The 144179-nt window shown below is 39.7% G+C and overlaps 1 protein-coding gene across 1 annotated transcript; it reads left to right on the forward strand.

The window, feature by feature from the left end:
• Positions 1-4112: 4112 nt before the first annotated feature.
• Maob (monoamine oxidase B) lies at positions 4113-111119 on the forward strand. The gene is made up of 15 exons (XM_052736592.1): positions 4113-4302; positions 48995-49089; positions 50544-50681; positions 82222-82326; positions 83192-83283; positions 86619-86760; positions 88270-88419; positions 89258-89417; positions 92952-93048; positions 94434-94487; positions 99792-99849; positions 101725-101822; positions 107931-108042; positions 109039-109101; positions 110200-111119. The coding sequence occupies exons 1-15, from the start codon at positions 4257-4259 to the stop codon at positions 110350-110352; spliced, it is 1563 nt and encodes a 520-aa protein (XP_052592552.1). The 5' UTR covers positions 4113-4256; the 3' UTR covers positions 110353-111119.
• The last annotated feature ends 33060 nt before the right edge of the window (positions 111120-144179 follow it).

The following is a 144179-nucleotide window of genomic DNA, read 5'->3' on the forward strand; positions in this document are numbered from 1 at the left end:
AGCTTCTATCCTGTTTTCTTCCCTCGGGCTCAGCAGAGTAGGTGTTCATTAAGTGCTAACATAATAAATTGACACTATGTTAGTCTGACCTCTGTTGCTATAACAAAATAATTGAGGATGAGAAATTTGGAAAGGAAAAAACCATTGATTTTGGCTCACAATCTGGAAGGCCAAGAACATGGAATTAGTAGATAGCTGGTTTCTGGTCAGGGCCCCATGCATAGCAGAAAAGCAGATGGAGGCACATGATAAAGAGAGGCATGCAATAGACTGAGAGGAAGTGGTAGGTTCTCTTTATTTCTTTTTAGCTTTCTTTTTATTTATTCTTTGTGTCTTTCACATCATGCACCTCCATTCCATTCATTTTCCTGTCCCTTTGTATATACTCTCTGCCTTTGCAACATCCCCACCCCCAAAATAAAATAAAATAAAATTTAAGAGAAAAAAGCCCAAAAACAAAAAGGAAAAATAAGTCTCATCATGGAAGCTGTAGTGTGACACAGTGAGTCACGCAGTAAACCTTTTGTCTATATATCTTTACTTGCAAGTGTTCATTGCAGAGTCATTGGACTGGTCCGGGGCCTCTGGTTTCTGCTACACTATCAATGCTGGGCCCTCACTGGGACTCCTCTTGGATATCCTGTTGTTTCCCTGCGTCATGGAGATCCTGCAGCTTTGAGTCTGCAGGACCAAACCCTTCACTTGCTCTAACAGAACGCAGATGGGGTGGATGCTGGGGTGCATCAAATTATGACCCTGGTTCTGGGCCTGGGTAGTTGCAGGGTTGGTCAGTCCGCCAGCTCTCCTCTGTCCTCAGCACCAAGGTGAGCTTTCCAGCACTGCCCTGGCTGGCTCACCCCTTGCTTCGATGAGCAGGGGGTGGGACCAGCTCTCCTACTTTCAGATCTTCAGGGTCAGCTCCTCCACACCTACATCTTCAGGGCCAGCTCTACTGGGTTGCCCAGGTGTGGTGTAGGTGTGCTGCAGCTGATGTAGGGCAGGGACAGCTCTCCCGTTCTTATAACCTGAGGGCCAGCTCTCCCACCTGCCTCAGGTGTTGGTGGGAGGGGTGTGGTGGGGAGGGCATCTCTCCACCGCCCATGCTGCCACATGACAAATGAGTAGTGTGACAGCTCTCCTAGGCTCACAGCTTCAGGGATGGCTCACTCACACCTCTGCCAACAGGAATGGCTCTATTGTGGTGCTCAAGCAGAGTGCAGGGGGCAGGCTCTCTTTATACAACCTGTTTTTTATAATAACTTACTCTTCAGAACTATATTAATTTATTGATAAGGAGGAGTACCCATAGTTAGAGGTTTAAATGTCAAACCATCTCTCAATGCCATCACCTTGGAGAATTAAGCTTCAATGTGTGGTCTAGTGGAAAGAAACCATGTTTAAACCATATCAGATACCTCCCATATGAATATTAAAGGTGCTCCTTGAAGTTGATAAGGAGCTCTAGAGCCTTGGTCTAGAATTCATAGGGATGCAAAAGCCTGTATTAGTGCCCAAGAATATATATGGTGGACCAGGAGCATAGTTATCATCTAGAGCTTGTTAGAAATGTCCTCTAATTTTCTCCACAATCCAGGATGTTCAGTGTATGCATGTTCAAGTTTAGGAAGCACTGTTTTCATCTTGACAATGAAGCAGAGAGAGAAGACAGACTAGAGGCATTATCTCACCCAGGGGACTGACGACTCTAAATAGGCTTGGATGACTTCCATGTGGGGACAAAAAGTAGCCTTAGAAACCCTTTAAGGACTACTGGTTCCCCGTTACCAAGGTCTGAGTGCTGATTCAACCCATTTATATCTTATAAAGTTCAAGGTGATGAGTTAGACTTGTTCAAAGGGAGCAGTTAGTTTCCTCTGGACACCATGGAACTCCTCTGGCTTTTCTTTTGGTCTCATTGTCAGGTGGATATAGGGAAGGTACAGTCTATCTAGGACTCAGAGCCTTAGCTCTTCAAGACTTTGGCTGAAACACTGTTGGAAAAAAGCAAAAGGAATTCCAGGCAGATCCTACAAAGGTTTTCTCCATCTCCATCTGACATGTGACTCACTTGCAAGCTAAGGGGTACAGGTTATAAAAGCCCACAGCCTCAGGGTGCTATGAATAGAGGTGAATCCAGAGGGAGTGATAAGGAAGAGGTCAGTGCAGGCTGGCTGCAAGATGAAACAGATCGTCATTCTCTGTAGTAGAGTTGTAGGTGAAGGTTCAGGGTTCAAGTGTCTGGAAACTTTAGAATCTAAGTATATTCTTTAGTTTCTCTTTGCTGTGATGAGGTACCGGATAAGAAACAATACAGAGGAGCACAGGTTTATTTTGATTCACTGAGCAGATCCAGTCTATTATGGTGGAGAAGGCACGGTGGCAGGAGTTGCCACCTTGTGCATCTCATCTAGTCAGGAAGCAGAGAGAGATGAATGCTGGTTGTTGCTCATCTACTTACTCTTATTTCCCTTTTTATTCAGCTTGGGTACCCAGCCCATAGGACGGTGCCACCCATGTTAGGATTGGTCTTCCAATTAATCATCTTAGGAAACACTCTCACAGACACACCTGGAGATGTGTTTCCTGTATAACTCTAAAGCCTGTCAAGTTGACAATGAAAAATGAACACACTAAGAACAAGACCTTTTCTGCCTCCAGTGAGTCTCAGCATCAGATATGTTCAACTCTTTTTCTCGTCTGAGAGCAACTGAAGCACAAACCGCCTTAGTGACAAGTGAATTTGGGGAGTGAAGGAAGACGAAGTACAGGTTTGCCTTTGGTTCTTCTCAACTTGACAGTTCACTAGAGCTAGCTCCTCTGAAGGTGGTAGTTCCACTACCTTGAACAGAAGCACATCACCCAAAAAGTTATCCATTTCTTCTTCTTGCTTTTAGTTCTTAAGGGTGGCTTTACTGCTGCTTAGGAGAACTATGTCCCTGTTTTGCCTAGGTCACCTGAGCTTAAGAATTTACAACCCTGTTAAATGACTGCTGCATTTGCAAAGGCCATAGTCCTCAGACACTCAGCCTAAGGTCTCATAAAAATAACTCACCATGCTCTACCGGGGAACCCTGAATCCCACTTGCCTATCCAAGGCCTCTCCCCTGCCATAAACAACTTTCTGGGAGCGGAGCCAGCCTCTATGATTTACACCACAGATGCATTGGATTGTTCAATAAGCAGTTGGTTGCATTATTTCCCTGATGTAACTAGGAATTTTAGGGCTTTTCTGATGGTAGGCAAGGGCTTTACCCCTGACCTACCCTTCCCCTGACCTCCTGCAGATGACTTTTTCTATGCCTTATAAAAGTAGGGAAAAAAATCAGTGTCTTTAGGCTATGTGCCTCATCAAATGTTAGAGCAGCTTTTTGCAGTTAACTAAACAGTGGCACGGTGTGTGTGGCGGGGGGAGGGGGGACGACAGAGCAGATGATTGAAATGGATATGGCTAGGGCTGGCAATAATTCTATTTGGTCAGTAAGATGAGCCTTGGACTCTTCCTTCCTTTTATTTTTATTACTGGAAGTGGGCATATATTAATCAAACATATCTATGGGGTACGATGTACGTATATGGGTGTTTTGCTTGCATGTATGAATACATCGTGCATGCCTGATGCCCACTGGAGACCAGAAGAGGGTGCGGGATCCCCTGGGACCTGGATTACAGATGGCTGTGGGTGTTGGGTATTGAACACCGGTCCTATGTTAGAGCCATCTCTCGAGCCCTCCGAGGTGATATTTTAATACACAATTTTTCTTTCTAGAATATTACTTAGTACTTTGTCTGCTTTCTTCTTGTGTGAAATGGGTCATTGTGAATTTGAACGGGAATCTTGCACAATGCGTTTAACACAGTGCCTGGCACTTGAAAGGCTCTCAATCTTTGATTCTTCACCCTTGTCAGAAGACATTCCAGCCCCTCAGTTGCATAGAGCAATCACGAGGTTGACTGGAAAACATTTGCAGAAGGCAACGGGGTGTTGACTCAGGGGAAGGACTTTAAGGTTCCAGGTCACTGTCTCAGCAGAATTGTTGTCCCTCCTCAAGCCTGGGCTGTCCTGCAAGGGGCGGAGACGAGAGCTCCACCAGGCTTGCGCGTCCGCAGGCGGGCGGGGCTCAGAGTCCAGGCACCCAGCCAGCTTATAGCCCTTCTGCCCCGGCGCTAGTGTGAGGGGACAGTGCGCAGCGCAGCCGCAGGCAGAGGTCCTGACACACTAGCAGCCGACGTGGGCAGCCCGGAACCTGGCGAGCACCATGAGCAACAAATGCGATGTGATCGTGGTGGGGGGCGGCATCTCAGGTCAGTCGCCGCTGTGAACTCCTACTATGTTCTCAGACAAGTGGCTGGCTAAAGGGAGGCCAGCAAGGCAAAGGGGCGGGGGCTGACCCCAGAATCCCGACTGTTGGTGTAACTGAGGCTGGACCTGTAGGTGGAATTGAGCTACTGTCTGGCTGTGTCCTCCTTGGGGAATGGATTTAATGTGTCTCTAGCCACAAGTGGGAGACTGGAAACATGCTGAGGGTTTGGTGTTAGACTTTGAACTTTTCCAAGAATGCTGCTAGGCTTGCTGGAATTTTCCAACTGAGGGGAAAGGGGACTAGAAAGCTGGAGACACTTGTGGGTGTTGTGATACCCTCAAAGGTCAGAAATTGGTTGCAGACCTACACATGTTACTTACTCAGAAAAGGCAAGCAACATGTTATTATCTTGTCATTGAGCAAGTGGTCTTGAAAAAGAAAAGGGGTTAGATCCTGTTGCCAAGCGTTTTTCAGACTTCCCTAATTCTCTGTGGTCCCCTGATTGCCATGAATCCAACAGAGCTAACAGTGTCTTCTTGGCAAATGCTTCTTTTAGCCCCACCCAACCTGGCATTCTCTCCTTGAGTATTGTAGGGTTACCAAGCTGCTACTAGGCTCAAGTCCAGCCCATATTTCATAAGAATGGGGACAAAGACTGCCCATCCATAGGGAGACTGTGGACACAGCAAGGACAAGAAGCACAGAAGCCAGAGATGGCAATGGCGGGAGTGCTATGAGGAATGGGGTTCTCCAAGAAAGGCCAGGAAGACCCCATGATATAGGGCCAGTGAGAATAAGCAATGTTCTCATCATGGGCAGTTTAACCCATACTTAGACTCCCAGAGGATCCTGTTATTGGAACAGTAATGACTGTGCTATCAAAATCTGTAGACAAATTGTTTAAAGATTTGCCTTTATTTGATCTTAAATGACCACACGGAGCAGGAGCTGGTCTTTCTTCCTGTCATGAGCATTGGACAGGGTGACCTGACTCTCTGGGAACCAGAGAGAGACCACAAGCATTAGATGTTGGGTGCTGATCTTGGCTCTGTGTTTTCATGGCAGCCCTCCTCACCTTTGGGTCAGAGCGGAGTGGTCTGTATAGCCAGCCATGTTGAACTTACCCATAGCAGGCAAGCAGCCTGGAACTGCAGATGCACTGATGTGTGAGCACAATGTGCTGACGTGGCAAGAGTGGGCACACATTCAGCTTTCATGGCAACTCTTTTAGTGTCTTCTCTCCAAGAGAAACTTGGACTTCAAAGCCTTTCTCACCTAGGTGCCGTAGAAAATGTTACTGCTCCAGACAGTCTTGCTCAACACTCTAGCTTGTGGGAAACTGAACCTTCTCTTTCCAGTCCACTAACTACAATCCTTTACTTAAAAAAAATGCCCTGGGAGGTTTTCTACTTCTTCCCCATTGCTTTGGCCTTCCTGACTGATGCTTCAAACCTTCAACAGTATGCTTGGGTGGTAGTGATGCATACCTTTAATCTCAGAACTAGAGAGGCAGAGGCAAGCAGATCTCTGAGTTCGAGGCCTGGTCTGCAGAGCAAGTTCCAGGACGGCCAGAGCTACATACACAGAGAATCCCTGTCTCGAAAACCCAAGCAAACAAAAAACCAAAAGAACAGTATATTTATATTTTTAGTGCAGAGCAGAACCCACAGCTTTACGATACCATGCAAGGCCTCTTCCATTGAGCTACATCCCCAGCCTCTCTGCTGCAAACCTTCAAACTCCCTGAAATTATTCATGTTAGACTTACACAGGAGAGGGGTATAAAGGTTTAACTGTTTTCACAAACCTTGATGAACCTCTGCATTAACTCTGATCAAAACAAAGGGATGACGAAAAATTTTTTCTTTGTCTGGAATTTTGTGTGGAATGGAGATTGTTCTGATGAAAGCAAGGGGTTCAAGGCCTAGACTTACCCAATTGCTATATGTGCTATTTGCAGATAACAGCTGCTGATCATAGTCAGATTACAAGACTATTGCGAAGGGCAAGTAAAAAATGTGAGCTCTGGTCTTGAAACATCTAAAATATGGCACCCAGGCCACTGAAGGAGTCAAAATGGAAGACAGCTGCACATGGTAGCACAATTCAGATTCTGTGTGATGGAAGGATGAAGCAAGAGGATAGGAGGACTGAAAGTTCAAGGCCAGCCTCCTGCAACATGACCCTTTCTAAAACAACAACAAACGATCTATCACTCTGAGAAGGGACTTGAGAGATCAAGAGAACAATCCAAGGAGACATGATTTCTTGTGGTCTGTGTTGCAGTAGGGTAACTGTAGAGACCAAAAAAAAATGCACCATATACTAAAACAAGAACTAGAAAGAAGAATTATTAATATTTTCATCACAAAAATAATGAATGTTTGACCAGATAGAAATGCTTATCCTCATTTGAGTACTACACTGTGCAAAACTGTATCAAAACATCACCTAGTACCCCAGAAATATGTACCTTTGCTATGCTGGGAATGGAACACAGACCTCAAACATTTTAATTAAATGCTCTACCACTGAGTTACATCTCTAGTTCTGTATCATTTTTATCTATGAATTACATATTGGTTTTGAAAAGACAGAGACTAGGAAGCTAGCTCAGTCAGTGTAGTATTTGCCACACAAGCATGAGGACAGAGTTCAGTACCCATGTAAAATACAGCTGATGAGAATGTGAGAGCTGGAAGATAGGGGCTAGGTCTGTGGAATGTTATCTATTGCAGAAGACACAGCAGTTGCAATCATGAACTCACAGCGGCTGCAGGTGCATGTGCTGAGTTTGCAGAAGAATGGGCCCATCACCAGTCAGGTATGGATGGAGGAGAGGTTCATAGGGCTCACTGCTGGACTATTTGCTATTGATAGATTCAGGGAGAGGTAAAACCATTAACTTCAACTAAGTGTTTGTTGATGACCTCAATAGGCTCCAGTAGGTAGTTCAAATCCACTGGTCACACATACAGCCCAGATTAAAATAAATGCATCACGAAATAAAACCAAAGTCGTGAAAGGGACTGGTATCAATGAACCAATGAGGTGGTGATTGATAGGAATAAGAGGGAGATAAGAGAGGATGGTGGTGAGAGAACGGTCAGAAAATTGCACACGCACACACACACACACACACACACACACACACACACACACACACACGACAAAATTTAGCAATTAAAAAAAAACAGTAGATGGAGCTGGAGAGACTGCCTTTGCAGAGAACACAGGTTCTAGTCCCAGTACCTATATAGCCAATCACAACAGTCTATAAGTTCAGTTTCAGGGGATCCAAAAACTTCTGGTCTGTGGGCTTCAGGTGCACATGGTAGACATATATGCAGGCAAGTAGTCACACACATAAAGTAAAAAAAGTCTTTAAAATATTTATAAAAATCTGAACAGAACAGCTAGACATGAAGGTACATATTTGTTTTTTGTTTTTTTTTTTTTTGTTTTTTTTTTTTTTTGGTTTTTCGAGACAGGGTTTCTCTGTGTAGCTTTGCGCCTTTCCTGGAACTCACTTGGTAGTTCAGGCTGGCCTCGAACTCACAGAGATCCACCTGTCTCTGCCTCCCGAGTGCTGGGATTAAAGGCGTGCGCCACCACCACCCGGCTGCCAGCGGTTTTTTTAAAGCTCATGAGATGAATTGTGGAGAGCCTTTTATGTTTTTATCGTCTTCTGTAGTGAACAGATGTGATCATTTTTAATTCCTACAAGATCTGTGTGAGATGCCTGGGAACGTGGAGAAAGTGCTGGCATAAAAGGAACTGAAAGGGACAGAGAGGCCGGCTTTGGGAGGAGAGTCAGGACAGCTGAAGAGGGAAGTGATAGCAATACATTTAGAAACAGCAATCTAGTAGCTGGAAACTGGAGGAGGAAATTGGTGCCACAGATGAGCATGACAGAGAGTTAAAGTCACTGCCATGGAAAAAATGACCCAAGCCAAGTGGAGACTAGACAATTTTAGACTCAGGAGGTAATTGACACAGTGGTTTATATTTCACAGTTTCCAAATTCCGCTGTTTTTCACACTTTGCTAATGATTAAACTTGGGGCAATCTGATAATTCCCTGATAAGTTTTAAAGCTGTCAGCAAATTTTAATCACTTCCTTTAGGATAAACAGAGAGGCACATTGAGGGTATAGCTAGTTAATATATAACTTTCTTTTTGATGCTTAAAATTTTTTAATGTCCAGTTGAGGAAACCTCTTTAGAAATGTCTGATTATAGGTGATTCCCTACCATAGAAGGAGCAGGTCATCCATTTCCCGAAATTTGACGGGGCAAACTGAATCTCCCACTTGGAGCTGGCAGGCAGCATAACAGTTTCAATTTTAATGTTTGGGTTGCTGCAGCCATGGGAAATATCTTGCAAGTCTGGAGTGGATCCTACTCAGTCATCAAAATAAAAGCTAAGAAAGACCTAGCCGGGCGGTGGTGGCGCACGCCTTTAATCCCAGCACTCGGGAGGCAGAGCCAGGCGGATCTCTGTGAGTTCGAGGCCAGCCTGGGACTACCAAGTGAGTTCCAGGAAAGGCGCAAAGCTACACAGAGAAACCCTGTCTCGAAAAACCAAAAAAAAAAAAAAAAAAAAAAAAAAAAAAAAAAAAAAAAAAAAAAAAAAGCTAAGAAAGAGCAACTCAACACAGAAAAGAGAAAGATTTTGCTAGGCTTGGGAAAGGAAAAGCAGGAAGCACATGCTTGAGATCCTTGGAGGAGCATGAACCAGCCTTATAAATCCAATATATGGAGGGTGAGTGATCTACATGGTTAGGAGAGTGAGCTGGCTGCCTGCTGGTGGGACTAGCTTGGATAGGGAGTGTCATTCATAGAGATCATGAGTTCAGGGACACTGGGTAGAGATGCCTTTGGGATTAACAGCCAAACCACCCCTTCTGTTGTGAAATGAAAAAAATGGCTAAATTCTCCTTAATCCAAAATGTTCAAAAATATCTATAATTTCATAATGTGCTTGGAAATTTGTATATCCCAGTCAAGGAAAAACAGAAAGGCCATGGCAATATTCAGTAAGCATAGATCGATGTACAAACCACATGTGAGCCCTATTTCCTGCACTCACCTAAGTGATTTTGCATGACCTTCTCATCACTTGCTTCCACATGTCTTTTTTTTCACTAGAAAAGAAGGCTTATCAATTGATAAAAATGAACAAAAAATTAAAAAATAAATTAGAAATTATTCAGAATGTGTACTAGGAAATTAATCATCAGTAAGAGGGGAAGGAAAAGACTGCTTCCATGAAAAACAAAGCACGAGAAAGACTAGGTTTTTTTTTAATTAACAAAAATTCTTTTATTCGTTTTACATACCAAAGATCCCCCTCCTCCCTCCTCCCACCCCTCCATCCTCCCCCTCCCAACCTACCCCCCCATTCCCTCCTGCAAGAAGGTAAGTCCTCCCATGGGGAGGTGCATCCAGTAGAGGCAGGTACAAGCCCCTCCCCTGCCTCAAGGCTGTGTGAGGTGTCCCATCATAGGCAGTGGGCTCCAAAAGCCTGCTCATGCACCAGGGATGGATTATGATCCTACTGCCAGGGGGCCCCTTAAGCAGATCATGCTAAACAACTGTCTCACTATGCAGAGGGCCTAGTCCAGTCCCATGCAGGCTCCACGGCTGTTGATCTAAATTTCCTGAGTTCCCAATAGTTTCGTTTGGTCATCTCTGTAGGTTTCCCCATCATGACCCTGACGCCCTTGCTCACAGAATCCCTCTTCCCTCTCTTCGACTGGACTCCCAGAGCTTGGCCTGGTGTTTGGCTGTGGATCTCTGCATCTGGAGAAAGGCTATATGATGACAGGGTATTCACCAATCTGATTACTGGAGTAAGCCAGCTCAGGCACCCTCTCCACTCTCGCTAGTAGTCTAAGCTGGGGTCATCCTTGTGGATTCCTGGGAACTTCCCTAGCAACTGGTTTCTGTCTATCCCCATGATGTCCCCCTCTATAATTGTATCTCTTTCATTGCTCTCCCACTCCATCCCTTTTCCAGGTCTACCATCCTGTTCCCTTATGTTTTCATCCTCCATCCCCTACCCTCCATTGCCCTAGTTTTAAAAGCAACCAAGAGTCCAAAGGGTCCAATTAGGGGAAAGGAAGGAAGCAGAGGAATGTGAGAGAAAGAATGGGATCAAGTATGCTTTATGCTGTATGCAGATGTCACAAGAACACACATTGCCTTTCCAGTTACTATTGTGAGTCACAACGACTTCTTTTCTTTCTTTTTTTTTCTTTACTAACTTTTCAGAAGTTTAGAAAGAAGGTTTTTGATTTGCTTCGCTTTAATTTTGGGACAGAGAACCTTTTTCTTTTTCACTTTTCTAAAAACCACTGAATTCTATGTTATATACTCATCTGAGGGAAGGCAACTAGAAGGAGCTGGAGGAAGGAAAGGAAGGGGGAAGTGATGTCATTCTATTTCAGTTAAAACATATTTTTAAAAGCACGTTCAACATGTAATTATTACAAAATAGAGCCCTCATCTTTGTACTGTAAAAATCATTACCACCATATGCAATGCAAATAGTGATGTTCAAATACAACTTTTTTCTTTTACATACGTATTTTTAATTTTGATTGTAATTTTAATCTTACAAATATATGGTGTGCTACATTATAATCTTTTAAATTTATACAGTCTGTAATGATCCAATCAGGGTACTTAATATTTTTTATCACCTTATTCAAATTTTTTTCACTTACATGTGATAATTAAACATATTTATGGGGCACAGTGTGATATTTCAGTAGATGTAGATAATATGTTATAATCAAATTGGGATAATTTGTGTCCCCACTTTCTGATCATTGTTTTTTGTTTGAAGACTTCTAGATGCTCTCTTCACAAGAAAGATAAATGGATTATAAAGTAGCTTCCGTTAGTGAGATCGCTGTACCTAATGTATCTGATATAAGCCAGAAGTTCCTTTTTTTTTTAGTTAATTGACATGTAACACTTGTACATATTTAGGAAATATTACCTCATAACTTCACACACACACACACACACACACACACATACACACACATAATCAAATCAGAGTAGCTAGCATTTCTTTTTTCTTTAAAATATGTATTGCTAGCCGGGCAGTGGTGGCACATGCCTTTAATCCCAGAACTCGGGAGGCAGAGCTAGGCCGATCTCTGTGAGTTTGAGGCCAGCCTGGTCTATAGAGCGAGATCCAGGACAGGCACCAAAACTACATAGAGAAACCCTATCTCAAAAAAACAAAGAATAAAATAAATAAATAAATAGATAAATAGATAGATAAATAATTAAATAAATAAAATATGTATTGCTTTGCATTGGAGCCTTTGATTATCTCTTTTAGCACTTAGCAAAATATATAATAAATTGTGGCTGTGGATTGTAGCTCAGTAGTCGAGTGATTTCCCGACATGCACAGGGCCTTCAATACAATCCTCGGAACTTCAAAATAAAACAGTTTTAAAATCTGCTGTATTCCATAGCCCACTGATAATGCTATAGAACATTCTAACTTACCTTGTATATGACTGTGTTCTGCTACCTACTGTCTGACTGTATGACTTTACTCTGACCCTTCCCAGGCCCTAGTGATCACCATTTTACTCTCTTCTGTGAGATCAGCAGTTTGGCTTCCAAGTATGAAGGTCATGCACTGTTTATCTTTCTGTGCCTTGGTTATTTCTCTTCATGTAATCGCCAGTCCCTGAGAGCAGAAACGGGCACTTCTAAATGTAAGAAGTACTTCTTTTTCAGGAGCCAGTCATTTTTCTGGAAGTGGCACACATAGGAGGTACCAACAGAATGTGTGCATAAATTCAAGCATTGGTAGAGACCCGCCCAGTTCCAGCTTTATCCTGCCATAGCCCATCCTTCCACCTCCCCTCAAAGGGCTGGAGGAGCTCACTGGTTCCTCATCTGGAGAAAATTGTGAGGCCCTAGAAGCCTTCAGCATTGCCCCAGCCAGGCTGATGTTCTAACTCTGATGTAGTTCTTATTGTGACCCCTTGACCCCTGTCTTCATTATAATAAGAGGTAAATACATTAAGAACAAACAGTGTTATCCATTCAATACTCTTATTTAATAACAGTAAAAAGACGTGGTGTATTGAGTATTGTCTAAATGCTTGACTTTTCATGGCAGCTTCATTAGAACTCTAATGACAATACCTCCTTACACCTAGGGTATATTGGTAGGAGGAGCCTGTTAGTGGGCTATATAGGCAGAACCACATATCACTACAGACATAGTTTCTGGTCTTTGTACATCTTCAGAAGTCACCAGAGTGGGCTTAAGACACAACTGAGCATTTGACAATGCCTGCAACATTCTCCCCCACTAGCTGGGCAATGAAGTCTGAGTTCCCTGCCATACAGGGGCAGCAGCAGTGGCAGCAAGTTCAAGCATTGTATCTTGCCTGGTCCTATCTAACAAGCTTTGCTACCTTTGGTAAAATAGTTAATCTTCCCCTGCCTTCATTTTCTCATCTGGAAAATTGGGAGAGTAATAATATCTATATTATCTATTACATAAAGTAGTTGAGAAGAATAAAGAGAAAATGTATGTTAGGTGCTTGGAAAGGGGCTTATCGTCTGCAAAGTATACAACAGATGTTGACTATTCTTGTTAATCAGGCTCACAAGGTGACCACTTACTCAGTAGTAGATCAAGAAATTGGCTTGCAGTATTAGCTTGTGTCTACACACACACACACACACACACACACACACACACACACACACAGAGAGAGAGAGAGAGAGAGAGAGAGAGAGAGTGACAGAGACAGAGAGACAGAGAGACAGAGAGACAGAGAGACAGAGACAGAGACAGAGCAAGGACTATTATAAAGGGGAATTCTGCTTGCAAGCTTGCAAGCGCTGCTTATTTTGCTCACATATACAGATGGTATATGAAGCTAGTGATTGAATTTAAAGAAAAAGCTTAAACTCACTTTGAAAGACATATCTAAAACATAAATGTGTCCAATACTATAAACTCAAAACATAGTGCTATATGAAGACTTACGCTTGATTTGATGCCTGCAGATATTGTTAGGCTTGCCCCTCTTTTCTGTTGCAGTTCTACTCTCTGTGAACACATCATTACCAGAGAAACAAAGTTCAGTCTTTTAACCTTTGTCCAGTGCAGCCATTTCTCTACAACAATAATTTTGTTGGACACATGGTCTCACTCTGATGCTCAGGCTGTTCTTAATCTTGAGATGCTCTGGTCTCACCTTCCTGGACACAGGTGTGTGTCACCATGTCCAGCTGTGGAATGATAATAATTAACTCTACTCTGGTATCATTCATTCACTCATATGGTTACAAGTACACAAATTCTCAGAAGATTTTAATAGGGTAATTACCCTAATTACTTAATTACTTCAATTGTGTGATCTGCACACAATTAATTTTTTAAATATCACAGCATATAACTGAGGAACTCAGTTGTTCTATCAATTTCCATATTTTTGACAAAATAAAACTATAAGTGGACTCTGACTCTATCTGGTGAACTTGAAGAGATACTTTAGTTTCTAGATTATTTCTCCAAGATGTTGGCCTCCAGTAGTACTGACACAGTAAAGTCCATATAATGACATTCCATTGTTGATAGTATTGTCTCCAGATATCAATAATGATAAATGATGTGTTACCACCCAAATTTAGTAAATTCGTACATTCATTCCTATTAATATCCAAATTCACATATCTAGTGATTGATATGCCTTAAATTAGAATGTCTCCAACTGAAAGAGTATATAAAATTGGTGATATTAAATCATTACAGGTGACAAGATCAAAGTGAATGGTAGGTGCTAGCCAGGACCCAGGGTGAATGAAATGTATACAGTTGCATATGACCCTACGCATGGACCACCCAGAACTTCACCTTCAGCTTTAGGTTTGATGGACATGATACTTATAATCTTAGCAGTGTCCCATGTCTGTCTTTATTAATGTATCTCTTCTACTATGCTTTATTTAGATTATCTGTTCAGGGATGGGGTTGAAGCTCAGTCAGTAGAGTGCTTACCTATCATGAACAATGCCCCCAGTTCCATCCACAGTACTGCATTAACCAACCATGTTAATTCATGTCTTATATTCTCAGTGCTCAGGACATGGAAACATAAGGATTAGAAGTTCAAAATCACTCTCAGTCACACAGTGAGTTTCAGGTCAGCCTGGGGTACATGAGACAATGTCTCAAAAGACAAAGATCTGACTAAGAAGTTGTGAATCTTCACCTGATTATGAACTGGTCAAAAGCAGGGACATGCTATGATTTCTCTTACCATTTCTAATCTTCCATAGACCCCAGAAGTTGAGTTAAACCAATAGAATTCCTTGGAGAGGATTATGGGTCCTCCCAGGCTCTGAACATAGAGAAGGTTGAGAACCTGTGGAAGAAAGATGAGGACTAACCTAGATGTGAAGCCCAAGGGTTAGAGTAGCTTGAGATTTGACTTCAAATCCGAACTGGTTTTCTAAATATGCAACTTGGAAAAGCCAGTACTTACTCAGTTTAAGGATCTTTCTCTGTAAGTGGGAGCTGGTCCATCAGTAAATATTGACTTTTCGGTTTTTACAAGTCACTGAGTAATACTTCACTGAAGGAACTCTGAAAACTTGAATGATTAAATATCTTGCTAGGTCCAAAATGCATGTCAGAATGAGAGTCTCTGTTTAGATGCACTGTGGACCTAAAGAACTGGTAGTATTGTCCCTCATCAGAATGCTTTGGAGATTTGTTCTGGTTATATGTGTGGCATCCCATTTTTCTTTTTTAATTTTATTTTATGTGGATGAGTGTTTACTTACATGTATACATGTGCATCGTGCATGTGCCTGATATCCACAGATGCCAGAAGAAGGTATTGGATTTCCTAGAACTGGAGTTACAGATTGTTGTGAGCTGCCATATGGGTGCTGGGAATTGAACCTTGGACCTCTGCAAGAGCAGCAAATGCTCTTAACTGATGAGTTATCTCTGCAGCCCTGACTTTCCATTCTGTCGAGAGCTCACTAGGCTCTACATAAAACTAACTTATACTACAAGAGGAGTGTAAAGGGGTAAAATTCTTTCTTGATTTTGAACACCCAAGTGATAAACTTCCTTTGAGATAATGTTTTTTAGTGATTTCTGAATATAAAAGCATCTTGAGATTTTTCCCTATTAGGTAAGACCACCTCTCCCCCCGACACACACTTGTTTCATTTTGTGTTGTGTTAGGGATGAAACCTAAGTTCTTACACTTACTAAAAAAGTATTCCGCTGCAGAGCTACATCCCCAGCCCAAGAACACCAAATTTATTTATTTCTCTAAATGCTTTTTATTTTCATAAAATATTTTATTCATTTTAATAAATTTTTGTTTATTTTTTCACTTTTATTTATTTATTAGTAGCATGGGGTGTGTGTGTGTGTGTGTGTGTGTGTGTGTGTGTGTGTGTGTGTAATGTATGGTGGGTATTAGTGACATGGCATGTGTGTGTAGGTCACAGGACAACTTTGTGGAGTGGTTATTTCTTTCAACTGTTACATGAATGCAACTTACCAAATATTAGTCATCGTACCATACACAGTGTAAATGGCATCTGCAGTGTTTAATGTTTAAGCCCTTGGTCTTGTGTCAATTTTTTCTCCCATCATTATTTCGCTCTGTCTTGCTCATCAGCAGCATTTCCCAGAATTGCACAATGACAAAGGTGTGCTGACAGGTCTTAGTTTCCTTTGATCCTAGCCCCAGCACCCTCACTCCTTTTCATTAATCTGGCCAACATTTCCAACAATTCTTTCATACTAAATGTCGAGTCATGGCTTCATCATTTGGAGGTGAGGCTGGTTTTTTTCCTCCTAGGCTCTCAGTTGTGTTTCTATCTTAAATGGTATTTTATTTTTAATTTTATCACACTTCTATCAGCTGTTCCCAGTTTTCTACATTACAGCAGCAAACCATTGAGAAGATTCTTAGTCATTGAACAAAAGGGTGAAATGAAATATCAACAGCCAATTTAATGAATAACCAAAATACCCTCAGAAGTTTGAAGAAACAATGCCACTTAAATAAATGAAAGCTGCAGTTATCCCATCTTTGTGATTTATGCTTTAACAAACATTTTTACAGAGCTGGGAATATTTTTAATAATAGAAACTATAGAAATAATACATATTTGTTGAAAAATCTGTAAATTTACAGAAAATGGCAAGAAGGAAATGAAAATCAGGTATAATTAAATCTCATAAAACTACCTACTCTTACTATTTCAATTATATATGTTCTTCATGGAAACTATTTATTATATACTCATTATTATCCATTTTAAAACTAATAACATGTTATGAATGCTTATATATCTTTTTATTATTTATTTTATGCTTATTGAAAATTCATATAATAAAAATATACTGATTATAATTTCCCCTCCCCCTTTTCTTCCCACATCTTCCCTACCTCCCCACACATCAAACTCCATGCCTTCTTTCTCTCTCTTTAGAGAAAACAAACAGAAAATAAAAAATAAAACAAACCACCATAACACAAACAAAACAAAACAAATCCAAAACAGCGCACACGCGCACACACGCACACACACACACACACACACACACACACACACACACACACACACGTGCGCACACACACACAGAGGCACATACAAACAAAACCCATAAAGACACAAAACTGGAAACCATAATATACAAGCAAAAGACCAGTATGATAAAAAAGAAATGCCCAAACAAAACTGTTATCTCCAAAAATACCGTTTATTTCATTTTCTGTTGGCCATCTACTGCTGGGCATGGGGTTAACATACCCAGTGAGAGTCTGTCGTAGAAAACTAATTTTTCCTTTGAAACATTTTTTCTAATTGAAGTTGTCAATGAGAGATAGCTTAGCTTCTGGGTTAGGGATGGAAGCTCCTGTCCACTTCCACTCTCAGTGTTGGGACCCCATCTGGCTTGAATGCTCCTCCTACCCAGCCCCAATGCTCCAGCAGACTTGCTTTCTTCTCTTTTCCTAAATCTTTCACAAGGAGAGAACTCCATAGACTATTTACATTGGCTTATCTACATCTTACGTGTTCTTCCCTCAGATGCTTGTTTTTTTCTTATGTTTGTTTGTTTTTGTTGATACTGGACCTTACTATACAGCCCAGGGTTACCTGGAACTCACTTAGCCTAGGCTGGACTTGAGCTCATTAGATAGTCCAAGATGGCCTCAAATTTGAGGTTTTCCTACCCTCCCACCTCTGAATTCTGGGATTCCATATGATCTTGATAACTTTATAAGAATATTTCATATTATTGTATTATAACTTATTTAATGCACCATCTATTGAAAACTAGTGGGTTTTTTTTCCAAATTTCTTCTCATTTAGACAAAGCTATCATATATACAAATTGTTGTGCATAATTCTATTTCTTTAGGAAATTCTCAGAAGTAAATTTTGGGAATCCTTTCAGTTCTTTTAGTATTTTTTAGTATTTCAAAACTCCCACTCCAGGCAAATTTCACCAATTTATTTTAGTCATGAGCTTTTGTCAATTAAAAAGGGAGCCAACATTCTCCCTATTTGTGGTGCAGCACAAAGAAACCCATGATTCTTCATCAGTTCATGAAATTGTTGATAGTGGAAGTCATAAACAGATTTGGGTTTTTTTTTTCAAATTTTAGTGAACTTTTCTGTCTATAAATGTTCAGTTAATACCTTATGTCTACAATGTCTTACTATGATAATATATTTTTACAATTTTTTAAAATATCGGATACAATTTATCCTGTTCTTCTAGAAGTCTGCCATCATTAATTAACTGATATGATTTGTTATAGAAAAGAAAATAGCCTTATAAGCAATCATTTTCTGTGACTAATTATTTTGACACATCTAGATAAGATGGAAATACAGCTTTATCCACAGTCTATTGTAACAGCTGATCAAACAGCTGTTTCATGGTTACATTTTAATTTCTTCTCCAGCTTACATTTGTATCCTATGATAGATTTTAGTTTACTTAAGAGAGATGTGAGATACAGCAGACTGAGAAATGACCCTTTTATGCTGTGCTAGGCAGTAACAATCAAACAGCCCTTGTTAAGCACCAATGATAAGCTCACATAAAGGTGTGCATTAAAATGAGTTGTTCTCATTTCATCAAATGTGTTTTCCTATGGTGCTGTTTCTGTGGGGGACAAAACTAAGCTTGCTCATTTGTTCATTGTTTGGTTACTTTGTTTACTCAACAAACCTCTACTGAGTGCAGTATTTACCAAGCATTGAGCTAGTGTAAGGAGATATGGATGGGCAATACCTTTGTGATGTACACTAAGCAGAGGGAGGCAAAGACACAGGGAAGTCCATGAAGGATAGTGAGTTGAGAAAGACATGGTTATGTAGTTTAGAAGAGACATTGGCAGGGAAGAATGGCCTCTTTATTTTAAGGCCTCAGAGACACTGGAGGAAAAATTGTCAATATTTATTGAAGAGCTCCTCAGCTTATTCAAATATTACTCTCTCATATATACCTTTAAGTAGCTAAAATGTAAATCTACAGTTAATATACTTAGAATATTGGAATTTTAGTTTATTCTTTGACTTTTAAAATGACAGTGTAATGGATGCTGTAGCATGCTGTCAAAGATCCATACAGAACGGGCTAAGAATGTCAGCTGCTACTGGCCCACATTTGAAAATTTCTCTGGAAATTGCCCTTGGCTGGAGGAAATGGACTCTTGCATGAGTGAAGGCACCCTACAACCAATGTGGTGGTATAAAGGACTGGACTCTTTGTCTCAATCGAGGGGACTCTGAAGGGTCATCTCAAGTACAGAGCTGCTCTCTGGTTTCCCTGTTGTGATTATGTCTCAGTTGAATACTTCTCTCAGCAAAATGCCTCCCACCTTTGTACATGATGAGTCTTTGTAAGGCTTCTATATACAAACCTCTCTCTGAAGCTGTTTGCCCAGGGCCCTAATCTAGGCAGACAATGATTGAGAAGCATTCTTGATCTATATGTCATGAGATAGTCTTATCATGAAGCAGGTTCAGCCAGTTTGAAGGTAGAGGCCATTAAATGATAAAGCCTTTTCTATCATGAATGAAAGAAGATGATAGGTCCCAGGGATAATGCATAGCTTCTTTCTTTCTGGGTGACCTCTTTTTGACCCCTTAGAATTCCCAGAGTAAGATGAAATGTGGATGCTGGTCCCTATACCAGCTCAAATGTGTTTCTGAGATTCTACTTCTCTCAGCATTTTGTGAGCTGTTTTAAAGTAGAGATTCAGGCCCTTTGACATGGAAATGGTACAAATATGGGTTTCTTCACTTATTAGAGAAATCTATGATAGTGAGGTTAAGGAACAAATAATGAATCATACGATCATCATTTGTGAAGACTGGATACATAAGATCAAGGTCTGTCCATGTATCCTGGACCATGATATTGGGTCTAACTATGATCTTGGTTCCTGGGAAATAGTACTATTGGTGCATATCTATTTCTTCCCCTTATCCTACCACCATTTTCATGCAGCATCCTATCAGAATTCCCATGGGAACTGAAGGTACTGATTATAAAATGGATGGTATAATGAGAAGAAGAAAATGAGGCTGTTAGAGAGACAGCTGGTTCAAATGGCAAGACTAACAGATTGCAGGTCTTTGGTTGAAGGAAGTTTATCTTTGAGGGATTTGAGCAAGTAAACTAGAAGGATGGGAAATCATGACTGTGTTGTAGGGTTTCCACAGATAACTTTTTAAATTTAATTTTTGAAAATGATTGTAACATTGGCAAGCAGAGGGTGGGCTGGTGCTTGGGATTGAACCCAGGACCCATTGAACCCATATATTTTCTACCACTGAGCTACACCCTCAGCCCTGTATTGTAACATTTTGAGACAGCATGCACTGAGACCAAGACACAGATCTCTGTTTGATTCAACAAATAATTTAAGAACCAGAAGAACAGTATCTTTAAAAAATAAATTAGCTATTGGTTTTACAGCTGAACAGAGGAAAAGACTAACCAGTTATATGTTCACGGATGACTGCTGTTAGATTCAGAAATACAGCAATCATCCTCTTTTGTTTGGTAATTTTCTAAATAGTAGTGTGTATTTCAAGTGCCCATAGTCACTGGGAAGGATAACTCCTCTAATGGTGACACTGTGTAAATGATGAACAGTAAGATGGAGAAGGGACCCAAAGCAAAGTACTCAGAACTCTGAAGTATGGAACAGCTGAGAGACTAGGACTTTACCTACAAGTTTGAAGATAATTAGAAAAAAATTCACCATTATTTAAAGTCCGTTAGAAAGAGCACTTGGTTCAATAAACTGTGTATGCACGCATGTGCACTTCTGAGAGAGAGAGAGAGAGAGAGAGAGAGAGAGAGAGAGAGAGAGAGAGAGAGAGAACTAATCTTTTTCATGCCCCACCAAATGCAACATCCTGGGACTAGACTATTAGCATTATACTGTCTAGCAATTTGAAGATTCTGATCTCAGCTTGAAAACAAAAACTCAGACATTGCTTATGGAGGTATTGCAGAGTACTTTTTAATCCTATGCTTCAGACTCTTCAATTTATTCTACACTCAACCCTTAGGTAGCAATATGCTGTTCTCTCTGTTTATCTGCCATTGCTCTTTAATTAGAAAACATTAGCTGAATGTCATCTTCATGATAGATGCTAGGAATGAACAATCAGGAAACAGTTCCAGCATAACACACACACACACACACACACACACACACACACACACACACACACACAATCATGTGAAATTGTGTTTCTTGTGCCTGTTATCATTGGTGCATGCACCAAAATGTTCTTTTCAAATAGAAGACTCTTCTTGGTTCCATGAAGAATCTTTCATCTGGACAAAGACAGGAGGCCGAAAGTCACTTTGGTTTGGGAATCCAAGTTCTCTGTCCTCCGCAAGCTTTTAATTTTTTTGGTTTAACATGGGGCGATATTTGCAGCCTCAGATGGAGATAGACAGATTATCACAGAAGTGGCCTTTGTGTTATGAGAAAGTGGCCTGCACACAGGAGCAGTCAGCAGTTGGTGGAGATCATGTGGTCTTAATTGACGAACTGCCTGCTCCCTTTTTCTCCCCTCATTCCCTTCTCTCTGATTTCATGGAAAATGTGTTCAAGGGGAAACTGAGCTGGGTGGAGATAAAGCAGCTTGCTAACCCGCTATAGATATATGGAACTTCTGTTGGGCATGTCTGAGAAACAAAGGAAAGCACAAAACTATTGTGATGCCAGGTAGGTAAGGCAGGCAAAAGCATTTTGTCTGCAGACAGAAAATTCCCTTGGACCCTGTGCTTTCTTTGTTCCTTTGTCTTAGTTTCTGAGGGGAAAATAATGAAAGGCTGCTAAAACTGCCAAAGCCCTCCGTTTTTTCTCCTATTGTGCTCTTTGGAGGATATAGTTCAGCCACAGATATCTCTTAAATCTGGCTTCCTTCCCTAAACCTGAGTTCCTTTGAAATGGGCTTGTAGGCTTAAGATTGTTTGAGAGGAAATTTAAAACTAGTCTATAAAATGAAAAGCACTGGTGATTTTTAAATTTCCAGTGAATAGATGTGTGCTTACAGATGCTTAAATACCTTTTCTTAGGATCTGAAAAAAGTAATGACTCAGACTTTAAACCAGTTTTCACAGTGTACTTTATACACAAAATAAGAGCACCTTTTTTAAAAAAACATTTTAAAAATAAAGTGGATGAAGACTTCAATGGCATTGAAAAATGATATTTGCAGGTAATTTTTAAAGTGAGAGTTTACTTAAGCTTGCTTCTAAAAATTATCACAGCTTCATATAAAGAATAAACAACATGCATGTGCAGGATGTAGTGACACTGATGTCTGCATGGTATTTCTAAAGGACCTTAATCGCATATAGTCTCTGTAAATAAGAAAAGCAGTATTAATTTCTCTCCACTAACAAATACATTTTTTGCTAAATGGTGGTATATGTTTTGTAAAAATAATTCATAAATGAATTGTGGAAAGTCAGAAAAACATACAGGCTGAAAACACAGATTGGGAACATCTATTTAGCTCACACAATTGTCGAGCTGAATATTGGTTTCTCTATCTTTGGTGTGTAAGGCCACAATATAGGACTGTGTAGACTATATAAACTATTATTTAACTAATATTGTTTTCTAAACTGGTTCCCACAGTCTAAGAAAAAAACTTCCAGCTTCTTATTCTCCATGTTCACTGCGCACTGGGAAATGTTCACTTCTTGTCACCCCATGGTAACAGTTTCCTGCTTTCTTCTGTAATACCTAGATACCCTTTCATCTGCTTTGCCAGCTAGCTTTCTCAGCTTGCTCATTCCTACTTGCTTTGCTGCTAGAATTTCCTGTTTAGGCATCAGGAATTACCTCCAGGCCAGTTTCCAAGCCAAGAACCTTGCTTTTTAGTTAATATCATAGGGCTGCCACAGCTCTGGGGAGAGCTGATCTCGAATTTGCATACACTGAAATACAGATTCTGGCTCTGTGGATCTGGTATTTGTCTGTGCCTGCTGGAACCTCTCTTAGCCATACTCAAAGTAGGCCAGCAGATGGGCTTGATGCCGCCAGGGGCAGCTTGTTGCTTATGACTGACGTGATTGGATGTATAAGCAACACAGTGTGCCAGACTACAGATATAGCACAGTAATAGAGTACTTGCCTAGCACACATGTGGCCCTAGGTTCCATCTTCAGTACCAAAACATCTAAACCTAGTATCCTTATCTCTTACACAGAATAACTCTGGCTTGTTTAACACTATCTTCCGGCTGCACACAGTAGCGACAAGCTCAATACTACCTCCTTTGTGGCTATTTTCCTTTGTTTCTCTTCCCCAGGCCCTTATTAAAGTTTCTGGAGGCCACCTTTCAAATTCATCAATTCTTCTTAATCCCTTATTTCAAGGTCTGTTTTGATACTAACTCAGACAAATATTCTAGCTATGTTCTTCTTGTCTTCTTCTATTAGCTCTAAAGAGCACTTTTAATTTCACAGTATGCTTTAAACCTGTCAACTTCTTTCTCTCTCTCTAATGTCATTTTTGGAGCTAGAGCTTCTGCTACATATCGCTGTGCTCCCCCCAGAGTCTTCTCATTGATGGACCATCAAAGTATACAGTGCAGTGGCCTCACATTTGTATAAACCACCACCATCCATCTCCAGAACTCTTTCATCTTCTCAAACAGAAAGTCAACCTATTAAACACAAACTTCTTATTACTTCCTCCAAACAGCCATTTACAACCATTATTCTACATTTGATCTCTGAATCTGGCTATACTTGGTCCTCATTATGAGTAGAATTATACAGAATCTGTGTCTTTGTGTCCGGCTTTTTTCACTTAGCTCAGTGTCTTCAAGGTTCTTCCATCTAGTACATTATTACACTGAATAAGAACAATCTGTTTTTAATAGTAAAATGAGCAAACAAAAGAAACCCTGTTTAAGTTATGGAACCCAATTCTTTTCAGAAGAGAAGCAAACAAAATTTTTCAAATATGAATCTAATTACTTCACCTGTTGGTCCTTACCCCTTCCCTACCCACCTCAGCAGCTCACATTAACAAGGTAGCATGTAACCATCTACACTTTTCTTATTCTTTGGCTCTGAAATTATTCCATTCACCTCAAGTCCTTGAATAATACAGCTGTTCTCCTACATAGAATTTTTATCTACCTTTATTCTCTCTCAAATCAAACTCAGATACCTTTTGATCATCCTTCTGAATTAAAGTCCACTTTGGGAGTCTCTATCTGACAGTCCTGTGCAAATTATATTGTGCCCCCAAAGTCCTGCTTTTCCATGACACCTTGTTCCATACATACTATTTTGTCCTCTCTATTACAATTTTCAGGGGGAAGGGCAGTACAGTGCCTGGTGCATAGCAGGTTACAAGTAAGTATCAGTTGGTTCATTGAGTCTTTTACTCCTTGCAGTGCTGGACATGCAACCCAGAGTCTATGCGGGTTAGACAAACACTCTGTCACTGAGATACATCATGAGACTTTTTAAATCTGTTTTAGAGATAAAATTTAGTGCTTTGGTCTTTGAATTACATTTGAACTTTTTCTGTGCTTTCTTTTCTGAGTTACTTTAATATAGTAGAGTTACTAAAGATTAAAGAGTGTCTTCTAGTTTACAGTTGTTTTGCAACCACCAAGGGGGCTAAGAAGATTATATTTATAATCAAAGAAATATCCTCACTTTCCTCAGTCCTTTTGTCCCATTTTTAAAAACAAGGACATCCTCAGCGGTTGATGACAGTTATGGCTCCAAGATACCATAATAGAAGTCACAACACCTTATCTGTATTTCTCAAACCCACAGAGCTCTAAACATTTAAAGTGCTCAGCAAAACCTGACCAGAATTGATGTGTCTTGTTTATATAAGATTTAAGAGTGCAGGCTATTGGATGACAGCTGTCTCAGTTCTTGCTAAGACTATTTTATAGTAGGTATCTGTGTACTATGTTGTCTCTCAAATCTGAAATTCAGTTGTGAAACGCATTTAGCCCAAAAAGTTGTAGATCAAGGAAGTAATTTATATTATGTACTAAGAAGATGATATACATTAGAAAATATGATACTAAACCCTAAAGGGTATACAGGGTTCTGTATGCACTAACCCTTGGCTGCATCTGTCAGCTCCAGTCCCTACTCTGTTTCCTTGAAGCCATCCATGGTGTTTTGGTTGGGGTGTTGTAGTTGCTCACTCATTACACTATGCTGGGAACTGCTAGGGCTGAGATCCCAGAATTTTCTGGTAAGAATCCTCAAGAATAGACAGTGGCTCCAGAGGTCCTGGTACCAAGGCCACCACATTTCTCATGAAGGCTAGTTAGTAGACTCAGTCATCTAGTAAAGCTATATTTCAGTTCTTCTTATGATTTAGGGATGCTCAGTGTTGTTAACCCAAACTAACAAAGTCTAACTTCAGTCTTTCTTTCTTTCTTTCTTTCTTTCTTTCTTTCTTTCTTTCTTTCTTTCTTTCTTTCTTTCTTTCTTTCTTTCTTTCTGATTTGGTTATACCCCAAACTACAGAACTATTCCTTTAGAGACTTGATGAACTATCATTTCATACTTCTTTGGTAAGGAAAGTTGTGGTTGTGAATATTATTTGAGAAGAGAAAAAAAGAGGAACACAAATCTTGGTTTGGGTTCTCCTAGAAGCAGACCCTGAGAAGGATCTGACAGCCTTATTGGTGAACTGAATCCAACAGTACTAGTAAGAAATGAAGCATGGAATAACTGTACAACAGGTGTGATTTCAAGTCTGGAGCTCAGTCCTGTCTGGGAGCTAGGGAGACTCTTTAGTTATCCCCACTGAGGTACTGAGGAGCTCCAGATTCAGTGGGTTCAGCAGTATGTATAGCCACCAAGAAAGCCCTCAAAGAGTAAGTTACAGTGACCCCAGGAAGTAGTGGTTGCCTATAAAAATGTATATTGAGGTAATTAAGAATGGGGCATCAAAACCTGCCATCACATCTTTTATTAAGATCTTCAAATGATTGGATATTAGGGATGCTCTAAAACCCCAGCACTCAGGGAGTTGAGCAAGGATAGAGAGTTCAATACTACACAGTAAGTTCTGGGCCAGTCTGAAACCTGTGATCATTTTAACAAATAAAATAATAACCAATGCCAAATCAAAAAATAAATCATTGGATAACCTGAAAAATCAATGATAACAATAATAATCAACTATATTAAGTTCCAAAATTTCATCTTATTATTTTTCAATAATAGTTTTATTGAAGTTTGCCATACATTTTACTCATCTAAAACATCAAATTAATTGGTGTTTAAACATGTTTCATAGGACTGTGTGATGATTGCAACCATTGTGAATTTTTTTTAATATTTTTGTCTCTCAGAATGTAACAAAAACATTAGAAGTCATTTCCTCAACCTCTTACTTCTTACCCATCACTGCTACCCCCATCTCTAATAGCTAACTTATTTTCTGTCTCAATAGATTTGCCCTATGCTGGGAATTTCATATGGATGGAAACATTCACTGCATGGTCTTTCATGCCTGGCTTCTTTCACTTTAGTGAAATGTTTTCAAAGTTAATCCATGTTTCAGTGTGTATCAACACTTTAGTCCACTTTAAGGATGAATGATATCCTATAGTATGACTAACCCATAATTTCTTTATTCATTAGTCAATGCACACCTAAGATCTTTCTACTTTCTGGCTATTACGGTGTTGCCATGAACATTTGTACACATTGAATGGACATGTTTTCATTTATATTGGGTATGTGCCTAGGATGAATTTCAAGGTCATTTAAAAACTTTCTATTTAAATTTTGAAGGTCATTGTCATAAGATTAAACTGTGATCTGCAATAGTTTACCAGATACCTTGCAGTTGCAGTTATATTTATAAAGTGATTTGTATCAGCTGCCTTCCAAAAAGTGGGTAGAGGTGCCTGGATTACTGGATTGTCTGCTTCTCCTGTATGTTTTTCTTAGATGGCTGGGGCTGAGGGAGTCTCACTAGGCAAGACTCTTAGGCATCTTGGCTTCCTCAGGCAGGATATTGCCCTGTGGTTGACCCTTTTCTGACCTTACTTAGCTTTCTAAAAGCTAAGTAGAGACACAGTACCCATGAACCATGCCAAACCACACCTCTCCCATCCTTTTAAATCTGACTCTGGGACATCTTGAGTCTTGACCTAATAATCAAATTTAAACCTCCATTGTGTAGTTAAGCCCAAAATCCAAATAAGATCACACATTGGCAGAGGTAAACCCATTCATCAAAGCACTGTTTATCCATCTATTGTTTGAGGTGCTTATTTGCTGGATCACGCTCTGGGAAATAATGTGAAACAAGGTAAATTTCCAGGAATGAATTGCAAACTAAATAGAAAATTGGACATACTTTAGTTTTCCATTCATAATTGACATCCATGACACCAATGAAGGTAGAACATAGTCATTACTAAAAATGATTATTCCCAGCAACATATTTGTGGTGAATAATATTTTATGTCTATTTGTGCAGATACCATATTTATGTATTTATATTTACAAAATAAACAGAATACCTCAACATTCACATGAAGACCAGGGTTAAAAATGTTCATAATTGCATGTATTTAAGTGTATGCTTAGAAATGCGCAGAATGCATATATTTACATGAATAAATATTTACATTTTGGTTTTTTAATTTTATACACTGTATGAGTATTTTATCTGCAAGTATATATGTACACCACAAATAGTGACCCTGGTATCTTCTGAGACCAGAAGAGGACAACAGATCTCCCAGAACTGGAATTAGAGGTATGGTTGTGAGTTGTCATGTGGAAGATGGAAACCAAACCCAGGCTCTCTGCAAGCCAAGCCATCTCTCTAGCTCTCATATTACATGTTATATTTAACATACAGTAAATATTTTTCCTAGTCAGGGCTTTCATGTGAATATTGAGACATTTCTGTCAGACCCTGAACCCAGTTCAATCTCTTAACTAGTGAACAATACATTATATTCATCAGTTTAGAAAGCACAATGTAGATAGTGCTATTAGATTCCAAAGTTTGCAGTGTAATCTAATAAAGACACATTGGTGGTATTAAACAAAAAGCAATTAAGGGAAATGACTTCCTGGCCTTGAAAAACCAATATGTATCTCTTTCTCCCTTCCCTCACTGAAGTAAATTTCATAAAATAGCAAGTAGTTGAATGTATTTTAATTTAAATTGATATTCAGTTGACCTTTGGGAAAAATTGCTTTCAGTGTACTTGCTTCCCTTTTCCTGAAAATATGGAAGGCTATTGTAAAGGAAGGTAGGCTGTGATTTATAGAGAAGTTTTGTAATTATGTGACTCTTAAATGATTGATTTAGATCTCTAAAATGTATACATTTATCAAAGTTTTATTTATGTAAAAACATCCGCTAAAAGTCTAGTAAATGAAATTGTTCACATGATATCCTAACTACTGAGAGATTGGTGGACTGATGTTGTGTGCGTGTCGTGCTTACTTATCCAATGTTGATGCTCTACTACTGAGCCCCAGCCCCAGCTTTAGGGTGAATTACTTTTATGTGTTCATGTTAAATTTCTACCATTCAAAAACAACTTAATATACACATTTGGGTATATTTTCTCCTAGTCTTCATACATCTGTTTGCTTTGGCTCTCTATGTGTGTGTCACATGTTTATATTTATTTTAGACACAGTTTTCTATTTTTCCAGATAATACAAACTAAGCATAGTCTACATTATGAGAACCTTTACAAACATAATGTAAAGAACATCAAATAAAGCTTACCATGGCTTAATTACCTAATACTAAGCTATACGCCATTGTGCATTGTTTGTGTATGTTTCTATTATAAATGACATTGTACTAAAGATATTCAGAAATAATTACTTTTTCTATATTTGGTAGTCTTTCCTTAAATATTGAATCATAAAGTAATTATGTCTGGTGTTAAAATATTAAGAGTTTAAGACTTTTGACACATCCTGCTAAATTGCTTTTCTATGAGCTTTCCCAATTACTCCTCTGGCTTATTTGTTTCACTCTTAGGAGCTTTTAATATCATCTTTTTTATCTTTATCAAATTGAGAATAAAAGTGATATTCACAAATTGAGAGGTGAGAATGTTGCTTTTTCATTTTTAATTACTAGAAAACTCAAACATTTTTCTTGGCTCTATAAATAATTCAATTATATTTTCTGGGAGAATGACTTTTATTCATTCCTTTTCTTGACTTGTTTGCAATTGGAGCATGGGATAGAATCCATCCTTCATTTTGAATAAACCAGCTCTTATTTATCTTTCTGTACTAACAGGTAGCTAACATTCAAATTGCCTTAGTCAAGCCTTTGAGTTTCTTTTTCAACTTGCCAGAGCCTTAAACTTCATACACTTGCTTCTGTGAGGTTTCTGACCACAGCTAGTGTATTGCTTTCATATCCAGGTGTATGGACAATAGCCACAGGGTGATGCCTGATACTGCAATTAAAATGCCCTAATCTGATAAGTAGGATTCCTTGAATTTTTTGTGTAGTACTATTATATGTATAATTTATATTATGAGTCTACTACTTTTATATAATTTTGAAGGAAATTCAGTGGTTTCAAAAGCCACCTTTAGGACGAGTTACATGGGTCAGTAGTTGACTTCTTGCCTAGCACATACGAAGGCCTATGTCCCATCCTCAATGCTGCAGAAAGAAAAAGAACATAACAAAACCTGACCTCACTAAGCTGATTTCCAAATCTCTGTATAGTTTTGCCAAGCTGACAAATGTGAAAATTGGTAAGTATTTATTGGTTTTGCAATTTTGGGTGGGAATAGTGACACCACCATTTTCAGTTGGCAAAAGACTTGTTTCTTCATCTAGGAAGAATTTGTCAAGAACTGAAAGCTCCTGAGATCTGGATTACATCTGCCTTCAACAAGGTGGAATGGGGCTGCCTTCCCATTGTACATGCTTTCACATTTCAAGTTCCAATGCTAACTGATATGACAGTTTAGAACTGTGCCCAAAGCTTTAGAGTACAAAGAGTTTGTTTAAAGTACTTAAAAATACAAGTATGTGCAGACATTTGTTTCTGTTCTTTGAGCAAGCAAAGGCTCTTCTCCTCCTAAAACCTTTGCAGTAATTGTTCCAACCTGTTGTAACACACTTACCCTTGATATCATGTGTTGGGCATTAAAGACAAATCTTTCTTCTAAGGAAGAGTCATCCTTGACTCTGTACCAGTACCCCATTCTGTTTTATCCTTCACTAATTACTTATCTTTAGCAGTACTTCAAAGACAGGCATTCATTTAGTTGGCTTATTGGTTATTAACTAAATAATTAGCTTATTAATTAGTCAACTTCTGTGTATATATGTGGTGTTTATATATGTTCATGTGGGTTGTGCATGTGTGTGGTTGTGCACGCATATATGTGTGCATGTCTTTGGAAGTCAGAGGTTGATGCCCAGTATCTTCCTTAGTTACACTCCACTTTGTAGCTGGAGAGTTTTCTCTCCAGCTCCTGCCAAACCCCGGCAGTCCGACAGCCCACTTATAAAATAAACACACAGACACTTATATTATTTAAACTGTTTGGCCTAATGGCTCAGGCTTCTAGCTATCTAGTTCTTACATCTTAAATTAATCCATTTCTATAAATCTATACCTTGCCATGTGGCTCGTGGCTTACTGGCATCTTCACATGCTGCTTGTCATGGCGACGGATAGCAGTGTCTCCTCCCACCTTCCTGTTCTCTCAATTCTCCTCTCTGTTAGTCCCGCCTATACTTCCTGCCTGGCCATTGGCCAATCGGTGTTTTATTTATTGACCAAATCAGAGCATTTGACATACAGACCATCCCACAGCACCATTTAATTGGTTTTCTTTTTGCCTGTTTACTTATTTTGGGTGCCGTTTTTGTAAGTGCTCATGTATGTGTGCTTCTGTGCAGGCATCTGTGAATAGTGGGTACAAGTTACTTCAGTTTCAGGGACTTTGATACCTTTTCTCTGGGCATTGCACTCACATGGCATACACTCACAGGCACACATGCATACACATAAATTTTAAAAAATAAGTCTTTTTAAAACAATATTTTATTAATTCTTTGAGAGTTTCATATAATGAATTTTGATCATATTCATTCTCACTTCTTCCCCTAACTCCACTCAGAACCAATCCCCCCACCTCCCTACCACCAGCACCCCACCTAGAAAGTCAAATTCTCTAATTTTTTTGAGACAGGGTCTGTGTATAATAGCCCTGGCTCATCTGGAACTCACTCTGTAGCCCAGGCTGGTCTCTAACTCATAGAGATCCACCTGCCTCTGCCTCCCAAGTGCTGGAATTAAAGATGTGTGTCACCATCACCTGTCCTCCTTTATTTAAAATTGAAAACAAACATTAAAAAGACATTTTTATCTCAGGTAATGATTAAAGTACTTGCTACACAAACTTGAGGACTTGAGTTTGAATGGTCTGAGATCATGTAAAGCAGAGCATGATAGTATGTGTCTGTAACCCCAGAGCTTTTTCTGCAACCTGGGAGGAAGAGACAGGAGACATCCCAGAGTCTTGCAGGCCAGCTAGCCTAGATTATGTGCAGTAAACAACAAAGAGGTACTATCTCAAGCAAAATGGAAGGCAAAGACCAAGAGCCAATGTCATCTTCTGACCTCAAAACATATGCCTTGGCATAAGCACACCTGCACACACACACAGACACACACAGACACCATACACATATGCATATCATATTCACACAAAAGATTTTAACAACATAAAAAAGAAGACATTTGGAAAAGAAAATTGGGGACTGATTTTTTTCAAGACATCTGTGATGTTGCATTTAATGTCATACTAACATTAAAACAAGTTTTGTCATATGTAAGATATGGAATAGAAGTGTGTTTTGATGGGTCTAATCAGAGTAAGTTCTTTGTAAAATGAACCATTCTGCATCTTTCTGGCGATATTGCAAGACTTGCTATAAATCATCTACATTAAGCTAAAGCATGAAGATAGATGCTGTGTAATAATCTCCTATATTGTCAATAAGCATTTTAGGGAGAGGAAGTTTAAGAAGAAATAGAGGAACCATTAGTTTCCAAGCCCAGTCTGTTCATCACAATAGCAGGGCCCCATAGAAGCAAATAATTTTGTGTAAATAATCTGTGTATCAGCCTGGCCTGGGAGATAGAGTCATTTTTTTTATGTTTTGCATTGTTGTAAAGTATACCTAGTGTCTCACAGATTATGTGCAAGCACTTTACCACCAAGTTACATCCTCAGCCCCTAGTTTTTTGAGACAGGGTTTTGCTAAGTAGGTCAGGCTGGTCTTGAGTGTTTTATGCAGTTCATGTTGTCCTGGAACTCTTGATCTTACTGCTTCAGTCTCCTAACTATTAGCATTACAAATGTATGCCACTATTCTGGTTAGTTTTTGTCAACTTGATATAAGCTGGGACCATCTTGGAAGAGGGAACCTTAACTGAGAAAATGGCTCTGTCATAGTGGGCTGTGGGAGAATCTGTGTTGGAATTTTCTTGGTTAATTATTACAATGGAAGGGTCTACCCCATTGTGGGCACTGCCAAACATAGACAGGTGGCCCTGGGGTATATAAGAAAGTGGGTTGATCAATCTATGGTAACCAAGCCAATAAGAAGTATTTCTCTGTAGCCTTGGCTTCTGTTCTTGTCTCCAGCTTCCTGCCTTGAATCCCTGCCATGACTTCCCTTCATGATGGTGTATAAGCTGTAGGATAAAATAAACCCTTTCCTCCTCAAGTCAACGCTTATCAAAGCAATAGAAAACAAACTAGGACAGCCAAACTGCCTCTCTGTAGTCCTCATTTTATAAATTCGAATTGGGAGAAGTAAATAAATTATTTGTTCAAGATTTTATAGTATGTAAGAGACAGGATGAATTTGAAACCTAATTCTTCCTATTTCCAAGTCAAGTGTTTTCTAAGGTATTAGACTCCTTGTTCATTCATAGGTATTTCTTGGGTATTTGCCATGCAATGATGCTAGGCTGTATATTGTGTCCTTTTCCATGACTACTTGATGAGTTAGGGGCAACATTTTCACTCTTTAAATAGATCTGCAAGTTGAGATCTAAAAATAGGTATTGACCCAAGTGCTGCCATGGCTTCAAGGCCCCAGGTGGACAGACACCACTATAATGAACAAATATGTGGTGGAGAGTTAAGAAAGATAGAAAAACAGAACTGGAGATGTGATGGTGGTAATAAGTGTGAGAGAGGACTGAAGTCTACATGCTGTCATTGCTTAATAGGATTGGCCGGATGGTGTGCAATAGCCTGGAGCTTAAGCAGGCACAGACTCAGTCCCTGAACCTGCCCCTGGCTGTAGGATCCCCCTGATTCTGGGTAACAACAGAGTATGTGGAAAGGTTCACTTTCTGGATTGGACCTCCTTGAAGGACCACTGTGGCCTGCCATGCTACAAGAGGCCATGTCGGTGTTGGTGGTCCATGTTGCTGCCCCAGGTCTAGACAAAGTCTGAGAACCATGTGGACATATGCAGTCTGTGCCACTGCCTGATGCCTTGGTGATACCCTCTGGCTTTGCTGCCTCAGGGAGCCATGCTGATGTGAGTGGCTTGTGTAACCACGGAAGCCCATGTTGAGGCTCATAGTCCGGGCAGACATTGAGGGCCATGAGTGGGTCAGTGATCCTGATCCGACCAAGGATCATGTTGATGTCCATGCCCCTATTACCACCCATGCCCACGCAGATGCCGGTGGTCAGGGCTGCCACCTGAAGGCCTGTTAATTGCGATCAGGGTGCATGATATGACATTCCCAAATAGTCAATAAAAATAATAGAAGAATAGATAATGATTTGATCACAAATCAGTAGAGGACACAGAATGTGAGATCTGTCTAATTTTAAAAAGTATGCTAAAGTTTTCTTTTGGAAACAACCCGAAGTCACCTTAACATAATTAAGACCATTGGATTGGCAGGGGTTTGGGACCACCACTCAGAATGACATCTAGATTTTCTGAGTGCACTTAGGGTTGTTTTGAATTTGAGCTAAGCAGATGTTCTAACATGAATGGGAAGTTGGATCTCAGCTCCAGACACCCCTGCAGTAATTTACCCAGACGGTCATGGACGTTTTCCCCTAGATCTTTGTGGAAGTGTTCATCTTTGTCCCTCCTCTGATGCTGGGCCTGACAACTGAGAGTGAGAATTACCTTTTTTATAAAGCATACTAGTCTCTAAAAAAAGGAGTCAAACTTAATAAAAGCCCAAGTAATCTCATCTGTGTTCCATTTGAGGCCTTGTCTTCACAAACATTGCCAGCTTGTTTTGGCTTTTTTTCTGTTAAATCTTTTATCAAACCACCAGCTGGAAAGATTTCAACCTATCACCAGTCTGGTGGTATGAAATAACAGGAAATGCCTCTTTCCAAAACTAATTTTAGTTGAAAGTTTGAAATTTTAGATCTCCCCAAGAGATACCTGTGAATTTAGAACATATACCACTTCAGCATGCCTTCTTTGGGTTCTGGTCTTTCTTCTTGTGGGTGAGGTACTCACTACTGTAGAAGCACAGGGATCCAGAGACACTGTGAGCTGCTGAGAGCAAACTTAGGACTAGAGGAGGTGACAGGTGAGCTGTGTTTGGGAGGTGAGGTGGGAATTCTAAACAGTATGTGGTATGGAAAGAAGCACATGTAGGTGGCTCAGTGTCACAAGATTGTGGAGTAGGGAGTAGGAGAAAGGGCAGAGAGCATAGCTCAGTGACACAGCATGCACTTGCCTACCAAGCATGAAAACCTGGTTTTCATTCAAATACTGCAGAAGAGACAAGAGAAGAGAGACACTGACAGGAGCTGGGTCATACTTTTTGGGTGCAAATGGATAAGGGTTACCAGGAAGACTCAACGATAAAGCCTAAGTTATAGGTTTGAACTCCTAGATAGATGACTGAGTCTATGTAAGAAATGAAGAAATTCAGAGAATAATGGATGCTATTTGATTGTTTACTGGTTTCAGCATATCTGATGGTCCTTAACTTGTAAATATCCCCTAAACTAGACATTTTTTTAATGACTTGACAACGAGCTCTGTGAGGGGACAGGAAGAATCATCATCTTTGAAGCCATGTAGGGAGTTGATTGGAATTAGTAAGGACTCTGGGAAATCATTTCCTCTGATGAAGCCACATTTCCAATAATGAGATGAGGCCCAGATGATAGCATAGAGCAATTCCAAAGCAGCACTCAGAAGGCCAAGTCTCTCACATGTTGGGGCTGCCTTTCCGGTGGCTGAGTAGTTCATTATAGCACTGTTGTTGAGGACACACCTTCTTAATCTTGCTTCATCTTCATGGCTGGTGTTTCACTGCTGTATCTTTCACACTTTACTTGCACCACCCTGCCACTCCTAAACCTTTGTTATTTTCAAAACCTGACTTGAAATGCAAACTGAAGGAGCAGATCTCACCAGAACTTCTAATTCTATAACTTTGAGGCAAGGCCAGACAATTGGTTCCCTGGGTCTAGTACTTAGGAGTTGAGAAAATGGATGTGAAAGTAGCTTGCAAAGCACTGAGGGATGGGGAAGAAACTAGTCTTTGCACCCAGAGAGTATGTTTCCTTTCTTGAGAAGGCTGAGGGCATTGTGAGGCAGGGAATCACTTCTGGGAAGTATTTTTAGACTGTTGCCTTGCTCAGCTCTGAATTTATGTCAAGATATCCCAGAATGGGGAATGTTGAGGGACAGGGTAATCAGTCAGTGGATGCTGGTGACACTTTCTAGTTAGTGCTGACAGTGGATGCTGGTGACAGAGAAGGCCTTACATCCACTGGTCTAATTGCATTTTAAGACACTAGATCATGGTCATGTATGTTGCTCATAGTTGTAGAGTGTGCATACGTTTAGTGCATACACGTGTACATATATGTACACACTAGTATGCAAGACAGTGAGCATGAGTCTGTGCACTTTACAAGGTCTATACATTATTATATTTTTCTTTTGTAGTTTTCTGAAATAGGGTCTCTTTCTGTAGCTGAGGCTGGCCTGCAACTCATTTTGTAGCCCAGGCCAGTCTCAAGTTTGCAGCTAAAGTTTTTCTGTGTCCCGCCTGGTCTGCAGCCACTCAGACCCAAGTAAACACACAGAGGCTTATATTAATTAAAACTGCTCAGCCATTAGCTCAGGCCATTAGCTCTTGACTCAGCCTTCCTCTTCCCAGAATTCTCCTTATCTCTTTATCCCACCTATACTTCCTGCCTGGCTACTGGCCAATCAGTGTTTTATTAAACGCCAGCTCACCGTCCAGGGAGCAGCATGTAATGGCACACAGGTAAAGCCATGGAAAACATGGCGACATATAGATTAACAGAAATGGGTTGAGTTTAAATGTAAGAGCTAGTCAGTAGTAAGCCTAAGCTAATGGCCAAGTAGTTATAATTAATATAAGCTTCTGAGTGATTATTTTATAAAAGGCTGTGGGACTGTGGGTGAGAGATTTGTCCCGACCATGGGCCAGGCGGGACACAGAAAAAAATTCTGCTACACAAATTCATAATCTGCCTGCCTCTGACTCCTAAGGACTAGTATTACAGTTACCTGTTTTGAGTATACTGTGCTAATATGAGTCAATTTAAATTTCAAAAAGAAGCCAGGTGGTGGGGATGCACACCATTAATCTCAGCACTCGGGAAACAAAGGCAGGTGGATCTTTGTGAGTTTGAGGCCAGTCTGGTCTACAGAACAAGATCCAGGACAGGCATCAAAACTACACAGAGAAACCCTGTCTAGAAATAAATAAATAAATAAATAAATAAATAAATAAATTTTAAAAAGGAAAAGGCTGGCAAAACAATTGAGCAGGTAAAGGTGCTTCCTGCCCAACCCCAAAGACAAGAGTTCAATCCCTAGAAAACCATATAATGGAAGGTGAGAACTGATTTCTGAAAGTTGCGCACACACACACACACACACACACACACACACACACACACACACATTTTTTAACCAAACAAAGAAGAACCTGAGCCAATGAGATGGTTCAGTGGGCAGAGGCACTTGCCACCAAACCTGACTACCTGAGTTCAATCCCAGGGACCCACATGGCCTAGAAGGAGAGAACCCCCTTCTGTAGATTGTTCTTTGACACCCATACATGTGCTGTGGTAATCACATACCCACAAACTATACTACATAAACAGATGAATGAAAAAAATAATTTTGAAAAGAAGAAAATGCTTGGTATGTGATTCCTAGGCCCAGTGTTTTAGTGCTAGAATATATTCTACTTCTTTTGATTTCTGTCTAAAAGTGATTGTTAAGGCCTCAATGTCAGACTTTCCCAAGCTTTCTTAATGGTCTATTCCCGGTCAAGTTCAAATTCTGGAGAGGTTTTCATTCCCCAGAGATCCAAAGTATTGGAGTTGGTATGATGGAGCCTCTTAGGTCAGGGTTTGTTATAGCTTTGTTAAGGCACTGAGGGGAGAAGAGGTTCTGACACCAGAGTGATTTGGGGTGAGTTAAACACTTACATAAATGTTTTTGAGAATTATTTAACTTGAGTAGAGTTTAATGAGAAATGCAGACCCAAGACATTCTACAAATGCCACAGAATTTGTAGCAAGCATAGAATGTATATAACCTTGGCCATAGCTCACTTGAAAATGTTTATTTCAAGAAGGCTCTAGTCCTCTCCTAGGTGCCAGATGGTTGTCTTGTCCTCATTACTATTTACTGACCTGTTCAGTGTTGAAGGGTAAAGCCCTCTCATTTTCTGATGCTCCTTATTAGGGATGCCAGTGCTGATCCTTAAACTTTGTTACTATGAGTCTCAACAGGTTTCTTATCTAACATTGGCACTGTTTAGGTCAATGCTCTAAGCCACCCAAATCTTCTGAAACAGAACTTTTGCTAGGAATCCCCTCGGATCACCATCCCCTAACACCTCAACACTCCTGGCTTTGTGTTGTCCCGAAATAGGTAGTTATCAGTAAAGTTAACTTAATATGGATGATAAGGTTGCATGTGCACTTTAGTTTCCTAGCACTGCTCTACACAAAGGCACAAAGATGAGATGGCTTAAAAGAGCAGATTCAGATCAATGTGTTGACAGGGTTGGTTTCTCCTAAGACCTGTATTGGACTCTCTTTCCCTGTCCCTCCCTTACCTTCTGCTGTTTTTTAAGACATTTTTGACACTTCTTGGCTTGCAGGGGCATCAGTCTGATCCTTGCCTTCATCTTTGTGTGGTATTCTTATGTACATGTCTTTGTGTGCAAATTTTCCGTTTCAGTTTGCGTTAAAGTTTATCCTAATGACTTCAATTTAATTTGATAATTTCTATAAAGACTGCTTCAAATAAAGTTACATTTTGTGGTTCTAAGGGTACTGAATTTCAAGGTATGAGTTTGGGTGGAGAGGTGGAGGAAATACACATGCTTTTTGTAATTATTGTTGTTGTTTTTACTCTTTGGCTCTTTGAGGGGCCCACCACCCAGCTCCCAAATAAATTACACAGAGACTTATTATTACTTGTAAATGCCTGGCCTTACCTGGGTTTATTTCTAGCCGGCTTTTCTTAAATTATCCCATCTATCTTTTGCCTCTGGGCTTTTATCTCTCTCTTACTTCTGTATATCATACTTTCACTCTTACTCCTTGCCTGGCTGTGTAGCTGGGTGGCTGGCCCCTGGAGTCCTCCTCTCCTCCTCTTTTCATTCCTCAATCCTCTCTTCCAAGATTTCTCCTCCTATTTATTCTCTCTGCCTGTCAGCCCCACCTATCCTTTCTCCTGCCTTGCTTTTGATCGTTCAGCTCTTTATTAGACCAATCACATATTTTAGACAGGCACAGTAACACAGCTTCACAGGGTTAAACAAATGCAACGTAAAAGAATGCAACACATCTTTGCATCACTAAAACAAATGTTCCACAGCATAAACAAATGTAACGCATCTTAAAATAATATTCCACAACATGTAATGGTATGCTACCCCAATTTACTCATCTGGTTGTCCTTTACCTAGCTCATGGCTCCTCAGGTGAGAGCAAATTTTCCTTTCCTGAGGATTCCAACAAAGGGTTTTGCCTCAAGCCTTCCAGAGTCCTGGACTCTCTGCTAACTGTGGCCAGCCTTTGTTGCATCATAAAGATGTAAAAGAAGGAAAAGGAACTCTTGTTCCTTTCTTCATAGGACACACTATTTTTCATTCCCATGTTATCATTTCTCATTTTTCCTGTAACTCAAGGTGCTTCTGTTTCCAAATATAAACATGCATTAGATAAAGATTGGAACATACTCTAAAATGTGTGTGCTTGGGCAATTTCATCACTGTGTTCCTACACTCTGGCTCAGAAGCCCTCTCTCATCTCCAGTGCCCAAGAGATGAGTACTGGAGAGAAAGAAAGTAGTTTTTATTCAGTCTGGAAAGAGAAATATTAATGCCTTAATTACCATCTTCCATTTCTTTGAGGATGTGCTTAATATTTGTATGAGGATCAAGTTAAGGGCTAGTAACAAAGATTAGCATTTCCCCAGGATCCTGTGCTAGACTATTTGTCCTAGACATGAGATGGTGAACTCTTTAAGACTGCATTATTTTATCTTGAGGTTGAAACATTTCAGTTTTAGATCAGTTTTATGGTCTCAGAACCAGATCATAAAAATAAGCAAGATCACAAGAATATAATGTGAGCCAGGCGGTGGTGGTACATGCATTTAATCCCAGCACTTGGGAGGCAGAGCCAGGAGGATCTTTGTGAGTTCAGGCCAGCCTGGTCTACAGAGTGAGATCCAGGAAAGGCACAAAGCTACACAGAGAAACCCTGTCTCGAAAAACCAAAAAAAAAAAAAAAAAAATACAATGTGAAGATCATTGTCTGAGAAGGGGGAAAGGAAGAGCAATAAAGATGGAGTCACTTATGGCAACTGTGAGAACATTATAAACCGTACTTGTGATGACTAATCTTCATTGTTAACTTGACTGCATCTAGAATTACCTAGGAGACTGGGTGTGTCTATGAAGCTATTTCTAGAGAAGAATGACTGAGAGGAGAAAGACCCACTCTGAGTGCACATAGCACCATCCCATGAGTGCTAAAGACTAAATAAAGGGCAAAAACAATGAAAATTAGCAGAGCATGGCCAGTCTCCTTTCTGTACTCTAGTCAGTCATGAAGTGAGCATCTCTCCTCTGCCACAAACTTCTATGATGTTCTCCCCAAAAACATGGGGCCCATTGACAGGCCCCTCTGAAACCATGAGCCAAAGCAAATATTTTTCTTGCCTAAGTTATTTCTGTTCAGTATTGTGGGCATTGTGACACAAAATTCTCTTGAATGTGATCTCGGGTAGTAACAGAATTACTAGGTAATCCAATCTCAGGGACCCACCATCATATTATGTGGTTTGTCGTTAACTGAAGGAGTATTATGTGCCCTATAACTACACCTCATATTTACTCTTTCCCCTGCGCTTGTGCGTTTCCTGCTGAGTTTTGTCATTTTCTAGAGGCAAGACATGATTTAGACATGGACTCCTCCTCAGCATGTAGATGAAGGACAATGGTGTGAAGAGTGTTTAGACTGTTGGAAGGAAGGAAGGGCTGTTTTGTTACTGCAATGCTAGCAATGGAACCTAGGATGTCCTAAGTCCTAGGCAAGTGCTGTCTCACTGAAATACACCACAAATCAAGGAAGAAGATACTTGTCTTGACAGGAAGTTTTTTGACAAACGCATCACCAATTTTAGCCACATGATCCAAATGGACCAATTATTTTAGGTATGTTTTCCAGAATATGTAATAAGAAATTTCTGTTCTTATAAAAACGGCATATATCCTCTATTCCCCCATATTATAAAGAAATGTTACATAAAAAGTACATAAATAGCAAATATGTATTCTAGTGGAGTTGCATGATACATTAATTTAAGTCTCTGACAAATGCAGCTGAATAAAAGCTAATTTAAATTTTCCCCAGAATTTCCTTACTATGAAAAATTTTAAAGAATTATATAGCAAATGCTCATATGCCTAATGAACTAGATTCTGCAATGAATGTTTTTGCTGCATTTGCATTATGCATTGTATCTATTCTGTTTCTCCATTCCTCTGTCCATATCAACCCCTCTTGTCTGTAGATGCATTTCAAAATAAATCACAGCTGTGATATTTCACCCTTATTTTCATACATTTTTCCCTAAACAAAATTGTTTAAATCGTCCATTCTCATTCTCTAGGAGCACAAATATTATATGTTGCATTCACATCTGTGGATGTCACCCAAATTTTAAGTTTTACAGAGCACATGCTTTGGGGTCATGGAGATATCACCTATATAATGAGATACCCTGTATGATTGAATTTAATCACAGACAATAAGGAGCCCCATCTAATCACATCATCCTGTAAGAAAACGAAGAGATGTCCAAGAAGTTAGCACTTGCCCATGGTTATACGGTCAGAAAGTAGCCCATTGAGCCAAGAGCTTGTACTGCAGGAGAGTAGTAAGATTTGCCTTCATTTCCAGTCAGTCCTCTTAAGCTTAATCCACAGGCAAAGGAACACAGTTATCCAGGCCCCTCAAAGTAGAGGGAGGGCCATGTGGCCCAAGAGTAACTTTGTTTCTTCCATTCACTCCTTACATCACACTCAGATTTCTTTCCTCTGGTCATGCTTATATTTAATTATTTTCTAGAATTCTTAATTCATCATCTCACGTCTGATGAAGGGGAGAAGTAGACTTCTGACCCTCTTCATACCATTTGTGACAACCACTTATTTGAGAAATGATCTGAGTCTAAAAGTGTGAGTATCAAGGAGTGTGACAGCTCTCCAGTATTATATTCTGCCTTAAAGGTGCTTACAATTCTAAAAATTGTATTGGTAATCCATAGGAGGACCAGACTGTAGCCACAGAACTTTTGTTCTCAGGCCATCATCAAGGAAACTTTTTTTATGCTTAAAACTGTTTGAAGGCTAGAGATGCAGCCAGCATGCATGAGGCTTTGAGTCCCATCCTCAATACCACTACCTGAGTCACCACAATAACAAATAAAGCAAAAAGAGCCAAAAAGTGGTTCTCGCTTTTGTGTGTGTGTGATATTGGGTCTTGCAAGCCTCAAACTCAAGATCCTCCTGCCTCAGTATCTTGAGTGTCAGGATTGTGTGTGCCACCATACTCAGAGTAAAAACCAAACCAAACCAAACAAACAAAGAGCCACAACTGTTTTCCAGAAGGGTGTATTTATTCCTACACATTCTAATCTAATTCTGCAGAAGATTTGAAGCAGGTTAATTAAAAGCAAATTGACTGGTTTTAAAGATAAATAATTCACATATACTTGAGAAAGAGAATCTGTAATTTCTGGGTGTGCTTCCTTTATTCTTGGAAGATAGTATGGAGGTAAAGCAATAATACATTTTGTCTAGTGCAATTGTAAGGCACAAAAGATACTCAGCTGCTTTCAAACAACAAAGGGTAAAGACTAATGCTTCTTTATGAAAAAAGACTCATTATGATGGCTGACATTTCCTAAAAATGCCATCATTTGCATATAAAATGTGATGAAGAAATCATTTTTTATGGGTTTAGGTATATTCTGAAAGGTCTTTGCAGACAATCTCATTCGAGTATCTCGAAGCAGCTGCATCTGGAAAAAGGTTTCTATGGCAACTTGTGGGAGCTTGATGCTTTTTATCCCTTTCAAGGACATAAATCACTCCATGGCCTGAGGCTTCACTGAAGGTCTCCTGTATCATACCAGCCATTGCTCTTTGTTTTTGTGTTATGTATTTTGAATGTCTCGGAGAAAACAGGGCAAAGGTTGCTACCCTTCCAAGAAGATTTAGAATCTGTCTTTTTATCTGTGTGTGAGTGGGGGGAGGGGGTAGAGAAGATGTGAATAACATCATTCTAGACTTTGTTTCTCAATGGTAAACATATGTGTGTATGCGTGGTTGGTGTTGTTTCAATATTGTCCCAAATTGTAATGGGTATCTTGCCAGGGAAGAGTCATTCTGAATAAAATACGAGGAACTGTTTGGTCTAAGCTCTTCTCAATGTGTACTTCTTACTCCAAATATACTTGGATCCCTCCCCAAGGAGCATGTCCCAAAACTTTGAATACTGGCAGACTCCAGATGATTTTTTATCAAGATATTCTTTCCAAGATAGTTAATAAAGGAAACATTCTGATTTTAATTAAAATCTGCCTGTTTCAAGAATTCCACAGTGAAAGCCTTTTGTTATGGGAAGGACTATGGCTAATGGTGAACACATCGGACCTAGAAACAGAGCAATATTTCAGATCCAGCTCTGCCTTCAATGGGTGTGTAACTCGGAGCAAGTCTCCGTTTCCTAATGTAAGAAATGGACACAACAATCCCGACCTTCTCGAAGGTCGAATGTGTGGGAGTGTTGGAAACTGCAGTACTGTACAAATATGAGGTGCTTATTATTATGATTTGACTGTCTCGTGTTCTTTTGCAAAAGGCCAGAGGTGTCTTACCATACTTGGTGTAACAAAAAGAAATGTTTCGATATATCTAAATATTTTAGTTTCTTAGACCATGTGAAAAAGCTTAGATACTACTATACCCATTTATTTCTGTATCAAAAAGTCATTTCTATTAAGAGTCATCTTTGTTTAAGGATATTAAATACAACCATTCAACAAACACATTTAAGCATCAACTGTGTCCTGGCACAGAGAGATAGCAACCATAGATAATCACCATCTTATCATCCTCCCGGAAATGAGCTTTCTAAGCTCTGTGGTATCCTGGTGACACAGGGAAAGAGGAATGCTATCCAGCCCCCATTCTGTCAATCAAGGTATTTGCATCTTTGTGGATGTCATTCATTTCATAAAAGAAGACCTTTTAGAGCTTTACCTGCCAGGAACATATACTTTTTAGTAATTTATCCAAAGGCAAGGAATAAGCTGTGCTCTTGCTTAGATGATGGGTGATATCAAAGAGACGTTCACTATGCTTCATTGTTAAATAACCTCTTCACGTTTCACTTTGTCATGTGAGACTGGGACTTAAGAGTCAGCATGCTGAGATTGGAATGCCAGCTCCGCCACTTGCTAGCTGCATGAGCTCAGTGTGCTGCTCATCCTCTGTGTGCTTCACTTTCTACATTTGCCAGCCGTACTGGAGTAGAGAAGCTGGCTCTCAATCACTGCTTCAAATCTTACTTGTTTCAGCCATGGCTTCACCCACATAGTGCCTTTATCATCTGACTTCTTCCTACACATGCCTCTTTCTCTTGAGGAATTTGACTTCTAATAGAGGATGTTTTTCTTCTTACTCCAGACCTTCTTTGGGGTATATTTGTGTTAAATAACTAAAAAACATTCTCTTTAGAGACATCAAAGAACTCCAGTTCTTTGATCAGGAGATTGTTTGGTTGTTTCTAGAATTTCCTCATAAAACTATTGCTTTGCCCAGGCAGTGGTTGCATATGCCTTTAATCCCAACTCTCGGGAGGCAGAGTTCAAGGCCAGCCTGGTCTACGGAGTGAGTTCCAGGACAGTCAAGGCTACACAGAGAAACCCTATCTCGAACCACCTCACCCCCCGCCCCCAGCCACAGTCCCCCTCAAAAAAAAACCACACTGCTTTGTCAGAAGTGACTGAGGTGATGAGGGCTATTTGAATATTATTACTTTTATAAATCCTAAGAGAATGCCTATATCATGTGTCAGGGTTACAAGGTTAGAGGTACTTTGAGGCACTATGAATTTCATTGTCAATTTTGGTTACCAAGATTGTTGCACTCTCTCTCTCTTTTGGTAACTTTAGACTGGAAAAAGTCTTTATGTAATAATAAAGTACAGATGTTTTATATTACTTCCAAGTCAATTAATTTCCTATTTGAAGTGTAAAAGATTGTTAAATATCACAGATTAATCTGAAGGGCATGAAACACATTGGCAAAACAAAGAACAAGGTAGATGGGGATTCTGATTTCACGATTCTTGCAGTTTCACAGTCTCCCTCAAAATCTAACTCAAGCTATTTTCTACAGCTTCAAACTGGAAACAGAAATGCTAATGATGCTGCATGCCACTGATTTGTAGTTCTTTAGAATAATTTCAGTATCTAATTATATCCATGATCATTGGTATGCTGAAAACGTTTTATCATAAGCTACTTGACCAGAGAAATGCAGTATTTTTTATTTATTTGTTTTTAATTTTTTGAGACATGGTCTCACTGTGAGGTTGACCTTGAACTTGTGAACCTTCTGCCTTAGCCCTCAGATCACTGCGATTACAAGCCTGCCACTAGGCCTGGCAGAATGCAATCTTTCTGTAATTTCATAGCATTAGAAGTATATTTCTATTATTTGTGTCTTAAGGGCCTGTGTAGACTATTTCTAAAAGAACCAAATATCTATTTTTGTGGAATATTAATTGACCCTGAATATTAAAGTCAAGTTTCATTAACCTTGTAGGAGTGCACAGTGATGATAAGCTTGCTTTTGAATCCTTTTCAAAAGTCAAATATTAAGAAAGAAAACTTTTTTTGGTGATTCTTAATATTTAGATAGAGAGCAGAATGTTTTCAGATAGTTCGTGAGGATTGGTATATCAAGTTATTATATTTTTAATTTTCCTTTTTTGGACCAAGAATGGTGGCTAAGAGGTGAGGTTTTGGTTTCAACTCTGCTTCCACAATTTACTAATTATGTAACCTGTCTGGCTGTTGAAATTGAGGATAAAAATATTTCTCAGCCTTTGTGGAAAACATTGAACACAAAACTAAGTGCTCCATATTTTAGGTGGTAGCTGGTAATATGGATCCCTTAAAAATATTATTATATTATATACAGAAGCTGCTTCATGTCTAATCAGGGCCAAGTATACTGTCTAGTGGTATCAGGATCAATATTGCTGCTAATTTATGAAAAGTTTTGTCATACAATTTATTAAACATAGACATTTCCAGCCTTCTCAGAGAATGTACCATTTCTCATATTTTGTTTCAATGGCAAATGTTTTAAAGGTTCCAATCCCAATATGAAAAGAAACACATGAGAAATAATACATTTTGAGCCAGGAAACTCTGGAGAGCTAGCATTTGCTTATTGTTTGAGTAGTCAATCTCCTGTCTCTTTATCTGTTATCACTGTGTTATCCCTTGACAGGTACCTCTTCTTAACCATCTTAATCACATCCTGACTGGACTCTGACTGCTAATTTCCTAAGTAGCTCCAATTCTCTCCTTCAAAAATTCAATGATCCCTTAAGCCATCCAAGTTTGTGCCAGTTAAATCAACTTTTGTATTTTTAATTTTCTTTTTTTTGTCAGTTGATGCTTAACAGACATTTTGAATGTTCCTCCCAAGAACTCTTAACATAAGTAAAAATAAATGCAAGGGATTTCCAAAAACATACTTACATGTTGTTTAAGAATGTTTTCGTCATTTTCTATTTATAATTATAATGCAATACAGGTAGAGAGAACTCTGTTGGTGGTTTGCTTTAATAATTTTAAGCTTTTCATCAGATACTATTGAGTAACTGTATTCACTAAAAGACAGTACCCTTTGTGGAATCTCATATGTGAGTGTCTGTGAGTAATGCTATATTTCCTTCTCTCTCTCTCTCTCTCTCTCTCTCTCTCTCTCTCTCTCTCTCTCTCTCTCTGGTTTTTTCGAGACAGGGTTTCTCTGTGTAGCTTTGCGCTTTTCCTGGAACTCACTTGGTAGCCCAGGCTGGCCTCGAACTCACGGATATCCGCCTGTCTCTGCCTCCCGAGTGCTGGGATTAAAGGCATGCACCACCACCACCCGGCTATATTTCCTTCTCAATTCTTTTGTTTAAGCCTCGGCATGCTGCAGAGGTTTATGTGAACTCACTGATAACAGCTGTTACTATGGCTGCATGTTGTTTGATGTCTTGGGCTGATGCTTGATAAGAAAAAGGTCATCAAATTATCTGCAATTCTGAATTTAAGTAGAAAGTGCTTATTTTTTTTCCTGTTATGGGGGTAAAACTGGGAAATTTGAGTTAAAACTCCAAGCCCTGCATTCCTAAAACTGAGTCATGGGATGCTTCTGTGCTATAGGTTGGCTGCTTGTAGTATGGACTTTGGGACCTTACTCTGCCACCAACTGGAAGACTTGACCCTGCCTCTGGGGAAAGGGATGGAAAGATACATTAAGACAAACAATAAAATATTAATTCAGCGCCTCTGGAAAATGGGTTTCTTCTGTCAAAATCACTGCCAGATGCAGGCTGAAGCTTTGGCTAATTGTGATTATTCTTTCAGACTCAGATTATGTTCAATGAATTCTTAGCAAACCAAAACATTCAAGTGTGTCTTCAAAACATGTTGATCCTGATAAAGTAAAAACTATCCTTAAAAGTGGGGGATTCTTACTGTAGCACACATTGAGAGATGTCATCAGAGGTGAGACTGGCCATGAGTCAAACACAGATGCTAGAAAGGAACTGGCTTCTTCATTTACTCTCTATGTATCTCAGACATAAAATGATGCTATCAACGAACCTTAGCTCACTAGTTTGTTGGAATGCGCTTATTAAACCAATGTACTGTAAGTTCTCCCTTTTATCATTTTAATGTTGCTGGGGATAAAACGTAGGGTTTCAGGTGAGCCAGGAAAGTACTCTACCACTAAACTACACTCCAGCATGAATCAATATAAGGAAACACAACAGTATTTAAATGTAGTGAGCATTAGGTGTGTTGCAGTAGTGGGGCCCAACATCACATAGTCATTATTTTTGGAAGGCAGTAAAAGAGCTGTTTCATGTATCTGTATGGCACAGTAGCATTTTGGCATTTCTTTGATTTTGTTTGGTCCCATGAAGCAAGTAAGTAAATTCAATTTACTGTAAGAGCGTCTGTTCTTGGAGGCAGCTCTTGCTAAATTCTGTGAATGCTTTTATTTTGTATTTTTATATTCGGCAATGCTATGGATAGAAACCTTGGATTTCCCACATTTCCCCCATTGCTAAGCAAATGACCTACCTCTGAATCGCAGCCATATCCCAAGAGTGATTTTAAAGATGCAGGGCCTCGTTTGTTTTCTACTGAGAGACAGAGCAGGGGTGGATTCAGATGGAAGGGGAGGTGGGGAGGAACTAGAAGGAGTAGAGGGAGAGGAAACCATAATCAGGACATAGTATGTGAAGAAAATCTATTTTCAATAAAAGAAAAATCTTCTCTCTCAAAAGTCACCTCACAAAAAAAGAGTGCAAGGATTTAAGAGCTAAAACATTAGACCATGTGTTAGACAAAAGACTATCCACAGGTACTCAATGAATAATTCTGGCCGGGCAGTGGTGGCACACGCCTTTAACCCCAGCACTGGGAGGCAGAGCCAGGCGGATCTCTGTGAGTTCGAGGCCAACCTGGGCTACCAAGTGAGTTCCAGGAGAGGCGCAAAGCTACACAGAGAAACCCTGTCTCAAAAAACTAAAAAAAAAAAAAAAAAAAAAAAAAAAAGCAATGAATAATTCTGACTAAATGAATAATTAAAGTACGTGGATGAGGTGATTTCATCCTTGATCAGGCATGATCAAGCATGTCCAATCAGGTATATCTGATCAGTGATCAGATATATATGAAATTAAGATGTATAAAGGGTCATTTTTTTATGACCTTAGCTTTAAAATTTTTGTCAACTTCCAAAAGTCCATTTCCCAGTAAACCCAAGGCCCACTTATAGGTGCTGAAGACTGGCTCTCTCCCACATTGCTGCTTCTTAGAGTTAAACTTCCAATGGAGTATGTGGCTGCCATTGAACCTTTTTGGCTCCAGCATACGAATGTTCTTGATTGTGATCCTGTATTTGCATTAGCTTGTCTGACTTATAATTTAGTTGTTAAAATATGCATATTATTGATAAAGTGACATGGAATGTTTATTTAGGTGAGATAGTCACTGCTAATGGAATTTATTTTATTCTTTCTAGAAGTATCACATGGTTTCCTAGATGGAGAATCTAAGCCACTATAGAAAATTCCTATCTATGCATTAGTTGTATTATAGTAAAGCTCATGTGAATGTGACTTTTCTTGTTGGTCAGTAGCATGAGAAGTGTGTCTGCAATCTTGTAGCAGATCTTATCATAATGCTTTCCTGTATATTTCTCCAGGTATGGCAGCAGCCAAATTTCTGCATGACTCTGGCCTCAGTGTGGTGGTTCTGGAGGCACGAGATCGTGTGGGAGGCAGGACTTACACAGTTAGGGTAAGACACTAATGATGGGGATGAGAAACATGGGTCTGAAGCTTGGTTGTGTTTTTAGACTTTTGTATTCCCTGAAAGTCTTCATTACTGATTTTCTAAGGGGGGGACACGACTCCAGAATTTTCCTTATAGCTCCTCTTTTTCTTTATCATCATCATCATCATCATCATCATCATCATCATCATTTATGAGTGCTAAGGATGTTCCATTCAGGAACTTGCACATGCTAAGCACATGAGTATCACTTCTAGCCCAAACTTCTTTTAATTTATCTCCTTTTCAACTCTTTCTTTCTTCTCTCTGCTTTTTAGTCTTCTCACTTCATGTTTAACATCATAGAACTAGGAATGGGAAGGAGGAAAATGGAGATGGAGATTGTTTTACAGTAGTAGCACGAAAACTATCAGAAGTCTGGACTTCCCAACCCTAATTTGGAGGCTTCTCTAGAACTAACACAATCATACAAACTAAATTTGGGGGTGCATGGGGAGTCTCATTTTTAGTTATTTATTTATCTCTTTTAATTTATTTTGTTTTTAAACATCAAATCAAAATTGTATTACATTTATGAAGTACAGTATGATACATATACAGTGTGGGTGATTAAATCAAGTTAATTAACTTATCTCACTCACTTGAGTATGTTTGTAGCCACATACTCGAAATCTACTTTTAGTTCTTTTGAAATATACAGTGTTTTATTAAGAACCAGTGTCATCCTACTATGCATTACAGCTCAAAACTTACTCATCCCATGCAACTGAAACTTGTATGCTTTGACCAGTAACTCCTCATTTCTTCTGTCCCTAACACCACACCCATGAAACCTCTAGTACCCACCATTGTATTCTTTACTTTTATGAATTTAACTCATTTTAGATTCCACATATAAGTACGACTATATAAAACTTGCCTTTCTCTGATTTATTTCACTTAGCACAATGTCTTGCAGATGCATCTATGTTGTGCTAAATGACAGAATTTCTTTCTTTGTAAAATCTGAATAGTATTCCATTGTGTGTATCTATAGTATGTTTTATTTGTCCACACAGAATGATATTCTTTCTAGGATGGCAAATGACTCCTTTGAGGGAAGGGGGCTAGACAGCAAATGGTTAAATCAACCCAGACAGTAATGCCATTTCTGGGGTCACTGACTTTGAAGTTCCTAGTTTGGCTGAGGTGTAGTCGGAGATACTGGGCTCTGTTGTGAGTGATAGGTTCTGAAGTGGCTTGTCTTTTCGGTAGTCAATTTTCTTTTAAATTAAAGTTTGATTTAATGATTAAGTCACATGAATAAAGTAAAGAAGAGTTGAGAACAGATCTCAGTTTTCCACAATGCGACTCAAACGTATCTATAACCTGTTAAATGTTAATTACTTGTTTCAGAAATTTTTATTTTATAAATGTTTTTACAAACAGTCATCTTTATTTTTTTTCTCATGGAAAAACAGAATAAAAATGTTAAATATGTGGACCTTGGAGGATCTTATGTTGGGCCAACCCAGAATCGTATCTTACGGTTGGCCAAAGAGCTAGGATTGGAGACCTATAAAGTGAATGAAGTTGAGCGTCTGATCCACCATGTAAAGGTAAGCCTAAAACATACATGGAAAGTTTCAGTCACTCTGAGAATGGATTCATTATGATCAAAGATAAATTGGGTGGCAATTCTAAACTTATTTAGGAAAGCTGTTGACAAAGTCATACTTCCATTTGGTAAGCTATTTTATGAATTCAGTAGGGAAAAATATTTGTGATTAGCTTATTAAAAATCTCTATTTAAATACTGGTGGCACTTGCATGTTGTGTAAAAATCTGTTTATAGTTTTTCAAATGCTTCCCTAGACTTTATATTACAAACACTATTTGTAATATGACTCATGGAATATTTTGATACTTTTACCTTTGCATCCTACATGTCAGTTAGTTATTCTCCTCTGGAAATTGATGTAAAAGTGGCTCAATAACCAAATCCCACCTATTTCATGGACTCTCCATTGATCCCCCTCCCCGAGATTTACCTTACAACATCGCATTGCTCTTTCCTAGGGTCATTTGCAACTCATGGTTTCCTCCTCCACACCTCTACTTATACACATCTCATGGCCTACGGGTCTTTTCTTCTTTTTCTCTGCACTAACCAGGGTTAACACATACCTTGTCATCTTAATTTCCTTCAGTCCATCAGAACATCTGTGTGTAGTACACATTGCTGAGGGTTTGAGGAATGGACCAATGACATCCTACTAATCCACAGACAAAAGAGACCCTGAGGATTTCACACTGACCACACCTCTCTGTGGATTCCAGTTCTCCCATCATGACTCTTCCTGTCTCACATCTCCCTGTTCTTCTGTTTTCCCAGAATCCTCACTTTATTCCCAAAGCCATTGATAATTTATACTAAGCAAAGAGTCATCTGTTCTAGACGTCACTGTGGAGTCCCATAGAAGAACTAGCAGGTTTTATTTGTGGCCTTTTTTTGTCATTTTGGTTTATTTGAGACAGGGTGTAATTATGTAGCCAAGCCTTGCCTTGGACTCAAGATCCTTCTGTTTCTACATCTAGAGTTCTGAGATTAAAATTGTGAGCCACTCTGCCTGTTGTGGGAGAGGTTTTGAATTTCTTCCATTTCTCTTTTCCTCAGTTGCTCTCACAGGTAGAAGGAAGCAATAGAAACCATTTGCCACGGGGGGGGGGGGGGGGGGGGGGGGCAGGGGGAAGCCACTCCCTCAGAAAATGGAAGAAAGAGGAGCTGAGAGAGTAGCTTGGAAGTAGAGCACATGCTAAGCATGTATGAGAGTATAGGTGTGTAAGCACATGCTAAACGTGTATGAGTGCCTAGGTTTGCAAGCACGTGCTAAGCATTTATGAAGCCCTAGGTGCAAGAACACTAGCTAAGTGTGTGTAAGGCCCTAGCTTTGGTCCTCAGGACCATCCAAAATTAAACCAGAACAAGAAGAAGAAGGAACTACTAACAGTTTTAATTTGTATAACATCGTAATGGCTTTATATTTGTGTGATAAAATTAAAAAGCACAAATAACAGACTATACATTATGAATCATTTAGTAATATAGTAGTGAAGCAGCTACTTGATTTAGCATAATGGAATATGAAATGATTGACCTTCAAATTTTGTTTTATAAGCCTTTTCTTTTCTATATGAAAGTCACATGAATTGGAAATGAAAACACAATGTGGTGATAGTGTTCTTTGCTTTTTAAATGTGTTGTCAAATTGACCATTAAAAAAATGTCTTCCTTATTCTGCCTGCATGGCTTGCCGAAACTGACATATTGTGGCACCAAGATCTCTTAACTTTCTCCAGACAAAGGAGATGGTTAAAGCTTACATTTGCTGTTTTCTTTGCACGTTGCAGGTGCTCATTGCTTTAGAGCTGTGTCTAGGAGGCTTTGTTTAATTCTGGCAATCTTACAGCTGTTTTAAGCCCCTAGGTTAAGAAAGAATGCTCCAAGTTCTCAATTGTGGACATGATGTTGCCCTTAAATCGTGGGGTTTTGTTTGTTTGTTTGTTTTTACAGTGGGTGCTGAATGTGCTTCTTTCTTAGACTATTCTATTAACTTGTGCTCAGCCAAGAAAATATAAATAATGAAACAGTGTCCTTGACTTAAAACAGGGAAACACATACGCCAATGTGCTCTTTATAAAATTTAAAGTGACTGTTACTGTTTTTATTATTACAGAAGTAAAGCATGCCTGGTGTAAAAATATAATTAGAAAATATGAGTAGAGAAAAACACTTTTAAAAAAGAAACCCTCCATTATCTTTTCTTGAAAATAAAATCACTCTCAAATATTCTATTGCTTCCTAGATTTTCATAGTCCAGGATTGCTGTTGTCTGACCTCTGCTGGAGGAAATGGGAAATATCTGTGAATTTTATAAAGTCAACATGCATATGCATAAACTGATGTTTGGTATACTAACTTAATTTCTAGTTAATTCTTACTAGTGCGAGAACAACTGAATCATTAATGACGCTGAAGCTCTGCAATGTGGGTAAGATGTCACATTGAACTCTCAGCGGTTATATCCCATGAAGAGCTACATGATGATAAAGTAACTAAGTAATTGGCCCCAAACTAAAACTTGTTTCCTACATTGCACCTTTCCTGCCCTTGGCCACATGACACTTTTCATACTTTTAACCTGTAAAAAAGTCTCTGATTGGCATGTCTATTTCTGAGGTTCTTACCAGCACTCGATCTCCTCCTACATGCCAGCCAGTGGTTCAGAACCCTGTCTCTTCTCTTAGGAAAGGCAGCGCTTTGGAGTTTGAACATTTGCCTCTCTTACCTACTTTAATAATTATTGCCTCCTAGTGCAAACTGCAGCTTATGGGAATATATAGTATTTTCCATTTTTTTCCAGTGAACTTTCATGCGTTTCTTAGCTGGAACCCTAAGATTGTCAAATAGTATGCTGTTTGCTATGTTGTCAGACACTCTGTTTAAGTTAGCTTGTTAGAGGGGTATTTTGTTTGTTTGTTTTTAATTTCTTGCATGATTGTTAATGGAAGATTGTTTTATGTACAACCTTAATAATATTAGGCTAAAGAACCTGAATATGCCAACTGATAAATGTTTGTGCGTTTCCCATGCTTACATTGAATCCATGGCCTTATACATGTTAGATAAGTGTTGCAGCTTTGAGCTATATCCCAAGGTTTGCTGGCTGGCTGATACTGAAAATGATGAGATGAAACCACCTAGAAAAGGTTGAAGTAGCTCACGATGGGCTGGCTATCCACATGAAAAGGTGTCTTTCCTCAAAAGAGGGTGACTCCTACAATCATGAATTCCCTGGTAGTCAGAGGAGAAATGATCAGCTGATAGATGGGTCTCTTCTTGCTGTCTCCATAATAGGCGCCCATAAACCCCTGGAGTGATGAATAGGCCTATGTACAATCTAGATCCATTCTCTCTAAACTGTGTGTATCTATGGAGTGGCATTCTTTTATGAGATTTAATTATCAGTGAGAAAAGTGATTACTTCAGATCAAATTTATATAATTTATAAGGTGTTTTTACATATAGTATGTCATAATGAAACTCATTATTTGTACAATTAATATATGATAAAAAATTAATGAAGTTAGTGATGCAGCCATTAGTTCTTAGCAACTATTGTTAAGAATCCACTGATATTATGATGCTAGTTTTTTTTTTTTTGGCACAATCGCAGCATTTTAATCAAGACAGATCTCAACACCGACAAATGGCATGTTGATGTTCTTGTTTTCTACCTAATGGAAATATTTTTTCTTTATTTTATTTTACATACCAATCACAGTTTCCCTTTCCTACTCTCCTCCCATTCCCTCTCCCTACCTCCCTTCTACTGCCCCCCCAATCACTCCTCCTCCCTCTCCATCCTAATGGGGTAAGGTCTCCCTTGGGAATCCACAAAGCATGGCATATCAAGTTGCAGCAGGACCAAACTATTCCCCCCTGCATCAAGGCTGAACAAGGCATCCCACCACCAGAAGGAACAGGTTCCAAAGAGCCAACTCATGCTGATGCTAATTTCTTATGCTATCATTTAGAAGATAGCAGACTAGATGGCTTAGAAATGACCATTTCCCTTTTAAAACATCATTTAGAAGAACAATATAATTGAACTCTTTTTAGGGACACTTGCTATGTTTTGTGCTTCTGCTCCATCCTCTATCACTATGTATATGTTTTCACATGCACAAGCATAGATAGGTAATTGTTTTGTTGTTTGGTTATTGCTCTTTTGAATTTCTACTTTGAATATTTTGGAGACAATTCTGAGGCTATCAGTAAAGGAAATTTCTCTGCTTCAGAAGCTTCCATGTGTATGAGAATTGAAACTAAGTTTAAGTACCCAGGAAACACCTTAGGACTGAAGGCTCATCTAACAAGTGATTGGTTGATGCAACGGTGTAATGTGACTTAACACTAAAAGCAAAACTTCATAGTGATGCTTGTTTCTAGCCTTTCACTACAGAGAGAAACTGAGCAAAAGGGCACTTTGGTCTTGACCAGCTTGCCTGTGGACAGAAGCAAAGTCCTTTTTGTGTCGTTCTGGTCAGCTTCAATTCTGCAGAATCATGCGACTGAGGAGACCTCTCAGTTTTGGATTATCTGTTTGTTACTGTTATAACTACTGTTGCCTAAACAATCTGGGAGGACGGAACACTTGGCACAGCTCCTCAGTCTTGTTGACAACTCTGAAATCCACTTGAAAACCTGGTGCATGAAAATCACATAAAGACAGAAAGAGCAAAGTGTAGGTCTTCCCTTGTAGTAATTCCATTTCAGTGAACTCCCTCAACTGTCTCTTGGTACCGGAGAATAGCAAGAGAATTAGAGTAGAAATATTGAGAAGTAAAGTATTCAAATGATAGTTGCATTTAACAAATGAAAATTACCCTGTTGTCTAATAGGACCTCAGCATCACGCAGAAGTCAGTAGAGCAGAAGGGTCCTGTTTTCTCTGGGCCCTTAATTTCCCCCTCTTCATGAACATGTACCCAGTAACATTAAGCCTAGGAAACCTGGATCAAATACTAAAGTGAACATGCTTTTCTCCTGATGGCAGAAGTCTCCAGGGGCAAGTTAGATGTACCCTTTTATTTCACCCAGGAACAGCTTACCTTTTTTGTGAATTTTACACATGCCAAGTCAAGTCTATTGGCTCTAGTATTCTGTGTTGTTTGAGGTGGGCTTAATGAACCTTCTCTTTCTAGTCCAACCTGACTCCGTTTAATGGCTTGTTCATGGAAACAAGTATGGCTTATCATCATGGGAGTTTTTTTTCCCCCTAAGGAGAAAATGTGGGGAATAGTAATTTCCTCTGTAGCAAGTGGAACCCATTTGTCTATTGATCATTCTGAAGCATCTGCTGTTATTAATGGAAACTAAAAGGTTCACTTGTGTTTAGAAGAGAATACAGATCTTCAGCATGCACGAATTTGCTGATAATTATGCCGTTGGTGGTGGGAATTGGAGTAACACTGTGTTACATGAGATAAATTTCTTCTAGTCTCACAAGGTTCCCATTCAGAACTTAATCACAATTAGATCAGTAAATATATTCTTTATGGACACACACATGTGCATAAGCTTAACCGTGACTATACTTGTGGAGAACACTGATTTACTTTTAAATTATGCTTGAGATGGGGTATAAATTATTTGAAGAAATTAGTGATGATAGTGCTGTTCCCTAAGGGAAGTAGAGGTGGAGCTTAAAGCTTGTGTAGAGGTTTACTCAATTTGTATTGGGTGATTGTGGAGTATGGACAAATGGTTCAGAGGAGTAGCACAACTCTCTGAGAGACTGTGATTAATAAAGGCTTTGGCAGCCTGCAGTGCAAAGAAGTGACAGGAAGTACAAGATGGCCTCAAGTATGTTAACCTTTGCCAAGCACTTTGCACTAGCAGTCTATGGAAAGGTTTAGAAATGGGTTCCCAGACCATCCACTGTATGTATGACCTGTCTTTTTCATTTAGTTTTTGATGATACCATGTGAGGGCCTAAAGGTTAAAGAGATTGGGTTCAACATACCAAAAAGTTTATTTTTTGCAGAATAGGAGAAAGGGCTTTCTGCTATTTCCTTCTGATCCCTGGCACCCACTTTCTTTCCTACCAAACTTTTCATCCCACATACTGGAAAAATCATGTTCAATATCCTCCTTTCCAGTTATGCAAGAAGCCAAAGGAGAAAAGCAATCAATAGTATTATCTAGCTGCAATGCCTATGAACTATAACAATTGCCAGAATGGCAAGATATCCCAAAAGGTACAGTAGTGACACCTATATTCTGAAGATAACCAACAGCTGTCTAGTGGGAGGGACTTGAGGCCTGATCAATAAGGAATTAATGACTGATACTGTAAACTTAGCCCACTACTCATGGCTGCTGATGCCATGGACATTAGAGGAGAACCTACTGCTGCCACTTTCCTAAATCACTCTAATTTCTAAGTGTGTTCTAAATACTTATCCTTATACCCACAAATAAGTGGAGCTATCACCCCTCACCAAAGAAGCGTCTTTTTGCAACAGGTGGAGACGATTATAGAAAGCCACAGTTGGTCAAAATGCAGAGTTCAACCAGCTGGAAGTGCCCAGTCCCAATTGATACATCTACAATGAAATTCTTCTACTTACAGCTCAGGAAACATCATGGAAGAGGGGACCAGGATGTCTGCCTTTAGATAGAATCTTCTACATATGACAGAGAAGCTGCATCCATGAAATCTCAACAATATGATTGTATAAACGAGATCTGAAAAATGACAGTACCAGTTGACATGCTAATGTGGTTGGGGGAAATCTCACAACTTGATGAAGAGCTACAGGCAGATAAAGCCTTCTGAGAAGGGGAGAAGCTGTTTTCTCTAGGGATAACCACCTCATAAGTTATCAAATCCCAGCCAAGCCTTTCATTAAAACTTTCCACTAGAACATTAGCTCATAATCTTTGAAACTTGATGGTGAGGTAATTTTAAGGTTCCTAAGCTTGGCTGTTTAATCTCTAAAGTTATACTACTGCCGGGAGCAAATGTACTCACTACCATTTAAGCTGATAATCCCTAACCATCTTTTCAGCTGTTTCTGTGAGAACTTCAAACATCACAAGTACTTGATCTGTTTTCCAGATTAGCCTAGCAACAGTTTTCTTCTTTATCCTCTTTTTTGTTTATATATTTTGTTTTGAGACAAGTTCTCATTATGCATCACAGACTGAACTCAAACTCACCACCTTCCTGCCTCAACTACCTGGGGATTATAGGCATGGGCCACCATGTCCACCTTCCAGTCAACAGTTCTCCCAGTGACTTTCTCTATCTTTTAATCAAGGGGCACCGGGTTTTCTTGCTGCTTGAAAGTTTTGTTCTAGTAGTGCTCCATTTCAAAACATTAGCAATTTGTCATTCAAAGTTTGCTCCAGGAATGGCTCAGCTGTGCTGAGATTGGTGTTAAGTACCTTAAATTAACTTAATATGAAGAAAGAGAAGAATTGACTATGGTAACCCAGAATATAACTGGCATAAAAAGCCTTTATATTGCTAAAAATTGTGTGGTTAACAGTTAGAATGCAGGAAGGTGAGAAAGAAAGTGCCTTTAATCTTTCATAGGATGAAATCCATGGACACCAGCACTGAACTTATACTTCATAAAAACAAACACTGAAGTCTCTCAGTGAGTTTCATGATGTTTTAACTTAATACTATAGACTCTCTCTGGCAATTACAAAATTCAAGTTCATCACTTCCTTTGTTCAATTTTTGTCTCTTCCATCAAATTCAAAGGCATGTTTGTCATTTAAGGTTACAAACGGGGCTTAATTCTCAAGTTATTTCTCTGTCCTTTCCTGCCTTCTTCCTTTCTTCATTTTGTCTTTCATTTCTTTCCCTTAATCACCCATTTGTCTATCTATCTTGCTGTAGCAATCATCTACCTATTCCCCTACCCATCTTTCTGTCTTGTAGAGACTTGCTATAAAGAGGCCTACAATGCCATACACTGAATTGCACGGTGTTTTGCAAACATAGATTTTGTTATATGAGGGGATATATATGTTGCTTTCTTTATGTACCACTTTTCTTTTTAAAAAGACATCCAATCATGTTCATTTTAAAAAAATGTTTTAGACACAGGCTTCAGTGAACTCATGATTTGTAAAAAGAAGTTGGATTGCTGTTTCCAGCAGAGCTTTGTGCCTCTCAACTATCTAGGCTGTAGCCTTCTGGGTTACATATCCATTAACAATAACCAAGCTGCATCTAACCAGATTTAGTGTTTAGGGTTTACACAGTCTAGATCCCAAGGCTCTTATCTTGGTATTACTAGGCTACAGAATCTCTCTCTCTCTCTCTCTCTCTCTCTCTCTCTCTCTCTCTCTCTCTCTCTCTCTCTCTCATTTATGTCTCCCCCCATTGATATCATCACCGTAATAAATTACCACAAATAAACTTCTGGGTCATCTTGCCATGTCATTTGTGCCTTTGTGCCTTATTTCTCCATGTGAAAAGATAGCACTACTAGGTTCGAAAGAGAATGCATTTTGAGAGAAATCACTGAGTAATACTATCACAAGCAAAGCTATTGGGATACCCTGAAGAGTTTATGAACATTTTAATAAGGAGGATAATTGGTTTGATTTTCTTTGGAAAATGCACTTTTCTTTTTTAAAATATTTATTCTCTAAATGTGTGGTGTGCATGTACCTGTGTGTGCATATGTGAGTGCAGATGCCCACAGAATCCAGAAGAGGGTATCAGATCCTCTGGAGTTACCAGTGGTTGTCAGCTGCCTACTTAAGATGTTGGGAGTTAAACTACTCTGCAAGAGCAATATGTGATCTTAACCTCTGAAACATCTATCCAGCCTGGAAAACACATTTTTCTAATTCTTGCCATCAAGTATGAGACACCAGGTAGGATCAAGATTTCCAAATTCCCTTTACAAGTAAATCAGGCCAGTAAATTCATCCTAAAAATATTTTCCTGAGCTCCTTGGACACTGAACTGGGGGCTGATGCTTTAAATCCAGTCTCCCTTCCTCTGTTTGTTTCTTGACTCGTGAGTAGTCTAGGAGATCAGGATTTGGCTGCAGCTAAACTCACGTGTCCAGGCTCAACTGATCATAGAAAAGAAACAAAATGCCCATTTCTGGTTGTGTTAACTTCTCAATTTCTTTCCACTTTGCTCTAATTTATTTAGACTAGAATAGAATACGACTATGACTAGTTAAGTTGAGAACATTTCCCTAGGTTGCCAGGGGCAGTCATTGCTGATATTCTTATGGAGTTAAGCTCAGAGTACTAAAATACATTCATTTTACTTTATTTTTGTCATATATAGAGAGATAGATAGAGATAGATATAAATATAGATAAATATTATATATAATGAGAAAACTCATAAAATAGTTCAAATCTGTCTTGTCCAGACTAAATAAAATCTATTCATATAAATAATTTAAAGTTTCCTAGAAATCACAATAACAGGTGAAAAGAAAAGATCAAGTAGATTTTAATAATACATCTTAAATGGTGCTGGAGAGATTGTTCAGTGATTAAGAACACTGACTGACTTCCAGAGGAACCAGGTTCGATTCTCATCACCACATGATGGCTCAAAACTGTTTGTAACTCTCTTTCCACAAGATCTGAATTATTCTTCTGGCCTCTGTGGACACCAGGCAAGCATGTGGTACAAAGACATAAATGAAGGCAAAACACCAATACACATGCATTTTTTTTTATTTTTGAGATATAATTACAGCATTTCTCCCTTCCCTTTCCTTCCTCAAACCCTCCCATAAATACTCCCTACTCTTCTTCAAATTTATGGTCTCTTTTTTACTGTTATTGTACTAAATATTAAAAAATAATAATACATCTTATTGCATCCAGTATATCTAAAATACATTAATTTATAATCTCAGCATTTTAATGTAATCAATATAAATCATCATTAATACTATATTTTGCATTCTATTTTGTAACAACCTTTGTAAAAACTGATGTATAGTCAGTTTATTATATATACCCCTTGAATTAATCACATTTACATGCTCATCATATGGCTAGTGGCTACCGAATTAGAAAGCTGATACCTTAAGGGTTTAGTGTAGCCCATGTGTTTTTTGAAAATATTCCTAATCCATCTTTAAAAATTAAAGCATCACTATAAATCCCAGTTCTCACAACATAGGCCTTATATTATATCACAAATTTACTTATACTGCAGTTGCAAACATTTGGTATCACAACGAACTTGGAAGTAAAACAAAATGAAATGTCTTGTATGCCTGTTGCTTCTTCCTAAGGGCAAATTAGCATTGAATCACTCTGTGAAAACGCTCCTGCATGGACAGGTGATGGTATGTCCCTGTGGTTTTGATGCATGTAAGCAAGCTCGAACTTAATGAGGTTGAAGTAACCAGGAAGACAGCTGTAAATTAAAGTATTCAATGTTTCCCCAAACCTTGAAGGACTCAAGACATTGAAGAGAAAAACTTTATGGTGAGCATAAGTAGCTTTCACAAAGGGTCAATATCGTAATGAGTGTGATAGTTTGTCCCTGACTATGACCAACTGAGGAGAAAAGAGAACAGGCCCAAAGTGCTATCCATGGTGATTGTCTTAAATATGACCCTAGGAGAGGCCAATAAGTAAAGACTTTAGAGAAGGTGGGGCTTTGTCACCCATTTTCTCCTTCAGCATGTATGCTGCTTGCACAGTCCTGAGTGAAAATGCTTCAGTGACATAGATCTCTGTACTGCTTGTACTGCTGACCTTTACTGTTTCCTCCTTTTTTAAGTTGGCAAGCATTAAGGGCAGATGTCCAAGACACCTTCTTACCAAAGTGCAAACTAGAAAAAAATCACAGTCACTAACTACCTACAATATAAGCTACTGGGTAAAAACAAATGTATACTTAACAGATGTTAAAGATTCGGTTCAAATTTGAGTTAATACATGCAATAACTGATGTCTTTTGAGGTTTTACTATTTTCAATGCACCATCTAAGCATTGTATATGCCCTAAATTACTAATATTTAAAGGTCTGATGGTTAGTATCAACCATCCTTTCCAATAAGTGTGTTGAGGCACAAAGTATTTATGTGATCTAGTCCAGATCTCCAAGCTTAGGTAAGTGCTAGAATGGGGGTTCAACCAGGATATTACAGAGCTCAGGGCCTTTGTCCCCCAAGGCTTCATGTATTAGAGACTTAGTCTTCAGTGCTATGGTGTCAAGTGATGGAGGGACCTTTAAGAGATTATGCCTGGTAGCAGATTTATCATTAAGTTATGTGAAAGCTGCTCTTTGAAGAGATTAAAGTAGTTCCCATGGGAACTTGATTAGTTCTCTTTGAGTACTGGTTGATCTAAAAAAGCAAGACTGGCACCCGAGAGTTTGCTCAGCAGGTAATGCCAAGCCTGACGATATGAGTTCCACCCCCAAGAAAACATGGTAGAAGGAAGGAAATCACTTCTGCAAATTGACCTCCACACACTTGCCATTGCGGCACACACACATCACAAACACACACACACACACACACACACACACACACACACACACACACCCGTAACAATGGACCCAAACTGGCTCCTCTCCTCCTCTCTTTGCCCTCCTTTATCTCCCTGTGATTTCTGCCTTCTCACAGGCACTCTTGTCATGATGCCATCTGTCATATGACATGGTCATTTCAGGGGTCATGGCAGGTGCCTCAGTAGACCTGAGAAAATGTTTGCACAATATTCCTGAATATTCAAAACTATAAGATAAATCAACATTTTTTTCTTTGTAAAGTACCTTTAGGTGTTTCATTATAGCAACAGAAAACACACTAACACGATATTAAGCCATCACATTCCATACCTAATCCAGGAACTTAAAAAGTATCAAAGCTGCTCATTCCAGTGAGACTGCTGGTACTGTATACATGTATCTTATGTTTGTATTGCTGTTACATAGTATAAACATACGGTTGGAGGTTAGAGGAAGGATTGTTTTACGTATATTGTTCTTCAATAGAAGGGAGTTGATAAAACCATATATTTAAGAGAGATCTACGTGGAGTAGGTGTTTTGGTTGTTGAAGAATGCCACTGCGATACTGAACGGCATTGATGCTTTGGACTAGGGAGGATGTAAGTCCATCTAAAAACAACAGGTTGCTTATAAGCTGCCTTTGCTCTTTTAAGGTCAGGATAACTATGCTGCTTCTATTTTGAGGACCTCATATTTTTCCCTGCTTAGTTCCAGGCCTTTTTCCCAGAATCCTGTTGACATCTTCTCCATGTATCCAGGCTGGAGCTAAAGTTTCTTGACTATGGAACTCTGGGAGAAAAACTAGTTAAAAAAAAAGAAGTAGAATGATTAAATTCTCTTTTTATCATAGCCTTAAAGAGCATAAATATTATGCCCCTATCAACTACCTGCCTAGGCTCTATTGCAGCCACTCTTGCTAGTATTTTTTAAATAGACTTTTGCAGTGTAGTGCAGTCTGACCTCCAAATTCATAGTCCTCTGGCTTCAGTCTGGAGGCTGATGTTGCAGGTGTGGATTACCACATCCAGTTTGTCATTGTATTTAAGCTGTGGCACTAAATTATATTCTGTTATTCACTCATTTTTTTGGTTTTTCGAGACAGGGTTTCTCTGTGTAGCTTTGCTCCTTTCCTGGAACTCACTTGGTAGCCCAGGCCGGCCTCGAACTCACAGAGATCCACCTGGCTCTGCCTCCCGAGTGCTGGGATTAAAGGCGTGCGCCACCACCGCCAGGCTATTCACTCATTTTTTTTTTTCTTTTTTTCAAGACAGGGTTTCTCTGTGTAGCTTTACGCCTTTCCTGGAACTCACTTGGTAGACCAGGCTGGCCTCGAACTCACAGAGATCCACCTGCCTCTGCCTCCCGAGTGCTGGGATTAAAGGCGTGCGCCACCACCGCACTCATTTTTAAAGATTAATATTTATTTCTCTATTTCTTTTGGATTTTTGTGACAGAGTTTCCTGGAATTCCCTATATAAACCAGGCTGGCCTCAAACTCATAGATATCTGCCTGTCAATGCTGGATTAAAGACATGTGTGCACCATCATACCCAGCACAAGATTAATATTTATTTTTAATTACGTGTGTGTGCCTGTACATGTGTATGTGTATATGCATGTGAGTACAGGTGCTCATGAAATCCAGAAACGAGTGTTGGATCCCCTAGAGCTAGAATTGTAGACAGTTGGGTCATCCAATGTTGGTGCTGAAAATCAAACTTTGGTCTTTTGCAAGATCAGTGCACACTCTTAACTGCTGACCCAAATCTCTGGCCCTTATTTACTCCTTTTTAACACACAGTATTACTAAATAGCCCAGGATGGCATTTAATTTGATATGTAGTCTGTATTGAGTGGTCTCAGATTTTTAATCTCATGCCTCATCCTACCAAGTGTTGAGATTAAAGGTGCCCAGCTTCACCCTGCCTTCTTGTGTGCCAAGTTTATTCCATCTCCTGGATTTTGAACTCTGAAGCTAAGTAAAGGTGGCTGCCCAGTCTTGCTCCTATGGAGAAGGAGATGACAGTCCCATGTCCCATTCCCTTTGAATCTGGGAGGACTGTGTTACTGTTTTGACCTGGAGGCCATGCAAAAGTCATACTGCTCCAATTTGGGCACAAGCCTTGGGAAACTGGCAGGTACACTTCTCTTGAGAGTACTTACTCTTAGAACCTTGAGTTATGGAGATAATGAGAAAAGTGCAAATAGTCTGAAAGTGCCAAGCTAGGGAGGCATGTGGGCATCCTAAGTACCTATTCCAGTTGAATACAGCCTTTGAGCCTTTCCTTTTATGGTACTAGAGTCAGGAATGAAGCTGTCCTGTATGCCCAAGCTTGAGCCAGCCTTCAAAAGACTAGCCACACCACTATCTGACACAGCTTCCTGAGCAACAACTAGACAGCTGTGCCTAGTCAACCCACATAGAAACTGTGAGAAATAATTAAATTGAGGTTGTAAAGCCAGTTAATTGTGGAGCTATTTCTCTACACAGAAATGAATTACCCAAACACAGTTGTTACTTCCTCCCCTTAGAAAGCCTTTCTCTGGTGATCCTAAGGAGGGCCCTTCTCTATCCTAACTGGTATTTTCTATCCTCAAGTTATCCCTTTTTTGTGTGTTTTTTTGTTTTTTTGTTTTTTTTTCTCTATGTAGTTTTGGTGCCTGTCCTAGATCTCACTCTGTAGACCAAGCTGGCCTAGAACTCACAGAGATCTGCCTGGCTCTGCCTCCCAAGTGCTGGGATTAAAGGCTTGTGCCACCACCACCCAGCTATCCTTTGTTTTTTGATATAAATTTCCCCCACAGGTTCAGATGATGAAAGTTTGCCCCCTAATTGATGATGCTATTTTGGCAAATAGTGGAAAACTTAGGAAGTTAAGTCAAAGTGAAGGAAGTAAGTTTCTAGGGGTGTACCATAGAAAGAAAAACTTTGCCCCCCTATCTTCCTGGACAATATGAGATGAACAGCTCACTTTTACAATGATGCTCTTCGTCACCACAGACCCAGAAGCAATGGAGCCAGCCAACCACGGACTAAAACCTCTGAAACTGTGAACCAAAACCACCTTCCCACCTTCAAACAGTTTCTGGTATTTGTCACAGCGACAAAAAGCTGACTAATAGGTCCTCTCTGCTTAATTGTTTTGTCATTAAGTAACTTTTTAAAAGCTTGAGAAATGGCTCAGTTCTTAATAGCTTTGCTACTCTTGCAGAGGACTTGGTTAGGTTCTCCTTCATAACTACCTTTATTTCTACTTTCAAGGGATCTGTTGCCCTCTTCTGGCTTCTGTGGGCACTGCATGCACATGGTGCACATGCACATAAAAGTGGATTAAAAAAAATACAGAAAAAGCTTAAAAGTTATACTATATACATATTTGTCTTTCACCTGCTCTCTCCTGGCACAAGTTCCGGTATGCATATAATGTGTGTGCATATGTATGTATCCACATATATACTTTTCTTTTATCCTTTTAGAAAAATATTAATTTATGTTTGTGTAGAGGGGTGTATATATGTATATATGGGTGCACATACCACAGTATGCAGGTGGAGATAAGAGGGAGTTGCTGAAGTCAGTTCTTTCCTTCCATCAGTAGCCCCCAGAAATCAATTTCAGATCATCAGGTCTAATAATCAAGTGCATTTACCCACTGAGCCTAACCTCCCTTTACATTTTTTAAACATTTATTTCATTATTATTTTTTGAGAATTTTATGTAAGAGTACTTTATTTACATAATTTCCAACACACTCTCCCTCTCCAACTCTTCCTGTGCCCCCCAACCCCTCTCAAATTCAGGATCTTTTCTTTAGCTATTGGTGGTGGTGGTGGTGGTGGTGGTGGTGGTGGTGGTGGTGGTGGTGTGTGTGTGTACATGTGTATCCATAAATAGAACCTGCTGATTCTTTTTAGCATTCCTCCTATGTACATATGTTTAGAGATAACCACTTGGAATTGGATAAATTATCAGAGGTCTTGTCCCTGGAAAGAATGATTCTCCCTCTTTTAGCAGCCATTAATTGTCTATAGCTCTTCATCTAGGAATGGGGCATTCTGAGATTTCTTCCATACATTTTGACATGTCAACTGATATTGTCACTATGCAGGTTGTATTTAGGAAACTATGTTGTTAAGATTTCTTTATATATTTCTCCTTATATATGATTTCATTATATATATATATATATATATATATATCCTTTTGTATTTTCATGAAAATATTATCATTATTATTTTACCCATTGTTATATCTCCAGAACTTGCACCAGAAAATAATGCTTAGTAGGTTGAAATAATATGCATAAAACACAGAAGGCCTAAATTTAGATTTTGGGCTCACTACTTATTGGTTGTGTCATTTGAGGCAAAATTCTTTAAAATGAAGATAATAATAACACATTTCTGATAGAGTTGTTAAGAGAGAGACAGAGAGAGAGAGATGAATTAAATGCCACAAACATCTTTGAGAAGGTTTCAGTACATAACATATGTTGAGCCAAGTATGATGATGTTGGCAATAACACAAATGGTGAGGATGATGATATTGATAGCAATGGTGATAATGATATTAAGATGTTTGCTGCTATAGTTTGGATTTGAAGCGTTTACCAAAGGCATATATGCTAAAAAACTAAGTCCTCAGCTTGGTGCTATTGGGAAGCGGTTGTGCTTATCAATTTCTCCTGTGACCAAATATCTGGAATAAAGCATAAGCATAGGAAATATTTGTCTTGGCTCATGGCTTCAGTCCATGGCTGGCTGGCTGCATTGTTCTTAGGTTTTGATAAGGTAGAGTATCACTACAGAGAGCATGTGATACACTAAAGTGTTTCAATTCATGGTAGCCAGGAAACAGAGATAGTCAGAGAGGAAGAAGCTAGAGACAATATCTCCTCCTCTATCATATATCCCAGTGAACTACTTCCTCCAACCAGCCTCACTCCCTAAGTTTCTGTACAACCCAAGCAAGGCCATCAAATATCAGTGAATTAATCCATTGATGAAGTGAGAGCTTTCATGTTCCAATAACTTTCCAAAGCCCCATCACTGAACATTGCTTCTTTGGAAACCAAGCCTTCAATATATAAATATTGAGGGGTGTGCACTTCCTATCCAAACCATACAGAAGGAGAGACCTTAAGAGATTGGCTTGTAGTAAGAGGTCTTTAAGACATTTGAGTGGGGCTTTGAAGGATATAGTTGGAGCCCAGCTTCTCCTTTTCCTTTCTTTTACTCCCCCATAACCATTATGTGTTTGATTCTATTCTAACACACATTTCTGCTGTGATCGCTGTCTCAACACAGGTTTTATTGATCCTGGACTGAAATTTCCCAAACTATGATAAAAAGATTTTTTCTTTTTATAACTTGATTAACTCGGGGTTTTTTTTTTTATAGTAAGATAGCACATTTACCTATCACAATCTTTGCTTCTCATACCCACTTTTTTCTTGCTGTGACCGCTCCTTTGAAACTGGTATTTTAAAAGCATGAACATCAGTGAAAAGTGCTCCTTTAGAGAGTTTTTTAAACATCTTCCTGAAAATAATTTTTTCATATAAACAAATATCTCTGAGATATCCTTTACATCTCAGTCCAGAGTTTCCCTGTAGGACACAGCATCATTTCTAGGCTTTTCCAAGATAATTTCTCTGCAAATCTTCAGCATGATCTTTTAATCAGGACCTGTCCTGTGCTTTTCTTATTGTCTCAACAAGTGACTGTCTCTTAAATAAACAAAATTTCCATACTAACAATGTGCATAGTAGCAAAGCTCCTATGGGTGCCACACAGACAGACGTTTCTTTCTGTGACCAATGCATATTTTAACATGTACATCTTATTTTCAGGCATTAAGCTTCCTAGAGGGAATCTTGTGACCCAGCAAAATGAATTGTCATTTTGGTTTGTACCTCTGCAGAAAGTCCACACTTCTCCTAAACAACTAACTTATGGATTTGAAAGTTTGTACCAGTATGAACTTTAATTAAAGACAGAATTTGGAGCTTGTAGAGCAATTCAGTGGAGAAGAAAATATATGTGGTACTTAGATAAATCTAATGATATGAATTTCTATCTCATGGGGATCTTTCTAGAGAGAAAGAAATGAATTGTGGAGTCACAGAACCGTTAGACTCCCAGGGTTTCAGTAGATTCATTATGGACCCTGAAAATGTAATTTAATACTTCTTACAAGCTTCAACTCTAAGTCTATAAAGGATGATTAGTTTGTATCATGAAAATTAAATAGGACAACATATGAAATGACTGTAAATATAAGGTGTTTTCATATTTTTATCTTGTGTAGTAGACAAACTCATTAAGAAGTATTTCTGTTTGATAATGTACTCTTTAGATATAAATTTTCCACTCTTAGAACATTACATATCCTCACAGTTCAAAATGGTAGTCTGGTAACCCTAATGATTGACATCTGAAGAAAATCCTGTTTTAAGAAAACTCATTTTTCTGTCTCTCGCCATTACTTCCTTTTTATTTTTATTGTACTAGGCTCTTTCCCAAGGTAAAGAAAGTTTTTCCATAGCCAGGTGGTGGTGGCACACACCTTTAATCCCAGCACTTGGGAGGCAGAGGCAGGCGGATCTCTGTGAGTTCGAGGCCTGCCTGGGCTACAGACTGAGTTCCAGGAAAGGCACAAAGCTACACGAAGAAACCCTGTCTCAAAAACAAAACAAAAAAAAGTGCTTCCATTTTCTCATTACTCTATATATTTCAGGGACATCAAAAACATTTGGACAATGTCTTTTAAAGACACCCGTCACCCTGCACCTGCAAGCACAGTGAGGCTATAGTTAGACTAGGAACTGAAGCAGATTGTATGCTTTAGTTGAACTCTGCTGGTAGGCTGGAGTTGAGGGTTCAGGGCTGAAATTTCACAGAAAGCTTGCTAGTAATGCATCTGAGTGAGCACTTACTCTGATGCAGGGTATTTAGTGAGCATTTGGTGAGAGAGGTAATTATCAGCATGCTTAGTGGTGCTATAATGGTGGGAAGCTTTGAATTTTCTGCTACCAAATCATATGTGGGTTCATTTGATGGAATTGTTCTAGAGAGTCATGAAAGCTCAAGATGTGTATAGACAGGGATTTTGTGGTATTTGTTGAAGTCATAACTATAGTCTATGTCCGTTTTCAGATTCCTCGTGCCTTTACCCAGCAGGTCCGCATAGAGAGTATGATTTGGACCATGGGCATGAGTGCAGGTGTCTGAGATGGTCTGTACTTGGCTGTGCTGGGGAGAGGTCTTTTGCTCCACCCCTTGGCGTTTCTATAAATACCCTGAGGCAGAGGGCTCATGGAAAGTCAGGGCTCATTGGAATAGGTTCCAGGCCCTCTCGAGGCTATCCTGTATTTTCTGTTTATCTCCACAATCTAAATCCTTCTATCTAATATTTCCTGCTGCTCCCACTCAAGAAAACTCTGGGAGAGCTGTGGGGTTGGTGGGTAAATGCCCCGCATATATCCCTCTAAATATTTTATGTATATTAACTCATTAATCCAACTCCAGCCCTGGAGGTAGTTGTAATTATTTACATGTTACAGAATCCTCTATAAAGTGGAAAATGATCAACGTAGAAAGTGTCAGGTATTTAACTTACCTAAGTTTACAGAATTAGAGTTAATTGGTTTCTTGAACCAATATGCTCATACTCTAAATGGCAGTTTGAAAGAAAAGTGTAAGTGTAGTAATGTTGATATTGGTCAATATTTAAATGTTTGCTATGTATACATCACTGTGCTAAAAGATGTGCTACTTTGTTAATTGTCCTCAGTAACATCATAATATAAATTCTATAGGCATCTACATTATGCAGAGAACCAGTTGGCTTATTGCATGCCAGTTTCACAGTTACCTACTGGAATGTTTACTGTCACAAGCTGTGCTCTGACCTCTGACAAAATGTATTCATAAGCCAAAATAGGTTGTTTATTTTAATTTTCAAAAATTGTGATGCTGGGGATGAAACAGAGGGCTTCACACATGCGATTCGAGTGCTTTACCATGGACCTACACAGCCCAGTTCCCCAGTTCATCTTTTTCAAGTGGCTTCTAGTGTTTGATTTTATAAAATAAAGATTTTTGGTGATTGTGATGAAGTTAAATCTCCCTTTATATGATAATGTTTTGTTTGATTTTTACTACCCTACAATAATACAATTGCCAGAAAAATCATTTCACACCTTAGTGAAAATTTCCAAACCAAAACATACATGTATGAGCCTGAAAGTTTATGTATTTAACAATGGCTATTTGAGCAAGCATTTTATTGATATTTTTGTCTGTGGAAACCATATTAGGTTTATTAATTAAATTATAATATGAGCTGGGAAAAGTACCTTCTATGTAAATTATTTATGGGAAAAATTTTAAGAACTCCTTTACTAATACTAAAAGTTACTTTTCTTTAAACATTGTACTTAAGCAAATGTAGCTAGTGGGGTAGGCTTAAAAAATGCTTGTGGACCAGCAAGGTGGCTTAGTGGGTAAAAGTACTTGCTGCCAAGACCGAGGACCTGAGTTCTATTCCTGCAACCCACAAATGATAAAATTGACTTTCAAAAGTTGTCCTCTGTTCTCTACATGTGCACTGTGACACACACACACACACACACACACACACACACACACACACACACCACAATAAAAATATATGGAAGAAATTATTTCAGTATTTAAGCTTATTTATGCTTCATTGAAATTTGGAGATCATATGGATTTCAATTCTAAGGTCCTATCTCTAAACAGCTAAAAATACTTATTAGTCATTATCACTTTTTAAAATTGTGTGTAAATTTGTGTGTGTGGATGTGGGTATGTGCATGTGAGTACAGGTACCTGCAGAAGCCATAGGAATCTGATGCCCGGGAGCTAGAGTGGCAAACTGTTGTGAGCAACCTGAGGTGGGTGCTGGGAACCAAACTCAGGCCCTTTTGAAGAGCAGTCAGTGCTCTTAACTCTGATCCATCACTCCAGACCCTGGAGACACATTTTAAAGATGATGAATGTACTCTTGCTTTTCCTGGCCAAACCTTTGTTATATGAACATTAACGGCACTTTAAAATTATGATCTGTGATATTCAAATAAGCTTTGACTTGTAGGCTTTAGATTTGATTATGGTCTGCAATCCTCCTTTTCAGTCTGTTCAGCTGTCTGAGTATGTTTGTCACAAATCTTGCCTTATCTCCCGATTTTTAGCAAGTCTGGTGAGGATAACAGAGAAGAAACTGACATTTCCCCAACACTTGCCTTAAAGCATCCTTGTTCTCAAATAAGGTCCCATTAGGCCTGGTTCCAGAAGTATCTAATATGGTCTGAGCCACTCCACATCCATGGGAGCAGTCTTGTTAGGAAGGACTCTGGGAGGCAGCAGCTGCGAAGAGGAGGGAAAGGAAGCAGAAGTGGGTGGAAGAAGATGTCAGACTTGTGATGTGGCTGCAATGCAGACCTCAGCTGGCCATGCAAGGAAGTCTGAGGATGGGAGGAGTCTTCAGAACTTTCCGGAGTGGTCCCAGAGGGAATGCCTTTGTACCTTCACATTCCCCAGTCATTGGAAGTGAGCTGCCCAAAGGAGGCAACATTGCTTTGGGCAAAATGGATTTTCTGCAGCTGGGGAGAATCTCTGAAGGGAGATAAGGAGCAGGGTTGCCTACCAGATGCACTCCTGGAAGCTTCAGGAATGAGAGACACCCTGGACTAGCTCATTAAAGTAGCCTTGACTGAGCACTTGCGAAGTAAACTCCAAGAGTTCCAGGCCAGATTTCATTTAGTAAGGACTTTGTCTACTCTGTTATCTGGCTTTGGAGTTAGAAGTGAAGGTGAAGCCATGAAGCCCGACCAAGTACGTCATCAGAATTCTCTTTCCATAAACCTGCCCTTCTGCCTGGACGTTAGAGCTCCTTGAGCCTGGTGCTATGTCCTGCTTCATAGCCCCATCTCCAGAATGCTGTGGTATGCTGCTCTCAGTTGCCATTGACTGATTTTGCCTGGTTCTTTTTTGTTTTGTTTTGTTAGTTTTGATTCAATTTTAGAGACAGGGTTTCTCTGTGTAACAGCTCTGACTGTCCTGGAACTCACTTGGTAGCCCAGGCTGGCCTCTAATTCACAGAGATCTGCCTGCCTCTGCCTCCCGAGTGCTGGGATTAAAAGCATGCACCACCACCACCAGCAATTTTGCCTGTTTTTGAGTGTTATAAAAATGTATTTCTGGTTTCCTTGTGACTTTTCTTGTTTGCAGAAGTCCTGAGGATAGAACCTGGGGTTTCATGTGTGGTCCACAAGCCACAAGCACTCTCTCACAGTTATACATCTAGGCCATAGTAATGAATACGATCTGAACTCTAAGGGATCAAAAGTGGGGCTTAGTGGCCCACAGATGAGCTTCAGGTATTAGATACAGAATAATCTCTCTCTCTCTCTCTCTTTTTTTTTTTTTTTTTTTTTTTTGTGTGTGTGTGTGTGTGTGTGTGTGTGTGTGTGTGTGTGTGTGTGTGTGTGTTCAGTGTCCTAGAGAGATTCCATGGCCTTGAACAGACTTTCACTGGTTCCCTTGTCGCAGAAAAGGCTAAGAGCCGTTTCTGTAAGGTTTTATATTTCTTACTGCCTTTGATATTTTGATTGTGCAGCCTTTTATTTGAGCCAAGACAGTCTAACACTGTTAATTTTCTGTCTCTGTTTTTGAAAAGTACATTATCCAGGGCTAGATTACTCTGCAAGGTTGTTCGTAATGGTGCATGTTGTGTAATATATTGGGGATACTAAAAACTACATAGTCTAAAGAAAGGGATGATATTTATTAAAATATGGTAGATGCCTATGCCATCTGATCAAATAAACACTTAAGTCCCTACAAATAAAAAGAGTGAAAACGTGCCACAGAAAAGTGGTTTGTAGCTGTGAACGTTATTCTGCTTTGAAACAGTCTCTCGGCATTGGCAGTCTGTCCTGCTGGTTTGCTACGTGCTAGGATTGGAAGTGTCTGATTCAGGCATCAAAGGATGCAGAGTATCTTTGGGAACACAATCTTTTTCTCTGAAGTCAACAGTCTAATTTGAGACTCCTTCCTGTGGAGCTCAGACTTGCCTTCCTCAGCAGGTGTACTCAAAACAGACACTGAAGGCAAACAAGACAAATGATAAGTTCTTTTGAGGGGTAGTTACAATTTGCAGCCTTCTGCTTTAAACATTGATTTTTTTTTCAAAAGAAATTAAATTTGAGGGATGATGGTGTACGTCATATCCAAAAACTCCCACAGGGCAAGCAAGTACTTTTTCCATTGAGTCATACTCCAAGCCCTGATCAATTAATTATGATTCTGTTTACAAAGCAGTCATGCTGCTGCCTTAGATGCTGCAGGATTCCTCGCCTTCAGAATTACACTCAGCCAATCATTCATCTTCCACCCATCCATCCATTTTTTCAATACTTACCAATCATCAGTTAAATCTACTATACTCTTGTGGAAGCATTATGGGAGGATACAGATTGTTAGTTCCTTTCCTTAAGTGACTGGAGACAGAAGAGAGACAACATCCAGACAATAATATCAAAATACCATGAACAAGTATGGTAGGGACTCCAAATGAATATTCTGGGCAAATACTAGTTGGGGCAAGATGAGTTTTGGAGACTTCTTCATGAAACTGAATCTTAAGATCTGGGCCTGGCAAGTCTTTTGCACCTCCCACTGGATATTAGAACATATAGAATGTTAGCTGAAATGTGCCATGAAAGTGTCCCACTAAGATCAGGGCAAATGCCTGACCAAGCACAAAGGCAGCCACTTCTTTTGAGAACCACCTTCTTCTGTTCACCTTGAAAATCAGATTCATGAGCCTAGATTTGTTACAGAGAGCAAAGGGACATTTCTGTTGGAACAAAAGGAGAAAGTGGGGCTAGCTCCTTTCTGTGCCTTGAATACTTTACTCCATTCTTCCATCTCAGGATACATGCTAAGACTCTGATTGGAGCACACTTCCTCAATGTAATCACAGAATTCCCCCATCTCAACATTCAAGTGTTAGCTCCCCTGGAAACATCTTCTCTGACCACCTTATTTAAAATTGCAACCAACCCCAAGCTGCCAACACTTCCTGTTTGTCCTCTTTACTCTCTTTGTGTTTGTCGCATTTTCCCTTTCTAATCCACTACATGGTTTTCTTATTGTCCTTTAGTTCATTTATTTCCTTTGGACCTACTAGAATATAAACTTGTGAAAGAGAATAAAATTTTGTCTAGAATAAATTTAGCCAGTGCCTAGAACACTGCCAGGAACATGAGAAGTGCTTGTTGGATGAATAAAGAAGTTGGTGTGACAACCATTTGAGCATGAGCTGGACTAGACTTTCACTGGAAAAGGAAAAGCAGCCATGGAAATGATTTGGCTAGTCATTCAACTGATCATTAGCTCCTTCCTGGCTTGTAAGAATCTGAAGTGGGGGACTGGAGAGATGACTCAGAGGTTAAGAGCACTAGCTGCTCTTCTAGAGGTCCTGAGTTCAATTCCTGGCACCCACATGGTGGCTCACAGACATCTGTAATGAGATCTGGTGCTCTCTTCTGGCCTGCAGGCATCCATGCAAGCAGAACACCATACATAATAAATAAATAAATCTTTAAAAAAAAAAAGAATCTGAAGTGATTCCTGGATTAAATGCCTCCAGAGACCTTCTATAAATCACCTGAGATGTTGCTCATAGAGCATACACCTGAACTCTATTACTCTTATGAGCAATTTATCATATGTCAGTCATGCATCACGAAAACTTTTAAAATGAGTTTGAAGACTGGAGATGCAGCTCAATGGTAGAGGTTTACTTGGCATGCCCTGGGCTCTGTCCACAGCACTGACATAGAAAAAGAACTCACAAATCATAGGTTAAATTCTGGTCCTACCACATGTAGACCATACACTCTTGGATGATTTACTAAGCCCATCCTTGGAACTGATCTCCAAAACGGAACATTCTATTTATATACTCTTACTCACTGAGTTGTTATAAAGATTAAACTAAATAATTTAGTCAAAACTATTAGCTCATACATATCAAGTTGTACTAAATAAGAGATTGAGAAGTTCATGATCAAGGGCATTGGCCTTTGAGTATGTGAATTAAAATCTTAGTTATGAGAACAATAAATAATTGTTTCATCTCTCTCTCTCTGGCTCAGTTTCCCTATCTCAAATGGGCAATATTTTGCCTGTCTCCTAAAGTCATTGTGAAGTATATAAAACTTGGGTAAAGTACAACCAAGAGGCCTGTACAGAGGAAGCCCTGTGTTAGCTATTGCCATGGTTATTCCTATAGCGCCTGACCTGCTTTTTGCAACTCCATCTTTCCCATCTCTCCCACTTGAGCAATGTCAGGCTTTTCATATGGTGGGAAGCTGTTGGCGGATTTCAAAACCACATCTACCCTATGTGTTGATGCTATCAAAAGAGAATCTCAATGCCAGGTTGGGTGTTTATAAATATGAATGAGATCCACAAAGCCAGCATGTCTACAGAAGAAGAAAAATATTTGTCCAAGTACAGTTTGCAGGTCTTACCCTGTGGGAAAGATTATATTTCTCTTCTCTCAACCTGAAACTATAAATCAAAAGGAAAGAAAGCTTAGTCCTGTAAATGAGTATGTCCTAAGTATAGCCTAGTTGATATGTATAAAAGTAGCCATACTATAGAAAGACAAATAACCAACCTAGGCTCCCATGGCCAGGAAGGCAAGGTTCCCATGAGCATTTGAGGTGACATACTAAGAGAAAAAGGTCATCCTCCAGGAGATTGATCTAAGAACAAGGCCATCTATTCCTGCTGGTAGTGACTGACATTAGAATCAAGAACACAAAGGCAGTGGAAAGTCAATAGAAATGGGAGGCCTTGGCTCCAGAACAAAGATAAGGGGGAAAAAGGACTGGTAGGGCCTTGATACTGACACTACTGTTACCAAGTGAGCCTGCTTCTCTAAAGTAAAGGCTCCAGAAGGCAGAGTTCAGATGGTTTTCCAGAGCCTGGCAAATCTTTACAGCTCCAAAATAAAGTTCATGAATATTAAATTGTTTTCTTGCTTTTATCAAGTTTGTCATAAAATTTGAACCTAAGTCTTCATGTCAGGAATTCAGACTCTCAGAATTAACACAAAGAATATTACTTTTAAAACATGGACATGGCTTTATGAGTAAGATAATGTTGCTTAAATGACAGTTTATCATGCTCACAAAACCCTTAACCACAGCCGTTTAGTGTACACATATCCTTTGTACTGTGTAGAACCTCCAGTGCCCCCTGCCACACACAAGTGAAAGACAGATTGTGATTCTGATTCTAAAGTTAAGAGAACAAGAGTTTGGCATGTCTCCATGTACAACACTTGCCTAGTGTGCCTGAGGCTGGCAATTCCAGCTCCAGCCCAACTACATACATATGTATATACATACATACATACATACATACATACACACACACATCTATGCATACATACAATAAAATGAATGAACCTGGAGAGATACTTCAGCAGTTAAGAGCACTTGCTGTTCTTGCAGAGGACACCCACATGGTGTCTCACAACTTTAAATCCACTTTCATGGGATCTGATGTCTTGTTCTGGCCTTTGTAGCCTTTCAGGCATGCACCTTGCATACATACATACATACATACACACATAAAAAACACTCATACACATAAAATAAAAATAAGTAAGTCTTTACAAAAGAGAGAGAACTGAAGCTTGCAATTTTGACCCATTTGCCTTTAATCATAGAGCTATCACATTTCAGAGCTACTTTGAATCTGCTCTGTTAACCTCTTAAAAGCCATCTTGTATCTCTTCTCATGAGGTTCTATTCCACTTTCTCTCACACTTTTATATTTTTTTAAAACTACTGAGAATCTCAACTAGCTTTTGTTTTTGTGGCTCTATAATTGCTATGTTAAAAATCAAAACAGAATTATCAATTTCTTATTAATCCACTTAAAGTCACCACAATAACTCTATTACAAACTATCATAGTTTATATATGTATATATATTTGTGTATACATACATACATACATGTGTATATATATGTATGTATGTATACATATATACATATGGATTACATTGTGATAGAACTGGGTTACATCTTGATCAGTCAGTCATTGGCCAAAGGGGTTGCATGGACCCCCAAAACATCACAGGCTATTGACAAGGAAACTAGTTACTTTCCAAAACCTTATGCTGAAGACACCACTGATTTTTGTCATTCAACATGGAGATATTAAGCTGGTACCCAACCAGAAGCTTCTTCACTACTGAATAGGACCTATGGTGCTGTTATATACTGTGCACACTACCAGAATAGGAAAGTAATCATCATTATCACCCAGCTACAAACCCTGAGACCTATAACAATGGCACAACGGCCTGCCTACAAGAAATACTGGTGTAAAAGTGTCACAAATAGGGGAGTAATAAGCTACTTTCTAAAATTATACTTCAGGAGTACTCCATGAGATGTAGCCCATACATGACCCTGCTGAAATGGCCAAGAACCTGAGACTAGATAGGTCATGGGCCTTAGAGGAAAGCCTACTACTATTATTCTGCTAAGGGAAAATAACAATAAAATGACTCTTAATAACATATTGCTATCTACATATATCAATGCCTCACTGAACCATCATGAGAGAAGCTTCTTGCAGAGGATTGTAATTAGTACAGAGACCTAGAATTCGACAGTGTGCAGAGGGTGAGAGACTTTGTAGCATCAGCCCTAAATGGGATGTTTTTAGTCAAAACCCTTCCCTCAAGGCCCAGGGATCTATGCAGAAGAGTATGAAGAACGAGTGTAAGACCTGGAGGTGATGGAGGACTCAGAGGAAACAGGGTCTTCCAGAAACCACAGGACTGATGCACTCAGCAAGACAGTGGGAACACACATAAGACCTGCACAGGTTCGAGCTAAGGAGATCTCAGTACTGACTGAGAGGGGAGAGTGGACACAGGTTCCCACCCCTAACCAAGAAACTATCTCCAATTAACATCTGCTTGCAAAGGAAAAAAATCTGTTTTTTACAGTGGAGTGTCACTGGGATATCAACCACACTCCAGGGTAGGTCCTCAAATCTGTGTGGTTTTGAGTGGGTTTGGTTAGGTAATTTTTTGTCCTTTTCTGAGCCTTTTGTTTGCTTGTTTCTCGGTTTTGGTTTGGGGGATTTTATTGACAGAGAAAGGGATGGAGAGAGAAATAAAGTTGGGCAGTTAGGGAGGTTGGGAGGATCTAGAAGGAGTTGGAGGAGGGGATATAATATACTCTATATCGTATGAGGAAAAGTTAATAAGAATTTTTTAAAATGGAAAAATATAAGTGGATGGCATTTATTTACATTTTTACATAGCTTGTTTGCATCCAGCTCCAAGGAAAACAGCTGGATTCTTGTATCTGCACTAACATTTAATTCACTGAAACATGTTGTTTGGGAAGAAATATATGAAGAAAAATTTCCCTCATGTGGATGTATGGTTGGAAAATAGAGACTCCCAATTACATCCTGCCTGTTTCAGGAACCCCATGGGATCCTTTAAGCCCACTTTGACAATGGTTATTCTCCAAATATCATGAAAATTATCAAGAAAAGTATGATTGACAAGGTTTAATAAATGACATACAACATGTTTAGAATATAAAATAGGCTGAAAACCATCAAGAAAGTAATTACTTAGATGCCTATCCTTCAACCATCAAATGTACAAGTGAATAAATAGATGAAATAAACATGTTGAGTATCGATAAGCATGATTGATTTTTGCTTGATGAAAATATAAATGATTACTTTGTTTTAACTTTACATCCTGTGATTCTAGGGTTCAAACCCAGTATATGATAGGCAAATATTCTACTACAGAGTTATACTGTGCACCATAAATATTTAATCTTCAAATTTTTCCTTGTCATCTAGAATTTTTACAATAGTGTGCATGTGTGTGTGTGTGTGTGTGTGTGTGTGTGTGTGTGTGTGTTAACTGTGCATGACATTTAAATCACATAGCTAATAATCTTTGCTATTCAACCTTGCCTACTTCCTCACAATTTCCCACCTTCGCTGAAGTATCTTTGAAAGAACTTGGGGCCATTTTGGACTCCTACCATCTATTTTCCCACAAGTCTGCTTCACTGTTCTCCTTGGAAGCCCAGAAGACAATGCACCTTTCTCTCAAATACCCTAATCCCTCAGGTACTCTATGTCATAGTGCTTAATGTAGGACACTTATTTGACTTCAATCATAGTGATTTTGGTATTAGTCAGCAGTCTATATATTGGCTCATGATTATTTCCTGACAATTGCCAGATAGTCCCCATTCTCTTTTCACATATACACATGCACATTGGTACACGAGTATACACATGTACACACTTTTGACCTACACAACTACTATAAATTAAATTGAAAGTCCAGTAGCTTCCACATGTGACTTATAATATTCCAAAGTAGTCATTTAAACTTACTTGTGCTTTATTTTCTTAACCTATGATAGTTAAAAAAAAATTTACCGTGCTACATCACAGGGCTATTTTGAGGATAAAATAAAAATGCTCTATGGAATTAGACTTTGTAACTTGGGGCTTTGTGAGCTAGGACTTATTCTGATGTCTTTTCATGAATTCTTCAGAAGGACAGGCTGCCTTGGACAACGTTCAAAATAGTAACAATCACAGGACTGTTTATACCATAGCCAAACCTGAGGTCCAAACTTCTTTCAGTGCCTTTGGTTGAGTGATTTTTATAAACTTCCATTTCCTCCCTCTCTTTCTTATTCCTTGAAGCTTAAAGCTTTGAGAATTTTTTAATGAGTCCAACAATAGCTCTTTCCTGTGTTTATAAGAAACTTTCCCTCATCTTACAAAAGCATACTTGCTTTTATGAATCCAGCTAAGCTAAATCATTATCTGCTTAGATGTAAGACACTGAGGACTGGGAGCAAATTCTTGCATAAGAAAAGCATCTGTATTCTTCAGGGTGGTGTTCTTGGTATGTTGTTTCTTTGACAATTTGTTCACACAGTTGTTACTACTCTGGCCCTTTATAAGAATGTCCTTGTACTGTGATCACTTTGGCGCTTGGCCTCTGCCACCATTACTCACCCTTGCTGAAATCTTGTGGTCTGGGAAGCCCCATACCTTATCTTGGCTTATATTTCACCTGAACCTCTGAGCTACAGTATGTCAAACAGAACCTTGTAAGGGACCTACTAGTACCCCTATGTTTCACTTTCACCTAAAACATTCTATAAAAAAGGTATTGTCCTTGGACAAAGGAGGAAAAGGTTGCAGAGAAGTACCTGTCTCACAAGGTATCCTGGTTAGAAGATGAATGTAGGAGGAGCAGGCTGCAGTCATTGTGTGAAGTCCGAACTGAAGGTCATAGTTTGTCAGTTGACTCTGCTCTGTTATAAAATTTGTCCGTCCCCCTTTTCCAGGTCAAGTTCAAGAGTCAGACTGGGAGTCTCCCTTTCTGAAATAATTATCTCGTGCTCCCTGGAACTTAAGAAAAAAGAATTTGACTTTGAAGAAGAGGGAATTCTACTAATGTACTGCCTTTGAATTTGAATTCTGTCTCTTTGTCAAGTGGCTGTCTCTTTGTCAAGTAGGCTTTGGTCATGTCAGTGTCCTTCTCGCATGACCTACCTTCTCTTTCTCTATCTGCCTGTTTCTCTTTCTGACTCTTATAGTCTACGGACTGATGGGTGTTGACGTTCTGTATGCTGTGAATATGTATTGCTCTGATTGGTTGATAAATAAAGCTGTTTGGCCAATGGTGAGGCAGAATAAGGTTAGGCGGGACATTCTAACTAGAGAGAGAAAAGAAGGAGAAAGACAGAGCAGAGGAGACGCTGCTAGCCCCCACCAGGAGAAGCAAGATTTAAAGATACTGGTAAGTCACAAGCCACGTGGCAAAGTATACGTTTATAGAAATGGGTTAATTTAAGATATAAGAGCCAGCTAGCAAGAAGCCTATCATGGCCATAGTTTAAAAATAATATAAGCCTGTGTGTTTATTTGGATCTGAGTGGCTGCAGACCAGGTGGGACACAGGAAAACTTTCACCTACAATGGACAAAAAAAAGACCAAGATGGTCACAGAATTAATACAAGAATTAGCATGAAACCTCTTCCCATTTAGCTTCTCAGTTGCCCTGGCTACAAAATCAATACAAGATGCATCATTGCTGAATAACTTAGAGTTACTGGAGAGCTTATCCTGATTCACTTGAAAGATGCTGTCATATTGCACAGCCTGACTTCTGACCCAGCATTTTAAATAGAACCAAAGTAGATTTGTATGTATCCTTTAACTGTCATCAGCAAGTTAAGCCTCCCAGGTGTGATTTGTATGTTGTCTTATTGTCAATATTTTATGGAGCTGTGTCCATATATCTCTATGTCAAAGTGTTGTCCTAGTTGGGAGAACTAGCTAGTGTCAAAATCCTTTCATGGGAAGCCTGAGGTTGCTTCATTTCTCTGCTTTAATTTTCCTGACCTCTGAAAACTCTTGTGTATATCTACACTTCTGACTCCCTAGAAGAGCAAGCTGGATCCTGTTTTGTGGCTCTTCCTTCCCAGAACTGCACACATGTGATTTCACACCCCTTCTAAATTGTATTGTGTTTATAAGTGCAATTCTCTGATTCTCTGTGTACACAATGGCTCCTTATTCTAAGTATTTACAAATATTATTGACAACAGAGATACCTTTTGGGAGCTATTCTGTACTAGCATTTAGATTTTATATGGTATGGATCTCAATTTCAGACACAATCCTATTTACTCTGCTTAACATGCCACCAAACTTATTTGTTTGAAAGAAGACTTCACTGGAGATTTCTATGCCAAAAAGCTGAACAGGGTTCTGTGGATACTGGTGCCAAAAGACCTGAGTGTGTATTACATATTGGTCAGTCACATATTAGTAGCTAACATGATTTGCTCTTAAAAATTGCCAACTTAGTGGATTTAACAATATTTACACTGTTGTAAATGTTTCCTCCTAAATATCTGTATCTCACAGGGAAAATCATACCCCTTCAGGGGCCCATTCCCACCAGCATGGAATCCAATCGCCTACCTAGATAATAACAACCTCTGGAGGACAATGGATGAGATGGGTGAAGAGGTAACACTTCTTAAAGCTTTTTTGACTACATATGTATTTTTCATTAGTCCTCAGAAGAAAGAAGGTACAAAGTATCAGTCATCCCACATGCATAACATAGTACCCGGCACACACTAACAATCACTAAACCTCAGTGAAATGAATGAATGAATTTGTTTCTAACTTCTAAAAGAATGAGCTATCAAAAAGACTGTTATTTGTATACACTAGATGAGCAAGTTGAGAAGTATATATCCTGTAGCCTTTCTGGGATGATATTTCTAATTTACAAACCCCCCAGGACATAGATGTTCTTTGATTCTCCAGCACACCCAGACTTGCAGCTCATAAGTAAACATGGAAGCTTTAACTGAAAACTGATTTTGAGATGATTAGCTGCAGTTATTTGATCCTAAAGAGTTGAGTTTGTGAGTGATCTCTATAAGTTATTAACTTAATTCCCCTTACCTGTAGCTTCAGTTTCCATGATTGTAATTATCTATGGCCAACTGCAGTTAGAAAATATTAAATAGAAAATTCCAGAGAGACAACATTCACATAATTTATTACAATACATTGTTATAAACATTCTGTTTTGTCATTGTCAATATATTTCTGTGCACAGTATAATAATTAAATTTTATTGTAGGTATATTTGTATAGGATAATATCTTTATTCTAAAGGAGAGTTATTATAAACTGAGTGCTATAGATCTGTAACAAAAGAGTTGCACACAGTGAGATTTATGCTATTTGAGAAACTATTAGGGGTACTTGGAAAAATGAAATTTTAATTTTTTTTGAGTTAGAGCTTTTAATATTGTTCAAATAGTTAGTTGAATGGGAAATTGTCTTTTTCATTCTTCTTTAATGAATCTCAATGTAGATTCCCAGTGATGCTCCATGGAAAGCACCCCTTGCAGAAGAGTGGGACTACATGACAATGAAAGAGTTGCTGGATAAGATCTGCTGGACCAAGTAAGAGTTTCTACTGGGCAAAAGCATTTATTCTGACAATTCTTGGGGTTATTTGGGTATGCCATTAAACAGGTATGAGGCAAGCAAGTAGCCACTTTATGTCTAAAACAATCCCACTGACTAAGTGAATAGTTGAAAGATACTGAAACTAAATCTTCCCCTAAAGATAGGTATAGGTATAGTGTTGTACCACCAAGGTGCTATTTCCCCCATAAAGTCCTCAGAACAAACTAGCATGAGCTGTATTTTTTCTTAGAACATTTTAAAGTCCAGTGGTTTAATAGTCAAACTTACCAGGTTGTTGATGTAGGACTAGTTTTGTATTCCTCACTGGTGTAGATAGCATAAGCATTTGAAATACCTTCTATGATACAGTGCAACTCTTCAATTTTTTAAAGGGCAACTTCTAGGTAATTCACACCTGTAGAGGACACCTATGAGTGAACCTACTCGTCCCAACTAGTGAAAATCCTGTAGTATCTAAAGAAAACACTTGAGTCAAGGCTTAAGTTCTTGTTGGTAGCACTGGGACATGTATGAAGTTTTCATAATCCTCACTCCTTCTGGGCAGCAGGGAAAGTGGAAAGGATTATAAGGCTTCAAGTTCAAGTCAATTTCAAGTTCATAAGTAATAGAACTGAGATCCAAGATCAAGAATACTGTCCTGCCATGCTAAATAGAATTTCTTGAAAATCTATTTGGCTCAGAAGTTGATACTTTCATGCTCTGGATGTTAAGGATGTGATGGCACTGACCACTCAAAGTAAAAACAAGGTTTTAGACATGTCTGAATCTAAGATGTAGAAATAATCAAGATATGTGCAATGGACAGACTTCTTGTTATAGAATTTCAGCTTCTTAAAATTCATCTTAAAGAGAGCAGGAGAGAGAGAGAGAGAGAGAGAGAGAGAGAGAGAGAGAGAGAGAGAGAGAGAGAGAGAGAGAGATTATCTGATTAATTAATTTTTAAAGGGAAAAATCTGAAGCTCTAATAACAGAAGACTGGTTAGATTAATTAAAGGTTATCCAAAAGATGGGATAGATTAGAAAGTTTTAAAATCATGTAGAAGAATACTTTAGTAGTTTGAAAAATAATATTAAACACATAGAAAAGTGGATTTTCATAGAGTATGAATGGTGGAATATACAATGCCAACTCTGAAAACCAAATTATTTATAATATGGATTGTAAAAAACAATGAACATTCACTGCCATATATTTCAAGATAGTGAATGGCACAATGTATTTACCTATTACTGTTCTGTTGAATATGTTGACTACCTCAAACATTTTATTATTCATTTTATTATTATTATTATATATGATACATATTATATAGTATGCCTTTGAAAGCAATCCATTATGAGATGATCATTTAAGTCATAAAATTGATGCCTATTATGAATTATATCATTTAAGACCACTTTTCTATGCTATTTAAAGCTCCATATGAGAACATGGTTTATAATAGAACTTATTTTTGCTGTAATAGAATTATATTTATTACAAATTTTATAGATTTCCAGTAAGATAATCTATATCTATTCTAGAACTTCTGTTATAGAAAGCTTTTAATAAATTCAATTTGATCTTTTGTCCTCAAAGAACTTTTAGGCACCTGCAGAATGGAATCAGTTATGTTTCTTTGAGGTCATAGAGACCCAAGATTCTTACCACAGCCTTGACCTCAGTCTCCAGTTACGAATACCCTTGGTTGTCAACTCACAAAAACAATGTTGGGAATTTACGTAAACAAGAACCAGGGCATTTTCTAATTATTCCTATGTAAGATGCACATGAGATCATTTGCTGACTTTAAAGAAAACAACACCCAGAACAACTAATCTATTCTGATTCAAAGTAAATTACAAACTTGCATTCAAAGACTACTGCTGGACCATTTCCTTAGTTGTAATTTATGAAATGTTGCTCAGAAGAATAAAGTGTATTTTCAGTGTGATAGTAGACACAGAATTGTGTTTTAGAAAAACTATATCTAGAAAAAAGCACATCAAAATGAGACTTGTAATTACCATTTGGGTGACAGAAATATGGAAAATACTCATTGCCTCATATTTTTATCTTATGAATTTCCAAAGCTCATCTAATGTGTATATTTTTATGTAAAAAATTAGTATAACGTTTATCTTTTTAAAAGTCAACAGGGCAAAAATTACAAAATATTGTTACTCTAGACTGCTTGACATTTCCCCCTTAAATGCTGTAAAGCTCATTTTTTTTCTTATTGAAATTCCCAGAGTAAATCAAACAAAAGACCTGCTCGACATAGAGAAATGCAGTTGTCCTCCTTTATCTACAGCTATAATTAATCATCATTACTCTTTGTCCAGAAAGAACAGTTTTCTTCATGAGAGAGAGAGACTACATTCACATAAATTTTATTTTATAATTTTATGATTATTCATTTTATTATTAGCTATTGCTGATTTCTTTTTTTTTTTTTTTTTTTTTTTTTTTTTTTTTTTTTTTTTTTTTGGTTTTTCGAGACAGGGTTTCTCTGTGTAGTTTTGGTGCCTGTCCTGGAACTCACTCTGTAGACCAGGCTGGCCTCGAACTCACAGAGATCCGCCTGGCTCTGCCTCCCGAGTGCTGGGATTAAAGGCGTGCGCCACCACCGCCCGGCGTATTGCTGATTTCTTTAATTAGGAAATTAAAGGGTTCTGTGGTGCTCAGGACTGAACCCAAGTCTTCACACATAATGGCAAACTAAATGCCTAGATCTATAAATTAAAATTTATCATAGGTTTTTAAGTAAAAAAGAATAGATATGTGGTTGGAGAGATGGCTCAGAAGTTAAGAGCAATTGCCTTTCTGGTAGATGACTTGGGTTCAATTCCCAGCACCTACATCAAGTGGTCCACAACCACCTATAACTCCACCTCCAAGAGATCCAACACTCTCTTCTGGCCTTTTTGGGCAACTGGACATATGTGTTGCACATAAATATACTCAGGACTTCTGAGAGGAAGAGAGACAGAGATTCAAGTTGATTTTGAGAATCTGATTTTAACCACTTAGTGAATGGGAATGTCTTTTACCAAAATAAGGATTTTGGGAAGACTAGAGGGTGTATAGAAACAACTATAACACAGACTATGATACCAAAGTCAATTCTGAACAAGATGTTTTGTTTTAGAGGGCATAAATATCGTATTTCCCAAATCCATGTTCTCGTGTTTTATGATACTGTATTCCAGAAGTTTGCTAAAGTGTGCTAAACATAGCCAAGGGAACAAGAAACTTGACTACTCTAGACTCTTAAGAAAATTCTGTCCTACATTTGCAAATCACACTCTTGTTTCTTTCTGAGCAGATCTGCAAAACAGCTTGCTACTCTCTTTGTGAACCTATGTGTCACTGCAGAGACCCATGAGGTCTCTGCTTTGTGGTTCCTGTGGTATGTAAAGCAGTGTGGGGGCACAACCAGAATCATCTCAACCACCAACGGAGGGCAGGTACTGTACCAACACAAAACCACTACTACAGAAATGGGTGTCATTCTGCAATCATTAGATGTTGGTGCTTGAGACAGGCTTGTGGTTTGTCATGCTTTACCTTGGTGGCTTCAAGTAGCTTTGTGTTGTCAGGTACCCAAGTGGTCAGCATAGTTTTAAGACTAGGCTCCTCAGAAATTCCAAACAGTAAGACAGAAGTGCACTTAAATTTAAAGAATATACTGTGCTCTGGGCTGTAGCTAAATCATAGAGCACTTCCCTACCATGAACCAGGCTATGGATCCTTCCCAAATACTAAGAAAGAAAAGGAAATAAAGAAAAAAATAAATGAAGGAAGGAAGGAGCAAATAATGTTCTGAAAAGCAGCACCACATATGAGAATTCATTCTTGGTTTTATTTATTCAATGCCTGTTCTCTGAGCACTGTGTAAGGCCCCCTGTTTGGCAGAGTATAAAGTGGTTTAAGTTTTTAATCTATTGGGTAATTGTGTTCCTTTACTTCCTGTCACCTCCCATCCTCTCTTCTTTCTCCTCCTCTTTTTCCTCCTTCTTTGTGAACCTATTTGAAATAGTCTTTAAAAAGTTAATCGAGGAATAATAAGATATTCAGCAGGTAAAGGCGCTTACTATAAAAGTTTAACAGCTAAGTTCAATCCCAAGAACTTCAGCAAGGGTAGGTAGAAGGATAAAACTGGCTCCACAAAATTGCTCTCTGACCTTCACACTTGCACTCACATATACATATCATGCATACAGACAAACACACTTACTACTACTAATAACAGAATAATTTTTAAATTAACTGATCTGAAAATTGAGGATGAGGAAGCAGTCTAGTTAAACTATATGGATAGCCAGGTAGAGCATCCAGAAACTCTGGAATGTTTGGAAGCAGGGCTGAAGGCAGGTAGATCCAGCAAGATAAAATGACCTTGGTGGCCATAGGAGCAGCAGGCATCTGACCCTAGATAAGAGGGGCCTACCTACAATAGGAGGAAGCTGACTTGGGGCTGGAGGGAAGTGTAGTGTAGGGAAGGCAGAGATGGGATGAGTCTGAGCCTGAGTCACAGGACAAGTGTTAGTAATACTCAGGAAAATGATGGCCAAGCTGTAGGTAGAGTTCCACTAAGTCTAATGAATCAGCCAAAGAATGTAGATGGGGCTTAGAGCAATGTTTTTCCCCAGGCAAAAGGGAAATCAGAATTATTCTGAGAATGTTCAGCTCAGTTTGGAGTCCTGGAATCCACAGTAATATAACTTTAAGGTGAGTTAGTAAGTCAAGCCTATAATTTTGTCAAAAGACAATAACCTCTAATTGGAAAACATCCAAATAACAATAATAATGTAAGTAAAAATACCAACAACAAGGTATAGGAAATTATTCATAATAATAAAATGAAATTTTATGTACATTAGAGGAAGGATAGCCAGGGGGGAAATGGCCACTTAGCTGTTTATATCAGCTCCTATATTGACAATCCACCTTTAGTCCAGTTTTCTTCTTTCCAGGAGAGGAAATTTGTTGGTGGGTCTGGTCAAGTGACTGAGCGGATAATGGATCTCCTTGGGGACCGAGTGAAGCTTGAGAGACCCGTGACTCACATTGACCAGAATGGGGAAAATGTTGTTGTGGAAACCTTAAACCATGAAACCTATGAGGTAAGTAAGACTCTCAAAGTGAGGGAAAGAGATCAGAGTCCCATGGGGAACTGAAGCATATATAAGGTCAAAGATAGCTCAGACTTCATAAAGTCTATTAGCCAGGGCTACATCTACCTGAACGAAAGCAAAAAGAGTGAAACTATTTGAGAGGAGAGAAGATTTATAATGTACTCTCTGTAATCGGCCCTTGGGTAATTATAAAATCAAAGGAAATACTTGATAAGTTTCAAGCATGGCTTATGGACCTGGCATTATTCTGAGAGTTGGAAATTTTCTGATTTCATGAGGTTTTACATTTTAGTAAAAGATTAAAGCTGTAGCCAAATATATACTTGAAATCTTAAGTATGTCAAATAGTGATAAGTAGTGTGGAAGAAATCAAGCAGGGAGAGAAGAAGGCATGCCATAAGGCTGACTGGGCTGGCTGATCATGTCACTTTAAATAAGGTTGTTAGCAAAGGCCTCAGCAGGCCAGGTGAACCCAGAGCTGAAGGAGATGGCTCTGTGGAAAGAGAATTACTACTACATGGAACAACAGCCAGGACCAGGGCCTAAATTGGAAGCATGTCTGTACTGACCAAGGGATGTAAGGTGATCAAAATGGCAAACAAAGGAAGGCTGGAACAAAGCATGAGAAGTGGGATGGAGGGGCAATGGGGAAGACACAGGAGGTTTAGAACTAGGGGGCAGTAAAGGTTGCTTCAGTTTTTGACTGGGTCCTTCTGGCTTCACTGTTAAGGGATGGAAAGGGAACAAAGGTAGACAGAGAGAGAGGATTAAGAAAAACTTTTGCAGCAGGCCAATGGTTATTTAACCATATTTACTTTTCTTTCAGGCTAAATATGTGATTAGTGCCATTCCACCTGTTCTGAGCATGAAGATTCACTATAGTCCTCCCCTGCCGATGCTAAGAAACCAGCTGATCACTCGTGTGCCCTTGGGTTCAGTCATTAAGTGCATAGTTTATTATAAAGAGCCCTTCTGGAGGAAGAAGGGTAAGTGCATTTTTGACATAAAGACTTACCAGAGAAGGTCCAAGAAACTTTATATCAAGATACATATTTGGATATAACTATTTTTATTAGAATTCTGGACAGAAAACTCATGATCCTCCAATCTCATACTTCTGAGTGCTGGGATTACAGGTGTGTGCCACCACCTCTGGCTAGTTCAGGTTCTACAAACAATTCTTGCAAATAAAATATATTGACACAAACTTTTGAATTATTTTTCCTTGGAATGTGACCATTTCTTTTAATAATTTGATATAATGTTTATTCAATCCTCTCCCAATCCCCATGAGAACATGTGATTTTATTTTCTTATATACCAAAAGCATGGATTTATAAAGACATGGATTCATGAATAGAGATGTAGCTCAATAGTTGAATGCTTGCACAGCACATGCAAGACTCGGTGTTTTATCCCCAACTCCACACACCCAAAAAGTGGCAGTTGTGAAATTTTTCAGGCCAGCTCTTATTATTGTCAAGATCCTGCTAAATTAAATAAAATCAATTTCTTCATCCATGTACACTTACGCTACTACACCAGGTAGGACAGTGCATGGGGATGCTCACAAAAGTGCTGCATCCTACATTGTTTGAAATGCTCCTGAAGTGTTATATCTAATACTCACTCCATATGTGGGTACCAAACACCTGAAATGTGGCTAATGACACTAAATCAACTATTTTGTTGCATTTTATTCCTTTAAATGAATCACCACATGCAGCTAGTATCTGCTGCCTTGGACAACATGTACAAACATTCCTTTTTTTTTCCCCTCTGATCATGTCTAATTAACTACCAAATGAAGAACAGGAAAGAATAGCAATGCCTGAGGCTGAGGATAAAGGGCAGGGTGGACTAGAATGGGAGGAAGACTATAGAAATGATACTGTGCTGGAGACAATTAGGAATAGTGTCACAGTTGGGTGTGAGGATAGCGTTTCCTGTACCCAGTCAGCTCTCTGTATTCATGGGTTCTGTTCCTGCACATCAAGTCAGCTACAGATGAAGAATATTCAGAAGAGAATTATACCTGTCCTGAATGTGTGTAGGCTTTTTTCCTTGTTATTTTCTAAATCATTCAGTATAACAATTTATGTAACATTTATATCCTGTTAGGTATTTTTAGTAATCTCAAAATGATTTATACTATATAAGAGAATGTGCTTAGGTTCCCATCTTATGTAAGGGTCTTGTACACCCAAGGATTTTGGTTCTCTTGGGGGTTCTTGGGGTGAATCTTCCCAGATATGGAGGGACAGACAATTGTAACCTTATTCAGCCACACCTCAGTCTCTTAACTCCCCACCCTGCAGTAATCCTGGTTAGTGCTCTTATTGGATTGAAACATCCACTGAGCAAGTATTCTACCCTATGTAAAGGATTCACCTCAAAGAGCTCTGTCCTTTTGCCCTTTGAATCCAATGGCAGCAGCATAATGGGGCTGAGTTTCTGCCCCCTGAGACTCAGGTCATGAATTTTAGGTAGCTGGCTAGGGGCAGGTAGATAACATTTAGGACAAGGAATATAGACTGGTTTAGGGTTTTTGTTTGCTTCTTTCTTTGTTTGATGTAATTAGTTATCTTTTCATTATTTTTAATAAACTATATTTTGATCATATTATTTCACTCCTCCTTCCAGATCCTCCCCACCTCCCTACCACATGTTCTTCAATATACCCTAAACAATCTCTAATTAAAATACTTAATATAATGTTCTACAAACAATTCTTGCAAATAAAATATATTGACACAAACTTTTGAATTATTTTTCCTTGGAATGTGACCATTTCTTTTAATAATTTGATATAATGTTTATTCAATCCTCTCCCAATCCCCATGAGAACATGTGATTTTATTTTCTTATATACCAAAAGCATGGATTTATAAAGACATGGATTCATGAATGGAGATGTAGCTCAATAGTTGAATGCTTGCACAGCACATGCAAGACTCGGTGTTTTATCCCCAACTCCACACACCCAAAAAGTGGCAGTTGTGAAATTTTTCAGGCCAGCTCTTATTATTGTCAAGATCCTGCTAAATTAAATAAAATCAATTTCTTCATCCATGTACACTTACGCTACTACACCAGGTAGGACAGTGTAATAGCAATTATACTACATGTGTGTATACTATATATATATGTGTGTGTGTATAACATATATGTGTGTATAAACTATATAAATAATGCAATATAAACACTATACATAAGGAATCATAAAAAGAAAAAATTATATATATTCAGTTAGTACAGATGTAATCAAAAATGTTTTTGGTTCTTTGAGACAGGATCTCTTTATGTACCCCTGGCTGTCCTAGAACTCACTATGTAGACAAGCTAGCTAGTCTTGAACTCCCAGAGATTCTCCTGTCTCTGTCTAGAGCATGCTTGGATTAAAGATGTGTGCCACTATGCCTGTTCTTAAAATGTTTTTGATAGTAAGTTTGAATTGACAGGTACAGAACCCATAGATAGAGAGGTCCAACTGTATTTTGTTCCAGATGGTGATGATGAGAGTACTTTTATTCAGAAGGGATTGAAATTCTTACCCAAGTTGCTATGCTTGAAAGGAAAGGGGTCTTCAGAGTTCAGGTTTGAAATGGGACTCTGTGGTTCATTTTAGCTTCACATGTTCTCTCTGCCCTGTGTTCTAAAAGTCAAGGACTGCTTCAACTGGCATTAAGTGACCAGACACAGCAGCACACATTTGTAGTCCCAGCTACTCAAGAGACTGACATAGGAAGGCCACATGAGACCAGGAACCAGTTCATGGCTGGCTTGAACAATATAGTGAGACCTCAACTCTAAAAGAAAAGTTGAAAGAGGAGTGACTCCTCATGAAATAGGAGCATTCAGCCTCTTGTATTTCCCAGTTTCCATTGGCTACTTTTGTTTTTTTTTTTTTTTTTTTGGTTTTTCGAGACAGGGTTTCTCTGTGTAGTTTTGCGCCTTTCCTGGAACTCACTTTGTAGACCAGGCTGACCTCGAACTCACAGAGATCCGCCTGCCTCTGCCTCCCGAGTGCTGGGATTAAAGGCGTGTGCTGCCGCCGCCGCCGCCGCCGCCGCCGCCGCCACCACCACCACCACCCGGCATCCATTGGCCACTTTGATCTTGTTCTTTTTGTCCACGACAGTGTCATACATAGTTTGTCTCAAAATCACTATGTAGCTAAGGTTCCTGCCTCTACCTCCCAGGTATGGGGATTATAGGTATGCTCCACCACACCCAGTTTGTTCAATGCCTGGGAAAAACCCCAAGGCTTTGTGCATGCTAGGCATGCACTGCACCAACTGTGCTACAATGTCTGGACCTACTCTGATTTTTTTTCACAGAACCTTGATTACCTAGCCCTCTCCTTGACATCAGTTTAATTTGCTTTCATACACTTAGAGTATAATGTGTTATGTTTGGCCTCTAAATTTCTCAAATTGAAAACTGTGTGTTTATTTGCATTTGCTATGGGTGAAATGATAGGATAATTGATATGTTCATCCACTTCACTATTTTCTAAGATTTCTGTGGATCCATGGTTATTGAAGGAGAGGAAGCTCCAATCGCGTACACATTGGATGATACCAAACCAGATGGCAGTTATGCTGCTATAATAGGGTAAGGCACAATTATAGTATTGTAGTTGTATTTGCTATTGACAAGATAATAAAAAACTATTGATTAAGGAATACAAAGCTTCATTAAAACAATTTTTACTTGATAATACTGCTCTCCAAATCCAGTGATAGAAGTATTATTCTTGCTTCTTTTTAATTAATAAATATCTAGATGCAAATACCAATAACATTTAAATTTTGTTATATCAATTTCTACTTCATATTTAATGTATTAAGAGGTATATTGGGGGTCATCTTTACATGGCAGACTGATGTTACTTCAATGTTTAACTAAGAGGGGAGCTTCACTAAATAGTTCTTATGGAGACTGTGTGGGCACCCATGTGGTTTTCTATGTTTTCTGTTGCTAGAGCAAAGTTCTTAAGACCAGGTAAATTATGAAGAAGAGAAGGTCATTGTAGCTCTCAGTTTTGGAAGTCCAAGAGCATGGTATCAATATTTACTAGATTTATGATGAGGGCCTTGTGCTCTTCCATACATGGCAGAAAAGTGGAAGGGAGGAAACATTTGTCACAAAATCACATGGCAAGAGTGGAAGCAAGGAAGCAAGTAGAGAAGCCAAACTTGCTGTATAAAATAGCCCACTCTCCTAAGAAGCAGTCCACTGTTATGGAAACCATATTCATCTTTTGAGTTCCTCACAATTCAAAATGTTCTGAAAGGCCCTACCACCTCTCAATGCCACTACATTGTAAATGGAATTTCATCATGAGTTTGGGTGATGGCCACTCTATCTAAATCACAGTAAATGTTACTTATATGGGTTGTTGAGATTTTTCTGAGTCCCATGACAAAGAAGGGGAGGCCAGCCCTATCTTCAACTTGCCAGCTGAAGAGTGTTCAGGGGCCAGTACTGGATACAAAGTTGTGTTTACCTGGAGTAAAAATTGAGATGGCCACCAGAAAGCCAAGGCAAGAACAAGGAGGGCAGAGCAAGTTGTTAAGCAGAAAGCGGTTGTAGGGCTGGAAATGAGACAGTATCTAAAAGGCTGAGTGTCTCAGAGGCATCATGCTTGAGACAGAACCAAAGGGCAAGGGAGGACTGGACAGTTCAGACACAGCCTTAAGTGAGCATTTGAGGTCCAAGTCCTTTCCTCTTGGTCACCAGTATGCTGGAGGGCAGTGGATTAGTCATCATATTAACCTAGGCAGAAATCATGGCCAGTCATTTACTTTTGGTCCCCTGATCCCCCAAAGCCAGAACGTGTTCCTCATTGTCAAGAATGCAATGTAGAAGCAGGGACACTATGAACATTGTTAACATATAGATGGCTTCTGCAAAGTGCGCAGGGCATGTGTAGCTATAGAAATGAAGTTAAGATTTAAAATATTAAATTGCCCACTTTTTGTTGTTTGTGTTTTTAGATTTATTCTTGCTCACAAAGCTAGGAAACTGACACGCCTTACCAAAGAAGAAAGGTAACAAAATGTTCTTTCCTTCTTTCTCTTTCTTCTTTCCCTCCCCCCTTCCTTCTTCCCCCTCCTTCACTTTCTCCCTCCTTCCTTCTCTCTCCCCTTCCTTCCCCCATTCCCTGCCAACTTCCTTCCTTTCCTCCCTCATTTTCCCCTCTCCATCCCTCCTATCTGCCTTCCTTCCTTTCATTCCTCCCTTCCACTCTTTCTTCCTTCTTTCCTCACTTCCTTCTTTTCTTTTTTAAGTTGATAGGAAAATAATTGTTTAGAGCAATAGCACATACTCAATAGGGAGTGTGGGATTTTCAAGTAAGTTGCCTCTTTCTTTCCTCTGCCATCTTCTCTCCCTCCTTTCTTCTTTCTTTTTTGACTCTTTGCTTACCTTTCAATGTTTATTAACTTTTTAACTTCTAGAATACATCATAATATGTGTATTGCTAATGTGACATGCCTGTTATGTTAATCATAAAGGTCTTATATGATACAATGCTTATTACATAAGAACCAAATATTCAGATTAATAATTAAGTTATTGCATACAAGACATTATGCTAAGAACTATGAACAGTATGAAAAAGGACATAATGAAAGCATTGATCATGTACTTATGGAGAAGATAACTGAGTATACAAATTGCTAAATTAGGCAGCACTACATAAGTGTTGAATAGCAATTGCAGATTATAGGTACGGAGACTAATTTCTATGGAGGCTATTTCTTCTGGCAATTTGTATTCACCACTAGCAAATATGTATACCTGCACCACAACTGATAATATATTTAATGACTCAAAACCGAAATGACTTTACAGTGCATTCTTCCAGTCGGCATCAACTTGTTCCTCCATAACCAGTGCCACCTTTGTTGACCAGAGCTGTGGTAGTCTGACTGGGCCACAGATTTTAAAATGTCCACATTGAAGTATAAGATCCATGAAGGTTACTAAGTGTTTTCTGATTGACTCACTGCTGAATCTTCAATGTCTTGAACAAATCTTTTCCCAATTTGTCTTTTTTTTATCATGTTCATAAATTAGTCATCATATACTGTGACAACTATGTCTCTTATGTGGTCAAGGTTATTCATTATTTATTTTAATAGTTTTTTTTTTTTTTTTTTTTTGGTTTTTTGAGACAGGGTTTCTCTGTGTAGCTTTGCGCCTCTCTTGGAACTCATTTGGTAGCCCAGGCTGGCCTCGAACTCACAGAGATCCGCCTGGCTCTGCCTCCCAGTGCTGGGATTAAAGGTGTGCGCCACCACCGCCCGGCTATTTTAATAGTTTAATAAATGATCTCTTATAGACAGAAATGATCCTATTCCAATATACTGTTTTGGCTTTATCTTTTGTTTAGATTTTATTTTTTAATTTAATTCTTTTTTTCTCTTTTTTTCCCTCTTTTTTTATTAAGAAAATTTTTCATTCATTTTACACACCAATCAAAGATTCCCCTCTCCTCGCCTCCCGGCCCCACCAGCCTCCCCCTCCCAACCCACCCCCCTTTCCCACCCACAAGATGGCAAGGCCTCCCATGGGGATGCACATCCAGTAGAGGCAAGTCCAAGCCATTCTCCCTGCCTCAAGACTGCACAAGGTGTCCCATCATAGGTAGTAGGCTCCAAAAAGCCTGCTCATGCACCAGAGATGGATTCTGATCCTACTACCAGGGGCCCTCCCAAGCAGATCAAGCTACACAACTGTCTCGCCATGCAGAGGGCATTGTCCAGTCCCATGTAGGCTCCACAGCCATTGATCCAACTTTCATGAGTTCCCTCTGGCTTGGTTTGGTCATCCCTGCATGTTTCCCCATCATGATCCTGATGCACTTGCTCATAGAATCCCTCTTTTCTTTCTTCGACTGGACTCCTGGAGCTCTGTTTGGTGATTGGTTGTGGATCTCTGCATCTGCTTCCATCTGTCACTGGAGAAAAGTTCTGTGATGACAGTTAGGGTATTCACTGGTCTGATCTCTGGGACAAGCCAGTTCAGTTCAGGCACCCTCTCCACTATTGCTAGTAGTCCAGGCTGGAGTCATCCTTGGGGATTCCTGGCAACTTCCCTAGCACCCGGTTTCTCTCATCCCTATGATATCTCTCTCTATCATGGTATCTCTTTCATTGCTTTCTCCCTTCCTCCCTCCCTGTTCCACCTAAACCATCCCATTCCCTTATGTTTTCATCCCCTATCCCCTACCCTCCATTGCCCACCCCTCATCCCTAGTTTACTCATGGAGATCTCATCTATTTCCCCTTCCCAGAGAGATTGATGTGTCCCTTTTTGGGTCTTCCCTGTTAGTTAGCTTCTCTGGAGTTGTGGGTTGTTGCCTAATTACCCTTTGTTTTATATCTAGTATCCACTTATGAGTGAGTACACAGCATGTTTGTCTTTCTGAGTCTTGGTTACCTCACTCAAGATGATATTTTCTAGTTCCCTTTGTTTTATATCTAGTATCCACTTATGAGTGAGTACACAGCATGTTTGTCTTTCTGAGTCTTGGTTACCTCACTCAAGATGATATTTTCTAGTTCCATCCATTTGCCTGCAAATTTCATGATGTCATTGTTTTTCTCTGCTGAGTAGTTCTCCATTGTGTATATGTACCACATTTTCTTAATCCATTCTTCAGTTGAAGGGCATCTAGGTTGTTTCAAGGTTCTGGCTATTATGAATAATACTTCTATGAACATAGTTGAACATGTGTCCTTGTGATATGATTGAGCATTCCTTGGGTATATGCCCAAGAGTGGTATAGCTGGGTCTTGAGGTAGATTGATTCTCAATTTTCTGAGAAACCACCATACTGATTTCCAAAGTGGCACTCCCACCAACAGTGGAAGAGTATTCCCCTTGTTCCACATCCTCTCCAACACAAGCTGTCTGCAGTGTTTTTGATCTTAGCCATTCTGACAGGTATAAGATGGTATCTCAGAGTCATTTTGATTTGCATCTTCCTGATAATTAAGGATGCTGAGCAATTCCTTAAATGTCTTTTGGCCATTTGAAATTCTTCCTCTGAGAATTCTCTGTTCAGCTCTATGGCCCATTTTTTAATTGGATTGTTTGTTATTTTGATGTCTAGTTTACTGTGTCCTTTGCCTTACAGAAGCTTCTCAGTTTCAGGAGGTCCCATTTATTAATTGTTGTTCTCAGTGTCTGTGCTACTGGTGTTTAGATTTTATTTTTAAGTGTGTGTGACATTTGGATGCATGTGTGTATGTATGTGATGTGTGTGTGCATGTGGGCGTGTATGTGCATATGTGTGTGTGTGTGTGCATGTGAGTGCAGGTGCCACTGGAGGCCAGAGGTATTGGATCCCCTAGAGCTAAAGTTATAGGCAACTGTGAACTGTCCAGTGTGGATGCTGGGAACTGAACATGGGTCCTCCAATGAACAATACACACTCTTAACCACTGATCCATCTCTCCAGCCCTCCAAGATATATATTTTTAATTATCCATTCTTCTACTGCTTTGGGGAGTTTATAATGAGAAAGTAGTGGGGTAATTTGCTGCCTAGTCAGGCTGCCCTCTGACTCACTACATACCCCAGACTTGCCTTGAACTCACAACCTTCCTGCCTTCATGTATAAAGTGCTGAAATTACAGGCATGCATCACCATGTCCATCTCTGGACTCATCTACTATCTGAAAATCTTTTATTTTTCTGAAGTATATTTTGATGTAAGAGTTAATGATGTGGAGAGTGGAGATACCCATGAGGACTTATTCATAGCCAAAGAGCTATTGATGCCTTCTAGGGGAGAGAAAGTCAGTTTTCTTTAAGGATGTAGACTCTGGTAAATAGATCATGGTCTGATGGCTGACCCCACACCCATGAATATAGATAGCACAAATTGGACTTGGTGAGTTATTAGAAACAAAAAGAGGGGACAGGGAGTAGATATGGGAGAAGTTAAGGGGAATATTGGGGGATGGACATGGTCAAAATATATTGTATATACGTACAAAATTTTCAAATAATTAATAAGAAATATATTTTTAAAAAGAAGTGAAAAAAAAAGAAGTGAAGGTTCAACTTCACTGCTTTGCTGGACAGCCATATTTTTGGATTGTCAGTCTCTTCTCTGAGGGCTTAAAATGCCCACTTTTATGAATTCTAAACCTCCTCATAGATTTCATTCTGTTTCTGAAGTGAACTGCATATCTGTCACCATTCCTCTGTTCATGCCAAGCTATTTCAGAGAAAGAGAAAGAAGGGCAGATGAAATTGAGAATTTTCATTTTTTTGCTTATAGAAAGAGTTCCTAGAATGAAAACAAAATTACATTTTAGAAAGAGATTTAATTTTATTTGTATGGGTGTTTTGCCTGCGTGTATGTCTGTGCACCATATGTGTGCCATGCTTGGTGCCCGATGATGATGCCAGAAGATTCTGTTGGATGCCAAAGTTACAACCCACTTTGAGCTGCTGCATGGATGCTGAGGATTGAACTCAGGTCCTCTGGAAGAGCAGCAGCTCTCTTAACTCCTGAACCAACTCTTCAGTCCACAATAATACTACTTTTAAAACTCATTGGCCAAGCTCTAAATCATGCTTAAGATTCCCTTGTACATTACTATTCTATAAAAACCAGTATTGAAATATATATAGAAATATATAGAATTTATAGAAATATAAATATATCATTGGTTAGATTTATGTTAATCAATTACTTGATTCATCTTAATTGGCCAATTATAATCATTGGCTTGCTTCCAATTCCCCCACTAGACTTAAAAGCTAGTATTTGCTGAGCATTTATTTACTAGAAACCATTATTGGGCTAGGAACCTTACACTGGTAGTTTTTAAATTTGAGAATCACTTGAAAGGCTTGTAAAATGCAAATCACTGTCACTTTCCTTTCTGAGTCAAGAAGTCAGGACTGGAACCTGAGACTTGTCCTTTCTAAGTTGATATACCCAGTGATTCACTTAACTTTCTTTCTTAAAAATTTAGCACTAGTCTCACTATGTTCCTATTTGTGAGCTCATGGTTTTAAGACATTAGAAATGGGACAAATTCCTTGTTTTTAAAAGTTAAACTGAAGCTGGATATGCTCACACTTGCCTGTAATCATGTCACATGAGAGCCAGGGCAGGAAGATTGAGAATGCCGAGCAAGCCTGGGTTACATAGCAGGACAGTATCTCAAGCAAAAAAAAAACAGCAATTAGTTAACATGAAATGGCAAAGTGGAAATAATGGCACCCAGAGACTTTGACATAAAGAAATAGGTGCCTCTCACTTGTCTTTGACTTAGTTCCTTTAGCTTTCACTTTCATCCTTAAAATGTGGTTTTTCTGTTGTACAGGCTAAAGAAACTTTGTGAGCTATATGCCAAAGTTCTGAACTCTCAAGAAGCTCTGGAGGTAAGGCTGTTTCCTAGCCTGTTTCCAATGGGGAGAGGCCTGTTCTTTTCCTGAAAGCATTTTCGGGAACAGCTTTGTGTCAGTCGGACCCTCCAGCTCATCTTTTCCCGGTAGACTCACAGAAGGGTCTGTACATGTAGAGCTGGTACATAAATGGTTCCATAAAGTGTGAGCGAGCCCTGGCTGTGTGGGTGATGAGGCAAGGAACCTGTGATATCCTGTGGGTTTAGGTAGGGCTTCTTTTGTCCCTAAATTCAGAGCTGTTCCCAGAGCAGGCTTTTGGGTGACAGCAGTTTGTAACTAAAGTTCTCCAGCATTGTATGAAGTAGTTAAATGGAGAACCTTAATGAAAAAAGCAGTTGATTTTGTATTTTCTAAAAGGTGATCAGTTTTCATTTAAGAAAGTCTCTTCTAAAAAGGATATTGATGATTAATTTCTGATGCTTCTGTCCTCGTGTGCTTTTATACAAAGAAAGTACTTGCTTCACTGTGGCTTTGATACTTGTTGTGTGAGAGGAAGAAATTCCTTGGAGGAAGGTGAAGTAAAAGAGAAAGCCCAACATTTCTTCTGATCAGCTGCAAAGAGCCAGAGAAGGATGGTTAGGAAGCAACAGCCACCCTCAGATGTCAGAACACGGCATGGTAGTGATAATACCAAAAGAGGCTTAGGACCATTCACTACTTAGGCAGGACCTCACACTTTGTAAATAGGATGCCTTAAATGACTATGCAAAGTCAACTACATGATTGCATTTAAAAAAAAAACAGTTTTCAAAGTCTAGTTTTAAGTATTTTGCTATATCAATTTTCTATTTTCAAAGTGATGCTTTATAATAAACTTTCTGTTTAGGTTATTCATTGTTAGTTTCTCCCACCCCTGGGTAGAATTGAACTTAAGGTGTTGACATGCTAGGCATGCGATCTATCACTGAGCCTATCTCTGGACTCTATTTTTATAAGGAGTTCAAATTTTGCAAAACTCTCAGCTAATATATATATAGCCTGTTAATGGCTAAAAGACATTTTGCAAACCAATGGTTGTTTTACAAGTTCAATCATTCCACCATAGTGAATACATACTATGGAAATTGTTCTGCCTTCAGCAAAGATCACTGCTACCAAAACATGAAACTCACTATTGTCTATTTTTCATAAATACACACTTCTGCTTTTTTTCTTGGTCAACCATCCTTGTAAACTATATCATGTTAAAACTTTCTCAAAACCATTAAACACAAAAAGCTTTCTGATAGGTAAAAAGAAAGTGAAAATTGAAGTAGATAATTATTGTTTATGAGCCGTGTGCACGAATAGTGGTAAATTTCCGTAATCCCAGTACTTGGAAGGTAGAGGCAGAAGAGGAGGATCAAGAATCTTAGGCCAGCTTATACCACATGACAAGACTTTATCTCAAAAAATAAAATAAAATTTAAGACATGCATGTGCCAAATGGGAGCACTTTCTAAGGTCTGAAATTATCACAACTTTAGTATTTGAAAACATTTACCTGCCCAAAGACCAGTATTTCAAAACATCAGAATAATACGACCTTATTTCAGAAGTACAGTCAGCCCTCTATATGTATAGGTTCTGCAAAATATTTGAAAAAAATCGCCCATGTGCTAAAAATTCAGTGTGATAAGTATTTGTATGGCATTTATATTGTGCACAGGTTACATGCAAACACTACAGCACTTTCTACAGAAGGCTTGAGTATATCTAGGAAGCAGGGAGGCTTGAAAGATCAGCCCTTCAGATTCTAAGAGACAGCTGCAATTTGTTCTGTACAATGAAGTCTACTAGCATGTGCTTGATAAACAATAGACAAGACCTGTTTTTGCCTCTCTTTCAAGCTTTTGTCCCTCTTCCTTACAGCCAGTCCATTACGAAGAGAAGAACTGGTGTGAGGAACAGTACTCCGGGGGCTGCTACACAACCTACTTCCCTCCTGGCATCATGACCCAGTACGGAAGGTACTACCCAATCACTGCACCAACTCATACAGGCTGGCACACATTCAAACAAGCCAGGCTTAGTAAATAAAAGTGTACTGAGCTGTAACTGAAAGCCCTACAGTTGAAGCCAAGCTCCAACTAAATTACCATGTTTCTTCCTGGTTTTTTCTTTCTTGTCAATACCAGAAAGAATATCCCCAATTTCCTTTGAAGCTCATGAATCTCACAAAGGAAGCCACTGTACTGCACCATTTTTGCTATTTCCATTCTTCACTCCTCTAGAGATGCAAATTCAATCAATATAACCAGAGAAAGTTGACACATAAGGAGCACTTTAGATAGCCAGAGGGTTTGTTCAGACTGGCAGTACAGTGTCCTAATACTGAGTCTAGAACTCAGTAAACTTCCCCAAGCACCTTCTGTTGTTGGTTGTTTTACTCTTTACTCTTTTACTCTTTGCTCTTTTAGGGGGCCAACCACCCAGCTCCCAAACAAATCACACACGGAGTCTTTTTATTATGTATAAATGCCCAGCCTTGGCTTGGCTTGTTTCTAAACAGTTTTTCTTAACTTAAATTATCCCATCTACCTTTTGCCTCTGGGGTTTTTCTTTGTCTTACTTCTGTAAATCTTACTTTCACTTTTACTCCATGGCTGGCTGTGTGGCTGTGTGGCTGTGTGGCTGGCCCCTTCTTTTCTCACTCCTCTCCCTGTTCTCTTGCTCCCCCTTGATCTCCTCCCAGATTTCTCCTTCTATTCATTCTCTCTGCCTGGCAGCCCTGCCTATTCTCTCTCCTGCCTCACTGTTATTAGACCATCAGGTGTTTCAGACAGGCAAAGTAACACAGCTTCACAGAGTTAAACAAATGCAACATAAAAGAATGCAACATATCTTTGCATCATTAAACAAATGTTTCACAGCTTAAACAAATGTAACACATCTTAAAATAATATTCTACAACACCCTTCTGTGTCAACGTGGGCATGGTTCTATAAACTCAGAATCAATTCTAGACCAGGCAGGAAAGGGCTTGGGTTCCTACTCTCTTCCTACCAATCACCTATTTAGTCATTTATTATTGTTGGAGTTTACTTTTCTTAGCACATGGATGAAAAACATAAGACAATGTGATCATTACCTCAGTTATTCTTTTTTTTAAGATTTATTTATTTATTATATATTCAGTGTTCTGCCTGTATGTATGCCTGCAGGCCAGAAGAGGGAACTAGATCTCATTGCAGATGGTTTTGAGCCACCATGTGGGTGCTGGGAATTGAACTCAGAACCTCTGAAAGAACAGCCAGTGTTCTTAACCTCTGAGCCATCTCTGAGTTATTCTTTAGCAACTTTATTCTGTTTATAACATATGATATAACTCACCCACTCAGAGTTCACAGGCTTTTAGCAGTCACAGCATTGTGCATCTGAGTATGAGTCACTGGTGCTGAGTTCAACGCATCTGATAACAATAACAAAGTGTGAATTAATGACCATTACTCTGACTCTCCTAGTAACTCTAAACTAAATCAGGAAAGAGAATGAAAGGGTGTTAAGAGTACAGCACAGAGTGTTAGTGAATGAAAGCAACTGATCAAATTCTCCATGGGAACCAGTGGAAGAAGTGTTAAAGCTCGCTTAGCAGAAGATGATTAATGACTCTGGAGATCATGTTCCTTATCTGCCTGTAGACGCCAAAATAGAATTCAGAGAAAATTTCCAGGGGAAAGGGTACTGCCAATAAACTTCTGAGTCATTAGGTTACTTTTCAGATATGCTGAGTGTAGACTAAGTCACAAGTAATTGTTTCATTCAGTGTATACTGGATAAGGGCTAACCATTTGCTGACCACTTCTAAAAGTGTCAGTATCACTACTTCCTTGCTAAGGAGTTGATAGTGTTGGAGGCAGTGGTGGGGAGCAGAGGAAGGATAGAACATAAGAAATTAAAGTACTAAAGTACTCATGCCAGTGCTTTAAGATATTCTAGGGACTCATGGAATTGCAATTTTACCTTACCTAGTGAAATGTGCAGTGGCTTCATGTCAGGCTATCAGGGGCAGAAGAAGCCTCCGGGGAATGAAAGTCTAGGTGAATGTTATGGAAATAGCGATTGTTTAGAATCCTGCTAGTTCTTATGAGGTCTTGGACAAAGCTAGGTGTGACAGGGCTGTAGGTGATATTGATGACAGAATGATAAGAATCAGGAATGGAGAAGTGGCTCAACAGTTAAGAGCATTTACTGCTTTTGCAGAGGTCTTGAGTTCCGTTGCCAGCACCTAGATCAGGTGTCTCACAACACCCTGTAACTCTAGCTCCAGGGATCTTCGGACATCTGTGTGCACCTCCATTCACATACACATAATTAAAATTTTTTAAATCAAATAAAATGTCAAGGATCAAGCTAGAAAGACTTGTAGGATCCTTTGTGTCCTGTGACATTTTAGAGGTTATAAAACTTCATCTTTTAACCACTACATTTATTTGGGTTTGAGGTTTGTTTTAAATCCAAAGTGTAGTATAATTTGATATCTGACCACTGAATGCTGAGCTGTATGCTCAGTTCCATAGAATATCAGGAAAATGCCTGTGGGAGTGAGGAGAGTGAAGAATGCTTAATTTATCAGGCCTTGTACTGAATGTGAGAAGCAAGATAAATCCCACCACATTAGACACTAGTGATAACATGGTAAGGCCTTTCATCTTTGTCCTTTCTCATGGATGTGTATCAGGTTTCATATCATAATGCAGAATCTAAGGCACAGCACAGCTTAAGGACATAATGCCCAGCTCAAGAAGAGACTGTATCACAGGGTATCCCTGACCCTGCAGGGCCATGACACCTGGAACAGTGCAATTAGTATTGTTGTTAGGGCCCTAGATGCATTCAACAAGTGTTCTGCTTCCAGCTAGAAGAGAGAGGACAAAATTGGCAGACCAACTTTAGTAAAGAACTGAAGACATGTTTCGTAAGAAACTTCTGTTGTAGATATTATACATGAAAAGTGGATTGGAGCAAATATTCAGTGAGACACATAATTCATGAAGAATATATGTGGAGGTCTCCTTTATAATACTCTCTCTTGTTGTTGGTTGTTTTTATTTTCACTCTTTGACTCTTTTGGGGGCCTGCCACATAGCTCCCAAATAAAACACACAGAGACTTATTCTTTCTTATGAATGCCTGGCCTTAGCTTGGCTTGTTTCTAGCCAGATTTTCTTACCTTATCCCATCTACCTTTTTCCTCTGGGCTTTTACCTTTCTCTTACTTCTGTATATCTTACTTTCACTCTTATCCCATGGCTGGCTGGGTGGCTGGGTGGCTGGCCCCTAGCATCCTCCTTTCTTTGTTCTTTTCTCCCTACTCCCTTCTCTCAGATTTCTCCTCGCTGCCTTCCAGTCCTGCCTACCCTTTCTCCTGCCTTGCTATTGGCCATTCAGCTCTTTATTAGACCATCTGATGTTTTAGACAGACAAAGTAGCACAGCTTCACAGACTTAAACAAATGCAACATAAAAGAATGCAACACATCTTTGCATCATTAAACAAATGTTCCACATCATAAAAAATTTAACCCATCTTAAAACAATATTCCACAACATCTCTCCTGCATCCTTATTGAATACACTATCTGCTCACTTACCTTCTCATCTAGAGGAAGGATGACACCCCACCCCCCACAAAGGAAGACAATTTCCACACAGCCACTGGGCAGAAACTGTCTCTCTGTTTAATCCTTGCTTTTTACATTTTCACATGCAGTTGTTAGATTGACTAGTTCTCTACATTTTAGTCTTCCAATCTTTAACTAAAGATTTGGCCATAGCACTCCCTACCAGTTCTCCAACTGGCAGTTCCTTCTGTTATAAAAGATGAGCATCTGCTGAAACGCCTCATAACTTAAACAACATGGAGAGGGTAAATTTATCATTCAGTTAGGATCCCAATAATTACAGATGACTCCATGTGTTTTAATAATTTTATAATATCTTTCCTTAGATTCCCCTGCCTTTTGCATGGCTATGATAAATGCTGGTAAAGGAAAACATAACAGTTCAAGTAAAACTATTAAATTTTCCGATAAGAGGCCCAGCAACATACTATATTATATGGGTTAGCTTTTTTCAGGGGGAACAAATACTTGACAAAATAACTTGTTTTTTCTCATGATTTAGAGGTATCAATCTATCATGGTATGGACAGCATGTTAGAACAGCTCACATTGTAACAGGAAGGATACAGAGCAGAACAGTAATAAGAAGAGAACAGAGTGATATATATGACATACTCTCAGTGATGTATTTTCTCTAATAGGCCCCATCTTCCAAAGTTCTACCACCTTGCAATAGTCTGTTCTCTTTGTGAATCCATCAATGGAGATCAAATCTTCCATGGAAACTCTTGTAGACATGCCAAAAGGGACAAGTGTTAATGAACATAAGCATTGTTCTGAACTTTGGATATCCCTTTTCTGATCATGGAAGCCTGAGACAGGATGAAAATGGCTCTGGGTGGTACTTCTTTTATGGTGTCTTTGTAAGCATGATAATGGACTTTCCTTCTTATAGCCTCAGTGCTTGTGACCTTTCCATATCTTTGCTTAGGATGTGAGCATGCTGGAAGCTGTGATAGTGATATATTAGGTAACACAGAGATGATATAAATAGAGAGGGTGACATCTGCTAGATATGTTTCAAATGCTGGTTCTGCTGTTTTCTAGCATGTATCTCTTGCTGAGTCACTGCACATTTCTCCGAGCCTGTTTATTTATATGTAATGTGAGATGTTAACTAATAGTCTGTCATGGAGTTCTTGAAAAGATTAGAAAGAAAATAGAATATAGTACAGAGATGACGTGTAGCAAAGTAACCAAGACTATGTTAGAGTTGTTCGATCACTTGGCTTCAAGTACTATGTCTGCTCCTTTTTGTCTGTAGTCTAGAGAAAAGCACTTCATCATTGTTGTTGGTTAGGGTCTAGGAAGCAGACACTGCAGCAAGCAGTAGACAGGCTAGATATCAGACTGTGTCCTTAGGATTGACACCTATGGAAGGGAGAGGAAGGAAGCAAGAGTGGGTGAAAGAACAAGCCTGTTGATGATGCAGTTTCAACAAAGGTGCCATCTGACCCTGTGAAGCTTTCTGGAAGTAGAGTGGTCCTTCCAAGTGGTCTCAGGTTAGAGTCTGGGGCTTGCATCTTTAAAGGCTTATTTATATGTCAGTCACTGAAGGTAGTTGGTGTTGGAAGGAGTCATGAGGTAGTTTTCTCAGTGGAAATAGTCACCTTCAATGCCAATATCAGAATACCACCTTCTGGAAGAACTTCCACCAACCAATAAGTCCTTCATTCTTGGTGGTGCATCACAGTGTCTACCACTGTCTACCTCTGCATCCCCCTCTGGGAAATGTGGATAACAATAGTATTGGGGTTGTGGTAAGGAGTAATGAACTTTGAAGAGCCAGTGTCCAACAAATTTTAATTTGAAGTTTGATGCACTGGTTCTGAAACCTAGTAAATAGTAGTTAATGAATCCATAAGAATCATTTATTTCTTCAGTTTCATTATTGGATGCCATCTTAAAAATCACTAGACTATCCCTTTAAGAGATAGATACCAGCTGAGGATGTGGTCCAGTAGTGGCGCACATGCAGAGCATACGTAAGGCCTTGGGCTCCATCCTGTATCGTACAAAAACAAAACTAGTTACTATGAAAACAGATGAGGAGGGCCAAGCTTGGTAAGAAGAAACTGTCAAGTTTAATGGTAGAATAACTAGGTAAGAAATTAGAAACATGTGTCACCTTCCTCATGTAAAGGGAACCATATGTGACTGGACTTATTCGGTCTCTCACTTTATAAAGATAATCAAATACATATTTAGTCCCCATTGATGTCAGATCCTTTCCCTGGTATCTCTTGGTACAGGAGTGTGTGAACTTCAGCTTTTGTTCCACTTTGCCCCTGACAGAGGTAATACAATCGCCAGAGGCACCCGAGGAACCTTATTCCACATTGCCGGTGTCCTCCTCGAAGTTTCTAACCTGAGGAAGCCAACTGGCCTTGGTCCTCATGAGAGAACTCATTTCTGGCTGTATGCAATGACATTTACTGCTTTGCTTTTGTTCCAGGGTTCTACGTCAGCCAGTGGGCAGGATTTTCTTCGCAGGCACTGAGACTGCCACACACTGGAGCGGCTACATGGAAGGGGCTGTGGAGGCTGGGGAGAGAGCTGCCAGAGAGGTAGGGCCCAGGATCATTGGCAGTGGGGGAGGAACACAAAAGCTTGATAAAAAGTTCAAAGATGCCTGAGATCTTGGCAGTATCCCCACATACACCATATTCCCCATCTCAAGACCCAGAAAACCATTATAAATCAGTTTTAGGGAAAAGAAACACCTTAACCAAACAAAATGATGAAAGCATCTAATTTTTTACTTGAAGTAGGAGTCAGAACTCAGCTGTACATCCGTGGCTGATATGTAGAACTGAATTGTATTGCAAAATAAATTTAAAAAAAAGAAAAAAAAAGAGAGATGGGGAGGAGAGATGGTTCAGCAGTTAAGAGTGCTTCCTAGTCTTCAAGAGGACCTGAGTTTGATTCCCAACATCCATGTCAGGAGGCTCACAACCACCTGTAACTTCATTTCCAATGGATACAATACCATCTTCAGAACTCAGAGGACATCTGCACATCAGAACCACACGTGCACGTAATTCCAAATACAAAGGTGGCTCCACAGTTCAGAGCACTCAGTGCTCTTGCAGAGGCTTTTCCCAGCACTCACATTAGTTCGAGGGGATCTGATGCCCTCTTTTGATCTTCAAAGCTTCCTTCACGCACCTGACACACTTACATACACTCAGCAAGCACACGTGCAGATACATTTTAAAAAATATTAAATAAAAACTGCCACCTAAGTCTGATGTTACAGAATCCAAAATATTTCTATTAGGATTCAAAATTCATGTTTATTCCTTTTTGGCAAGTCTTCTAGTCTCATTCCCATTAAGACATGTTCGTAAGTACTAAAAGTTATGGTGAAACTAATGGTTGAGACCTTTTATACCATAAATAAAAGATCTTTGGGAGCCTTTCTAAAGGTCAAGTGGATTGCTCTGACCTTTGCCTTGACATTGTTGATGGATATCCCAAGAGGCATCCACTTGCTTCTTTTTAAAGAATAAAAGAAAGATACTATCTGCTTTGCTATTTGCCAAGGTAATCTTTCATTTCAGATTCTGCATGCCATTGGGAAGATTCCAGAAGACGAAATTTGGCAGCCAGAACCAGAGTCCGTGGTAAGCTATATTTCACAAATTTATATGTCTTTACTCTAAGAATGATTGTTCCCATGAACACACTTGGATATATGCACATTCCTTTTCCTAATGATTCAGTGTATGGATATCTAAGTAAATCACATGACTTAGGAGGTCACAGATTTAGATTAACTTTGACAAATTTTTAGTGCTACATCTCTTGCAGATTAAGAGGAAAAACGTGATTTTTGTGGTAAGGAACTATTTCCCAGAAAGCTCTAGACACATTAAGAAGTAAATGGGGGCTGGGGCATCTCACAGATGCAGAATGTTGGCTTAGCAGGTGTAAGATCCTGGGTTTGATCTCTAGCAAGACAAGAAACAAAGAAAGGAAATAGAAGGGAAGAAAAGACAAAAAAACTCAAAATAAGAACTCAATCATAAGAACCTCAATGTCTATTGAATGATCTGACTTAATGAGTCTCAACAAGAGGTAGGAAAAGAACGTAGAAAAAAAAAAGAGGTAGGAAAAAAGTTTATTATCCTCTCCAGAGCTAAAGGGGTGGAACAAAATGGAGCACATTTGAACTCATTTCAATTACAATTCCTTTTGTAATAAAACCATAGAAAATTTTTTGACTCACAGGAAGTATACATAGAGTTGTAGAGAATGGGAATCCATAAGGTCAGTTATTCCTCTATCCTTTTAAGCCTGACGCCATAGAGCATAGCCCCGACATTCCAAAATTATTGTCCTAGTGCTTCTGCTAGAAGGGAAAAATTCATTCATCCTCCTCCACAAATATTTATGATATACATGGGCTATTGTGGTCTGAGAATGACAGTGCTTTCAGATGGGAAGACAGGAAATAACCCCAAAGTACAACTCTGACAGAGGATATGCTGAGAGAAAATATGAAAAGTAGATCCATCTCAGCTTGGGGGGCGCAGAAAGACTAGCAAAGTAACATAAAGGGCCAGATGAAGAAGAGGGGGTGAGCCACAAGGGATTGCCATGGTTTATACTTCAGAAGTTGGAATAAGTGGGTTACTCTTAAAAAAAAAAAACTCTGAAAGAAATACTTTCTGGAATGACATGCATAACCCTGTACTGACACAAATGTTCTCTGAACCCAGGATGTCCCTGCACGACCCATTACCAGCACCTTCCTGGAGAGACACTTGCCTTCTGTGCCGGGCCTGCTAAAGCTGCTTGGATTTACCACCATCTTTTCAGCAACAGCTCTGGGTTTCCTGGCTTACAAAAGGGGCCTGCTTGTGCGTTTCTAAAGATGGCCCTTACACATCCACAGTCTTCTCATTCTGTATGGCATGACGGCTTTGGGAAAGGGTTATTATAAAATCTCACAAAGACACAGAGAATATGGAGTGAGAAAGCATAGTAACTTGTTTTCCATTTTGTCTGCTTGTTAGCACCCCATTTCCAAATTTTCTGCCCTCTGAATTTTTAGAGCAGACAGGTTTGCTCAAGCTCCTTGCTTACAATTTAACTGGCCATGCACACAGTTTTTTCAAAACCCTGTGGCTTTGTGCTTTTCTTTCTAGAATGACCCCCCACCCCCTGTTATGTCCTCACCTGGTCAAGTTCTTTGCAATTGTACTTACAATCCTGTCTTGTTATAATTGGAAGACATTAAATACCATCTGGAGCTCATTTTCTCCTTTAGAGTTGAAGAAACCAAATGCAACAAAGGGGAAACTTAATCACACAAGGCCTACAGTAAACCCCTGGTATTTGGGTGACTGGAATGCAAATTGATGCTTTTCCCACCTCCCAAGATATATTCCCTAATCATCCTCCACCTTATGCCATAGTCACTGGTGGTTGTTCCTATGTGAATTTACTCTGTATTAATTGGTATTGTGCTACTCATAGATATCCTTTAGTCTTGCTGTTTTGTGAAGTATTGCCAACTGATTTTTAATTTTCTTGAGAGTGGAAGTCTTATCTTGGTTGTTCTTTTGCATCTTCCATTATTCTCCAGTCATTGATTAAGACACACTTAGGTAATTAAAAATAAAGCTGCTTAACCATATGTTTGCTGTTTCTTCTTTTGGGGCAATGACTTTCAAGGTTTTGATAAGGCAAATCAAGGGTCAGTATTATACATATAATTGTGGCATGAAAGCATTTAGTGAGAACTTTCTGAGAGCCTAGATGTTACATGCATTTTGATGGTGAGATCCATCGTGGACTCACATGTATGGTAAATGATTTAAAATTGTTCAGTAAGGATTCTGTAAGACACATCTTCTTGTTCTTATCTCCAGCCAAAGTCTGTCAAAATAATAGACACTCACATAAAATGCATAACCTATTAAAATAATTATAATACTTCAGTTGACCTTTCATATTTCATGTCAATATGGTGCTCTTTAATAGGTAAACCCATTAATTGCAAACTATAATGTCACAGACCATTAAGTCCTATATAAACTACTTTTTAAATGAGATCATTTTGAAGAGCTCATCCTTCTCAACTCCCAAGATTAATAAATGATACTAGAGTTTCTGAACCTACAATGACATTCATGTACATGGATTTATGGGAACTTTAGAAATTAAATGAGGAAAATAAAGAACCTATTAAGAATTTGGATCTATTTTGGGTTTTCTAAATCTGTGTAAAGTGTACTGCTAGGGTTAGAGTAGTTGCTTGCTGGTGGGACACTCAAGCAGCATACCACAGCCCTGGGTTTCATCCTAAGCACAAACAAAACAAACTACTAGAGGGAGGACAGAAATCAGAGGCTTAGTGAAAATCAGAGATTTTATTAGTTCTCAGTACTCATTTGTCATTTCAATTACTGCAGTTGCACTATGCTTTCTGACTTAAACTGTAGGATTATTTTCTTATTTAAGAAAAATGGGTAGCTGGACTTGGTGGCTTACACCTAAGATCCCAGAACTTGGAAAGATTTAAAATTCAAGACCTGCCTAGGTGTAGAAAAAACCTGTCTTAAAATAAATAATAGAGGGCTGGGGTGTATCCTAGTTGGTAGAGTGCTTGATTAGCATATGCAAAGTTCTGGGTAGGATCTCTAATATTTCATAAAACTAGGCATTATAGTGCATGTCTATAAACCCAGCACTTGAGAAATGGAGGCAGGATAATTGGGAGTTGAAGGTCATTATCAGGTGTATAGCAAGCCTGGGATGCATAAGATATAACTGAAGCAGCCATAATGTAAACCAGTATGGAGAACTCTCAGAAATCTAAATGTAGACCTATCACATGACCCAATTATAGCACTCCTTACCATATGTGCAAAGGACTCAGCATCATATTCCACAGACACTTGCTCAGCCATGTACATTGCTGCTTTATTTCACAATGGCTAATAATGGAAACAACCTAAAAGTCCTTCAACTAATGAAAGGATAGTAATGAAACATAGATTCTATTGTATACTACTCAGCTATAAAAAAATGAATGAGATAACCCAGATGCAGAAAGATGAATAGCACATGTTCTATATTATTTGCGGATCCTATCTCTTAATCTTTAGATTGGGAATCTATAACTTGAAGTAACTACAGGAAAGTAAAGGGGGATCATGTGGTAATAAGGAGCTTTAGAGAGGAATAGCAGGACACAGAGGGAAATAGGAAAAATGAGGGTATGTAACTAAGAATGGTGGATGGAGGGTACTATAGAGGGAGAGGAAGAGGTGAGGGATTAATAACACTAAGGATGTTTGAAAAAGCCATAAGGAAACATTTTATATTTATCTAAAGTTATATTGAATATCTATATAAGTGTATGTGTCTATATATGTAAATAATTTGTAATTTATACCACACAGGGTGGTGGTGCTCTCCCCAAGAACCATAGTATCTAACAAAACCTCAGTGCCAGACATGAGGAACCTCCTTTTGAATTTTTGGTCATGGGAATACAAGAGAATTCCCCCCAAATATAGGGTATTGCTGTTGTCCTTTGTTGTCTTAACAGAACTTGAAGGCAAAATCCTATTGCCAAAGAAACCACACACTTTGGACACAAGACTTGAAGGAATTAAGCTGGAAATGTAGCATAAGTGAAAATACAGTACACAAGAAGTTTATGCCTAGGAGAGATTGTAGGAAATAGGGAGGTCAGAAACATCACAGGAAAACCCACAGAAACCACTAACCTGGCTCATGGCAACTCACAGAGTCTGAACCAACAACCGGGGAACCTACATGGGATTGACCTAGGCCCTCTGCAGATATGTGACAGTTGTGCAGATTGGTCTATATGTGGGACTCTTGACAATAGAAGCAGGGGCTGTCCCTGGTGCTTTGGCTGGCTCTTGGGAACCTATTCCTCCTGCTGGATTGCCTTACCCAGCCTGAATAAAGGAAGAGGTGCTTGGTCTTAGGGCAGCTTGATATGTCATACTCTGCTGAAGTCCATGGGAGTCCTGCCCCTTTCTGAGTGATTACAGAGGAAAGGTAGATTGAGGGGGGATGGAGGGAAGGAGGAGGGAGAGAGGGCAAGGACGGGAGAGAGGGGAGACTTTGTTTGGGGTATAAAAATAAATAAATTAACTAATAATAAAAAAGAATAAATAAATTTTTTTGTAAACATATATTCACAAAAAATACAAGGGAAAGAAGTCACTCAAATGTAAAATAATTCTGAGAGTAATTTTTACTTTCTTTTTGGAATTTTCTAAAATGTCTGCCTTGACTATTTTAAGTAAATAAAAGACACCAAATAAAATAATTAAATGTAATTTATCGAGTTCCAGATTTGCCAGAATTTCCAAACAGGAGAAAAGGAGAAAATTTCCTCAACAGGTGCAAGTGAACAGTAGAAAATAAAAAATAGAGTCCCTATAGATTTATTTCTCATTCAAAACACTAGCATTATTGCAGTTTGTTATTGAGAGCAGAAACTCTTTCTAGTCACCTTTTCATCTTCTGTACCCCCTGTAATGCTTAAGCCATTAAAGGTCTCAAATCAATAGAGGAATAGATTGCCATCATTTTCACTTTGATTCTGTATTAGCAGTCCTGCTGTACTCACTGAGTCTCTACAATGTCTCTGCATCAAATGAGCCAAATATCATTTTCCTTCAACCTCATTTTGAGATTATCAGTTGTCTTTTTAACTATTTTAGTTGAGGTAGCTGTTGGTTAAACGGCACTGCTCTTGGCTGGCCGCCACCCGCAGCAGCCATGCCAGCGGAGGAGAGTGCTGGAGGAGAGTCATGAGCAATAGTTACCTTTTTAGAGCTTTGTTGGGGGGGGGGGGGAGAGAGACAGAGAGAGAGAGAGAGGAAAGGGGGAGAGAGAGAGAGGGAGAGAAGAAGACGGACGGAAGGAAGGATCGAAAAGGAAGATCGAGAGGGATGCACAGAGGGCCCACCAGTTTTTGGGCTGGGACGCCATCGCAGGCTGATGACGTAATTAAGGACCGAATCCTTACATCCCAGACTTTTGCTTATTATAAAAAAGCAGGTAGATGGGAATAGGGGCATCGTTCCTCTCAAAAACTGCTTCCAGCTGACTTTTGGACGTCGGTTGGCTCTTGGGGGAGTCTTCCAAAGCAGACAGGCGTTGTGGGATGCTCTGGAGACATGTATCCCTCTTGGCTGTGGCTGGGAACTTTCTGTTTGACAAGATGTTGATGATCTATGGACTCCGGTTCTGTGGTGGTCCTGTACCATTAGCTGAACAATGAGTTAGAACAGGGAACTGGGAAGAGAAAAGCTTGTAATGAGTGGGTGGAGTTAAGGTGAGTTAGGGCGAGTTGTAGAAACCACCCAAGTCCACCCATTTGAGCCCACCCACTGCCGGCAGAAGTCAGACAGAAAAGGTTGCACATGGCAGATGAAGAAGTGGAGAAGGAGAAGGGTTTAGAACTTTAGCAGAAAGCTTGGAGATAAAGTAACTCTTATTTGCCCGTTTGTTGGCAGAAGTTCCTACGACACTGTTATGTGGCCAGGTTTATGCTGTTATGTGGCCAGGTTTACACTGTGCCCACCCCTGTCTGCCAATGTAGGTGGTAAATGTGTCGTATCCGCCCCTTTGTCTCATGGCTGTAGCTGAGAGAAAAATAAAAAATTAAAATAACAAACCGGGATCAGACTCCAATCTCAGGTGTCCCCGAGGAGTGAAGAGAGATCTAAGAATCAGCTCAAGTTCACCATCCTCTTCGTCAAGGGATGGGAAGGGCTGAGGCTGCACTGCAGTTGGTCCACCCGGTAGACCCGAGACAGCATTGACCCCCTCATCAGGTGCGAAAATGTGCTTCCTGTTGCCAGCACAGCCCGAGGACAACCCCCAGGGTGTCCGTCGCAAAGAATATAGCTCAGACTACAGCCACAAGAACTGCGGACTCACTCACTGTGGTGAAGAATCATGGCGGTAGCAGTAGTGGTAGCTGTGTAGGGGTCCAGCAGAGGCAGCAAGGGATGTGCGCGCACTCACGGTCTGGATGGGGGAGGAGACGGCAGGCGGCAGCGATCACAGCAGGTCCTTGGTGCTCAGTGGTGTATCCGAGTCATGTCACCAATGTTGGTTAAACGGCACTGCTCTTGACTGGCCGCTGCCCACGGTGGCCATGCCAGCGGAGGAGAGTGCTGGAGGAGAGTCATGAGCAATAGTTACCTTTTTAGAGCTTTATTGGTGGGAGAGAGGGAGAGAGAGAGGAAAGGGAAGGGGGGAGAGAGAGAGAGAGAGAAGATGGATGGAAGGAAAAGCAGAAAGGAAAGAGAGGGATGCAGAGAGGGCCCACCCACTTTTAGGCTGGGACCCCATTGCAGGCTGATGACGTAATTAAGGACCGAATCCTTACAGTTGCACTAATAGCTGCATAAGTAGTTTCCATGCTGGATGTATTGATTGGTCTATGCTCTCAATTGGGAGTGTATATTAGAGTGATTTGGGGGATTTAGATAGGCCAACTGCTTAAGCACATGGGGAATTTAGCACAGCAGGCTGGTAGGGATTGGACGTTTCCCCAGCCCTTCAATGTGAAGTTCTAGCCAAAAGCTGAGCATACTGGTTTGAATATACACAAAGGCTTAGAAATATGGCACCAAACCTCTGCCTCCATCCTCTTTCAGCTGCCCAGGTATATTGAGGTAGAAAGAAGATGCAGAAAATGATCTGGAATAGAAAAACAGTTTGCTATGCTAAGCATTGATTAAACAACATAAAGATGAGAGGAGGGAGGGGAAACTGTGGTCAGGACATAAGATAAATAAATTAATGAATAAACAAACAAACAAACATAAAGAAGGAGACATGTTTCCTTGATCACAGAATCTCCATGACTGAAGAAAAGTATCATGAAAGAATGGTTGTGGTGATATTTTATTTGTGCTGAAATATGGTGATATTTCATTTGTATGTTAATAAATAAAGTTTGCCTGGAGAACAGAGGAAATAGCAAGCCATTTTAAGTAAACACAAAAGTCAGGCAGTAGTAGCACACACCCTTAATCCTGTCACTTAGCAGGCAGGGTCTCTGTGTTTTCAAGGCCACACTAGGGAACAGAGCCAAGTGTGCTGACACATGCCTTTAATCCCAGTACCAACCATAGAGACCCGGAACTCTGTGCAGACAGACAGAAAGTGACAGAGCTGTGTAGGAAGAGGAAGTGAGGTAGCTGGGCTACCATAGACAATGAGAGGGCAGAACAGAAAGGCAATAAAAGCCTGGGTAGACAGGAAGTCGTGGCATTTGGAGACTGCAGAGTTGGTGAGGTAGGTTGGCTGGTGGCTCTCATTATTTCCCCAATCTAAGGCTTTCCCTCCTATATTTGGCTTGGTGGTTTTATTTAATAAGACCATTTAGAAATTTGTCTACAAATGGTTGCCTTCCTTTACCTCCCCTGGCACCACCAACCCTCTAACAAGAACTTTTATGCAGATAATTCACACTGGAAGTGGTGCAGGGAGCAAGAGTGGTACACCAAAGAGAAAGAGAGAACTATTCCAAGGCTATGATGCTCAACTAATGGCTGCTGTGAGTTGCTGGGGACCCTTTGAAGAGCTGTGCAGAAAGTACTTCTGAAAAAATCAACTGATGGATGAAAGAAGGCAGTATTGATTGTCCACTGATCAAACTCTTCCCAGTAATATTAATTTCTTTGAAATTCCAGGTTTGCCGATAGACCAAAATGATAGCAGCTTGTTCATTTGGTTGTCATAGCAACAGCTGGAATGAAAACATGGATTGACACAGTGCTCAAGAATTGTCACATTGGGAAAAGCACATTTTTATTTTCTTTCTTTGGCCAAGGAAGAAAGATACTGAACTTTAGAACAACAATCTGTTTATGTAATAGTACCATGGATATTTTAGATAGACACCATCCCAATTTGGTATTGTCAAGACTATACAACTGTGGTAGATTATAAATATGATCTGTTAGCAAAGTCTCACACTAACAAAGTGTCTTGAGCAGATGTTTCAGGAATGTGACTGACTTGGTCTTTTCATTTTGTTAGCATGGCCACTGCTACCCACAGAATTTGGGTAGTTTAAGATTGATGGGTAGCCTTGCATAGTGATTCATACCTCTCTGGCTGGTGTCCTATAACTACTTCTGGGTTGAACCATCCCTAGTGGAGAGAGGGAGAGGTTCATTAAATTCCTAAGAAATTCATAAGTTTCACAAAGCTCGTGAAGCTTCCAAGACACAGGAGGCCCCTTTCTTACAATATATAAGCCATAAACAATTGCTAGGGGTGAGGAAACTCCATAGGCCTGTAAGTTATGCAGGGGATTGCAGTGATGCAGCTCTCATGAATCATGAATCCATGCTGAAGTGGGACACTTTGGTGATACAGCTGCCTGAATCACCCATGCTCTTGTAGTCCCAATAAACTCATTGTCTCACTAAGTTTGGACTCAAGATCGAATTGTTTCTTTGGTTGTCATTGATGTCTCTTTCTGGAGTGAATACAAATGGTCTATCCAGGAAAATAATGCAACACTGGCCAGAGAGCTATGAGTTGGTCTGTGTCAAACACTTTCTGTCATAATGATGAAAGACATTTGGAAACAGAAGAGACCAGGTTAGTTCTTAGAAACTAAATGAATCCTGATACCTAAATCAGAAGAAGTGACAGTAAAATGGCTTTTTCATTTGACCTATAGAGACATCTCAACTGCAAAGGCCAGTACTCAAGATATCCTGAGTCTTGACTGTACTGTATTGAGGATGCTCTGTGTAGGATATGGCATGAAAGCCTTGGTAGGTTGGACCAAGGTGCCCCATAACAGGTGAGGCAGAAACGCCATGCAGATGCAGCAGTGGGTGGCATGGCACATTGGAAAGTCACTCACACCCCAGGCACAGGATCCACATGGAAAGAGGGAGGAAGAGAAGAAAAGAGGGAGAGAGGAAGAAAGAGAAAGGGAGGGAAAGCAGAGATGTGTATACCTCATGGCGGAGAAGGGAGGAAGGGGAAAAGGAAGAAGAAGGGAGGGTTTTTTTCTTAAAAGAGGATTTATGTCAGGATGCAGGGTGGGTCCCCAAGGGGCTGGCAAGAACGCCAACATTCCTCAGTTTTGGTTATTATAAAAAGGCAAGTTATGGATAGCAAGTGGGGGAATAAGGGCGCTGAATTCTCGAGACTGTGTCCTGCTTATTTGGGGACAAAGTGGGAGGGGGAAGTTGGGAGTCAGGGTCAAGCATGGCAGGATGTGTGAATGAAGGAACATTCAGTTCATTGTCATTGTGGAGATCTCAGGCATGGAGTTCTCAGTTGTTCCTTGAGGGATCTGAGAAGGCAGGTTGCTAGGAGAAAAAAAATAGATTGTTATCATTGGCCTCATGAGTGGGACTAGCCATGGGAAGAGTGATAACTGCCAGAAAGAATGGAACACAGACGTGCCCTGGTTGTATAGAAGATATGCCCCTTTATTGGGACATCTTGGAAAATAGGTTATAGTTGCTGGGTAGATGCCTGCTTGAGCCTGGAGAGGTGGCACCAGCAGTGAATTGAGGGATGATATGTTCTTTAGGAGTACATGAGCCATCACATCTGTTGTTTCTCTGGAGGTGGGGATGCGCCCATCCCAGTTGGCATCCTCAGATGGAAGTTGGCATCCTCAGAGCTGGTGCAGGGGCTGCCATATCTGGAGGACCCCCTATGGGTTGGCCTTGGCCCAGGCAGGAGGAGTGAAACTGCAAAATATGTTCGAAAATGGGTGGGGTCAAAATGGGTTCTGGAGACTGTTAAATTTTTAATCAGACCAGATTTCTCGATACAGTAGCAGAACTTTTCCCAGGAGCCTGCAGGCATCCTAGGAGTAGCCCTAGGAGAGGGAGATCTGTAAATTTTATGTAGAGAACTGAGAAGGCACCTGAAGCAAAACCTGGTTGTCAAATGGAATCAGAGATCTGAGAAGGATAAATCATATCTGAGTGCAGACCAAGCAGCTTTTGAATCTATTAAAAATGACAAGTATCAGTCCATACCCAGGAGGCAGAAGTATTAGAACAGCATCAATCTTTGGCTACCAGGTGCATAAGGTGGGAGTTTTCCCATGGAAGAGGGACATAGAGAAGACTGATCTTACTTTGTCTAGGCAAAAGGGGTGCAATCAATTCTCCGATGTCCTGCTGTTTGTCCACAGTTTGGGCTGTGCCCTGATGGCAGGTATTACATTGGGCACCTTTCCCAAAAGTCAGCATTGCCATTATCCATGTGGGGACATCGTGGTGCCTCATAATCTTCTTTAGAGACCTTGGGTCACTGTTAGGATCAGGGAGTCTCTGTCTGATATAATAAGCTTTTTGATCAGCATTTTAAATGCCATATTCTGTAGATCTCTGAGCATTTGAGGACTGCCTGTCTATTAGGTATGAACAGCTGACTATCAACTAGTATTCCCTAAGTCTCCCATATCTTAGCAGCTTCCATAAGGCTAGGACTTACTGTCTCCTGAGAAGGCAAAGAAGAGTGACAGGGGAAAGATCCCAGGGCTGAATGAGAACAGGAGAAAAGGGGCTTGTGAGTCAGGATATGGCCCAACTCTGAGAAAAAAGGACCCTCTCAGGGGGCCAGAAACAATATCTATATATCTGTATCTATCTATCTATCTATCTATATAGATAGATAGATAGATAGATAGATAGTTTATTAAATATCTTACTTATCAGACATATGCCATCATTTATTTAAATTTTCTAGAGGTGTAAATCTCTAAGTTAGCTTTTGTTAATCTGAAAAGATAAATTTAGCAAGGACAAAGAGGCTTACATGCCTAAACTTGAATAGACCCTGAATAAGGAGAGACACTTTTTAAGCCATTGGCAGCAATATCTGCATCTATTAACATTTTTAAGGCCCTGTAGTTCTGGTCTTTGAGTACAGCCAGATCATAATCCTGAATGATTTATATAGAAATAGTTATTTCTTAAGGTCATATAATACCTCTTTGGTTCTGCATAAAGAAGGTCAAGTGTCTTACCCTATTGTAAAACCATTTTTAGTTAATAAATTTATCAATTGACAATATTGGGTTCAGTTTCCTGGTATTATCAACGGACATTAGGTAGCCAATTTGTCCCCATTGCCAGGGGTATTTTGTTTGACTTAGCCCTTTAGCATGTTTTGGGAGGGAGCAGGGACGATGCTCTTCCATAACTGCTTCAAGCTGAAACAGGGTGCAGGTGGTCAGAGCCCAGGGAGGCTGAAAGGCCAGTCAAAGGTAAAGAGGGAACATAGGGAAAGGCATATTAATCAGATGTATGTGCTCATCTGACCTGGCTGTAGAGACAGGAAACAATTACATTTGGTTGGACTGGTCCACATCATATCAGCCTTCAGCAAGTCTAGAGCTCGTGGTCCTTTGGAGCAAATTGCAGTCAGCAACTGCTGCTTGGATGTGTCTGCCAGCCAAGTGGAAACCTGCTGAAGCAGATAGACTAGAGACAAAAGTTAAAATTTATGAACTTATTTGGAACCTTTAGGTCCATGGTCTTAGTAATTGAGAAAGAGAGACCAGGAGAGAGAAAAAAAAAAAACATCCTCAGGAATAGACAGGTGAGGGTAACTCCTTTATCTGGAGCAGGGGTGAGACATCTGAAAAACAGCAATAGACTTATACCTATAAGTTTATATTTGGAAGACAACCAAAGAAAATCCAAAATCCTGAGTTTGTGACCCAAACTGCATCAGAACTCTATTAATGTTAAAATCTGAAAATATATAGAAGGGGAAGGTAATCTGAAGCATTTAAATCATTTTAGTTTATTTATTTTTTCCAAGACAGGGTTTCTCTGTGTAGTTTTGGTGCCTGGCCTGGATCTCACTCAAACTCACAGAGATCTGCCTGACTCTGGCTCCCAAGTGCTGCGATTAAAGGCATGTGCCGCCACCACCCAGCCTTAAATCATTTATTTATGTGAAGAGACCTAGTAGCTTTAGGAAAAGTAAGTGACTTTTTGTTGCCCTTAGTAAAAATGGTGGTGAGGACATATGACTTGTCCCTCTTTGACCTTAGCAGATGGCACCTGCTTGACCACATGATTGCCCTTATCAAATATAATGATGAGCCACATGACCTGTCTGTCCTTAACCTTAGTCAAGATGGTGCCTGCCTGACCACATGATGGCTCTCTGGTGCCTGACCATGTGTTTACATATTTTTTTTCTTTTAAATAGATAAATATAAGTCATAAGGAATGAAGAAGGAAGAAAGTAGAGAATTTTTCCTTGGTTTTCCCAGTTGTCTGGCCCAAGAAATACTGAGGCCAGTCTCACATCCAGTGGGGTAGTCAGAGGTAGGTAGCTCTGCCAGAGACCAGAGTGGTGGTATTGAATGGAAGGCAAAGCAGCCAGTAAAAGGCGAATCAGACTTGTTACAGGTGGGAGGGAGCAGATCTGCTGCAGGTGGATACAAGTAAGTAGGTACCTTTTGGTGGGCCCTGCCAAGGTATGCCACCAAGCAGATAGGCCACAGGCAGCAGTTAGTGGAAAAGGTTTGAGGCAGGAAAGGAAAAGACATATAAAGGAATCTGGCAACAGGTGATGATGTAACTGCTGGAGGAGCATGAGGAAGTGGGAAATAAGGAAGAAGCTGGGATAGGAGAGAGTACGCACATTTTTCCACAGTGAAGTAGAAGGTATAACAGACTGACCTCCAGCATCCCAGAGGGTCAGTGAAGAACTATGGTTCAAGATTGCCAGTAGATCGTCATCTAAAGGCTATGGGCCATGGAGTGAGTTGGGCGCAAGCTATGCCAAATGTAGTCACATAGGAACAGGGACGGGAGGGCTGAAAGCCCAAGACACGTGGTTACCAGTACCAAAACTTCAAGAGACCATAGTCGAGAGACTAGATGAATCTTTTTTTTTTTTTTATGTATACAATGGTCTGCCTGTATATTTGCCTGCAGAGCACCAGATCTCATTACGGATGATTGTGAGCCACCATATGGTTGTTGGGAATTGAACTCAGGACCTCTGGAAGACCAGCCAGTGCTCTTAACCACTGAGCCATCTCACCAGCCCCCTACATGAATCTTCACTCACGGAAAATGGCCAGAAGGGAAGGGAGAAATCTTACCGATGGGGTGAGAAGTCTCATGGGTTCTCCAATTGGAAGTTGGAAAAGTGATGGTGTTAGATGGTACAGGGTCCCAGAGTTTCTCAGACCACCAGCAGGTAGGAGAAAACACCAGGGAAACCTGCCAAGTCACAAAGCACCAATGTCATGATATGGTGCGCAGGCCTTGGTGGGTTGGACCAAAGTGCCCCACAGTGGGTGAGGCAGACACACCATGCAGACACAGCAATGGGTGCTGTGGCATGTTGGAAAGTCACTCACACCCCAGGCACAGCATCCATGTGGAAAGAATTTATTATAATAGAGAGATAGAGACAGAGAGAGGAAGAGAGGAAGAGAAGAAAAGAGGGAGAGAGGAAGAAAGAGAAAGGGAGGGAAAGAGGGAAAGCGGAAATGTACATTTGTTCATACTGCATTTGTTAACTGTGTAAAGATGTGTTTCAATTGTGCTAATTAAATAAAATTAACCTGGACTCAGAGAGTGGAGTTAGCAACTGGTTGACAGGAAGTAGCAGGGAAGAGCTTAGTGTGGGTTTTTTAGTTGGGGCATTGTGGAAGGCAGGACGCCAACAAAGAGAAAAAGTAAGCCAGTTGCTACTCTACCTCTCTAAGCTCACAGGTTTTCACCCTAGCCTTTGAATTTTATTAGAGCAATAGAGATTCATTTAAAACTACCTTTAGTGGCAGCAACAGAGCCATTGTCTGGGGAATGGAATTCCCCCCAGGCTAAGGCATTCATGGCCAGGCAGCAAGTGGTTTAAAGCATAGCCACTATAATGAAAGTAAAACAACAAATCCTTGTATTTTTTCACTCCTCATTTAAATAAAGAAGTGAATCTTACTACCTAATCAAATAATAAAGACACTTCTGCACTCCAAGGAAGTGGTAGATTATTCACTGAAGTATGTTTGGCATGGCTCTTTGTTGTTTGTTTCCAATTAATTTAAGAGCCAGGGAGGTCTCATTGAGTTGTAAATTTTCCTGGTGAGTGATCTTAATGACATTTTCCCTATGGAAACCAGAAACCAGGTCCCTGCACTCAATTAAAAACAATACAAAATAGGGTCTCACTAGATAGGCCAAGATGACCTTGAACTCATTATCATCTCACCTTGCCTCTGGAGTAATGGGATTACAGGTACACACCACTCCCAGAAGAACTGCTGCTTTCTGGTGTGATTGCTTTTGTCATCTCATCTGAGCCCATGTGATGAGTCACTGAGAAACCATATACCACTCAAGTAGAGTGACAGTTCAGCCTCTGGCCCCCAGCACTGATCACACTGTCCCCTTCTTTCACCTTTCTTTATATCTCTGATCCTTAGCCATCTCTTCCTTAAGCATTCTGATTCAGTTTACTCTAGATGAAATTTCATTTCCCCATGAGCAAAATGCTGAGTGGTATTTAGCCATTGGCCTTGAGTTAGATACCTTTGCCTGTCTTAGCTCTAGGCTATTTCATTGCATTATATTTTCTTTCCCTTAACCTGCTATCAAAACCAATTTACATGTCAGAAAAGTTCCTGGCTTATGGAAAATCTAGCCTAAAATTTTGGAATTGTATGTGGGCTATGAGGAGAACAGGACCAAGTGTCTCAGAAGAAAGCAAGGACAGAGGGACATAATGGTGCTTCCCTCAACACTGAAAAGGCTAAGGCAAAAAAGACAAGGAATTCAGGGCAAGCTGAGATACATAGTGAAATCCTGTCTCAAAAATAGTAATAATAATAGAGACAATAAAGATGTCTCAGCAATTTAAGAGAGATCACTGCTCTTGGAGATGTCTAGAGTTCAGTTCTCAGCACCCACATCAAGTGGCTCACAATCACCTGCAACTCCAGCTCCAAGGGATTTCATATCTTCTTCTTGTCTCTATGGATACACACACACACACACACACACACACACACACACACACACACACACACTTTAAAATAATATAATATGATTAAAATACATTACATGAAATTCTCAAAGAATTAATAAAATATAAATAAATTTGAAAATTAATAAAACGGACATTTGAGTGGAGGTGTCTGGGTAGACACATTGGAGTTTGAAGAACCAAAGCACCCCCATTTCAAGCAAGCCCCTCACCCCAGCTTGAAACAGGCCTGAGTTTCAAAATTCTCAGAACTGCTGACATAGGTCTCAGGAACTAAAAAGTACAAAGTCAGGATGTTTGAAGGACTATCTGGTAGCAACTGATTAACCACAGAATGCCCCAATGCCGGAGATAGTCTATAAAGTTTGATAAACAACCAGTCAAAACTGCAAAGTAAGATAACACAGAAATTTTGGAAAGCCAATAAAACTTGAGCCAATCAGAATTGTACCCGTACTAGCACCCCTAACTGATGTAACCTTGTGATTTTTGCCTTTAAAAACTGAGCTTGCAGAGGGGCAGGCACCTCCTCTAGCCTCTGATACATCGGGGTGTTAGATGAGGTCCCTGCTGCGCGGCTTGAATTGCCCCAATAAACCTTGCTTTTGCATTTCGGTGAGTTCGTGTCTCTGGTGGTCTCTTCGGGGGGTCTTGCGCCCAGGGCACAACAGAGTTCAGGGAAACGTTGAGGCTAGTGATACAGTTTGGTGAGCCATGGGACTAAGTACAGCGAGAGAAAGGTCTGAGAATTAAGCACAAGAAATCAAAACATCATGAATGTTCAGTATCTACAATTTTCCCTCTGTGTCCACAGGTTCTATATTCCATAAGTTAACCCAATCTCAGATCAAACATATTTTTCAAAATTGTGTCTAGGGGAACAAGGGGAACTAATAGTAAGGTGAGTATGGAGAGACTAAAGAGCATGGAGGGGAATACTCTCAACATACAATGTATACTTGTATCAAAATGTCTTCATGTGATGCAATACCATGTACCATGATTATAGACAATGAAAAAATGTAATAAAAAGGCAAAAGATTAAAAGAAAAAAATAGTTCATTAAACTTATTGCACTTGTGGTAGGTTGAAGAGGAAGATAGTGGATACTTTACAAAGACTTCACTTTAATTTCAAATGTTCATTTAAAATTATCCATTAAACTGCATGAGTAACAGTATCAAAAGAGTTGCATCTGCATTTAATAGGTACAGATTCTTTTTGCCATTTCCTTCCAAATAGTACAGTATAGCAACTGTTTACAAAGTGTGTGCCTTATATTGTATTATTAGTAATCTACAGATAATTTTAAAGTATATGAGAGGATGCGAATAGGTTATAAGCAAATAATATACCATTTTATGTAAGAAACTTGATCATCCATGAACTTGGTGTCCAATAGGGTCCTAGAACTAGTCTGCCCTGGGTAACAGGAGATAATTGCATTTGTTCAATTAAAGATAAGTGTCTAATCTAAGAACTGTCACAGCTTATGTACCCAGACTGAGGCAATTTGGGTGTAATCATTCATTATAATCTCCATTTTTTCAGTCTTTCAAGTTTAAATGTGAATAAAGATTCTTTTTAGCCTTTTAAGAATATGTCTATTGTATATTGCTGTTGTTTGTGAAGCTGGCTAAACAAAGTGCTGCTCTATGGATTTGCTTATTGTTTCCTACTTCTCAGAGTGTCTGAGCAACATTCAGTGATATGTGTAAATATAAATTTATCAAAAAAACACAAAAGGAGATAGTGATGAGCACCAACTGGGTAAGGAGAAGCTGGACAAGCAGATGGGTACACAGAAGGACAATTACAGTCTGGGTAGGGTACTTTAACTCCAGCAAGAACACACTGACCAAAGCCTAAAATTTTCCTGTTCTATTTTGTCACTTACTCTGAAATATGACATCAGAAAGTCTCTTGGATATATACCTGAATGTCTCACCTCAGTGTGAGTGAACTCTGTCAAAATAAGGTCAACCTAGAGAGAACTAGTACTGTGAAGACTGGATCCTGGGACACAGCAACGGAAGATGACTATAGTTCATTGGGAGACACAATGATTCTTTGTTTCACATCACTATTGGTTTCCTTTTTCTGCCTATGTCCTCAACAACAGCTTTTTCTCAGGTCTCCCCTTGGCCTCTGTCTGGAGCAGTGTCCTGCAGTGGATGACCTTCCCCATTTTCAGTATCCTACTCAGGGAGGTAAAGGTGTCTCACTATGTCCAGTGTATTCAAGGCTTAGCAGGAGCATGCTCACAAAACACTTTTCATGATTTGTCCTGAGAAGTGTGGGTTCCCTGCTTGAAAGGTAAATGGGAAAGAAAACTAGACTAGGTATATGGGATTCAGTGTTGCAGTTTGAAAATGAAATATCCACCCAAAAGCTCATGTTTCAAATGCTTGTTCCATATGTGATGGAATTATTTCGGGACATTGCAAAACCTTTAGGAGTTCAAACCTAGTTGATAAACATAGACAGCTAATGATAGGCCTTTGATAATCATAGCTCAGCCTCTAGCTCTAGCACTTTCTCTACTTCCTGATCTGCTATGACACGAGGAACCTCCACCACACATTCTCATCACCAGGAACTCAGACATGCCTTCTCTGCCATGATGGACTAAAGTCCACTAAAACCCTGAGCCAAAAGAAATCTTTACATTCTTAAGTTATTTCTGTTAGGTATTTTGTAATAGCCATTAGAAGAGAAACTGATATGGTATTCTCCCATGAATTCTGTTGTCCTCTTGAACACCCAACCTATCATGGTGTTCACCCTTGTTATTAACCTAGAGAATGGCTGCATTTTGTATTTAGAACTCTGTTGTGTGATATTTTGATTGTGTTCTAACAAATAAAGTTTGCTTAGAGTCAGAGGGCAGAGCTAACCACCAGCTGACCAAAATTAACCATAGAGGTTTGGAGGACTGTAGACAGGAGACAGGAAGTAGTAAGGCAGGGCTGAGAGTGGATCTTGGCCCTTTTGGAGGAAATTACAGAAGAGATAGGAAATCACTGGTGGCTGCTCCCTTGCTTCTCTGATCTTTCAGTTTCTTACCCCAATATCTGACCCCCCAATTTTTTATTGGTAAAGAATAATTAGATAAGGTTTCAGAACTCAGCTCCAGAATTCTTCTCTTCAAAAAGTTAAGGAGGTTTATCTACATCCAGTGAGACTCCTCTTCTGCCCAGTGAACTGTGGCTGCAGTACAAATCACAACAGATGTTCTACTTGGTATGGAATCCAGATGGATGGGCAGAGCAGAATCCAATCTGCAGGGATATAAGGATGGAGCCCTCCACAGGCATATGAGAAGTAATATTCAGCCAGTGGGGGAGGAGATTAGTAGCAGAAGGAGCTGTGGGGAGAACAAAGGAGTTAAGGTAGGTGCCCAGTGGCCATTCTCCCTTTAAAGGCACACTTGCCTTAGAGAACAGAATTCTTGCCCAGTAGGCTGAACTGCCCCCTATCCTATGCTTCCTGGGGCAGGATTTCCTGCCTGAACTTGAAATTGTATCTCACCACAAATTTCCTCTTGTTACCCTCTGTCAATCCCTTGAGAGTCCCTGGACCTACTTGCCTGAACCCAAAATGGCTTGGCCCTAGCGTGACAAATCCACCTCCCCTTCTAACACTTCCTAACTACAGAGGTTTTTGTTCACCCTGGGCACCCCATCATGTTACCTCCTAGCTAAGAGAAAGTCTTGTGCCAGGTATGGGTCCCCTCTCCCTGTAGCAGGGCAACTGGCCCTGCAAAATCAGTTTCCCTGGACACTGATCCATGGTGGATGATGCTATCTGTCATGTGCTTGACAGCATCCAAACGCCAAAAGAATGCTCATGTCAAGTTCTTTCTTTCTTTCTTTTTTTAACTTAAGCACAAATTTTGGTCATGGATTCGTATGTGAGGGTGGAGGTAGGAATGCAAGGAGTGGAGGAGGTTGGCCTAATTCTAAGAAACCAGGGGCCACCATATCTAGGATTGCCTAATATCCATGCTATACCTTGAAGTAAGCTGGGACAAAACTGAATTTCTTTCTTCTCTGTATTTATTAATTTTAATTTGTTAATTTTGTATTTCAGCCAGATTCTCAGCCTTCCCTAGAGACTGGGCATGTCATGAATGATCTAATGAAATAAATAATGAATAAATGTTTCTCTCTTGGATTCCAATTTAAGTCCAAGGAGCCTGCTGAGATATGAGGTCTATTCTTGTCAATTATTTCTTCAGACTGACCTCTGGTTACTAATTGGCTCATTTAAATTCCTTCTTTTGAGGGCATGTTACAATGGAAAGAAAAAAAAATAAAGAGCAGCAAACTTGAGTTTGTTGTTGGATGCATTTGAAACTATGTCATTGCCATTACAATATTATAGGGTACCATACAAAATTGTGATCCTTGGAAATGATAATAGCTTTTCATTTTTTTGCATATAAGTAATGCTCCATAGTAAGCCCTGAATATTAATTCTAATTCTTGATCCTTGCTTACTTATAATTTTGTCTGTACTAAAAATCCTGGCTTCAGACAGAATTTGTCAGCATCCTTTCCTATACAAAAACAAAGAAATGCATTTTTATGGCACATTGGGTAGATGGATAAGTTTGTTGCATATCTGGAAGTGGATAATCCAGGGCTATAGCCACCAGAGATCCTATCTCTCTGTCCGAAGGGATGAAAATCTCTAAATGGCTGCACACATATAACATATTATGATTGGGTCTATCATTTGGGAAGATATAAAGCAATCAGATCAACTGAAAGCAACATGTTCTTTTTGATTATAGCTATTCTAACTAGAATGAAGTGATGCTTTATTATGGTTTTGATTTTCATTTCCTCCAAAACAGCTATCCTCATGCCTGGACCTCTAGAATGTGGTATTCCATATGTAAACCATTAAACCTAATTAAAGAACTTCAAATAGTGATGAATCAGGCATGGAAGCAGTGCTTAATGATCATGGTGGAGAAATAGCTGTGAAGGAGGCATTGTCAGAAACGTATCTCTCTGGAAGTAATATTTCATCAGTGACCTAAAGGATTACCTCAGGCATAAATGGAGAAAAGAATATTCCAGAAATAGAAAATAGACTGGACCTGTCAGAGGATTTATGAGAACTAGCAGTCTGGAAGGCTCTGAAGGGGAGGAGAAAGGTTCGAGGCAAGTCTGGGGAAGCAAATGGGAATAGAGCTTTGGAAGCCATGGTGTATTATAGCCAAAGTGCAAAAGAGCAGTTATTGAAGATAATTGAGCCTGGACTGACAGGCCATTTGGAGCTGTACATGGTGACACATGCCTATCATCCCAGGTACTCAGAAAAATAACAAAAGCAGTTTGAGGACAACCTGCATTACGTAGCAACATCCTATCTCAAAATATTTTTTAAATTTTGCTACATTTATTTACCCATGGGGGGGCACATATGTGCTATTTACAAGAGTTGATTCTTTCCTTCCCCTGTGTAGATCCAAAAGATCAAGTTCAGGTCGTCATGCTTGGAGGCAAGTACCTCTGCTCACTGAGCCATCTTGTCAGTCTTCAAAACTGGGGGAGTGGGAGATAAAGGGATGGGGAAATAGCTCAGTTTGTAGCACTTACTTAGCATGCATGTTGCCCTGGAGTCAGTCTCCAATACCAAGAATAAAAAAAAGGTAAAGGGATCATTTGGACTGCTTGATTAAAGAGCATCTAGGACACATTTTAGCTAGCAATGACTCATCAGAGAGGTTTTAATTGATGAGAAGTAATTCAAGATGTGCTATTCAAATAGGAACAATGGTGGACCACAAACTTAATTTTTGTGGTCAAAATTTATTGTTAATAATAGCTCTATCTTCATTATCGTATTAAATTCACATAGGAAAAACATATACTCAAAATCAAGATTGAAAACCAGGTCTAGTTGTCTCTGGAAATGTGAGCTCTTAACATTTGTATTCTTTTTGAAAGTAGGGCAATTTAACCAGTGATCTATTTCTAAATAAAATGCTTTGGAGGAGGGGGGTAACTGGAAGCTGACTCAGTAGTTCAGAGCAGGGGACCCAGGTCAGTTCCCAGAACCCATATGGTATTCACTACCATTTGTAACTCCAGTTACAGGAAATACGACATCCCTTTCTACCCTTCATGGGCATCAGGTACTCATAAATACACTCAAACACACACACACACACACACACATACACACTATTAAAAAATAAACAAAAGAAAGAAGATATTTGGGACTACTAAACCCAAATTTGCATCTAATAATAATAAGTAGCTCCAGTTTGGTGTTGAATGTAAGAAACAAACCAGCATGATTACTGTTTTAATTATTTTATGTGTATGGGTGTTTTGCCTGCATGTATGTCTATGTACCACATTTGTGTATTGCCTATGGAGGCAAGATGAGGACATCAGATCCCCTGGGGCTGCAGTTTCAGATGTTTGTGAGTTTTCTTGTGGGTGCTGAGGATCTCTATTTTGTTGATAGCTATTTTATTTGGAATGAGGTGGTACCTAGCCTTGGTTTTCATTTGCATTTCTCTGCTGGTGAGTGATGTCAAGTACTTTGTTTTACATAATTGGCCACTTGTAACTCTTCTTTTGAGAAATGTCTGTTTCAGACTATTGTCCAATTTCCACCAGATTATGGTTTTTTTTTTGCCATTATCCTGAGTTCCTTATCTATTCTGTATGCTAACCCTTTGTCAGATAGAGTATGCTAAGAGTTTCCTCATTCTGCTGGTTTTTCCTTATTGCTGTGTAGCTTTTTAGGGTGTTATAGCCCATTTGTGTATTTTTGCATTTGTTTCAGTTCTTTTGAGCTCTTATCCAAACAATTCTTGCTCATACCAATGTCTCTGTATATTTTCATTACACTTAGACCTCATATTTGTCTTTAATCCATCTTGAGCTGAGTTTTTTATATGGTGAGAGATAACTGTCTAAAGGAAATGAAATTATTACGTCAAAGCTACATGCATACGCCCACGTTTATTACATCACTGTTCGTAATAGACAAGAAATGGAAAGAACCTATGTGTCTATTGACTGCTAAATAGAAAAGAAAATGTATTACATATCACACCATGGGCTACTATTCAGCCATAAAAAGGATGAAATTCTGATTTTTGGCAGCATTCACATTAAGCAAAATAACATATTTACTTTTACATGAAATCTAAAAGTACTGATATCATAGAAGTTGAAGGTAGAAACTGGAGAGAGCAGAAGGGAAGGAATAAATAGGTGAGATTGATTAATGGGCACTACGTCACAGTTAGGCAAAGTAATTCTGGTACTGTATTTCACAGCATGATGATGATTGGTGATGATAAAATATGTATTTCAAAAACAGGCAGGAAGATTTTGAATGCTTCACTACAAGAAAATGATAAATGTGAAGAGGTAGGTATGTTTACTCTGAGTTGAACATTATACAAAGTATATATGCGTAGTTACAATCATTTATGGTACTCCCCCAAAATACCTGAATTAGAAAAATCAAACAAAACCGTACTTTTCTGTTGCTGAGCTAAGCCATAGGGAGATCAGTTAAAATAATCTGGCTGCTTATCTCAGGAAATGCAGCTTCATGTAATACCAAATTCTGAAATAATAAAAATGAATTCTTTAAAAACTATCCTGAAACTCATATGGAATCACAAAGATTCTGCATAGACAAGACAATCCTGAGCAAAAACAAACAAACAAAACTAAAAAACAATGCTGGTGGGGATCACCATTCTGGATTTTAAAGTATATTACAGGCCCATAGTAGTAAAAACAATATGGTACAGGCATAAAAAACAGATATGCAGACCAATGAGACAAAATCAAAGACCCAAACATGTAGCCCTGGCAATTTTATTTGACAAAGGTAGCAAAAACATAAGCTGGAGAAAAGAAAGCATCTTCAACAAATGGTGCTGGGAAAACTGGAAATCCATATGTAGAATAATGAAATTAGATAGTTATTGTAGCATGAATCTTAAAAGGTCTTATTAATAAAATCAAACCTGAGGCCAATTATTGGGGTGAATGCTGGAAGATCAGAGAAGCAGAACAAGCCACAGCCACCTCACCTCGCCAATTCCTCAGCTGATCCTGTTTCCTCAGACTGGAAGCTGTGGTGGTATAAATAAAGTTGCCTGGGGTCAGAGCTATTAGAGCCATAGCAAGTGCGTGGCAGTGGTGGCGTACGCCTTTAAGGACCTGGAGGGCGGTACATACAGGCAGTGACAACCAATGAGAAGCCAGAACAAGGAGACTAGAGAGACAGACACAGGAAGTAGGGCTCCTCTTTTGGAGAGCTCTCTTGGCTGAGGAGGATCCCTGAATCAGGAAGGGTGAGGCTCTTGGCTCTGACCTCTTGGCTTTCTTCTCTGAATCGGCTCTGTGTTTCTTGTTTGATAAGACCACTGAATTACATCTACAGGAAGCTTCTGAGTCCTCATCCAAATGGATCTCAGCTGAACTGCTGCTAAAAGTTAAAAGCTTAAAAAATGCTCTAGTTCCTGGTCCTCACACCTTATATACCTTACTGCTTCCTGCCATCACTTCCTGGGATGAAAGGCATGTGCCACCATGCCTGGCTGTTTCCAGTGTGGATCTCTGCCTCCTGAATGCTAGGATTAAAGGCATGTGCTACCACTGCCTAAACCTATGATTAATATAGTGGCTGTTCTGTTTTCTGACCCCCAGATAAGTTTATTGGGAGTGCACAAAATATCAACCACAAGTTATCTCTCATCTTGCACAAAAACTAATTCCAAATAGATCAAAGACTTAAGGATGAAAACTGAGACACTAGAACTGCTGAAAGAAAACATAAGCAGTATCCTACATAATATAGGTGCAGTAAAGGACTTTCTGAACAGAACTCCATTTGCCTAAGAATTAATGCCAATAATTGACAAGTGGGAGTTCATAAAACTAGAAAGCTTCTGCACAGCTAAAGAAACAATCAACCGGGTGAAGAGGAAGTCCATACAAAGGGGAGAATTATACAATATGACAATTATACATATGACAAAGGATTAATGTCCAGAATATGTAAAGAACCAAAAAACAAACAAAATAGTCAAAGGATTCAGCCATGCTCATTACTGCTCTATCCACAATAGCTAGGAAACTGAAGAAACATGCATGTCCTTCAACTGACCAATGGATAATGAAAATGTGCCATGTATACACTATGGAATACTATTCAACTGTAAAGAAAAAATGAAATCATGAATTTTTCAGGTAAATGGATAGAACTAGAAAAGATTATATTGAATGATGTAAAACCCAAACCCAGAAAGACAAATGTCATATGTTCTTTCTTACTGGAAGTTCCTATCTCCAAATCTTCAGATGTGAGTATATATCCTGGAGTAGCCATAGAAACCAGGAAAGTAGAAAGGATCATTGTTGGAGTTGGGGTATGGGAGCACAATAGAGAAATAGCAGGCTATAAGTGACCTGATGGGGAAAACAGGGGCTCTAATTAGGTAAAGGAGGGAGATAAATACAGAAGGAGAGAGGAGGCTAAAATAACAGTAAAGATGTCTAAAGTCATAAAGTATGCTATTAACTATTTACTAAAAATACCTGTAACACATGAAAGTCATTGTATAAATATAGTTCAAACAAAATTTCCCTGTCTGAGCTATAAATGCTCCCTCCAAGAGCCAAACACCATCTAACAAAACCCCAACACCAGGTAGAAGAAACCCTCTTTTGAGTTGTTGGTCAGGGCTGCCCAAGAGACTCCCAAAACATTACAGGCTATTGCTATTTCCCCTGGTTTCCCCCCAGATGTGGAAAGTAAGTCCCTACTGCTGAAGACACCATGCACTTCAGACACAGGACCCAGAGACCCCTGAGCTGGAACTGACCTGAAAGTGCCCTTCCTGAGGACTAGCTTCCATGGTTCCAGAAGGCACCATGAAAGCTTCCAAAGGAGGTAAATAACCAAGAGTCATATTCAGCTATGGTGCCTATGAACACCATCAATGACCAGCATGGAAGGATAATTCAAAGGGTGCAATAGTGTCACACATAACTTAGTGGTAACTAATAACTCTCTAATTGGACTTAGGACCCACTCAATAAAATGGAAATCATGCCTGGTACTGGAGATCTAGCTGACTACTCAGTGCTAGTAAAGTCATGGTTATTACAATCACTAATTAACTAAACAGGCATAATTACTAACAATAATCTATAAACACTTGCCCTCATACTTGTTAGTTATTTTGCGGCGCTGTGCTCTTACCCTGCAAGAAATTGTCACGAAACACGACAGAATCCGCTAATAAGAGTTTTATTAAGATGAAAGGGACAGAGAGCGCCCAGGCCTGTGGAAGACACGTGTGTGGAGAAGAAGAAGAACCAGGAACATGGCAACAGCTTTTAAAGGCTGGGCGTTCACAGGTGGACGTCACTACTCCACGCATGCACGTAGATCACATGGCTACATTGCGTGCTTACGTAAACATGCAAAGTCACAGATCCTGGTCACGTGAGATACCCTGACCCAGAAATGGCTATCCTGACCTGGAACTGGCTAGGTGGAAGTGTCCACCGGGCATGTGTAAACATGCCCAACCGTGGGGGCGTGTTATGAACCCTTCATCCCTGACTCTTTCCTTTTAAAAAAGAAAAAAATTGTGGTTGACTGGGTATAGGGGTGACGTTTCTCTCAAAGACTGCTTCCAGCTGAATAGTGGGCGTCGGTTGGCTCTTGGGGGGAATGGGAGGGTATCTTGTGAAGTCCTGGGATGATGGTGAGGAGGTCCTGGAATGACGTTCTGCCGTCACCTTGTTTTGCAGCTGTCCATCCGTGCTGTGGCTGGGAACCTTCCGTGCTGTGGCTGGGAACCTTCTATTTGACAAGATACTGTTGACATAGAAGAAGCTTAGAGAAAAAGAATCATTATTATTTTGGAGTTCGCATTTATCTGAGGTAGATCTGACCTTAGTACTCTGCTTAATTTTATTTGAGACAAGCCTTATTAGAGGTAGTTTTTTTAAGGCACCTGTTTTCCTTATTAAGTTAGCATTTAGAAAACGCAGGTGATCAGTTGCTGAGTATTGAACAATGATAGATTGTTGTATTACATTATTCCTTACTGCCTGGATATTTTTGATGGTCCTTTTTGCCTCCGGCTCTGTGTGGCCCTGGTTGGGAAATGAAGGGGTGATACCTTATTCCTCTGGAATTGATGACAAGGCAGTGGATCCTGATGTCCTCTGGAGCTTGAGAGTGAGAGGCCCTGTTTGTTTCACTGTATATGAAGAGAGATTTTTCTGGGATGGAGGTGAGATAAAAGGTTTTAGATGAGACAGGTGGACCCAGTGAGGAAAGCCCTCGAGTTTAGCAGCTGTAGGAGTCACAAGAATTACCTTGAAGGGTCCCTGCCACTTAGGGGAAAGGGGTGAAGGGCGCTGGCCTGGAGGGAAGAGAAGAACCTGATCCCCGATGTGGATTGGAGGTGGACAATTATTGTCACACGGCTGAGGTAATGAACAGTCTGCATAGCTCCATAGAATAGACCTTAGGTGACATAAAAGGGGAGTTAACAGGCTATCTGGAACAGTTGAAAGGTTGGATAAAAGACCTGGTGTTAGAACTGGCCTTCCATACATTATTTCAAATGGAGAGATTGAAAGAGGCTTTTTAAGGAGAGCCCTGAGCCTGAGAAGAGCTAGAGGCAATAATCTTACCCAGTCAAGATGAAGTTCCTATGACATCTTAGTAAGAATAGTTTTTAAAGACCGGTTGGTACGCTCCACCTTTCCTGAGGATTGAGGACGGTATGGGATATGAAAATGTCAAGGAATGTTAAGGGCCTTGGCTAGCGTCTGAGAAATCTGGGAGGTGAACTCTGGGCCATTGTCAGACTGGAGAGAAGCAGGAACCCCAAACCGAGGAATAATTTCTCATAGGAGGTCTGCAACTGTCTGAGCCCACTTATTAGAAACCGGATATGCCTCTACCCAATTTGAAAATGAGTCTACCATCATGAGGAGATATTTAACTTTCCTGACGGTGGGCATATGGGTAAAGTCGAGCTGCCCGTCACTCCCTGGAAGGGAACCTCTAGCCTGGTGGGTGGGAAAAGGCTGACTCCTGTACTTGGTATTGGGATCTGTTTTTTGGCAGATCTCACAAGAGACAGTAATAGTTCTTAAGAACTGTAAGTCCTCAGAGGTGGGCTGCAGGTAAACTTTTACGAATTGAGACAGAGCAAGATTATTAGGATGAAAGAGCTGGTGTAGATAGGAAAGAATTTGTCTAGTATCTGGAGTTCCCTATGAGGGTGTAGGCTGTACTGTATGGATTTCCTGTGGTGGGTGAGGTGAGACTTGGCCCTGGAGGGCTGCTGTTATGGCTGCCTGGTCAGCCTGGTTGTTTTCCCTAGAGATGATGGAGCTATCGGTCTGATAAGACTGGCAGTGGACAATTCCTATAGCCCTGGGGAGGTGGGAAGCCTCCAGCATGGCCATTATTTGGCCTGAGTTAGATATGGATCCCCCTTTTGCTGTGAGAAGGCCATGCTCCCTCCAAATAGCAGCGTGGGACAGGAGGATATGAAAAGCATATTTGGAGTCTGTGTAAACGTTTACAGATTGTCCCTGTGCCAATTGGAAGGCACAGGTGAGAGCTATCAGCTCAGCCTGTTGGTTAGTGGTGTGTGTGGGTAATGCCTGTGCCTCTATTATCTCAGTATCTGACACTATGGCATAACCCGCTTTCAGGGTCCCTTCATATAAAAAGGAGCTGCCATCTGTGTACCAGGTTGTAAGTAGCCTGAGGCAATGTGCCCTCCTGTAAGTGTGAAGGGTGAGGTAACAGCTCTTCTAAGGTTTCAGTGCTGGAATGAGAAGGAGAATAGTCAGCATTAGGTTGAGGGAGGAGGCTTGAAACATTAAGAGGTGGACAAGTCCGGAAAGTAAGTGTGGCATCCTCTAGTAATGCCACCTGGAGAGAAAGAACTCGGGAAGGAGGTAAAGTTTGTAAGTCTTTATAAGTTAAAAGATGGGACAGATTATGGTGAGAGAAAACAGTAATAGATGACCCAAAACTTAGCTTCTTTGATTCCCGAATAAGGAGCTCTGCAGCTGCTAAGGCACGGATGCAAGGTGCCCAGCCCTGACTGGTAAGGTCTAGCTTCTTTGACAGATAGGCTACAGGTGCAAAGGAGGGTCCCAGCTGATGCCCTAGAGTTCCCAGGGCAAATCCCTCTTTCTCTGCTACATAGAGGGAGAAGGGACGGGTTAAGTCTGGGAGATGGAGCGCTGGAGCCTGAAGAAGAGCCTGCTGGAGCCTTTGGAAAGGTTTAGTGACAGGATGGAGGAGCTGAACAAGGATGACATCCTTAGACATGCTAAGGTGGATGGGAAAGCCCAGGAGGCCTCAACCCTACACAAAGAACTATAGGCAACTAAGGAATGCTGAGAGTGGGAGAAAGAGTCTCTAAGGAAGAGCACATCAATTGGTTATTCAATACCAAATGGTCAGCCCTGAAAACATACACACCAGTAACATTACACAGGCTGAGCATATTGTATTTAGAAATATATATGTATATGCATATATCAATGCAACAACAATTAAAGAAAAGAGGCCATAAATTTGAAGAAGAGTGTATTAGTCAGATTTCTCTAGAGCAGTGATTCTCAGCCTTTCTAATACTGAGACCCTTTAATACAGTTCCTCACGTTGTGGTGAGCCCCAACCATAAAAGTAGTCTATTGCTACTTCATAACTGTAATTTTGTTATTGTTATGAATAGTAATGTAAATATCTGATATGTAGGACATCTGATATGGGACCCCCAAAGGAGTCACAACCCATAGGTTGATAACCACTGATCTAGAGTAACAGAATTTATAGAATGAATCTCTCTCCTCTCTCTCTCTCAATATATATATATATATGAATGTTGTGCCCAGATCGCAACCCCCAGAGAGACCACTGTAGATGTAACCAACGGTCTTATTAAATAAGAAACACAGAGCCAATTCAGAGAAGAAAGCCAAGAGGTCAGAGCTAAGAGCCTCACCCTTCCTGATTCAGGGATCCTCTTTAGCCAAGAGAGCTTTCCGAAAAGGGGGACCTACTTCCTGTGTGTGTCTTTATATAGTCTAGCTGTTCTGCCTTCTCATTGGTTGTAAACCCAAACATGTGACTGTCTCGTCACTGCCTGAATGCACCGCCCTCCGGGTCCTTAAAGGCGTGCGCCACCGCTGCCATGCACTTGCTATGGCTCTAATAGCTCTGACCCCCAGACAACTTTATTTATTAACATACAATTAAAGTCACATTTCAGTACAAGTAAAATACCACCACAGACCACCAAAGACAAGCATGCCGGAATGCAAAAGCAAGGTTTAATTCTGGATATACAAGCCTAGGCAGGGACTTCGTCCAATACATCCAACGCAGTGGAGGCTTGAGGAAGTGCCCACCTATCTGCAAGCTCAGTTTTTAAAGGGAAAAATCACAAGGTTACATCATTTAGGGGCGCTAGTACAGGTACAATTCTGATTGGCTCGCTTCTCTAGGGGTTTTCTAGAAATCATGGCTTAATCTTACTTCTAAGGGAGTGGTTACCCGCCACCATCTCTCATTGACTGCCCTCATGTGGGGACATTTCTGTGGTCAGTTACCCTGGAAACCAGGGAGAGGACATTCCATAGTTGGGCAGTCATTACCTCGTGACTACCTTGTGACTCTGTACTTTTACACTTCCTGGTTTCTGGAATCTGAACTGACTGGTTTTAGTAACTCATGGCCTGTACCTAAAAGGAGAAATCTCAGGCCTTAGTTTTAGGGTGAAAGCATTTTGGTTTTATTTCTAAGATGGTTCATTTTGGTCTCACAATTATATATATATATATATATATATGAGATACGTAAACATGATTTATGACTGTAGTCCAGCTAGTCCAATACTGTCTGCCTATGAACTGAAGGTCTATGAATCTAGTAGTTGTTCAGTCCATGAGGCTGGATATCTCAGCCTATCTTCAATATATGCTAGAATCCCAAAGAAGTAGGCTCTGATGCCAGTGAAGAAATGGACTTGCTAGGGAGGTGAGAGTAAGCAGGCAAAGGGCAAAAGCTTCCTTCTTCCTTGTCCTTATATAGGCCTCCACAAGAAGGTATTGCCCAGATTATCATGGGTTTTCCAAACTCAAAAGATCTAGATTAGAGGTGTATCTTCCTACCTTAAAGATCAAGATTGGAAGTTGATCTTCCCACTTCAAATTTAACAAAAATCTCTTACAGGTGTGCTCCTCCGTTTTGGGATTTTAGTTAATTTCAGATGTAATCAAGTTGACAACCAAGAACAGCCATCACAAAGGATTATATGGGAAGGTTTGGAAGGTAGAAAGGGAAGGGGAAATGATGTAATCATATTAAAATCTCAAAAATAAAAGAATTAACTAAATTTAAACAGTGGGTTCTTTATAATGTCTAACAATTGCTTATTGGGGCTTGTTTCAAGATCTCACCCTCACTCTGCCCACAGCTGTCATAAACTTTTCCAATCTTTTCCAATTCCAAACAATTTCCTGCCTTGCTAAACCTGACTTAAAATATAACCTAACTCCAGTTGCAAATCCTATAAGTTCTTCTCTAATTCTCCATCTTAAAACACCAGACATAGGGGTGTTCATCTGTAATCCTAGAACTTGGGAGGTGGATACATGAGAATTGAAAATTCAAGGTCATTATCAGCTACATAGCATTTTGAAGGCCAGACTGGGTTACACCAAATCCTGTGCCCCTTCTCCCACAAAAAGGAAAAGAAAAAAATTTAAAATGTGGAGGAGGGGCTGAAAGAGCAGGAAGCAGAGGAGAAAAGTATCTACCACACACTAAACTCTGTTGATGTAAAGCCCCACCCCCACTCAATCCCCATTCCCACCACCCTGTTGCTGTGTGTCTGATGAACTTTCATTGCTTGGACCCTTTCTAACATGTTTGGACAGTGAACACTGGCAAATGCCTAGTAAGATGCTCTTGTTTGGGCCTTTACCATATAAAAGGAGGCCTCTCAGGTCCCTATGAAAGCCCAGATTTCAGTCATGTGCAGTCTAAAAGGAATTCAGTCATTGGCATTAGTGTACAAACATTTCTTTTCTCTAGTGTATTAAAAAAGGTGCAAACCTAGAGGCCATTTATGTACTTATGGAAGGTAGAATATGCTGTACCTCAGGATGCCAGATCCTAGTCTATTTTTTTTAATCTAAAAGACAAAACTGGGAAATTGTTCAAATCAGGTGTGTGTATGTGTATGTGTGGCCAGCCACAAGAATATATTTAGAGATTCAGCTGTGTATTAAAGCTATACTTTGACCAGCCAAGGGTCTGTCAAAAGGCAAGCCATTTATTATGAATATTTGGTGTTATCCAGCTCTTAATATTTCAGCTGTCTTCTGCTATGAAATTCTTGGGTGCCCAGACCATTTGGCTAACAGTTCAGCTCCCCAGATCTGCTAAACGTCTAGGTAACTAACTCCCCTGCTGAGCCTAGGACACAAGCTGGCTGGAGACACATAGCTTTGCTTCTTGTGCAAATGAACCTCAGACCATTCCCCTGCCTCGGGGCCTAAGGGCTCTGCAGAGCAGTTGACTGAGAACAAAAGAGGTTTTTACATATCAAGGTGTGAGGTAGAACAATATTCCTGAGGAGGCAGAGAACCCTCGGCCAGAGAAAGAAAGGGCAGGCATTTTCTGTAGAGTAGACAGAAGGCGTGGCCAGAGAAAAGAGAAAGACAGAGGTTTTGTAGACGGTAAGGCAGAAAGTCCATCAGTGCCAGGAGTAGAGAATAGTAGAAATGGAGAACGAGGAAACAGAGGACAGAAGAAAATGAGGCTGGAAGCATAAGAGCTTAGTTGTTAGCAGGACTAGGAGAGGGAACCAGATGGAACTGAAGCTATGGAGACAAGCTATTCTATTTCACCCCAGAGAAATAGAATAGATAGATAAGGAGCTTGATGCACCTAGAGTTATTCCTGCCCTGAATGCCTGATGGAGCTGTAGCTGTATTGACAGAATTTTGTCCTAGAGGAATAAAGTTAACAGACATAAGAGCATAGTATATGTAGATTTTTTTTTCCCTCTGATATCCCACGCCGGACATACAAAATCTCCAGGACCCCTGGGTATTCTCTCTGTGTGTGTGTGTGTGTGTGTGTGTGTGTGTGTGTGTGTGTGTGCACTTGTGCATGTGACTTGTGTGTATGTCTATGTTTGTGCACGAATGTGGAAGACAGTAAAGCTAGGTATGGATGGGAGCATGGCAGAACCCATAATGCTTGAAATCATCAAAGGTTTTATGTGTTTCTCCATGTTAGTATGCCTGAACAGCAAGGATTTGAGGAGTGGCAGATGTGACATTTAACTTTTTGTTTTCACTAGCAAGGCCCACAAGGTAGATTGAATAATGGCCCTACTAGAGATGTTCAGATCCTAATCCTTCTGCCAATGAATCTGTCCTCTTCTATCACAAAGAGACTTTGCACATGTGATTAAGGATCTTAAAATAGAGAGACTATCCTGGTAGGGCCAGTGTAATCACAGAATTCTTCTAAGACAGAGACAGGAGGAACAAAATGAAGGGAGGGTCCTGTGCTGGAGTAACGGAACCACCAGCCAAGGAATGTTGGCAGCCTTGGCAAGAAGCAGATTCTCCCTAGAGCCTCCAGAAGAAACTATAATTGCCAGCATCTCAATTTAACTCTGTAAGACTCATTTTGAACTTGTGAAATGCAGAACTAAAAGATAAGAAAGAAGCTTGTGTCATGTTAAGCTACCAAGTGTGTGGTCACTTGTTACAGGGACAATAGAGCACTTGATGAAGCCTGTAAAGTTAAATGGATGTCACAGCAAAGGTGGTCAGGCTGCTTGGGAGAAAAGCTGATTTGCTCTTTTTAACTCCCCTTGGCCTATGTGAATTTGCCCCATCTCTGGGTGAACCTACCTTGCATATATACATTTAGATTTTTCAGCACAGTCTAGACACTATGCCCATCCACTGCTGGCTGCTAGCTGCCTTCTTGAGCCCACTGAGAAGTGTCACATCTACCTAGCCCATTGTTTGCTGGTACATGGTTATGAGGGTATATGATAGACAGATAAATATTTACACTGGGCAAACTGAGCATCTCTATTCATTTTTTAAATGTAAACCAAGGTCACTGGTAGATATATTTAGTAAGGGTCTGACCAAGGATACAGTTTACCATCCTGGATGTGGATCTTATCAAGACTCTTTTCTGTTTAGTTCCATTTAGGTCCCTTAAGTGAACCCCCCTCCCCTGCAGGTACATGGGTCCTGCTTGAGATGCCAAATACTATTAGCTGTATGTTTCCTGAATTTTAACATCCCAATATAAGCTAGGGTGCCTTAAAGACATCTGATATGGTCCAGAATAATAGAGTGTCTAAAATAAACACAATTTTGCTTTCCAAACCCGAAAAGTCATGTAGACCTCTGTCTCTACCACACACCCCTGGCCAAATGTAGAAGTTCAGCTTTCGTCCCTCCATAATTTTCCATCTCTCTAGGTTAAGGCAGCATTTGATGATTTTTTTTCTCCTTTGACCGTTCTATCCCACTTCTCTTACTATCCATGAATTTTCCTTCTTGCCTATTATTCAGACAGACACAACAGAGTCTGAGAAACAAGCAGTTCTAACAGAATAAAATCGTCCTCAAAGAATAGGGCAGAGAAAGGGCTATGACTACTAGGTATAAACATTTAGGTCCACTCCATAACTGAAAAGAAAAGAAGCCATCACAGGTAGGTACAGATGACACCTCTTGTTTTTTGCTAAGGCCAATGGTCCTGAATGCTTGAGAATTCCCATCGGAAATGAACAGTATTTGGCCAGTAGATGGCACTCTCTTAAAACAAATTTACTCAGCAGCACAGGACCTGGGTGATAAGGAGTCACTGCCAATGAAGATGAGTTTTTAAAAAAGAAGAAAAAAGGACACGAAGTTGGGGAGTATGGAGGTAGGAGTATAATGGGAGGTATTAGGAGGAGGGGGGATGAATATGAATATTTTGTATAAAGTCTTGAAGATCTCCAAAGGCAGGAAGGGGTCGTGAAGAGAGGGGATGTGGGTAAAAGACTGGTGCATTGGGCTGTTAACAGGACAAATGGAATCTAACACTTACTGATGTTTCTTGTGATGAGACATGTCATCTCTTTTTCACTCTTTATCTTCTGCAGACTCTTTACTGACTTGGTGCATCTGGTGATGTTTTTGGAGCCTTGAGACTACATCCTAAGAACCTCTCCTTAAATCTCTCTTACCCTCCATTTATAGGACCCTGTGCCTTTCTATAATAGAATTGAACAGAACCCCAGTTAATAGATTACTTGGTGTCTCTAATCACATGTGTACTCCATGAGGCAGGTTATGTCTGATTCACTACTGAATCCCATAGTGGCTACCTAGCACATAGGTGTTAAGTGATTTTAAGAAATCCAAGGTCATGACTGCTCACAATTGTGGTGATATTTTATTTATGCTCTAACAAATAAAGCTTGCCGGGAGATCAGAGGAAAAAGCCAGCCACTATATTAAACATAGAGGCCAGTCAGTGGTAGCACACGCCTTTAATCCTAGCATTGGGAAGCAGAGATTCATCTGGATCTCTGTGAGTTCAAGGT

Source organism: Peromyscus californicus, unplaced genomic scaffold (assembly GCF_007827085.1).
Source record: "Peromyscus californicus insignis strain IS unplaced genomic scaffold, ASM782708v3 Scaffold_10__1_contigs__length_136768540, whole genome shotgun sequence".
Classification (NCBI taxonomy): Eukaryota; Metazoa; Chordata; class Mammalia; order Rodentia; family Cricetidae; genus Peromyscus; species Peromyscus californicus.

Coding starts and splice junctions, on each gene's coding strand:
- Maob (XM_052736592.1), top strand. CDS start 4,257: ATGAGCAACAAATGCGATGTGATCGTGGTGGGGGGCGGCATCTCAG. Junction 83,284..86,618: donor GATAAGATCTGCTGGACCAA/GTAAGAGTTTCT, acceptor CTTTCTGAGCAG/ATCTGCAAAACAGCTTGCTA. Junction 86,761..88,269: donor CAACCACCAACGGAGGGCAG/GTACTGTACCAA, acceptor TCTTCTTTCCAG/GAGAGGAAATTTGTTGGTGG.